At 42.4% G+C, this 121,896-nt stretch overlaps 1 protein-coding gene across 14 annotated transcripts; it reads left to right on the top strand.

The window, feature by feature from the left end:
- The first annotated feature begins 27,228 nt into the window (after positions 1 to 27,228).
- On the top strand, positions 27,229 to 120,936 carry LOC140188367 (uncharacterized). Of its 14 annotated transcripts, none has more exons than XM_072244576.1 (4): positions 27,229 to 27,284; positions 27,595 to 27,689; positions 33,104 to 33,182; positions 40,508 to 41,009. In XM_072244576.1, the coding sequence occupies exons 1-4, from the start codon at positions 27,263 to 27,265 to the stop codon at positions 40,999 to 41,001; spliced, it is 690 nt and encodes a 229-aa protein (XP_072100677.1). In that variant the 5' UTR covers positions 27,229 to 27,262; the 3' UTR covers positions 41,002 to 41,009. The 14 variants fall into 14 exon arrangements, 6 of the variants coding, with proteins under 6 accessions (XP_072100677.1, XP_072100674.1, XP_072100678.1 ...); XR_011883279.1 differs by lacking the exons at positions 33,104 to 33,182; positions 40,508 to 41,009 and adding exons at positions 115,260 to 115,560; positions 116,958 to 117,270; positions 118,284 to 120,936 and having other exon boundaries at positions 27,241 to 27,689; XM_072244577.1 differs by having other exon boundaries at positions 27,241 to 27,440.
- The last annotated feature ends 960 nt before the right edge of the window (positions 120,937 to 121,896 follow it).

Consider the following 121,896-nt stretch of genomic DNA (forward strand, 5'->3'; position numbering starts at 1 on the left):
AATTCACATTTTTGTTCTCTATTATCATGTATTGCATTGTACTGCTGCTGCAAAGACAACAAATTTCAGGGCATACGCCAGTGATATTAAACTTGATTCTGATTCTGAAGTTTGAAAACGTAAGATCGTATCTTGCAAATCAGCGAGTTCTTGACAGGAGTGAAGTCCAGAATGATCGATCCATTTTAGTTTGTTCTATGGGAGTTCAAAAACGATCATTACTGCATTCAGAAGGAGAAAGAAACCGAAAGATACACTATTGCTTCACTGTACTTCAGACATAGACATCTCAGTAGAGATTCCTCACCCTTTGAATAGATGATTTAATTAACCTGTATAAATTCTGTTAGTTACAATTTTGTTTTTTTAATAATTCACTTGTGATTTAGCTTCATTTTTAAATTATTCAGCACAACTTAATTGTTATTAAATCTGTTTATCAGAGCTTTTTGAATTTGATCGGTAAGGAGGTGAAGTCAGGGGACGTCCTGGCCCAGCACCTCAGCAACCTGCTGTCTGGTAATAAAGGCCTTGCTTTACCTCACTGATTGACTTCTGGATCTGGAGGGTCAGTTTCTTTGGTTTGCGGGCTGCTGGGAATGAATCTAGCCCGGTTCAGTTCCATGACATAAATGGACCAAAAGGACTAAGGCATCACTTAAAGCGCAGTTACTAACTTTTCTGTTACAGTTACCTTTGAACTTCCTTTTGCACAAACTTAGCTTGGTGTTCTATAGTTTGCACCACGTTGTGGGTGGGTGAGTGGGAGGAAGGAATGGGGCTTATTTTGCTGTTGTTGTTTTGTTTTCGCAGTTCAGTTGATGTTGTTGCTGCCGGTGTTGTTCTGCCAAGCATTGGGGAGTTGCTAACATTGATGCCTGAATGTGTAGTGAGACTTGCGGACTGTCCCAGCTTATCCCGAGGTCCTGTTGGTTACAAATGCAAGGGTCAGGGTGCTGCTGCTTGTGTTGTTCTGCTGAGCGTTGCTATGTTGGTGCCTGAATGTGTAGAAACACTTGTGGGCTGCCCACAACACACCCTTGGGTTGTGTTGATTATTAACACCAGTAACACATTTGAAAGATTCCAAGTAACGAACTGAGCTGAACTGAATATACTTGGACTCTGTTTATTTGTGTGTTTTATATTTTCAGTGTTTTATATTTTGTCTTTTATATTTCCTTTTCTTTGTTGCCATTTGCATGATTTGCTTGTTTTTTGTGTGTGTGTGTCAGGGGGGGTTGATGTTTTTCTTTGAACAGCTTTCATGGTTTTCTTTGTTTCATGGCTGTCTGTGGGGACAAGAAATCTCAAGGTTGTATACTGCATACATACTCTGATAATAAATGTACTTTGAATCCTTGGAGATGAAATTAAACTAATTTGACTATGATGCCCTGATAAGTGTCTCGTAGCTTTCTGGGCTTTTTTTTATGAGTGGTGCTGGTAATTTACCTTTCTGTCAAGGGCCCAAAGGAATGCCAGTGATATTTTGAGCAGATATGGATGAAAGTAAATTATGTTCCTTAACCACAAGGTGAGCATTGACTTGGGCAGCTGCTAAGTTTTAGACATGAAGTTATACATCACTGAAACAGGCCCTTCGGTCCATCATATCTATCTATGCCAGCCATCCAGCATCCATTTTCACTGATCCCAATTGCTCTTTATGTCTTATGGAGTGAGATGACAGTGGAAGTGGTGAATGGGTGTGTATACGATTACAGCTTTTAAAAGAAATGTTGCCAGCCGAGGCAATGTGTTGTGTCCTTGAGCAAGGCACTTAATCACACATTGCTCTGCGATGACACTGGTGCCAAGCTGTAAGGGTCCTAATGCCCTTGGACAACATTGGTGTCGTGGAGAGAGGAGACTTGCAGCATGGGCAACTGCTGGTCTTCCATACAACCTTGCCCAGGCCTGTGCCCTGGAGAGTGAAGACTTTCCAGGCGCAGATCCATGGTCTCGCAAGACTAACGGATGCCTTTTTTTTTGATAGGTATATGGATGGGAGGCTATAGTCCCGGTGCAGGTGGATGTGATGAGGCAGAATAATAATTTAATCCCTGATTCTACTGACACTTATCTACATTAGGGTATTATTTATTAGCCTGGCAACCTTCATAAATGGATATGAGAGTAAACCAGATCAACAAGAGGAAACACACATATTTATAGGTGGAACGTGCAAACTCCCAGCATATGACAGCTGAGCTTAGAACTGATGTCAGGTCTCTGGTGCTGTGAGACAACAGTATAAGATACTGATATACAAAAGAGATTCTGCACTTGCCGGAAATCCAGAGTAACACACATAATATGCAAGAGGAACTCAGCAGGTCAGGGAGAAACCATGGAGAGGAGTAAACAGTTGTCATTTTTGGGTCAAGACCCTTCATCACCCCCACTCATCTCCTCACTAGTCCTGATGAAGGGTCTTGGCCTGAAACATCAACTGTTTATTCCTCTCCATAGATGCTGCCTGACCAGCTGAGTTCCTGCGGCATATGAGGGGAGAGGGGTGGCCTCAATGGAGCCTATCAAATGTTTGAAGGCCTCGATGGAGTGGGTGCGGAGAGGATGTTTCCTGTGGTGGGGGCGTCTGAGACCAGAGGACACAGTCTCAGAATAGAGGGACATCCTTTTAGAACAGAGATGAGGAAAAATGTCTTTAGCCAGAGAGTGGTGAATCTGTGGAATTCATTGCCCCAGGCTAAGTCATTGGGTATATTTAAAGCAAGGGTTGATAGACTCTTGATTAGTCAGGGCATGAAGGGATATGGGGAGAAGGCAGGAGATTGGGGCTGAGTGGGAAAATGGATCAGCCTTGATGAATTGGCAGAGCAGACTTGATGGGCCAAAGGGCCTAATTCTGCTTCTATATCTTAAGGTCTTGTATTACGTATAATCCACTGCGGGCCTAGAGGGGTGGGTTGCTGATTTTCGGGGAAGAAACTGCAGTTAAAGGAGAACTAAATATCTGAAAAGCTTTGATCTTTGCCCCACAGTGGCCGTTAGAATAAATGCTTCTACAACACGGCCTATCCCAGGCAACGCTTCCATCGTATCTCTTCTGCGTGACCTTTATCTGTGAGAGTCAACTGTTACCAGGCCTGCTTGAGAATGCTGGTACAGACTGCATTGCAACACAGTTTCCCTGTGAGTAGGTAGATGCATCACTCTGTAACCTCACCTTAGCCTATTCTTGAAGGACATTGATGCGTTATCTAAATTGTGCATGCAGAGAGCTGTTGAAAGGCAACTGTCAAACCACTGAGCTACAGAGCTGAAGCTCATATCTAGAAATATAATCACCAGGTACAAAAGTGAAAGGCGTCATTTACTGTTTGTCGGATATTATAGAGTGAAAGAGCCCCAGAAGCATTTGACCTTTGAGCTGTTGTATGTCTTCCTTTTTAACTCTGAATCAGAGTCAGAATCAGGTTTAATATCACTGGCACATGTTGTGAAATTTGTTGTTTTAGTGGCAGCAGTGCAATGCAATACATAATAACAGAGAAAAAAAACTGTGAATTACAATAAATATACTGTATGTATTAAATAGTTAAATTGAATAAGTGGTGCAAAAATAGACATAAGAAGTTGTGAGGTATGTTCATGGGTTCAATGTTCATCAGAAATCGGATGGTGGAGGGGCAGAAGCTGTTCCTGAATCTGTGTGCCTTCAGGCTTCTGTACCTCCTTCCTGAAGGTCGCAATGAGAACAAGGCATGATGGGCGATGGTTGCTGCCTTTTTGAGGCTTTGCTCCTTGAAGATGTCCTGGATGCTACAGAGGCTATTGCTCATGATAGAGCTGACTAAATTTACAACTCTCCACAGCTACTTTGATCCTGTGCAGTAGCCCCGCCCCTACCAGATGGTGATGCAGCCTGTTATATCTATGTTAGGATGCTGTTTATTGACTACAACTCAGTTTTTATCACGATAATTCCTACAGTTCTGATTGAAAAGTTCCAGATCCTGGACCTCTATACATCCTTCTACAACTGGATCCTTGACTCCCTAACCATTTATACGTTTTCTGATGATACAATCATTGTTGTCAGAACCTCAGGTGGTGACAAGAGGGTGTTTCTTTAAAACCTCAGTTTCTTATACTAAATGGACGCTAGCGGAGTGCTAGTAATTTCTACTCACAATGCTGAGGCTTTATAAGGCATTAGTCAGACCACACTTGGAGTATTATGATGATTTTCGGCTACCTATCGAAGAAAGGATGTGCTGGCTTTGGAGGGGGTTCCAGAAGAGATTCAGGAGAATGATGCAGGGAATGAAAGGGCTAACGTTTGAGAAGCATTTGATGGCTCTGAGCTTGTATTCACTGGAGTTTAGCAGAATAAGGGGTTGAAACTCATTGAAACCTATTGAATATTGAAAGGCCTAGATAGAGCGGACGTGGAGAGGATGCTTCCTATAGTGGGAGAGTCTAGGACCAGAAGACACAGTCTCACAATAGAAGGATGTCCCTTTAGAACAGAGATGAAGAGAACTTTCTTTAGCCAGAGGGTGGTGAATCTTTGAAATTCATTGCCATGTATGCCTGTGGAGGTCGTCAAGGGTATACAGTGTTTAAAGCAGAGGTTGTTAGGTCATTGATTAGTCAGTGTGTCAAAAGTTACAGGGAGAATGGAGTTGAGAGCGATAATGAATCATTCACAATCGAATAGTAGAGCAGATTTATTGAGTCGAATAGCCTAATTCTTCTGGTCTAATAGTCTATCAACCTTTCCACCAACAAGAGAGTTTCGATCAAAGGAGCATAGTTACATGATTAGGGGCAAACATTTAAACTGAGGCTTGTGGTGGCTTCTTCATGCAAAGAGGTGAGCCTCTTCCACAGACGGTTGTGGGAGCTCGGTAACTAGGGTATTTAAAGGGGAGGTTGGTAAATTTTCGGAAAAATGGGAGGAGGCACAGAAGAGGAGTTGAGGCCTGGGGTGGATCAACCGCGATCATGCTGAATGGTGTGGCAGGCCGGAGGGATGGAAAATGAGCTGCTGGGGGGAGATGCAGCATCTATGGAGGGAAAAGGACAACCAATATTTTGAGCTGAGACCCATCATTTGAACAGTGATGTACCTTGTACTAATTTTCTAATGGTTTAGGACATGGAAGTTTCCAACAAGGGAGTTTTTCTAACAGCATTGCTGCAAACATGAAAAATGTCAGTGCCTGTGCTTTTTCAGTAGCTTGAGGAGATCTGGTAGGTCACCAAAATTCGAGCACTTTTTTAACAGATGTATGTTGGAGTGCATGCTGATTGGTTGTATCACCAAATGATGTAAAAGCTCCAATGTGCAGGATCGTACAAATTTTCAGAAGGTTTGTAGACACAGTCAGCTCCATCATGGACACAACCCTCCCCAGCGTCAAGGACATCTTCAAAAGGCAATGCCACAAGAAGGTGGTATTCATCATTCGGGACGTCACCTTTTGGGACATGCCCTCCTCTCATTACTACACTCTGGGAGAAGGTCCAGGAGCCTGAAGACACACATTGTATGTTTTAGAGACAGCTTTTTCTCCTCCGCCGTCAGATTTCTGAACTTTCCACACCCGCAGTATTCCTCTTTTGCACTATTCATTTATTGCAACTTATTGTATTTTTATGTCTTGCACAAAACAACAAATTTCACGATATACTGCACGTTCGGGATAATAAACCTGATTCTGATTCTAAAAGTTACATCATTTAAATGTACCTATCAAGCGGGATGAAGTTGCCATGCTCTCTGACTACTTGACTTTTCTGCATTTTGAGACGTTTGCATTGATTTGGCATCTCACCAAAAGCTTTGACAAACTTTTATTGATGCCCAGTGGCGAGTATGGCTGACTGTTTGAATCATAGCCTGGTATGGAAACACCAATGCCCAGGAAAGGTAAAGGCAGCAGAATGTGGTCGCTACAGTTTAGTCCATCACAGGTAAAGCCCTCCCTTCCATTGAGTATATTTATGTGGAGAGCTGCCACAAGAAAGCAGCGTCCATCATCAATGACCCACACAGCACAGGCTATACTCTCTTCTCATTACTACCACTGAGCAGGAGGTACAGGAGACTCAGGTCCCATACTATCAGGTTCAGGAACAGTCATTACCCTTTAACCTCCCTGAACTTCATTCACCATTACTCTGAATTGATCCTATGACCTACAGGCTCACTTTAAAGGACTTTGTACAACTCATGCTCTCAGTATTATTTTTATTTGCACAGTTTGTCTTCTTTTGCAAGTTAGTTGTCTGTTACTGTGCCTATGTAAATTTTGTTTTCGTAAAATTCTATTGTATTTCCTTTTCCTTGTAAGTACCTGCACAAGAAAACGAATCTGAAGGTAGTGTATGGTAACGTATGGTATATGGTACTTCGATAATAAAATTTAATTTGTACTTTGAACTTAATACTTCACCCTGCGAAAGCAAGAGCACCATTCACGAGGATTTCCCAATGTGCAGTCCCTTATGAACACGAGTGTGGGTGTTCTCTTTTGTTTTCAGCTGCTGATTCTTTCAAATGATCTCTCCCCCAGGCTCCGGGAAGGAAGACTTTGTTGGGGTTAATTATTACAAAAGTAAATGGGTCCCATCCCATCATAAGACAGCCAAGCCAAGAAAATGAGTAAGCTCCCTTCCCACTTAAACTTTGCACATCACTGTTTAAACAAAGTCAATCTGAACTGGCATTCCTTAATTAGTTCTGCCACTTTTACATCAAATTCCCTAAACACAAGTATCACAATGTAAATGATGAGCTCACCTGAGCTGGACTAAGAGCTGAGAACTTGAGAACCAATGCTTTATTTGTGTTAATAGAACATAGTACAACACAGTACAGACTCTTCAGCCCACAATGTGTCTTCTTGTTCAGGAGGTGATATCCTTTAACCTTCTCCAAGATCCATTTTTCTTCTATCCAGATACCTATCTAAGAGTCTCTTAAATGTCCCTAATGTATCTGTCTCTATCTCCACCCTTGGAAACACTGTTCATGCACCTATCGCACTCTGTGTAAAAAAACTACATCTGACGTCCACTCTATACTTACCTCGCAGCATTTTAAAGTGATGCCCCTCATGTTAGCCATTTCCACCCTTTGATAAAGTCCCTGGCTATCCACTCTAATCATCTTATACACCTCTCTTACCCGTTTTTCTCTCCAAAGAAAAAAGCGCTAGTTCACTCAACATATCCTCATAAGACACGCTGCATAATCCAGACAGCAACCTGGTAAACCTCCTCTGCACCCTTCACTTCTTCTTTAAACAAATGACCAACTAGTCCCCTCCACCATCACATTTATTTGTCTGACTAATCTCATTCTTGCATGGTACAAGTTTCAGAAACTGCTGGGGGAAACTATCCTCACTGGGTCTCAAAACCTCCCCCGCAACTAGATACTGGACGTTTTAACAGAAAGGCCACGGTCAATCCATGTGGGCAGCGGTGTCTCTAGTCCTATTACACTGAGCACTGGTGCTCCACAAGGCTGTGTGCTCAGCCCGCTGCTGCTCGTACTGCTGGTGCAAGACCGTGTCGCAGGATTCATCTCAGATTGTGTCATCAAGTTTGCAAAGGACCCAGCATCAACAATAATGATGAGACGGAGCATAGGGAGGAAGTGGAGTGGCTGGTGGATTGGGGCGAGAAGAACAAACTAAGCCTGAAGGTGGAGAAGAGCAAGGAAATCATTATGGACCAGGAAGGTGAAGATGAACCTTCCCCCCCCCCGCAAATACATGGCTCCTCCATAGAGAGGGATAAGTGCACCAAGTTCCAGGGAGTTCACGTCACGGATGACCTCACCTAGTCCCTTAATATCACCTCCTGAACAAGAAGACACAGCAGCCCCTCCACTTCCTAAGAAGACTGAGGCAAGCAAGGCTCCCCCTTCCCCGCCCCCCCCATTGAGAGCATCTTGACAAGTTGCATCTCCATCTGGTATGGGGGCAGTCAATCATCGTACTGGAAGTCCCTGGATGGTGAGAGCAGCTGAGAGGATCATAGGATCTCCCTGCCATCCATTGGGGACATCTATCAGGAGTGTAGGGCCCTTAGTATTATTAAGGATTCCGCCCATCCATCTAGCATCCTCTTTGACTTTCGACCATCAGGCAGGAGGTTCCGAAGCAGAAAATTAAGGTAAACCGGGATGGGAATCAGTTTCTTCCCTCATGCCATTAGGTTTCTGAACTCCCTGATGCATTGTATTTGAAATGCCACTGATTAATCTTTTCTTTACCTTACTGTATTTACTTTACTTTATACTTTCTTGTCGCCAAACAATTGACACTAGAGCGTATAATCATTACAGCGATATTTGATTCTGCGCTTCCCACTCCCTGGAGTACAAATCGATAGTAAATATTAACTATTTAAACTATAAATTATAAATAGAAAATAGAAAATGGAAAGTAAAGTAATGCAAAAAAAACCGAGAAGCAAGTCCGGATATTTGGAGGGTACGGCCCAGGTCCGGGTCAGGATCTGTTCAGCAGTCTTATCACAGTTGGAAAGAAGCTGTTTCCAAATCTGGCCGTACAAGTCTTCAAGCTCCTGAGCCTTTTCCCGGAGGGAAGAGGGACGAAAAGTGTGTTGGCTGGGTGGGTTGTCTCCTTGACTATCCTGGCAGCACTGCTCAGACAGTGTGCGGTGTAAAGTAATTTATGTATTTTAGTTTGTTATTTATGCATGATTCATCTGTAGATTTTATCCTTAACTTCATAAGTTATTGTGTGTTATGTGTACTTTACACTCTGATTCGGAGAAACATTGTCTCGTTACACATTTTATGATGATATACGTTATATACATGTATATAGTAAAATGGAAATAAACTTGACTTGACTTGACAGATGTACCATGGAGAATATTCTGACTGATTGCAACACCGTCTTGTATGGAGGGGGTCACTACAAAGGATCGGAAAAAGCTTCACAGGTTTGCAAACCCTGTTAGCTCCATCATGGGCACTAGCCTTTTTGGTTCGGAGGACATCTTCAGTAATCGATGCCTCAAAGAGGTGGCATCCATCGTTAAGAACCCCATCACCCAGGACATGCCCTCGCCTTATTACTGTTATCAGGGAGGAGGTACACGAGCCAGAAGACACACTGCCATTACCAGAACAGCTACCCTCTGCCATCAGATTTCTGAATGGCCGATGATCTATCTTCACTACTTTTGCTTTCTTTTTGCACGACTTATTTACAACGAATTTCAGGACAGATTTCAGTGACATTAAACAAAATCTTTTATAACTTTTTATAAACTTGAATGTATTCAGTATTTACCAACCTTGACAACTCAATGGGAAAATATTGACTGCAGACAACCAATGTTTAAAATAATTTGCAGATGAATCTGCAGCTCTTAAAGTTGGATCACTTTTGGGGTTCAGAGTAAAAAAATTGAATGAGAGAAAAAAATAATCAGTTAATTCTAACTGTAAATTTCCACTGGTGGATAAGTTACCTGTATTATCTGGGAGTAGTTGACAGGAACATGAGGAGATTATAAAATAGAATTAGTGTAAAATTAGTGAAAGGTGATGCTTAAAGGCCAACTCAAACATGATAGACTGAAGGGATTATACCTAGGTTGTATGAGTCTAGGATACAATCTTAACGATGTGCTTGCGTCCCGGTCAATATTTATTCTTCAGATTTTTAAGATGAGCTTTATTTGTCACATGTAGATTGAAACTTACAGTGAAATGCATCATTTGCATAAATGACTATCACAGTCTACATATGTGCTGGGGGCAGCCCACAAGTTTCATCATGCTTCCGATGCCAACATAGCCTGCCTGGAATTTACTAACCCTAACCTATATGTGTTTGGAATGTGGGAAGAAACCGGAGCGCCCAGAGGAAACTCATAGGAAGAACATATTAACTCCTCACAGACGGTGGCGGGAATTGAACCCTGATCTTCCAATCGCTTGTAATGTAAAGTGTTATGCTCTCTGGTACACTGCTGTACCACCCAATAAAGTACGTACCTATTCAATAATAAATAATTTCTCTATTGAAAATAAATTCTCAAAAATTACATTGCTGCCATTTAATAGCCCAATGGATTGGGAAATTGCGCGCAATTGGTTCTAATTTATGGATAATAAAACCATTCAGTAGGACTAAAACGAGTTTAGTTTAATTTTAGTTGGGCATCCCAGATTTCCTGTGAAGATGATGAAAAGCTGAATAATTACAAAAAAAATGGCTTCCTAATCTTGGAATGAGATCGTGCTCAAACCAAAATGAACCAATGTTGTACTTATAAACCCTAGAATTAAAATAGGAGCAATAACATTACTCAAAATGTTGATCCTTATCAAATTGCCAGACTCTATTGGAATGATATTGTTTCTGACAAGGAACATTACTGTATGTATTTAAACAATGCAACCCAATATATTATGTATTAATTCCAATGACCCAGGAAACACACTGTGGCATGGTAGCAAAGTGGTTAGCACAATTCTCTACAGTACCCTGGTTCAATTCCCATCGATGCCTGTAAGGAGTTTGTACGTTCTCTCCATTATACCATGGGTTTCCTCCAAGTGCTTTGGTTTCCTCACATAGTCCAAAGACCTACCAGCTGGTTTGTTGGTTAAATGGTAATTGTAAATTGTACCATGATTAGGCTACAGTTAAATTGGGGGATTGCCGAATGGCATGGAAGAGTTGGAAGGGCCTTTTCCACGCTGTTTCTCAATAAACAGATACCAGAGAATGAATGCTTAACACTTTTATTTGAAGAAACTTTTTCTGCTATTGTAGAAGAAGCATTAACCCATTGAATTTAATGTCTCTGTGGCAAGATATGTGGAGTGGCGTGGTAGTGTAATGCTATTACAACACCAGCAATTACTGTTCAAGGTTCAATTCACACCGCTGCATGTAAGGAATTAGTGCATTCTCCCTGTGACCCCATAGGTTTCCACCTAGTGCTCTGGTTTCCTCCCACATTCCCAAGATTTATGGTTGTGTATGCTGTGGGCATGCTATGCTGCGGGCTGCCCAGTGCAATCCTCATTGATTTAATTTGACAAAACAAAATACTTATCACTGTATGTTTCAATGTTTCAATGTACATGTGACAAATAAAACTAATCCTTATCTTTAAGATGAATTTCAAAATAATAAATTAGTTGAAAAACGCCACCACTTAAGAACAATTGTACTGTGTATCAGATTTAGCTGAATTGCCTTCAAGTATTCTGTAGGGAAGGATAACATATTGTACTTTTTCATTCATTTCTTGCTCTGTCTCTAAAAACTTGGATAATGTTGATGCCTGCTTAATTCGTTTCAGCGCAGAAGCAAGTTTTTCTCTGCCCCAAGATAAACAGAGATGGCAACTGTAAAGGTCACCCCACTGAAAGTAAAACCAACAATTCTGAGTCCAATCTTGCCTCACATTAGCACTGTCATTATTACTATTGCGAATACAGCCTCATCCATAAACATTAAGTTGATTCATAGAACGTAGAAATCTACAGCACATTACAGGCCCTTCGGCCCACAATGTTGTGCCAGCCATGTAACCTACTCTAGAAACTGCCTAGAATTTCCATACAGCATAGCCCTCTACTTTTCTAAGCTCCATGTACCTATCTAACGGTCTCTTAAAAGACCCTATTGTATCCGCCTCTACTACTGTCGCTGGTAGTGCATTCCGCACACTCACCACTCTCTGTGTGAAAAACTTACCTCTGACATCCCCCTTTTACTTGCTTCAAAACACCTTAAAGCCATGCCCCACCTCGTTAGCTATTTCAGTCCTGGCAAAAAGCCTCTGGCTGTCCACATGACCAATGCCTCTCATTATCTTAAACGTTTCTTATCAGGTCACTTCTCATCCTCTGTCACTCTAATGCTGAAAAGGCCAGGTTCACTCAACCTATTCTCATAAGGCATGATCTCCAATCCAGGCAACATCCTTGTAAATTTCCTCTGCACTCTCTCTATAGTATTCACATCCTGTAGTGAGGTGATCAGATCTTAACGTGGTATTCCAAGTGGGGTCTATCTAAAGTCTTATATAGCTTTAACATTACCTCATGGCTCTTGAACACAATCCCACGGTTGATGAAGACCATCACACCATACCCCTCCTTAACAACATTGTCAACCTGTGCAGCAGCTTTGAGTTTCCTGTGGACACGGACCCCAAGATCTCACTGATCCGCCACACTGCCAAGAGTCTTACCATTAATATTATATTCTGTCTTCAAATGTGACCTACTGAAATGAACCACTTCACACTTATCTGGGTTGAACTCTGCCACCTCTCAGCCCAGTTCTGCATTCTATTGATGGCCTGCTGTAACACCTGACAACCCTCCAGACTATCTTTAACACCCCCAACATTTTGTGTCATCACCAAACTTACTAAACTATCTCTCTACTTCCTCATCCAGGTCATTTATAAAAATCACAAATAGGAGGGGTCCCAGAATAGATCCCTGTGGAACACCACTGGTCACTGTCCTCCATATAGAATATGAATCATCTACAACCACCCTTTGCCTTCTGTGGGCAAGCCAATTCTGGATCCACAAAGCAAGGTCTCCTTGGGTCCCATGCCTCCTTACTTTCTGAATGAGCCTTGCATGGGAAACCTTATCAAATATCTTGCTGATGCCTTAATTCATATGTCTAAGTTTCATTACATTAATGGTTAAGGAAATGGTATTTGAAAGTTGTTTCACCAACAAAATCAATTTATTTTGAAAGGTACCAATCACGTAGATCATAGAACAGTATGGCACAGTACGGATCCCTGGACCTATATTTTTGGGCTGACCTTTTAATCTACTCCAGGAGCAATTTAACCCCTTCCTTCTACATAGCCCAACATGCATAATCAGCAAAGTTTTTACTTCAATGTTAACTTGCCTTATTAAATGGATGTGCTCAAAATTTGCTTTATGAAAGTACTGTCTGTTATTCTGGTTGACATATTCCATTCTTGTGATTAGAGCCTGGTCTTTGTTTAACCAGCCGTTAAACAAAAGTTGTTGTAAGATTGAGGATGTATGAAAAGTCAAAGGTTTTGGTTCCTGAAATTCATTGTCCATGTCAGCAGGACTCTAGATCTGTGAACTGGGAGGAACAGTTTCCTCATTCTTCGAACTTAGAACATGCACACTTATAGACGGCAGTGGGAATCTTGCAATCACAAGCACTATAAAGTGTTATACCAACTGATACACTACCTATAATGTACCCATTGAATGATAAAAAATTACACTAATGAAATAAATTCCCAAAAATTACTTTGCTATTATTTAATAGCCCAATGAATTGGGAAATTGTGCCCAACCGGTGCTAATTTATGGATAATAAAACCATTCAGTGGGACTAAAATGAGTTTAGTTTAATTTTAGTTGGGTTTCTCGGATTTCCTGTGAAGATAATGTAAAACTGAATAATGTCAAAAAATATTGTTTCCTATTCTTGGAATGAAATTTTGTTGCTTCAATGTTCATGTGACAAATAAAGTTTATCTTTAAGAGGAATTCCAAACTAATAAATTAATCAAGAAGCACCTCAACTTAAAAGCAGATTTTGATGAATGGCCTTACAGTAGTGTATAAAGAAAGAAAATATATTGTATTATTTTTACTCATCTCTTGCTCCAAATCTTTGCAACTTGGATAGTGTTGCTGCCTGTTTAATGAATTTCAACACAGAAGCAAGGTATCTGTCCATGACCAGCTTTTCTTTTCAATCCACCTCTGCCCCACTGTCATTGTTACTTAGAAATTGCTATTGTGAATACAGTCCTCATCCACAAATATTTAATTAATTCATTGAACATTCATGTGTCTCTGTTTCATTAAATCGGTTGGGCAGGGAAATGGTATTTGAATGTTTATCTCAACAATAATATTAATTTATTTTGAAGGGTACCAATCACATAGAGCACAGAACAATACACCACAGTGTGAACCTTTTGGTCCATGCTGCTGGGCTGACCTTTTAACCTTCTCCGCAATCAGTCTAACCCTTCCCTCCTACATAGTCCATCATGCACAATCAGCAAAGCTTTTTCACTTAAATGTTAACTTGCCGTACTAAGATGGATGTGCTCATAATTTGCATTATAAAAGTACTGTTTGTTATTCTGGTTGACATATTCCATTCTTGTGATTAGAGCTTGGTCTTTGTTTAACCAGCCGTTAAACAAAAACTGTTGTAAGTTTGAGGATGTACGCAAAGTCAAAGGTTTTGGTTCCTGAAACTCAGGTTCAGTACAGAGTCCATGTCAGTGGGACTCTGGAACTGTGAACAGAGCAGAACTGCTTCCCCATTCTTAGACTTGAAGAGCAAGCAGAGTCTATTTTAACTGATGTTCAAGAACAAATAAACAATAACTGGTATTAGAAAGACTTCATGTCTATTAGCCTGTCCCACTCGGTTGCCAGATGGAGCTAGGGAGTTCAGAAACAGGGCATTCGGCCCATTATCTGAGCTGGCCATCAAACAGCCATTGCATTCCTGATTGTGTCTTGTAGGTGGTGGAAAGGCTTTGTAGGAGCAAATTGTGAGTCAGTTAGCTGGAGATAACCCGGCAGAGTGGACCATGTAACCAGTCCAGTTAGGTTTGTGATCAGTAGTGACCTCTGGTTTTGAAGATGGGCGACTCTGATGATAGTAATGTTACAGAATGTTAGGGTTTTAAGAGTGAGGCTGGTGGCCACCCTTCCAGGTTAGCAAGTCCCCCCATGTCCTTGGTGGGACCTAGGTTGACGGGCAGGAGGCATGAGGGCCAGTGACATGAATCAGCGAGTCTGGAGTTCTAGGGCAATGTCATCAGCAAGTCCTGGGGTTGATACCAAAGCTTGAAGCCTGAAGCTGAATGGGACATCTGTAAGTTGAGGCCTGATGTGAAGCCCTAGGACTATGACATCACTGGAGAAGTTAGGAGGCCCAAAGTCTGCAGGTCCACAAGTCCACTGGAGTCTGGAGGCCTGAAGGTGGCCTGTCCCGGTGTTGGAGGATTGCCTATGTGTGTGGGAAGGTGGGAGGGAGAAGCTGGGCTGCTTTGCTGTTGTTGCTTATGTTGATTTGCCGAACTTTGCACCAGAATTTGTGGAGACAATTGCGGGCTGCCTCCAGCGCATCCTTAGATTGTTCTGGTTGTTGATGCAAACAATATACTTCACCGTATGTTTCGATGCACTTGGGATAAGTAAATGAGTCTGAATGTGATCTCCTGTTGGCGAAGACCATGGCCCTGTGTGTGTGTGCTTGTCAGAACTTAGCCTGAAAGTTGTCCCTGTTTACAGGTGCAAACTGTTCGTTGCCTGAGGAATCAAGAATTGTTTAACCATTGGTGAATATCCTTACTTTTGCAATGGTAAAACAAGAGCCACGGGCAAAGCATCTGGAGATGATTGGATCTGAGTATCAGTCAGTGTTATTGTACGGTACTAAGCCTGAGTCACTACGTAAGTTGCATTTATATAGCACTCTTCACACCCTCACTATGTTCCAAAGTCTTTAACAGTAATCTAAGTATGCCTAAACACCCTTTCAACACACCAGTGCACTTGCACCAGCAAAGGTCCATAAACAGTGCTGAGATAACTGAACGGTTAGATCTTCAATATATCATTCTAATCTTTCAAACATATGATAACGTTGTGAAATTCTGTTCTATTTATATCCTCTTGAAATTAGGGGAAAGGAGAAGATGGCAGTGTGACGCGGCGCGCGCGGCCGTTCTGAATGATTATCGATATGTGTAACTAGGGGGCCATGCATCAATCTGGATTTGATGGGGACAGCCGTGAGAAAGCACAGAGGAACATCTGGAGCAACTTCTGAAATGCCTGCTTCGCTGCCGCTGCTACTGTGCGATCGACAATCTCCGGAAACGAAGGCCCCAAATCCTCGGCTTTGCGTATCGCCTGTTGCCGGGGCCGGTGTCGATACGCTCAGCAGAAGTGGTGCTCGGTGCTCAGTGTCGAAATAGGTGGTCGGAGGCTCGGAGTTTTTGGATGGACTCGGAGTCAGACTGTGGTCGGATACTTCCAGGATGCTGCATCGGCAAGTTGGCGGCGCTGGAGGTTCACCATCTGCGTGAGATGATGGGACTTTCGAGAGACTTTGAGACTTTTATTGTGCCATGGTCTGTCCTTATCAAATTACGGTATTGCTTTGCACTGTTGTAACTATATGTTATAATTATGTGGTTTATGTTAGTTTTTATGTGTTTTCGTGATATCATTCTGGAAAAACATCTTTCTCATTTCTTAATGCATCCATTACTAAATGACAATAAAAGGGGACTGCATGTCCTCATAATCAATAATAATAATAATAATAATAATCAATAATAATTAAACACATATAACCTAGGAAAGTAGAGTGTGCCACATGAATACTATCCCATAGTGGAAAGTTTAGTGATTAAAGATATTAAAAATTAGCTTTATTTGTCACACGTACATTGAGATATACAATTAAATGCGCCTTTTGTGTCTTATCAGATCAGTAAGGATTATGCTGGGGGCAGCCCACACGATTCGTCATGATTTCAGTGCCACCATTACATGCCAACAACTCATTAATCCTAACGTACATCTTTAAAATGTGGGAGGAAACCGGAGCACTCAGAGGAAACCCACACGATCATGGGGAGACGGACCTTCCCAAGACACCTTGCAGAGAGCTGCAGGAACTGAACCTTAGCATAATGGTAACTAAATTTAATAGTGAAATTAATAATCTTCCCTTTCTCCTATTGTCCAGTCTCTTCATCCATCATATTCTTTCTTCTCTAGCCTTTGATTTTTCCCACCCACCTGGCTTCACCTGTCATCTTCCAGCTAGCATCTTTCCCCTCGCCCAACCTTTTAATTCAGGCATCTCGCCCCTTCCCTCTCAGTCCTGAAGAAGGGGCTTGGCCCGAAATGTCAACTACTTACTCTTTTCTACGGATGCTGCCTGACCTTCTGAGTTCCTCCAGCATTTTGTGTGTGTTGCTTTGGCTTTCCAGCATCTGTAGAATGTCTCGCGCTTATATCTTTTCTCTCAGTCGGACAGACAACAAGTATAGAACAAGGTATTACAATTCTTAAAGTTCAAAATTCAAAATTCAAAGTGAGCTTATTATCAAAGTACATATATGTCACCATATACTACCCTTAGATTCATTTTCTTGCAGGCATTCACAGTGGAACAAAGAAACACAGCAGAGTCCATCAAACACTACACACAAAGACTGACAGACAACCAAAGGGAAAAGGAAGGTGAACTGTGCAAATACAAAAAAAAGTAATAAATAAATAAATAATATTGAGAACATACGTTTTAGAGTCTTTGAAAGTGAGAAAAGTTATTAAAGCTGCTTCTGGAGCCTGATGGTTGAAGGGTAATAGATGTACCTGAATCTAAGTGGTATGGAACCTAAGGCTCCTGTGCCTCCTTCTGAAAGGCAGCTGAGAAAAGGGAGCACGGCCTGGATGGTGGGGATCCATGGTGATGGATGCTACTTCCTTGTGGCGGCACTCCTTGTAGATCTGCTCAGTGGAGACTGTGTTTTGCCTGTGGCGGGCTGGCAGTATCCACCACTTTTTGTAGGCTTTTCCATACTTGGGCATTGGTGTTTGCATACCAGGCTGAGAGGCAACCACTCTGGATGCTCTCCACTGAGCATCTATAGAACTTGTCAAAATTTTAGATGACATGCCAAATCTTGGCAAAACTCTAAGAAAGTAGAGGTGTTGTAATAGCATTTACATGCTGGCTCCAGGACAGATCCTCTGATATAACAGCAAGGAATTTAATGCTAATGACCCTCTCCACATCTGATCCACTAATGAGCATTGGCTGATTAGGGAGTTTCCACCATACATTCACTGTCCACTTTATTAGGTAAACCTGTACACCTGCTTATTAATGCAAATATCTAATCAGCCAATCATATGGCAACAACTCAATGTACAAAAGCATGCAGATATGGTCAAGAGGTTCAGTTGTTGTTCAGACCAAATATCAGAATGGGGAAGAAATGCGATTTGGGTGGCTTTGCGCGTGGAATGATTGTTGATGCCAGGAACTTAGATAAATGCTGTGAAGTCAGGAGTTCAATCCCACACAGCACCTTCGGGAATTTCAATGAAGTTAATGAATGTGTCTGAAATGTAATACTGTAATATTAACCTCCATGCCAGGACTTGGGAACCTGAGTTATGAGGAAAGTTTTCATAGACTAGAACTTCATTCCCTGGAGCTAGGAGATTGAGGGGGCGGGGGTGATATGATAGAGGTGGACAAGACCATGAGGGGCACAGACAGCATGAAAGCAGGTTCAGGAACAGTTATTACCCCTCAACAATTGGGCTCTTGAACCAAAGCGAATATTCACTCAACTTCACTTGCCCTATTGCTGAACTATTCCCACAACCTATGGACTCACTTTCAAGGACTCTTCGTCTCATGTTCTCAATATTTATTATTATTATAATTTTTTTTTCTCAGCTCAAGCTGGTAAAACCTAAGGTACAGACATAACAAAGCACACTTCTTGCTCAATTGCTGGGAATTTTTGGACTATTCTAGAGATGTTTAGTATTGTGTCTTTCTGGAGATTTATGTAAGTATTACTGTCGAGGCCCAATTGTTCAATGCTTTTGTGTAGCGACTTAAGAATGATACCAATTGTAAATATTACTATTGGGACAATGTCTGCCCTGTTCATGTTCCATAGTCTTTCAATTTCCTCTTTTAATTTAGCATGTTTCTGTTTTTTTCACATTGATTTCTCTATGTTATGTGTGTTTGGAATGGCTATATAAAGTAATTTTATTATTATTAGTCATATTAGTATTTATTTTTTTTTCTGTTTATATTTGCCCTGTTTGGTGTCTTTTGTACACTGTCTGTCCACCCCGTTGGTGCGGTCTTTCATTGATTCTATCATGCCTTTAGGATTTATTAGGTACGCCCATAAGAAAATGCTCCTCAGGGTTGTATACGGTGACGTCTATGTTTGCTGTTAATAAATTTACTTTGAACTTGGAGCAATGCATTTCCTTATTATTTGGCTTCTGACATGGACTGTCAAACTGTTCGGTGCCAGAAAACCAGGAGTAGGAAGTAAATGCAGGCCATGCTACTGACACCAGCAACACAAGACTGACCGACAAAAGAGTCCCTTCACAAATCTGTTGTCCGGTACAGTGGGCACCATCTGCTCTTATCCAAAATGGACTATCCTCATGTGAGCCCAAGCACAAACTGATCTCAGAAAAGTTGCTGGTATCCAGTAGAAAGAGCCACGTAACAACAGAAGCAGCTTGCGAGGGATTTTCTAACACCCCATCTAAACTAAACATACTTTGCACAGACATTGGAGAATGCCTTGGTCCGAGGAGCTCAAATGTTTACTGAGTCACCCGCGTCTCTTTCCTTGCCTGTCCCACAGTAGGAACAACATGACTATGCTTGGGAAGAATTTTAATGGGAGTCCGAGATAAAAAATAAACCACTTTCCATTAGATATTGTGAATTCTAGCCCAAAGTTCTAACAGGGTAGATAAATATTTAAATGCTTTGTGCCTGGAGATCACTGGATTTTATTACACTGTATATACAGCAAAGAGGTCACTTGACTGTGGCTTTTGACTGACCCGCACCCCCCCCCCCTTCACTGTACCGTATCTCTCTGCTCTTCTGTCTGTAACTTCTTCAGCTGTTGGATTTTGGCACAGTTTGGGTCGGTATTACTTCAACTAGGATGATTCCCGGAATGATGGACTTGTGTCATGAGGAACAGTTGAGTAGCTTAGCCCTTTGCTCATTAAACTTTAGTACTATATGGGGTTATCTTATTCCATATTACCAAGGCATATCAGATTCTAAATGAGACTGAAAGAGTAGATGCTGAGAACAACAGGAATTCTGCAGATGCTGGAAATTCAAGCAACACACATCAAAGTTGCTGGTGAATACAGCAGGCCAGGCAGCATCTCTAGGAAGAGGTACAGTCGACGTTTCAGGCCCAGACCCTTCGTCAGGACTAACTGAAGGAAGAGTGAGTAAGAGATTTGAAAGTTGGAGGGAGAGGGGGAGATCCAAAATGATAGGAGAAGACAGGAGGGGGAGGGATGGAGCCAAGAGCTGGACAGGTGATTGGCAAAAGGGATACGAGAGGATCATGGGACAGGAGGTCGGGGAAGAAAGACAAGTGGGGGGGGGGACCCAGAGGATGGGCAAGGGGTATATTCAGAGGGACAGAGGGAGAAAAAGGAGAGTGAGAGAAAGAATGTGTGTATAAAAATAAATAACAGATGGGGCACGAGGGGGAGGTGGGGCATTAGTGGAAGTTGGAGAAGTCGATGTTCATGCCATCAGGTTGGAGGCTACCCAGACGGAATATAAGGTGTTGTTCCTCCAGCCTGAGTGTGGTTTCATTTTTTATATATTGGCGAGACCCGACGCAGACTGGGAGACCGCTTTGCTGAACACCTACGCTCTGTCCGCCAGAGAAAGCAGGATCTCCCAGTGGCCACACATTTTAATTCCACATCCCATTCCCATTCTGACATGTCTATCCACGGCCTCCTCTACTGTAAAGATGAAGCCACACTCAGGTTGGAGGAGCAACACCTTATATTCCGTCTGGGTAGCCTCCAACCTGATGGCATGAACACTGACTTCTCTAACTTCCGCTAATGCCGCACCTCCCCCTCGTACCCCAACTGTTACTTATTTTTATACACACATTCTTTCTCTCACCCTCCTTTTTCTCCCTCTGTCCCTCTGAATATACCCCTTGCCCATCCTCTGGGTCCTCCGCCCCCCCCCCCTGTCTTTCTTCCCGGACCTCCTGTCCCATGATCCTCTCGTATCCCTTTTGCCAATCACCTGTCCAGCTCTTGGCTCCATCCCTCCCCCTCCTGACTTCTCCTATCATTTTGGATCTCTCCCTCCCCCTCCAACTTTCAAATCTCTTACTCACTCTTCCTTCAGTTAGTCCTGACGAAGGATCTCGGCCTGAAACGTCGACTGTACCTCTTCCTAGAGATGCTGCCTGGCCTGCTGCGTTCACCAGCAACTTTGATGTGTGAGTAGATGCTGAGATAATGTTTTCCCTTATGTTCAAAGTTCAAAGCTCAATGTAAATTATTATTGAAGTACAGATATATCATTATATACTATCTCGAGATTTATTCACTTGCAGGCTTTTAAAGGAATATAAATGAATATAATAGAATATCTGAAAAACAATGTATAATTTCAAATGTTTCAAAGGTACGTTTAATGTCAGAGAAATGTATACAATATACATCCTGAAATGCTTCTTCTTCGCAACCATCCATGAAAGTAGAGAAGTGCCCCAAAGAATGAACGATAGTTAAATGTTAGAACATCAAAGTCCCTCCCCAGCTCCCCTTCCTCCAAACAGCAATGATCCCCCTCCTCCCACTAGCAAAAAAAAAGCATCGGCACCCACTACTGAGCACTCAAGTGTGCAGCAAAGCAACAGCAAAGACACAGACTTGCAGTACTCCAAAGACTACTCATTCACCTGGTATTCAACAGACCACAGGCTCTCTCTCTCTCCCTAGTAAAGGAGATAAGAAGTGTCTCCATTTCACAATGAGAAGGGAGACATAACAAACAGCTCGCTGGTTTATGATGTTAAAAGTCCATTGTGGTACTTTTCCGAGATCTGTGCGCAAAGATCTCAGGTCTCCGGGCACATAGCAATAGATCTTCTGACTTCCACAGCGCACTGATCTACTGGGACACCGACCTTCAATCCGCCCATCTCCAGAGCCACGAGATCTCAGCCCTCCGAAGGCGAGCTGAGTTCTTAGGCCGAAGTCCTTGGCATGTCGAATAACGGCCATTCGTGAATCCCCGAGAGCAGGTCCCATTCTCGCAAAGAACCGAAGTCAGCGTGTAACTCCAGGTCAGGGTCTTCGAAAGAACGCTGAAAGGGAAAAATAGAGATATTAAAGATAGAACTAGAGCTGTTTCCAAAGACGCAAGCAAAGGAGTCGCCATTGTTCTCCTAAGCTCCTCCTCCTGTAAACATAAAAAGTTTGACAAACAAGCAATGTGCAAAAAAAGGGAAATTATACAAACAAAAAAATAACTAGATTATTCTGAGAATGCGGCATGGCAGTGTAATGATTAGCACAATGCATTACAGCACAGGAGATCCAGGTTCAATTCCCATTGCTCCCTGTAAGGAGTTTGTACATTTTCTCTGTGACGTTGTAGGTTTCTTGCGGGTGCTCTAGTTTCTGTCCATAGTCCAAAGACATACTGATATTGGTAGGTTAATTGGGAATTGTAAATTGTCCTGTGATTAGGCTAGAGTTAAATCAGAGGATTGCTGGGCAATGCAGCTGGGAGGGCCAGAAGGGCCCATTCCACATTGTTTCTCAATCAATGAATCAAACATGAGTTGTAGAGTCTTGTGAGCTGCCCGTCAATAAACATCATCGTATATCGCCAGCACCATCTTTGATTAATCTGCTGGAATTCCTACAGAAAGCCCAAAAGACTTGTGCCTAAAAGGAAATACGCAACTGTGAAAGATTTCTATGGAGGGAGAATGAAGAAAAAGTCATAAAAGAGTATAAAACATTGGAAAATAACAATTTTCAAAAGTTCAGATCTGTTTGTTGGCATCAACTCTATCTTCTTGCACAATCTTTATAACTTTCAGTTCATTTATCATCCATGAAGTTATCTTAGATCCTGGGCAGTGATTACTGAAGATATGCAATGCCAAGTGAAAAGAATCCTCAACTTCACATTGAGTGGTTGCCTCCTTATCCTGATGTAATGCTTTGTAGTTCTAGATTTCCCCAGCATGGAAATGTGCTCACATTTTCTGTCTTCCATATCTTATCTGCCTCAATCAGTTCATCTCTCAAAGTTCAAGTTCAAAGTAAATTTGTTAGCAAAGTACATATATGTCACCATATACAACCTGAGATTCATTTTTGTGCAGGCATAGTCAATAAATCCGTAATAGAATAATAACCATAATATTAATAATAATTCTAATTATTAAAGTTCAGAAGTTCCTAGCAATTGAAAAATTAGTTTGTTTTGCTATGACCGTACCTCAGGTTTTACCAGTTTGAGCTGAGAAAAATAAAAATACAATAATAATAATAATAATAATAACAATAATAAAATCCAGACACACCTGTACCCAGATTGGGTGGTGCTCTGGTCATCGTCTGTTCTCCGTGTTAGGAACATGGAAACTAAAACCTGGCTGTAGATGTAAAAAACAATACACTTTAGGTTTAGAAATTCAGAAATATCTATGGAATAGAGTGATATGGCTGCTGCTTGGGGATCGCCAGGGCGTGCTTGGGGCTAGCGCTGGCATGCCAGTGAGCGAACCGTTTGTGGAGCTCTGCTGAGTATGTGGGCAGGCACGGGGAAACTCGAAAAAGACATGCAAAGTAGCCCATCAACACCGGAGGCTGCGACTGCTGCAAATGGTTCTCAGGGGAGCAGCCACTTACAACTGAGACCACTCAAGCAGTTAAGAGAAGAAAGACACGCATGAAATGGTCATTAGAAGTAAACACATTCATAATGTGTATATATTACCGAGTAACGGAATTTGAGACTGACATGACAGGATACAGGGAAAACTGCATCAACAGTTGCACAGTAATATATATGTAAATCTTCAGAAAGCCAAAATACTGAACACCACTGGAATGGTCCAAAAGTTCCTAGCAATTGAGAAATGAACAATTGACTTGGGCATTCAACCAGTGTGCAAAAGACAACAAGTTGTGCAAATACTAAAAGAAAGAAATAATAATTAATTAATTTTAGATTAGATTATGAGGACACTCATTCCTCATTTATTGTCATTTAGAAATGCATGCATTAAAATATGATACAATGTTTCTCCAGTATGATATCACAGAAACACAAGACAGACCAAGACTAAAACTGACAAAAACCATATAATTATAACATATAGTTACAACAGTGCAAAGCAATACTGTAATTTGATAAGAGCAGACCATGGGCACAGTAAAAAAAGTCTCAAAGTCCCGATAGCCCCAACATCTCATGCAGACGGTAGAAGTGAGAAACCCTCCCTGCCATGAGCTTCCAGCGTCGCAAACTTGCCAATGCAGCATCCTGGAAGCACTCGACCACAGTCCGACTCTGAGTCCGTCCGAAAACTTCGAGCCTCCGATCAGCTCTCCGACACCAAGCACCGAACACCATCTCTGCCAAGTGCTTTGACCCTGCCCCAGCCGCCAAGCAACAAGCAAAGCTGAAGATTTGGGGCCTTCCCCTCCGGAGATTTTGGACCACACAGTAGTGGCGACAGCGAAACAGGCATTTCAGAAGTTTCACCAGATGTTCCTCTGTGCTTCTCACGTCCGTCTCCATCAAATCAGAATTGTGCATGTTATCCTACTTGACAAATAACAGATATTCATCACCGGAGAGGCTATGCGTGCTGCATCGTGCCGTCATCTTCTCCTCCTCCTCAGAGAATTAATTAAAAATAAATATCAAGAACATGAGCTGAAAAGTCCTTGACAGTGAGTCCATAGATTGAGGGAACATTTCATGATCGGGCAAGTGATGAGTGAACTTATTCCCTCTGGTTCAAGAACCTGATGGTTGAGATGTAAGAATTGTTCCTGATCCTGGTGGTGTGACTCCTGAGGCTCCTGTACCTCTTTCCTTATGGCAGCAGTGAGAAGAGAGCATGGCCTGGGTGGTGGGGGTCCCTGAGGATGGATGCAGCTTTCCTGCAACAGTGTTTCATGCAGATGTTCTCAATGGTGGGGAGGGTTTTACCCATGATAGATAGGCCTTATCTATTACTTTTTTGTAGGATTTTCCGTTCAACGGCATTGATGTTCCATATCAGGCTGTGATGCAGCCAGTTAACGTACTCGCCACCACACATCTGTAGACTCAATGAAAAACCACACACAAACAAAGGCTGATAAACCACTAATGTTCAATAGAAGACAAACTGTATAAATACAATAAATGCCAATAAATACTACTGAGAATATGAACTGTAGAGTGCTTGAAAGTGAGTCCATAGGTTGTGGAATCAGTTCAGAGTTGAGATGGCTGAAGTTATCTACCTTAAACACTGCAGAGATGACAAGCTGTTTCCATGAATAATCATTTTACAGAAAGATAAACGTTGTTTTATTTATTTATTTGTTTGTTTAATGATTGATGAATGGAGATACAGTGTGGAATGGGCCCTTCTGGTCCTTCTGATGCTTTGAGCTGCACCGTCCAGCAACTCCTGATTTAACCCTAGCCTAATCATGAGACAATTCACAATGACCAATTAACCTACTAACCAGTAGGGCTTTGGAATGTGGGAGGAAACAGGAGCGCCCAGAGAGAGCTCACGCATTCCATGAGGAAGATGTTCAGACTCCTTACAGAGGATGCCAGAGCTGAACTCTAAACTCTGACACTCTGAGATGGAATAGCATTGAGCTAACCACTATGCTACCATGGCTCCTGTGTGTCATTCAGCAAAAGACGTATTTTTCATTGTGGTTTCTCAAAAATGCTTAAAATATAGAATGTAGACACCATCCTGCCTCCTATTGTCCTCTGCACAGCACTGCAATAAAAAGAAGTTTTGAAAGTTTTTAACAGAAATAATTATATAATTCAAGAGTAGCAAACGTGGAGAGATCTGGAGACATGTACAAAGCAGTCCAAATGTTTGAGTATCTAAAGCAGCACACACAAATGCAGGAGGAGCTCAGCAGGTTAGGCAGCATCTATGGAAATAAATAGATAGTTGGTATTTTGGGCAGAGACCATATAATTTTATAATATCAGCTGGAAAAATGTTTATTCTTAGCAATAGTTAGAATTATAATGCAAAGGTGATGAAAATAAATTTCTTCTGAGAGCTCAGAGAAACTTAAGAGAAGAAAATAATTGAATTAGATTAAATCAGCGTTCCTTCTCAGTCCTGAAGAAGGGGTTCAGCCCGAAATGTTGACTATCTATTCCTTTCCATAGATGCTGCCTGACCTGCTGAGTTCCCCCAGAATTTTGTGAGTGTTGCTTGAGATTCTGTAGATCTTGGCAATCCAGAGCAATACTCACAAAATTCTGGAGGAACACAGCAGGTCAGGCAGCATCTATGGGGAAGGATAAACAGTCAATGTTTCAGGCTGAGCACTGATGTAAGGTCTTGGCCTGAAACCACAACTGTTTATCTCTTTCACAGATGCTGCCTGATCTGCTGAGTTCCCCCATCATTTTGTGTGTGTGTTGCTTTGGATTTCTAGCATCTGCAGACTTTCTTGTGTTAATGTTTATAACCTATGCAATAATCTGTACCTACAGTTTTGCAAATCATATTGGTAGTATTAGAATCTCAATCATTGCATAACAGATATTTCACTGTCATATCATTTTCATCAATGGAAATTCCAAGGCCATCCAGTTTATAGATTCTCTGAAAAAAAAGCATTAACATATGTAAGGAACATCAAGACAAGCAAAGAGTTAAATATCAGACCCAGTGCACAAGACATTAGATGTAGTGGGTACACAGACAACAGAATGCTGGATATCTGGGGCACCGTGACCTTTAACTGCTTTGGGAGGACTGATAGAAATGGCCTCAATCTCTGACATGCTTGTCTCTCCGCAAGTCATTTGTATATCCCCAGATAACTGTATGAATAGATGTCAGCAATTGTATTTCACAAGCCACTCGAATTCATTTTTGTGCAATGAATTGAAAATGACATCTTAGCATGCCTAATTGTGATCAGCTGACCTTATCTTCATCATAATCTCGTCATTTAATAAAGGTTTCTGGGCAAGGATTCATTGCTAATCTGCCACCTTCCCCTCCCTCCGCATGATCTTTCTGTGGGTGTTACAAAGTGTGGCGTGCTGTGTGCGATAAATCAAATATATTGAAATTTGCATTCTCGATCACCGAGTGTCAGTTAAACAAATACATTGGCTGTACAGGCAGCAGCATACAGCCCACACTGATTGGGAACTCATTATGAGAAGCACGTCACCACACAATGTTCTTGCTTAAAGATATCATCACTGTTTCCTGTGGGATAAAGAGGAATCAAATGTCACAAAAAGATCTTCACGTCACTGAGATTGTTTAGTTTAAAATCCCAATATAAATATCTCTCATTTATATCCAGTACAACACCACCAATAACCAACAAAAAACTTTAATTTGTAATGATGCCAGGGATGGATAGAGGTAAATGCAAGCAGGCTTTTTTTTCTCCTGGGGTTGGGTGAGACTAGAACTGGAGGTCAGGGGTTAAGGGTAAAAGGTGAAATGCTTAAGGGAAGCATGAGAGGCAATTTCTTCACTCAGAAGGTGGTGAGAGAGTGGACCAAAATCTCAGTGAAGGTGGGTTTGATTTCAACATTTAAATGAAGTTTGGATAAGTATATGGATGGGAGGGGTATGGAGAGCTGTGGTCCAGGCGCAGGTTGATGGGACTAGGCCGAATAATTCTTTGGCATGGACTAGATGCGCCAAAGGACCTGTTTCTATGCTGCAGGTCTCTATGACTCCATGACACCAAGTAAATCGAAAAAAAGGGAGCAGAATGGATTACTGAGCGTTTATTGGAAGATGCCAAGCAACAATAAATTTGTAAGTTTAAGTTCTCTGTATTTACTTTAATCGGATGGTAATGCTTCATTTGATGTTGGTTAGAGTAGCCAGTTATATTGGTTAAAGTAACTGGATCAATTCTGTCAGCTGTTACCGAACTTATTGGCTAAGAGTATTAAAAAGAAAGTTTTGTACTGACACAAAGCCCACTAGTCGTTTTAAGGTTATGTTTAAATTTCTTTCATTATTATTATGTTTTTGCAACTTCCTGTAATGATTCAGTGGTTCAATTTAATATCATGAATGTATGCAGTATACAACCTGAAATCCTTTTTATTCACAAACTGCAAAAAATGACAGAATGACAGAAAAAGGTTAGAACCCCAAAGCCCCCATCTCGACCCACCCCCACTTGTTCCAGCAGAATGCATCAGTATCCCCACCACCCACCAAGCAACAGCAAGCCCCCAAAGCCCTTTTTGGCACAACATACACCATAGGATTTACTCTGGCTCGGGCGTTCCCAATACATTTTATACCATGGAACCTCACCATTAACTAAGGGTCCATTGACCCCATATTGGGAACTCCCACTATTTGACAAACTTCCATAGATGTATAGTGGAGAGTGTATTGACTGGCTGCATCATCATCACCTGGTATTGAAACAGCAAAACTGTTGAATGGAAAATCCTTCTAAAGTTTGTGGATTCAGCCCAGTACATCACGGATAAGGTGCTTCCTGCCATTGAGCACATCTACGTGAAACGATGTCACAGGAAAGCAGCATCCATCATCAGCTATCCTCAACACCCAGGTCATGCTCTCTTACCTTGAAGCTGCCATCAGGTAGAAGGTACAAGAGCTCAGGACTCACATCACCAGGCTTAAGAACAGTTACTACCCCACATCCATCAGGCTCTTGAACAAAGGGGATAATGACTCTCACTGGCCCATCCATTGAGAGGTTCCCACAACCAATGATCTCACTTTAAGGACTCTTTATCTTGTCATCTCATGTCCTCATTATTTATTGCTATTTAATTATATTTGCATTTGAACAGTTTGTTGTTTTCTGCACTCTACTTGATCTCTCATTCATCCTGCTAATGTTACTATTCTATAGATTTGCTGAGTATGCCTACAGGAAAATTATCTCAGGGTTGTATTTGGTACGTATGTACGCTGATAATAAAATTTACTTTGAACTTTGAATAGTGAACTATGAGGTTCTTCAAATCCACATTTAGCTTTTTTGTGATTTGCTTGTTTAAACAACTTACAGAGAGGATTTAATCTACATTCATCCTTTCTAATGTGGTTCCTTACTGGTGTTCTGTCTGTCCAGCACCCAGCCAAGACATAGGCTAATCTCATTCATCCCAGATGTTTGAGCTGAAAAGATATTAGGGCAGTGTAATCTAGAAGTATTGCATAAGTAAGGCGTAATGATATTTTGGCCACCACTGAGAACTCTCCAGCAAACCTCAGTGATTTTGTTGGTTTTAGTCATTGAGGAGTACAGCAAGGAAACAGGCCCTTTGGCCCATCTAGTCCATGTCAAAACCACTTACATTGCCTAATCCCATTGACCTGCACTGGGACCATAGCCCTACTATCCATGTACCTATCCAAACTTCTCATAAACATTGAAATCAAGCTTGTGCTGGCACTCATTCGCCACTCTCACAACCCTCTGTGTGAAGAGATATCCCCTCATGTTCCCTTTAAACTTCTTACCTTATACTTTTAAGTCATGACCTCTGGTTGTAGTCCCAACCAACCTCAGTGGAAAAAGCCTGCTGCATTTATCCTATCTATACCCCTCATAATTTTATATGCCTCTATCATATCTCCTCTCAGTCCTCTACATTCTAAAGTGTACAGTCCTAACCTCTTTGACCTTTCCTATAACTCAGGTCCTCCAGATCTAGTAACATCCTTGTAAATTTTCTCAACATTATTCATATCTTTCCTGTAGGTCGGTGACCAAAACTGCACAGAATACTCCAAATTAGGCCTCACCAGTGTCTTATACAACTTCAACATAACATCCCATCTTCTGTACTCAGTATATTGAGTTACGAAGGCCAATGTGGCAAAAGCTTTCTTTGCGACCCTGTCTACCTGTGACGCAACTTTCAATGAATTATGGACGTATTCTCACATCCCTTTGTTCTGCTACTCTCCTCAATGCCCTACCTTTTCCTTGCTTTGACATTGAAAATCCTAAATTCAGAAACAGGTTTGCATTCATGCCTAAGGTCTCCACTTACGTTCATCTAGGAAGGGAGAGCTCATTGATACTCGTGGTCCAGGTTATTTGAGGAAAAGCCACGTAACTACAACAGCAGTTACCAACCTTTCTGAATGAAAGGTCTATTTCTTCATATTCATTCAAATGCCTGTTCCCAATAAATGTTCGATAATAGACCTCTTGTAAGGATTTGGTCTGCACCAAATTTGATTCCCTGGGTCATTTGGCACCCTAATACAACGAGCTCAGCTACGTCTTGATACCATGACCAATTGCAGGAATATCAATCTAGTGATATTCCATTTCCTTAATGTTCACAATGTTTGTTTAAAAGAGCACCTCCATTGTGAATCATTTATAATATGATTGTATAGATGTTTAGCAGAATTGATTGGCTATTAAATGCTAATAAAATGTCCTTTCCAATTGAATTCTGAAATGTTAATAATTGTTATGCTACTATTTGATTGCTGGGTTCATTGAGATTCCACCTGAATTACATATTTTCTGACAGGAACGCTGAATAATTCGAGATGCAGTATTACTGTTCTAATACAGGAACAAGTAGATATAATTGATCAGTCCCAGTTTAAATACTACGGTATATTGTCTTTGATTTGCTGTGCTTTGCGTTTTATGAATGGGAATATCTATCCAGGTTTGCAATGCGTTCACTTAGTGTGCCTTAGAATTTAAAGATTAAAGGTTTTATTATTATTTGATTTCTGAATGGACATTGAACCCATGATTACTATCTCACTACATTTATATTTCTATCTTTGCACTACTTAATTCATTTAACTATTTAATAGATACGGTATATATTTCCTGCAATTCACTTTTTCTTTCTCTATTACTATATATTGCAATGAACTATTGCCATAAAGACAAAATTCACGACATATGCCGATGATATTAAACCTGATTCTAATTATTTGTCACATGTGCACTGAAACGTTGAAACATACAGTGAAATGTGTTGTTTTGCATCACATTGCAATATTGTTGTTTTGCAACACAGTGCAAGGATCGTACTGGGGGTAGCCCACAAATGTCGCCGTGTTTCATTAATTCTGCTTCACTCTGCATTTGCTGCCTGACCTGCTGAGTATTTCTGGTCACCTCTGTTTATATTTTACTCCGCACAGAATCAGAGTCAGTTTAGGTTGTATTCCTAAGTCACTCGAAGTTGGTTACTTTTCTTCCAATACTCACGGAAGTGTGTGTGAGACCATAAGGCTATAAGACATAGATATAGGATATAGGAGCAGAATTAGGCCATTTGGCCCATCAAGTCTGCTCTGGAATTTCACCTTGGCTGATCAATTTTCTCTCTCAGTCCCAGTCTTCTGTCCTTTTCCCACATCCCTTCATGCCCCGTCGAATCAAGAATCTATCAACCTCTGCCTTAAATATATCCAATTACTTGGCCTCCACAGTTGCCTGATTCACAGGTTCACCACTCCCTGGCTAAAAAAAATCCTCCTCATGTCAGTTCTAAAAGGACACCCCTCTATTCTGAGGCTGTGTCCTTTGGTCCTCGACTCTCCTACCATAGGAAACATCCTCCCCACATCCACTTTACGGAGGCCTTTCAGCATTTGATTGGTTTCAGTTAAGTCACTCTTCATTCTACTGAATTCCAATGAACACAGGCTCAGAGCCATCAAACGCTCTTCATATGAGTGTGAGTTTGAGGAGTGCAACTAAAGCAGCGAGTTGCAAAATTGTGGGACTTTGCTCAGTCCCTTTCTCTGTCCAGTGTGTGAAGGCCAGCTGTGAATAGGTGCTCCAGACATCCTGGGAAAGGAATATAATGATAAACAGAAAAGATTCTGCAGGTGATGGATATCCAGCATAACACACACAGAATGCTGGCGGATCATAGTATTTGTTCAGTATGTGCCATGTCATGTTACATAGGCGATTATGGTGTTTCCATGACCATGATTGTTCTTGACAATTTTCTTAACAGAAGTGGTTTGCCACTGCCTTCTTCTGGGCAGTGTCTTTACAAGACCAGTGATTCCAGCCATTATCAATACTCTTCAGAGATTATCTGCCTGGCATCAGTGGTCGCATAACCAGGACTTGTGACGTGCACTGGCTGCTCATATGACCACCCCCCACCTGTTCCCATGGTTTCATGTGACCCTGATCAGGGGGCTAAGCACGTGCTACACCTTGCCCAAGGTTAGCGGAGGGAAGGAGCACCTTGAGCCTCCTTTAGTAGAGACATGACTCCACCCCACCACTCATAACGTACAAGTTTTATAGCCCAAATTGTGCTGGATCCCAGATCAAAGTGGTTGGTATAGTAGCATAGTGCTGAGTGAGCACTATATCAGCACCAGCAACTCGGGTTCAATTCACGCCGCTGTCCAAAATGAGTTTGTATGTTCTCCCCGTGACTGTGTGGGTTTCCTTTGGGTGCTCCAGTTTCCTCCAATCTTCCAAAGATGTACTGGTTAGTAGATTAACTAGTGATATGGGTGTAATTGGGCGGTGTGGGCTTGTTGGACTGGAAGGGCCTGTATTGTGCCCTGTCTCCAAGTAACTACCAGCCCAGCGAATCTCCTTCTCTCCCTTTACTATGTTTCTATTCCACACAGAGGCTTCTGACATTTCCTTTCCATATTCTCCAATTAAAGTGACTAGCTGTCAATCATCAGTGTTCACCTTCCCTCAGGTGGAGAATGATGGATCGCTTGGAACATCTACAAGAAGTTGTAGGGATGTCAGCTTGTATCATTACCACAAACTAGTCCCAGAACCTCCTGGCAAATGAGGATCCATGTCACCAGGTGAACATGCATTGTCTATCTTCTCAGCATCAGTTTCAGCAGCTGGCTGTCAAGGGCAATTGGCCAAGATAGATTGATTAAAGATTAGCTTTATTTGTCACACGTACATCAAAATATTGAAACACACAGCAAAAATGTGTCGTTTTGTGTCAAATCGAACCCGTGGCGATTTTGTGCCGGGCATCCTGCAAGTGATCTTAGAGTTGGTTAAAAGGTCAGCAAAATAATTTGGGCAAAAGGAACCTACTGTGCTATAATGTTCTATGTTCTATGAAACCCTGAATCATACAGGGAAATATGTCATTTTGCATCAGCATCCAAGTGTCGCCATGTGTCCGGCGTCAACATAGCATGCTTACAACTCATTAACCCTGACTCATATGTTGTTGCAGTTTGGGAGGGAATTGGAACACCCAAAGGAAACCATCGCAGGCACTGGGAGAACATATGAACTACTTACAGGCCGCAGGGGTAACTGAATCCCGATACGCAATTGCTAATGCTGTACAGCATCACGCTAACGCAAGTGTGCTGCCTCATGAACTGACCTTTTTGGACTGTGGCTGAAACTGGCTTTTACATCAGTGCCTTGCTGGCACTCCGAGCACACCTCAACCCAAATTTAGCTATCTTTGCCAAGCCTTGCATATAAAAAGCGGCTATTCTGACTGAGTCTTTGTCTCCTCGCATTAGTCAGCGTTTTCAGATGACAGCAGGTAAGAAGCTGGAACCCAGCAGCTCTGTGTTCTTAAAGGGTAATGTGGTGTGACATGCTGAGATTTAAACAAAAAAAAAACAAATTAGCTATTTACTGATGCACAACTCATTATGTTACTGCCCATGTTTTAATTGTTACTTGCTTCATCTGCTGGGTTTTGGATGATTGCCACACTACAGAAAACAGGCTGAGTCACAAGGCTTCATTTTACTGTCAGAACTGATTGACTGGCATTGGGATTAAGAATCTATTCCGGAGGTGAGCTAATTGACCAATATAGTTTTCCTACCATCCTTCAAAATAAAAGGAAGTAATTAACTTTATCTTTTTTTATACCACGCTGGTGATTTCCTCAAGTAATAGGAGAGAGTTGGCTTTTGTTTGACGGAAACATATTCTTGTCCAATTTTTAAATTTTATGACTACAGTATACGATTTTATAATATCAGTTTGGACGAATGTTTATTTGTTGGGAGATTGACATATTAAAACGCAATGGTGATGAAAATAAATTACTTCTGAGAACGCAGAGAAATCTAAGAGAAAACGATAACTAAATTAGACTCAATAAGTATTATTGAAGTGTTTCAGAAAGCTACTCTCCATTCTGGCTTCTTCCCATTTGCTTTGCAGCCCTGATGAAGGGCCTCAGTCCAAAGCATTGACTGTTTATTGCTTTTCATGGATGCTGTCCAGCCTGCTGAGTTCCTCCGGCATTTTCTGTGTGTGTTGCTTTTGTGAGCATTGTCCCAGGTTAATGCTAGGTTTTGAGAGATGTGCTCTGGAGGGCATTCTAACTGGTTGCATCACCATCTGGTATGGAGGGGCAGTGCACAGGATCGGAGAGAGCTGCAGAAAGTTGTGAACTCAGCCAGCTCCATCACGGGCACTGGCCTCCCCAGCATCGCGGACATCTTCAAAAGGCGATGACTTCGAAACGTGGCGTCCATCATTAAGGACCTTGATCACCCAGGATATACTCTCTTCTCATTACTACCATCAAGGAGGTGTTTCAGGAACTGGAAAACACATACTCAATGTTTCAAGAACAGCTTCTTCCCCACTCCCATCAGATTTCAGAATGGAAAATGAACTCATGTGCACTGGCTCACTATTTTTTCCTTATGTTTCTTGCTCTGTTTTTGCACTATTTATTTAGTTTAATTTTTATATATACTTCTTATTGTAATTGATATTTTTGTTAGGTATTGCAATGTACTGCTGCCATAAAACTACAAATTTCACAACATATGCCAGTGATATTAAACCTGATTCTGATTAGCTTCAACAAATGGATCACTGTTGTAAATCAGAAAGGTTTTTCTTTCTGCAGTTGACCATATTTTAAATCAGGGGTTCCCAACCTTTTTTATGTCATGAACCAATACCATTAAGCAAGGGGACCGTGAACCCTGGGCTGGCAATTTCTGTTCTAGATTGTTGGTGAAAGTCTGGGTTTAAAAGGATGCTGTGTTCATCCAGGGTACTTGATGTTCCACAGCCCTGCATTCGCAGATAGAAACCTGAAATCTATACAACTAATAAAAGCCAACTAGGGTCTTCCTCACTTTATAAACACCCAATTTATGTACAGCCTATACATATGAAGGGGTGGGCACAGGGCCAAGTGGTTAAAGCATTGGACTAGTGACATGAAGGTCGTGAGTTCGAGCCCCAGCCGAGGGAACGTGTTGTGTCCTTGAGCAAGGCACTTAATCACGCATTGCTCTGCGACAACACTGGTGCCAAGCTGTATGGGTCCTAATGCCCTTCCCTTGGACAACATTGGTGTCGTGGAGAGGGGAGACTTGCAGCATGGGCAACTGCTGGTCTTCCATACAAACTTGCCCAGACCTGCGCCCTGGAGAGTGAAGACTTTCCAGCGCAGATCCATGGTCTCGCAAGATTAACGGGTGGATGCCTTTATTTATTTATTTATACATATGAATGAGCATTCGGGAGAGCAGAGGGCTGGATTTTCTGGCTGTTGTGGGCTGCAGGCATCTTCTGCCACATGGGAACTCTTTTTTTTTGTTGTAGTTGAATGTGTTGTTTTGCTAAGCATTGTGGGATTGCTATGTTGGCGCCAGAATGTGTGACAACACATGCTGGCTGCTCCCAGCAAATCCTTAAGTGGTGTTTGTTTTTCACACAAATGATGCATTTCAATGTATGTTTCGATGTACATGTGATAAATAAATGAATCCGAAACTAAATCTACCAGAGTGCCACAGTAATGTAGCGCGAGCGACACTATTACAACACAGAGTTCAGAGTTCAATTCCGGTGTCCTTTGTAGGCAGTTTGTAGCCCTTCCTATACTTTGTCTGGGTACTCCACTTCCTCCTATGTTCCAAAGACATAATGTTTAGTAGGTTCATTGGTCATTTTAAATTGTCTTGCTGATTGGGCTAGGGTTAAATAGGTGGGTTTCTGGGCAGTGTGCCTCCTCGAGCCAGAAAGGCCTGTTCTGTGCTGTATCCCTAAATGGAAAAAAAAATCTTTTGATCTGCATGGACATTATGTTTCATGCCATACTCTGTGTAAGTTTCACTTCAAATGAACAAGCTAAAATAAATCTGTTTCTGATTTTGAATGCTGCTAAGCCATCCTCTTCCTCAAAGCTGCTGGTTGGAGGATTACTTCTGAAAAACCTTTGGATAAAGAAATGTAATCGAGCATACTCTGGTTGAAGATGATTTTTCAGCACCTCAAGGTAAAAAGGAAAGTTTGCTGGCTCTTTTACCTCAGAGAGTTCTTCCATCATATCCACCGTTATCAAATACGAAAAGTGCAGGTTCTGATTCTTTTCTGAAGTTGATGCAATTTTGTTTGACTCTCTCTCACTTCCCAAATATCTTTGGGGAATACAAGTGTTTGCCTTGATTGCTTCCTACCAGTGCACTGGAAAATCAAAGAGCAGTTTCCCAGGTCTCCAGCCTATGTAATCTTTTTAAAATTCCTTGACGTTCTCTGGGCTCAACATTTTCTTGTTCAGCTTCCAAATCTCCCTGCCGACCTTCCGGTTTTCCTGATGATCAGCCAGCATTAGGAAGTGGTTGGGAAAAAAAAACATCAATGTAATGTTGGTGGATCTAACCTTGGGACCCAACATGGAAGTCTACCTGGAAATTGAGTTAAACTCAGGTCTTGATCAGAATCAGAATCAGATTTACTAATGAAATTTGTTGTTCTGCAGCAGAACAACGGTCCATAAAATGTTTTAAATTGCAAAAAGAAATATATACAAGGATAAATAAGTGGTGAGAAAAAGGAGCAAAACTAGTGAGGTAATATTCATGGATTCATTGCCTGTTCAGAAAACTGATGGTGGAGGGGTGGAGGGGAAGTAATTCCTAAAATGTTGAGTGTGGGTCTTTAGACTCCTGTACCTCCTCTCTGATGGTGGTAATGAGAAAAGAGCATGTCTTGCGTGGTGGGGGTCCTTAATGATGGATGCCGAAGTTTTTGAGGCATTGCCTTTTGAAACTATCCTTCACGGTGGGGAGGCTGTAGCCCGTGATGGAGCTGGCTGAGTTTACCATAAGACATAGGAGCAGAACTAGATCATTTGGCCCAGTGAGTCTGCTCCACCATTCAGTCATGGCTGATCCTTTTATCCCCTCCTCAGCCCCACTTCCTGGCCTTCTCCCCGTAACCTTTGATGCCATGTCCAATCAAGAACCTATAAATCTCTGCCTTAAATACACCCAACAACCTGTCCTCCACAACTGCCTGTGGTAGTTCAACATTCGAAAGGTTTCAATGAGATCCACCCTCATCCTTCTAAATTCCAGCGAGTACAGATACAGAGTCATCAATCATTCCTTGTATGATAACTCTTTCATTCCCAGATTCATCCTGGTGAGCCTCCTCTGAACCCCCTCCAATGCCAGCACATCTTTTCTTAGATAAGGAGCCCAAATTGGTTCATAATACTCAAGGTGAGGCCTCACCAGTGCCTTATAAAGCCTCAGCATTACAACCCTGCTCTTGTATTGTAGACCTCTTGAAACGAATGCCAACACTGCGTTTCTGAACTTTCTCCAGTCCTGTACAGTGGCCTCTCCAAACCAGACGGTGATGCAACCAGTCAAAATGCTCTCCAGGCTACATCTGTAGAAACTTGTTAGTCTTTGGTGACGTACCAAATATCCCAAAAGCTCCTGGTGAAGAATAACTGTTCACATGCCCACTTCATAATTGCATCAACATGTTAGGCTCAGGACAGATCTTCAGATATGTTAACACCCAGGAACGTGAAACTTGGTGTGTCATCTGCAGGGTTACATGATGATGAAACATCACAGTAACCGCAGCAGTGGTGTTTCTTCTGCATTAAAAATGTACTATGCAAATGCTAAAATATATTTAGTGTACTGTTACAATTGAGTAAAGATATATATTATAACAGAGATCTCTATAGAAGCTATCCTTGAGCCTAGTGGTGTGTGCATCTCCAGCTAATGGGAGGGAGAGAGGAGAGAATGTTTGGGCCCATGTAATCGAAGAGCCTGCAGCATTATTGGAAGTTGACGTTCTGTCTAAAATATTCCAAAGCCCGAAGATCATGTCTCCTCGTAGCTTTATTTTTCCATTATGAATTGGAGAAGGCATTGGGTCAGGAAATGACTTGCTGGAAGAACTCAGCAGTTGTGCAGCATCTGTAGAAGCAATGGGATGGTCAAATTTCAGGTCAGTACTCTGCATCAGGACTTACCTTTTGTCTCCTCAAACGCCGCTCAACCCGTTGAGTTTTTGCATAGGTTTTCTTCTGCTCCAGATTCCTGCAGTTGCTTGTCTCCCTAAAGGTTAATCTGTCATTTACACCTGTTCCATCATTTAATACTTGTGAAGTAACTTCACATTAACACAGCATAATTGTAATGAGTTATTCAGGCCTGTGGGGTACCAGACAGCACTTGGCTCTGAGGTTATTAGAGCACCTAAAATGGTTAATTGTTGTTTAATAACAGTTGTTAATCGTTTAGAGTTCCTTGTGGTTTTTCAGCTCGCTCTTTGTAATGTGGTCTCCTGGTGCCTTCTGTTTAAGCCTGTTAAGTTTATTTTGATAGACCAAGGGATTCTCTGTTCCTGTACTATTTAAGCGGATGCCTAATTAGCACTATTTGCAAGGTCCTAGTTTTGACAACGTTACTTCTTGTGGCTTTGCTCGGCCAAGCTACCAATGTTCTTTTGGAATTATTATCAATAAACTCTCATCACTGTCTCTACATTAGAGTCTACCTTTCCTCTGCACTTGGGTTCCAATATTGCCAGCACACACCGTAACAGAAAGGACATCTCTTAAATTTGAATTATCTAGTGTAATTCACTAGTAGATATACCATCACAGAAATGATCAAATATTGCTGGGAATTATTGCCTGGTACTCTAAAGGTCCATCTAAAATGCAAAGGGTCATTAAATAATCACTGAACACTGAGGCTTGAGGCTGAAAACTCATTTGCTTGAGTATGATGCAAAATATTAAATTAGGCCTTAGGAGCAGTGGCACAAGAAAGGACCCCCGCCATCCAGGCCATGCTCTCTTCTCATTACTGCCATCAGAAAGGAGGTGCAGGAGCCTTGGGTGTCACACCACCAAGCTCAAGAACAGTTATCATCAGGCTCCTGAACCAGTGTAGATAACGTCACTCACCTCAACAATGAACTGATTGCACAGCCTGTGGACTCACTTTCAAGGAATCCCAACTCATGTTCTCAGTGTCATTTATTCACTTATTTATTATTATAATTATTCTTTTTTTGTATTTCCAGTTTGTCTTCTTTTGCACATTAGTTGTTTGTCAGTCTATGTAGTTTTTCATTGATTCTATTGTAGTTATTAGTTCTACTGTAAGTGCCTGCAAGAAAATGAATCTCAAGGCAGTCTTTGGTGACCAATATGCACTTTGAACTTTGAACTTTGAAGTGGGCTATTCCTACAGAAGTCAGTACACAGTAAACATACTAACATGGTTAATATATGGTTACTGTGTTAAGAGGATAGTATGGCGTAAGCCATTTTGTACCAGCTGAAGTGAACCCTGAAAGATAGTTTAGCACCATGTTACAACAATTATTGTTTGTAAATTAAAGTTATACTAGCCAACAAAAATAAGATGCAGCTCAAATGCCATCTATAAATTTGCTGACGATACAACCATTGTTGGCAGAATTTCAGATGGTGACGAGAGGGCGTACAGGATTGAGATATACCAGTGATGTTGCAGCACCAACCTTTCACTCAGTGGCAGTAAGACCAAAGAACTGATTGTGGACCAGAAAGTGTAAGGTGAGAGAATACACCCAGTCCTCATAAAGGGATCAGAAGCAAAAAGAGTGAGCAATTTCAAGTTCCTGGGTGTCAATATCTCTGGAATTCTAACCTGGACTCAACATATCGATACAGCTACAAAGAGAGCACGGAAAGGCTATATTTCATTAGGAGTTTAAGAAGATTTGTTTTGTTACCTAAAACATTTGCAACTTTCTACAGTGGCAGCATGAAGAGCATTCTGACTGGCTGCATCACCATCTGGTATGGGGGTGGGTTGGGGTGGCTACTGCACAGGATCCAAGTAAGCTGCGTAGAGTTGTAAACTTAGTCAGCTCCATCATGGGCACTAGCCTCCGTAGTAACCAGGACACTTCAAGGAGTGATGCCTCATAAAGGCAGCATCCATCTTTCAGGACCCCACCACCCAGGTCATGCCTTGATCTCATTGCTACCATCAGGAAGGAGGTACACAAGTCTGAAGGCACACACTCAACGATTCAAGAACAGCTTCTTCCCCTCTATCATCTGATTTCTGAATGGATATTGAATCCATGAACACTACCTCACTACCTTTTAATTTCCACTTTTGCTTTACTTACTAAATTCAATTAACATAAATATATGTATATTTATATAATTACTGCAATTTACAGGTTTTTGCTATTATTATGTATTGCATCGTACCGCTGATTCAAAGTTAACAAATTCCATGACATATGCCAGTGATATTAAACCTGATTCTTGTCTCGTCCGATGCCCTGACCGTCATTCCCATCTACATCAACGGAGCTGTAGTGGAGCGTGTATCAGTCTTCAAGTTCCTTGGTGTCCACATTTCTGAGGATTTCACCTGGTCCCTGAACTCCTCCATCCTGATCAAAGAGGCGCAACAGTGCCTTTATTTCTTGCGGAGCATGAAGAAAGCTCACCTCTGTCCCAGGATACTGACGGACTTTTACCGCCGTACCATTGAGAGCATACTCACCAACTGCCTCTCAGTGTGGTATGGCAATTATCCGGTATCGGACCACAAAGCACTCCAGCAGGTGGTGAAAACTGCCCAGCGGATTATCGGCACCCAATTGCCCACCATTGAGAACATCTACCATAAATGCTGCCTGGGCAGGGCGAAAAGCATTATCAAGGATGCATCTCACCCTAATCATGGACTTTTTACTCTACTTCCATCCGGTAAGCGCTACAGGAGCCTCCGCTCCCACACCAGCAGGTACAGGAAGAGCTTTTTCCCTGAGGCTGTGACCCTGCTGAACCTCACATCACAGCGCTAAGCAGTATTGCACCCATATTGTACTGTCTCAGTACTTTTATATTTGTATGCTGTGGCACTTACTTTTTATTCGCAGTTATTTTGTAAATAACACTATTCTTTGCATTTCTGGTTAGATGCCAAATGCATTTCATTGGCTTTGTATCTGCACTCGGCACAATGACAATAAAGTTAAATCTAATCATCTAATCTAATCTAATCTAATAGTTCCTGATTTGGAATGAATCACATACTTTGATTTGGGTCTATGATTTACAAAATGACCATGGTATTTGGCCACAGAGGGAAAGAGTTAACATTTCAAAAAGTTATTCATGCACCTTAGGATGCAAAAGTTGCTATAGAATGCAAATTCATTCTTTATGAAAGGCGAGCAACAGGTATCTGAGTGCATTCTTAATTAATGTGAATCACAACTCTTACAGTGCATCTTTGAGCAAGGTGGCACTGATAATAAGATGGTGTATCTGTGAAGGAAAATCTCAGCTTGAGCACTTACAAAGATAGCAAGAGGTGTCTGAGCAAAGACACATAACAAAAAATCAATACCCTGCAAGGCCAGGGAGCTTTCATGATAATGTCATCTAAAAATGGCGAAAGAGTTATCGAAACATAGAAAGTCCAGAAGATTCAACAGGATTCAAAGAAAATAATCCTGTCACCAGTCAAAGGAGAAACAACACTCATATTTGCAAGTAGAGCACAAATAAATAGTGGTGCTAATTTAAATCATATTGTTTTAAATCCCAGACTGTTCTTACAGAGAATGGAAATATTAAATTATTTTTGTATCTGATGCCCTTTTGTTTTTGTGCAGATGTTCGAGAGTGCCACTGATGGTTTGTCCACACATTATTCACTCTGAAATTGCAATTTATAATTTTCTATATGGAGTTCTATTGACGTCTTTAGGAAAGGCAGAAACAATTTATTTGGTTTATTAGCTAGGATTATCTTTCAAAAATCAAAGTTGAAAGTAAACTTAAAATCATATTCATTGTGTACTACCCTAAGGTTCCGTTTCTTATGGGCATTCACAGCAGAACAAAGAAATAGCACAGAATCAATGATTCAAAGATTGACAAAAAAACAAAGATTGACAAAAAAACTAATGTGCAAAAGAAGACAATATGTCAAAATCGCCACCCCCCCCAGCTCATAATAAATAAATAAATAAATAAATAAATGATCCGGCGAACGGGGAGTACTAGTTTGCAGGAGGAGAGGGGAGAACGCCAGTGAATGGAAGGGGTAGAGCATGATTAACTTGGTGAAGGTGAATGCTAGGATAGGTAAATATTCACTATCAGACACTATGGGAAGTGAAGGTTAATTGGGATGGGAGTGCTTAGTGGTGTTTGGGTGTCAGGGGAAAAGATCCAAAGGTGGGAGTAGGATTGGGGAACGATGCAGCTGAGGATGCATAGGGAGTTGAGGAGTGTTAGAGAAGAGTCTTTGATATTTCTATATAAATTAAATTTCCAGTTAAGACCATAAGATCATACGATATAGGAGCAGAATTAGGCCATTTGGCCCATTGAGTCTACGCCACTATTTCATCATGGCTGATCCAGTTTCCTTCTCAGCCCCAATCTCCTGCCTTTGCCATATATTCAATCATACCCTGACTAATCAAGAATTTATCATCCACTGCCTTAAATACACCCAATGACTTGGCCTCTGCAGTCGCCTGTGGCAACAAATTCCACAGATTCACCACGCTCTGACTAAAGAAATTCATCCTCCTCTCCATTCTAATAGCAAATACTAATTTCAACAGCAGCCTATCTTCAGATCTGAGCCTGGATTGTAGATTGAATTTAAAATGCAGCTCTGAACAATGGTCTTCCTGGGTTTGCATTTTGGGGTTGATTGCAAACAAAGAAACATTCGATTTAACCGCAGATGCCTGCATAGGCATGAATGCGTCCCAGGGTCAGTGGGAATTAACATTCATTTTGGGTGTCTGGAGTGTGGGTGTGAAGATGCAAGTATTTAAAAATTACATGTAATTCAAAGGAAGCATTATAGATACATTGCACCTACAGAATTGTCCTACTGTTACCTTTGATCTTTAGGATATAAAAATGCCATGTCATTTTGGGTCAGACAGGCATCTTCTTTCAAGAGTGTCTCAAATCTGATTCCCGCTGATCATTCTGCTGAATAAAGACTTCTGTATCTACTAACATCGGTGTCTCTCTGGTGACTTTATTCACAGTTACAACATAGACAACATTGTGAGCACAAACAAGTTGGGCTGAAGGGCCTGTTTCTCTGCTATATTGCCCAGTAACTCTCTGCCTCTTAATTCAGTAAAACACACTAAATTCATAGAAGCAAATATTCTCTACTATCAATGCATGTTCAGATTCGGATTTCAGGTACATTTATTTATCACATGTACATCAAAACATACAGTGAAAAGCATTGTTTGCATTAACAACCAACATAAACAAAGGATTTAAAAATGCAAACATGAGAAAGTCTGCAGATGCTGGAAATTCAAGCAACACACACAAAATACTGGTAGAACGCAGCAGACCAGGCAGCATCTATAGGAAGAAGTACAGTCGACGTTTCGGGTGTTAACCAAAGGATGAAGGTCAATAGCTGTATTTCCTTTCCTCTGGGCCCACAAATTCCTTCTAGAAAGCAACTCTTTCCTAATCCACATCCTTTTCTCTGATTGATAAGTCTTCAGAAGGAAAATTTGGAGTTCTGCTCCGTTACCAGATGTGGGACATAGATCTGTGCCTCAAGGGCCTAATTATCCCAGCCCAAGGTACTCTCGCAAGTCATTGCAGTGTGTGTAACTTGACTCCAACAAGAGACTGACTTATGACATGCACCAATAATAAAGGGTAATATTTTGCATTTTTAGATCTCCTTGTCCTGACTATTATTAATACAATCAGTGGCCACTTTTTATTAGGTACACTTGATAAAATCTTCTCCATGGATTGTCACCTTGTCGCGGTGGAGAAGCTTGTGTAGTCCTGAGATCCCAAAAGCGATGCCGTCTGGAGCTATGCTCCTGGTAGGGTCACCCATGGTGGTAAGGTTGAGGGTGAGGTCCCTGACAAAGAACAATCCAACCAAGACCTCAACGGTGGAACAGGCGGACGAAGTTACTTCGAACTCAATGGCTGTGAAGGCTGATGAAGGCTGCAACAAATCCATCAGCTCCAATCGTCGTGATTTCCATGCCATTGGAATCAGTTGGTTGATTTGTGAAGTATCGTGTGTTTCTTGGAGTGCAACATCAAGTACATGTTAAACAAAAACACGCACAAATAATTCGCTCTGTGGGCCACTTGATCAACAGAACGAAGACCATCATCCTCGACCTCGAGGGATAGCCACGATGACGACACTTGAACCCATGCTGATCAATGCAAATATCTAATCAGCCAATCATGTGCAGCAACTCAGTGCATAAAAGCATGCAGACATTGTCAAGAGGTTCAGTTGTTCAGACCAAGCATTAGAAGGGGAGAAAAGATGTGATTTAAGTGATTTTGACTGTAGAATGATTGTTGGTGCCAGACAGGGTGGTTTGAGTATGGGATTTTCACACACTCCAGAGTTTACAGAGAATGGTGTAGAAAACATTTATGTGGACAAAAATACCTCGTTATTGACAGAGGAAAATGGCCACACTGGTTCAAGTTGACAAGAAAGTGACAGTAACTCAAATAACTATATGTTACAACAGTGGTGTGCAGGAGAGCGTCTCTGAAAGCACAACATGTTGAATCTTGAAGTGGATGGGCTGCAGCAGCATAATACCATGAAGATACACTCAGTGGCCAGTTTATTAAGTACAGGAGGTACCTAATAAACACAAAGTGCTGGAGGAACTCAGCAGGTCAGGCAGTATCTATGGAAAAGAGTAAAGGGTCAACATTTTGGGCTGAGATCCTTCATCAGGACTGGAAAGGAAGAGGAGAAGTCAGAGTAAGAAGTTGAGGGGACGGAAGGAAAAAGTACAAGGTGGTAGGTAATAGGTGAAACTTGGAGAGGGGGAAGTTATGAAGTAAAGAGCTGGGAAGTCGATTGATGAAACCCACTAGACACTCAATTCAATTCTACTTCCCATTCCCACTCCAATATATTAGTTCATGGCCTCCTTTACTGCCGCGATGATGCCACACTCAGAATGGAGGAGCAACATCTTATATTCCGTCTGGGTGGCCTCCAACATGATGGCATGAACATCATATTCATGAACTTCCAGTAATTGCCTCTGCCCTTCCTCATTCCTGCTTCCCTCTCTCACCTTATCTCCTTACCTGCCTATCACCTCCGTCTGGTGCTCCCTCCTTCCTTTTCTTCCAAAGTCTTCTATCCTCTCCGATCAAATTCCTCCTTCTCCAACCCTTTATCTCTTTCACCAATCAACTCCTGGATGAAGGACCGCGGTCTGAAACATCAACTGTTTACTCTTTTCCATAGATGCTACCTGGCCTGCTGAGTTCCTCCAGCATTTTGTGTGTGTTGGTTTGGATTTCCAGCATCCATAGATCTTCTCATGTTTGTGGTACGTAATAAGGCTAAGTACATTAGGTATTAGATGCAGGAGGTACCTAAAAAAGTTGCCATTAATCCGATATTAGTTTGAATAAGGTTAATGCAATTGTTACCAATAGATTCACTACTTGTGTTTTGTATCATTTAGACAGGGCAATTATAGTTGTAGAATACTGCTTGTCAGTGACCTTTCACTCTTGCGGCCTGGTTTCCAGCCCAACTTGATGTAATTAATGACTGCTGCAGCATGGGTTCTGCGCTGGAAATCTGTTTGTTTGCCTCAAGCAAACTTTTTATATACAATGACCTGTAACATATGACTGCTCTGAATTTGGCACAATGAAGCTTACCCTTTGCTCCCATGCCAGATTCAAAGTAGATTTGTGTTACGTGGCCTCAGGGCACTGAGGATAACTTCCTTGCATCTCCTCAAAATAGATCCAGGGAATTTGACAGCGTAGGCGAAGAAGATGCAGCTTGACATCACATCCATATGAGGCAGTGACAACGCTGCAGTGGAATATCAGACTATTTTCTGAGGAGGCAGAAGGGAGCTGGTCTATGCATGCCAATATGCCCGACCTTCTACAATGCGCAGTAGAGAGCATCCTAAAATGCTGCATCACTGTATGGTACAGAAACTGCGGTGGGCGGCTTCGAAGACTCTACAATGGGCAGTTAAAACTGCCCGTTGAATCACTGGCACCAGCCTACCCACCTTTCAGGGCATATATACATATAAAGGTGCCAAAAAATGTCAGCCATATCAAGGAGGATCCCATCCACCCTGCACATGGACTGTTTGTCCCACTCCCATCAGAAAAGAGGCTTCACGGCGTCCAGGACCACTAGACTCAAAAACAGTTACTTTCCCCAAGCCGTCAGGCTGATCAATGCTTCGTCCAATTAGCATAGTACTTTACAATACTGTGCTGGGTTCAATCCCTGCCCCTGCCTGAAAGGGAGTTGTTCTCTCCGTCAACACGTGGGTTTCCTCTGGGCGCTCCGGTTTCCTCCCACAGTCCGACGATGCACTGGTTGGTAGGTTAATTGGCCATTGTAAATCGTTCCGTGATTAAGCTTGGATTAAATCGGGGGATTGCTGGGTGGCGTGTCTCGAGGGGTTGGAAAGGCCTGTTCTGCGTGGTATATCAATAAATTAAAATACAGTGAATAAATAAAATAAACCCATCCCACCATCACTACAGACACATCACCCAGCGTCACTTTATGTTCATGCAATCAGCCTATATATGTATCAGTTACTTGTACATTGTGTTTGAAGGGATTGTTTTTATATTTATTGTGTTTTTTATAAGCTGCATTGGATTTGGAGTAAGCATCATTTTGTTCTTTTCACTTGTGTACTGAAGAATGACAATGAACGATCTTGGATCTTGAATTTTAAATCTAATTTTGTGGTCCTGTTGATGCAGGATTTTGACCTGAAGAACCTGCAACTCCTTCATCCCACCCCCTCCCCACCTCCCCACCCATCACAGATGCTGCTCGGCCGAACAAGCTCCTCCAGCAGATGGTTTGTTGCTACGGATCCTGCATCTGCAGCTGCTTTTGTAGACACAAACTGCAGGAGTGGGATTTCATCCAGAGATTTTTGACTCGGGCCTGATGCTGGGATACATCTTCAGATGTGCTAGGACACATCATCGGTGATGTGCCGGGTTCATGTGGTGTTTTGGGTTTGACACTCACCCAGGCGACCCAGCCAGGTTTGATCAGGCCCTGGCTTGTGTCCAAGCAGCATTGGTCCGAGGGTCACACCTTTCAATCCACAGCCCTCTGCAGGCTCGCTCAACGGCCTCTGTGACAGTACAGATGGCTCTTTTCTTTGCAGCCCCTGCAATGCCAAGGAGAGACTAGGACCTGCACAGCAAGAAGGAGAACACTGCCCACTGAACCACAGTTTAACTGTGCAGCATTTTCATTGTACATCTTACTGTACATCTCAATATTCGGATGGCACAGTAGTATAGTCATTAGCACAATGGTTAACGGTGCATGTGACCTGGGTTCGAATCCCACTGCTGCCTGTAAGAAGTTTGTACGTTCTCCCTGTGAACATGTGGGTTTCCTCCGGGTGCTCCAGTTTCTTCCTACAGTCCAAAGATGTATCGGTTGGTAGATTAATTGGTCATTGTAAATTGTCCTGTAATTAGGCTAGGATTAAATTAGGGATTGCTGGGAGGTATGTCTCGAAGGGCTACAAGGGCTTACTCCATGCTGTCTCTCAATAAATAGTTAAATAAATAAACAGTATCACATGCTCCCAGTTAGTGCTGTCTGTTCTTTTCAATATGATGGGTTGAAACTGCCCCAAAGCTTCTATGAATGGGGGAAGGGGGAGTATTGATGAGGCAGTCAACATATCAGGACTTCCTTTGACTTCGCCTTCATCCCTCAGTGATGCAAGCAGCCACAATAAAAGGCAGCAGGTGTGAGTGTGAAGATTAAATACACAGAGGAGGAGATGATGCAAGTGAAAATTTTAAACAAATACAACAAGTGACTCACAGTCTATTTTCCTACTTGTTACAGTTTGTTGACTGCTGCATGAAAAGCAAGATAGATGGCTGGCAGATGAGTACAGACAGGGAATGTCAGCTCAGATGGAAATGATAACCTTGGAATACAGAATAAAAATAGGGAATCGTACAACCTGCTCAGAGCTGGATGAGTGAAGTTGATAACTTCACTCTGCTCAACTCTGAACTGTTTCCACAAACTGCGGAGTCACTTTTAAGAACTCTACAACTCATGTTGTCAGTATTTTTTATTTGCTTATTTACAATTTATATTTTTTGCATTTGTATAATTTGTCTTCTTTTGCACATTGATTGCCAGCTGTCTGTGCGTTGGATTTTCATTGATTCTATTGTATTTCTTTATTCTACTGTGAATGCCTGCAAGAAAATGAATCTCAGGGTAGTATATGGTGACATACAGTATATGTACTTTGATAATAAATTTGCTTTGAACTTTGACCTTTGAACATTGATCTTTTTGTTGGCAAATGATGAAGATTGGCCTGCCTTCAAAATGATATCCATGCCTCAGTGATCTAGAGTGAGCCTCTGTAGCTTAAAGTGTAGACGGTAACCTAATTCTATAAATTTTTTATGAAATTGGAGCCATGCTGAATAAGAGGCAGCTGTATTACCAAGCACTGAGATTTCGCAAAGCCTGTTGGTAGGCGCAGAATATAATTTACCTTAAATATCTTTAATTTAGAGCCGATGACCAATTTTTGTGCACAGTGCAAAGCGTTTTAGATCAGTACAACACTGTGCAGGCCACTTGGCCCAAAATATTGTGCTGTCCCTTTAACCTACTCCAAAATCAATCTGACCATTCCCACCCACATAGCCGTCCATTTACTTTCATCCATTTGCCTAAGTTTACTTATTATTTAGAGATATGGCACAGTAACAAGCCCTTCTGACCTAACGAATCCACACCAGCCAGGTGCGTATATCCACATGACCATGGTGGACCTCCGTTGGTCAAGTTTGACCATGGATGTTGCGTCCTAACTATCTACGCCGTTGTTGCACTGCCTTCTGTGTCCGACGAGGCCAATGCAAGAGAGGCGGCCTCTGTGGCAAGGGTCACATCTGTGAGTAGCCTCTGCTCTGCTAGGGATGCACGGTTTCTTTCTACGGCCCCACTTGTCTTCTGCTACTGTTAGGAATTTTTCCTTTGCCTGACTGCTTCTCCATCTGGTTGCAAGTACCTCCCAGGACTCCATGTTGATGTCCGACACCTTCATGTCCATTTGCAGACACCCAGTGAACAATAGAGGATATCTTTTGGGACGCAGCAGACGTGGCCCAGCTAGCAAAGTCTACACTGCCTGAGCGGGATGTAAATGCTCAGAAGTCTGGCATGAAAGAGAACCTCAGCACTGGGGACTCAGTCCCTCCAGAAGATGCCCAAGATGCGATGAAGGTGTCTTAAGTGGAAAGTGTTGAGCCTTCTCTCCAGCTTAGTGTATATTGTCCAAGTCTCACTGCCATACAGGAGTGTATTGGTGACACAAGCATTGTACATCTTTGTTTTCACTGAAAGAATGGAGTTTTCCCAGACTTGTGTGTGGTGAGGCAGGCAGGAGATGCACTTATCCATTTCTGCATCGTAGGAGAGTTGTCACTGATAATGGACGCCAGGTATGTGAACTAATGAACAACATCTAACTTGTAGTTATCAATGGTAATGACTGGAGGTGCCTCCACGTCGTGCCCCAAAGCATTCGCCTTTTTCAGGCTGATAGTCAGATCAAACTCCTTGCAGGGCTGGGAGAAGCAATCAGTCAAGCTCTGGAGGTGTTGCGGAGTGTGGGTTGCGACTGAGTCATCAGCAAACTGCATGGCTTTGTGCACTTTGGTTTTGGCTCTTAGGTGGGCGAGATTAAAAAGCCTGCCATCTGAGTTAGTACGGAGGTAGATTCCCTCTGTTGCAGTGCCAAGTGCGTCCCTCAGGGAAAGTGCAAAGAAGATCCCAAAGAGCATTGGTGCAGGAACACAGCCTTGCTTAACATCGCTGCTTATGTCAAAGGGCTCCAAAGAGCTTCTATGGTACTGCATGGCCTCCTTCATGTTGGTGTGGAATGATTTGATCATGTTCTGTAGTCTTGGTGGACAGCCGAACTGAAAGAGGATCTGAAAGAGCCCCTTTCTGCTGACCTTTAAATGTCTTGGTGAGATTAGTAAACAATGTAGAGGGGCTCTTTTGTTCTCTGCACTTCTCCTGGAGTTCGTGGAGAGAAAAAAAAACATGCCCACAGTTGAGCTTCTGTGACTCTGGGTAGACACTTTTAGCCAATGTCTGTAGGCGGTCAAGAGGACTCAAGCAAAGACTTTACCAGCAATCCTCAAGAGGGAAATGCCGCTGTAGTTGTTACAGTCACTTCTCTCACTTCTGTTTTTGCAAAGGGCGATGATCTTGGCATTCCTCTTATCCTGTGATACAGCTCCTTCCTGCCAGTGTTGACAGAGGTCTTCATGCAGTGGGTGCCGTATGCAAGTCACACAGTGCTTGGTCAGGTCTGGGTGGATCCCATCATTGCTCGGTGCCTTCCCTGAGGCCAGGCCGCCGATGGCCTTGCTGAGCTCCTCTAGGGCCGGTTCTGCATCCAGTTCTTCCATTATTGGCAGATACTCAATGGAATCCAGGGCTGAGATGGTGACAGTGTTCAATCTGGAGTCGAGGTTAGAGTAATGTTCTATCCGTCTGTTTGCCCCGTCCGTGATGGATTTGAGGGGAGCCATCTTGCTCTGAGAGGGCTGAGGGCTTTCTTGATGCAATCATACATACCCCTGATAATGTCTGTCAGTGCTGAGATCTGCGTGTCTTCACTGAGCTGTATCCAGTGCTCATTAGCATATCACCTGGCATTCTGCTGAACCTTACTTCTAGCAGCTCTGAGGGTCTGTAGGTTCCTCTCAGTTGATGAAAGCTTTTACTCAGCTACAGCAGCAGTCCCTTTAAAGACTCTGGCGGCCATGTTTTGGTACCAAGATTTGGATATTTAATTGGACTCAACTTTGGCTTGCATTTAGAATTTCTGTCTCATTCGGATTCTCATCTAGACTCGTCAGGTTCTTGTCTCGCATCTAGTCAGAACCCTGTTCTCATCTCAGTTTCAAAATCGTATCCTGATTTTAGTCTCGGACACTCCAGCACTTGGGTCCAAACCATCCTTGCCTAGGCCTCTCGTCACAGAATGATCGAGCCAACGTGGACCCAGTGGGGTAATGGAGGCTCTCGCCAGCTATGGCCAGCCACAGAGAGAGGTTCTCAAGACGGAGACAGGAGATATAAGACTCCAGGTTGCCACGTATCAACTGTCGCTAGGAGGAAGCTAGAATTGCTTGGGTGAGGCTGTTTGTTGCACTGCGGAGCCCAATCGCAGAAGAACAAAGACTGCTCGCCATGCCTTGTTGCTGTCATCCGATGATATCGATGAAGGTCTGGACTCTGATTTGGTCAAGTCTCTGGAGCTGGATAGGACTCCCATTTGGAATCTGTTTCAAAAAAATGACCCTAGTGAACTTATGGATGATATTCCAAGGTCTGCTGAATTACCCCTGGTATTGAACCATGATTACTGTCAACATCACCTTGAGCAGCCAGGGCCATCAAAAGTCAGCCATAGGGGAGGGGTCCTATTACAATACACACCTGACCACGCCCGCCTCCAGAGCTTCGGTGCTTCTGTTCTCCTGAGTATGGATAGCTGGCATGGTCCCTTTGAAGATTCTGGTCTGCTCCGCTCTGCTACTTGGTGGCAACGTTTTGGTGCCAAGATTCAGATATATAAAGAGCATCGGGGTTGGGGCTCAATCATCAGCTCAATTTTCATTCAGTCTGTGATTGCATTTAGGATTTCCGTCAGGTTTGGATTCTCGTCTAGCATTGTCAGGTTATTGTCTCGCATCCAGTCAAGAACTTTGTTCTCATCTCAGTCTCAAAACCATGTCTCGACTCTAGTCTCAGATACTCCAGCAGCTGGGTCTTTACCATCCTCACCTAGACTTCTTGTCACAATAACCTACTAACCCATAAGCCTTTGGAATGTGGGAGGAAACTAGAGCACCCAGGGTAAACCCATGTGGGCATGGAGAGAATGTCAAGCTATCTAAGAGTCTCTTAAATCCCTCTAACGTAGCTTTTACGAGTTATTCTACAGAATGGATGAAGTAGATAGGCACCCCGCCCTGCCCCCGAATATTGTGGTTAACACCAGTCCATCATAAAAGTTGTCGTTAGGAAAAATTTCTAAAAGTATGTTGGCTTATGCACAGCAAACCGGCAGATTTGTGGGGAAGATTTTTGGGGCACTTAAATTTTGCTTCAGGGATGCTGGATAGGACAGGGTTAGTGTGGAATTGACAATGATTATGCTGACACTGCTGTTCTGTCGAGAGGCCCACGGAGTCTGAGGGTATGACCTACATGTATGTCCCAGATCTGAGGTGCTAGCAACGTATTCAAGTACTGGTAATGCTTTGTAACCTGTCTAATCCCTGATGGCTGTGAACTCAAAGAACAACATGACATGATTACCTCAGCGGCCCATTTGAAGAAACATACCACTGTCTCAAACGTTATCTTAAAAGAGAGGCATTACGCAGGTGTTTGGTATTCAGTTTCAGTCATTTTGGACATTATGCCTCGGCTCATTCATTCTCTGAGGCTGACCCACCCCCCCACTAGTACACAGCACACTGTGTCCTCTGTGTAAGGGGATGATCAGTAGTGAAAAATGTGCTTTACTTTCATAAGCCCTGTTGGCCTCTCTTTCTTTATCAGTCTTGTCCTGAAGAAAGCTCTTGACTCAAAACAACGACTGTTTATTCATTTCCATAGATGCTGCCTGACCTGCCGAGTTCCTCCAGCACTTTGTGGGCGTTGCTCTGGATTCCCAGCATTTACAGAATTTCTTGTGTTTATTATTTTAAGCCTTGTCCCATCCCATTAGAGATAGATTCACAGCATAATGTTACTACCCTCTTCTAGTTAAAAATTGCCTCTGGCACTCAGTGAGAGCACAGATGAGGGGATCTGGGTTTGGACAGTTCTCTCCAAATACCCATGGATTGCTATTCAGTTCAGGTGCTACAGAGTCAGAGGATTTAACCTATTTACCAAGGTCAGGCTTTTTTTTCAGTATTTTATTTGCTAGAGCATGACCAAGGAAGGTGAAGACTCTTCATGACAGGCTTTGAAGCCTAGACTGGATTGGTATCATATACCAGGTATGGTGGTGTAACAGTTGGTATAGCTGCCTCACTGTTGGGGTCCATTTCCGCCCAAATTCCAAAACTCAAGTTCAAGTTTAATTGTCATTCAACAATACTCATCAATACAGCCAAACAAAACAGCGCTTCTCTGTGGCCAAGGAGCAAAACATAATACTAACAGTCACACACAACACAAGGCACATATAGTACATGTAAGATATCATCAAAATACAGTCACACAACAGAAAATATAGCCCAAAGACGTAGAGGTTAGGGTTAGTGAGTTCTGGGTGTGCTATATTGGCACCAGGAATACGGTTAAACATGCCCGCTATCCAACACAATCCTCACTGATTTGATTTGACACAAATGATGCATTTCCCTGTAGGTTTTGATCTACACATGATGACAAATAAATTATCTTGAATCTTGACTGTGGATGCCATTTGTTTATTCAGTGTGGCACAGTAGCGTAACGCTTAGCACAGTGCTTTACAGTACGGGCGACCCGGGTTTAGTTCCCGCTGCTGCCTGGAAGTTCTCCCCATGACCGTGTGGATTTCCTCCGGGTGCTCCAGTTTCCTCCCACAGTCCAAAGACGTACTGGTTGGTAGGTTAATTGGTCTTTGTGAATTCTCCCGTGAATAGGCTGGGATTAAATCCAGGGATTACTGGGCAGTGCGGCTCAAAGGGTCTGCTCCATGCTGTATCTCAATAAGTAAATTCTATGACCGGGTGGATTTCCACTGGGTCTTCTGCTTTCCTCTCACCAACGTGCAATGACAAGTTGGTGAGGTAGTTGGCTGCTGTTAATTGTCCCCTAATGTATGTTAATGAGAAAAACAATCAAAAATATACGTGTGCAGGAGTGAGTACATTTTAGGGGTACTGGAAAAGTCAGGAGGGAATAAGACAAACTGCTAGAGAAATTCTACGGATCAAGCATGATGGAGATCATGATCTTGACCAGGTGAATGGCCTCGACCCGAAACATTTCCCTCTATAGATGCTGATAACTTATTGAGCTCCTTCAGCAGTTTTTTCTTTTTGCTCGAGATTCCAACAACTAATGTCTCTTATTTTTCCAATGAATTAGTGGGAAAACCTGCCTGGGCTAAATGGCCTTTCTCTGTGACATTATAAGTTATGACAAAGCCTTCCATTGGGACAACTGAAGAACATCTTTCCTAGGAGAAAGGTCGACTGTCCATTTCCACCCTCTGATGCTGCCTGACCTGCTGAGTTCCTCCAGCATTTTGTTTGTCTTTCTAAAGCATTTTGCCTGGTAATTATTGGTGGTGATTGTGATGGAGGGTGCTCAATAAATGCCCTCCTCACACAAGTGCATTCACACACACACGCACAAACATTGCCTTGTCATTCTGCTGTCATTACGTTGATTGTACGGACTTCAATGTCTTCCTGGTATATTCCCATAATGGGTCCTAAACCAAGCTGATGCACTCGGGTTGGCTTTATGATGTCTTTCCCACCATACACAGCACAATATTCCATTTCTTTAGTAGTGGGAATGTGTAAATATGTATATCTTTACATCTGAAGAAACTTCTGAAAAGCCTGCTTCGCTGCCGCTGCTACTGCGCGATTGAGAATCTCCGGAGGGGAAGGCCCCAAAGCCTCGGCTTTGCCTATTGCCTGTTGCCGGGGCCGGGGTCGAAGCGCTCGGCAGAGATGATGCTCGGTGCTTGGTGCTCGGTGTCGGAGGGCTGGTCGGAGGCTCGAAGTTTTCGGACGGACTCAAGAGTCGGCTGTGGTCAGGTGCTTCCAGGGTGCTGCATCGGCAAGTTTGCGGTGGTGGAAGCTCATGGCAGGAAGAGTTTTTCTTCCTTCCACCGTCTGCGTGAGACGATGGGACTTTCGAGAGACTCCGAGACTTCTTTTTACCGTGCCCATGGTCTGTTCTTTATCAAATTACGGTATTGCTTTGCACTGTTGTAACTATATGTTATAATTATGTGGTTTTTGTTGTTTTTTTTTAGTCTTGGTTTGTCTTGTGTTTCTGTGATATCATTCTGGAGGAACATTTTATCATTTCTTAATGCATGCATTACCAAATGACAATAAAAGAGGACTGTGTGTCCTCATAATCTAATCTAATCTAAATATTATTTGTATACTGTATTTAATGTAGATACTGCTGTTTATTTTGTAATATGATTATAACTATATTGTGGGGTGCATCATATTCCAATTCATGTGAAGTTTTAAGTTAACCTAGTGGGTAATTAAAGATGGTGTGTCCTGGTGCCTAAAAAAGGAGCTTTTCACCCTCAGCAAAGGAATAGAGATAAGGGGGCTGTGAGGAGTTCACACTAGACAAGAATAAATATGGAACTATTATTGTGTTTCTTTGTAGATATCATTAAGGGCAGCAAGGTAGCGTAGTGGTTAGCACAACACTTCACAGTATAGGTGACCCAGTTCAATTCCCACCACTATCTGTAAGGAGTTTGAACTTTCTCCATGTGACAATGTGGGTTTCCTCCGGGTGCTCCGGTTTCCACCTGCAGTCCAAAGACATACTAGTTAGGTTAATTGATCATTGAAAATTGTCCCGTGACTGGGCTTTAGGATTAAGTCAGGGATTGCTGGGTGGTGTGGCTCATAGGATCAGAAGGGCGTATTCCATGCTGTCTATCAATAAATAACAAATATTGGTATTTTACTTTTCACAATTTTCACTATTTTTTGTAAATTTGATTTTTGATGCAACTAATAAACACCCTTGCATTAAAGTGTTAAGCAACTCCAGCCATTTTTTCCTTTGATCAAAACTCAGGTATCTAACATAATAGCCAATAAAGGATTGTAACAAGACAATGCCAGAGTCACAGTCATAGTCAAGGTAAATTATTTTGAAAGTTTGATATATGTCACCATATCAAAGTTGCTGGTGAACGCAGCAGGCCAGGCAGCAACTTTGATGTGTGTTGCTTGAATTTCTAGCATCTGCAGATTTCCTCGTGTATATGTCACCATATACCACCTTGAGACTCATTTCTTGCAGGCGTCTACAGGAAAATAAAGAAATACAGAATTTATGAACACTATACCTAAACGAAGATTGACAAACAACTAATGTGTGAAAGTAAACAAATCATGCAAATAATAAAGAAGGTAAAGGCAGTGGAATTATTTTATTAAATTAAAATGCTTAATACTGAAACTAAAGTAACAGATTAAGGTCGAAAGTATAGACAAGATTATGTTTATTTTCCCAATTAACATTTTGTTTCCTGGACTCTGAGTTTGAACAAATGGAAACATGACATAAACTATGCACTTGAATTTGGATGTCTTTAGAAGTTCACTTTAAATATAACAGGCGTATGTGCAGAAGTCCGATGTCAATGGTTATTGACTCTGTGCTGTGCCTGCAACTGCACACAGCCTTGTCAGAGGGTATGTGCTTATTCTCACCAGGAACCACCACTGGAAACTCCAGCTCGGAGGGAGTTCGGGGTCAACTGTCCCTGAGATGTATGATGCAGGGATGAGGAATTGGGCCTCCTTTCTGGAAAATGTCTATTTTTAAGATAAATCCAGATGATTTGTTTTTATTTGTGGTTTAAAGAGACATGAGGGCATGAGAACATTCCATAAGATCTGCACTATCCCAGAAAGGAGAATTGGCAACTGTGCCATTTTCTTGTGGATGAGGATTCCCACAGAACTGACCTTACATTCCAGGCAGCAGACTCAGATTCCAACCAGCTCAGACAGGAAAAAGACCAATCACTGGGGAGTGATGCACCACATACCAGGTATCTTCAAAGCAAGAGCAATGTAGGGGGAGCCATATATCTGGAATATGCAAGGTTTTGTGGGGTGCTTGATTTTTGGGCTTTGCGGCAGTGATCTAATTGTGTGTTAAGTAGATGTATCTTTGAAACAAAAAGAACCTTGGCCAAAAATCTGCTGGATAAACTTAACAGGTTGAGTGGCACATGTACAAGGGAAGGAATTGTCAACTTTTCATGTTGAAACCCTGCATCAGGCTGCTTAACTATAGCAGTCTTTTGTAGGAAGACAATGATAGGGCCCCCATCATCCAGGCTATGCCCTCTTCTCACTGCTGCCATTGGTAAGGAGGTATAGGAGCCTCATGTCCACTGGCAGCTCATTCCACATTCTCATCACCTTCTGAGTGAAGAAGTTCCACCGTATGTTCCCCTTAAACGTTTCACCTTTCATCCTTAACCCATGACCTCTAGTTCTAGTCTCTCCCAACTCCTGTGGGAAAAGCCTACTTGCATTTACCCATTTATACTCCTCATAATTTTGTATACCTCTATCAAATCTCACTTCATTCTCCTGCACTCCAGAGAAGAAAGTCCTGAAATATTCAACCTTTCCCTGTGACTCAGGTCCTCAAGTCCTGTCAACATCCTTGTAAATTTTCTCTGTAATCCTTCAATCTTACTGATATAGTTCCTGTCTGTATGTGGCCAGAAATGCACACAATACTCCGAATTAAGTCTCACCAATGTCTTACAACTTCAACATAACATCCCAATCCTGTACTCATTACTCTGGTTTATGAAGGCCTATGTACTAAAAGTTACTGGAAGAGAGCCCCAGCATTTTTGGTAAGATTCTTGGAAAGTACAAGAAGCTCTAGTTTGCCATAGAGTAATCTGCTAACATCAGTATGTCACAAATCCATCTTACTGCAAACATGGCATTTTTGAAAAGTATTCCAGGTATCCATAACGTGTTTACTCTTTTCCATAGATGCTGCCTGACCTGCTGAGTTCCTCCAGCATGTTGTGTGTGTTGCTTTGGACTTCCAGCATCGGCATATTTTCTTCTGTTTGTGATCCATAGTACATTTAACTCCAAGCTGAAACCTGGCCTTCAGAATCCACTGTGGAGAACTCCCTCCCATCTGCTCTTCCCACCTCCCTCCTTTGATTCTATGCTCTATCTTCCTCTCCAAATTCCTCCCTAATCTTTCAACCAGTTGATGAATCTTGACCCAAAACATGGCCTCTCCATTTTACTACAGCCTGACCTCCAACATTTAAAGACCAAGAGATTCTACAGTTGCTGAAAATCCAGAACAACACACACAAAATGCTGGAGGAACTCAGCAAGCCAGGCAGCACCAATGGAGGGGAATAAGGAGCTGACATTCGTCCCTTCTTCAGTACTGGGCTCTACCAACATCTTGTGTGTTGCAATAATATTAACACTTGCAAAGAATTTAAGTTTAAAGTTGATTGTAAAAAATTCAAATATTTAGGACCATTGTATTTATATTGGGATGATGTCTGTTTACGTCCCACAAATGTAACTTTTAACTTGATTCAACTGATCTTAATATTATTTAAATATCCCCTACTCTCCGTTAATCTTTGCACCTAATGGATTATCGTCCACCCAGCGAGAAATTTAATGTGGAAAATGCATGGGTTAATAGATCTGATTAAATATTGTTAGGAAGAAATGGAATCTTCTGACGAAACTGTTCCACTGTGAGTGTATCCTTTTTAAAGGCATTAATCTCAATACACTTCCATGAAAGAGTTGAGTAATGCTTTTCAAATACACTCTGGGCTTTATTTACGTCAATAAAATTAGCAGCAACGTTAAAATAAAATATGATTTAAAAAGGAAACAAGACTGACTCAGTGAGAAAAATACTGTTATTTTATTTCTTTCCTTTCTCATATCCTCTCGTGGATCTCTGCTTCATCCATCCTTGCTGTAACGATTCATAATGGAGCTCGTGACGTACCGATGACAACAGATTGCTCAGAATCAGGTTTATTATCACGAGCATATGCTGTGAAATTTGTTGTTTTGTGAAAATGGTACAGTGCAATATATAAAATATACAGGTACTATAAATTACAATAAGGAATATATTTTAAAAAATAAGTAAGTAGTGTAAAAAGAGAGCAAAAATAGTGAGGTTATGTTCATGGGTTGATTCATTGCCTGTTCAGAAATCTGGTGGTGGAGGGGAAGAAGTTGTTCCTAAAATGTTGAGTGTATATATTCAGTCTCCTGTGTCTCCTCCCTGAAGGTAGTGATGCAAAGAGGGTACGTCCTGAGTGGTGGTGGTGGGCCTTAATGATGGATGCCACTTTTTTGAGGCATAACCTTTTGAAGAACTCGTTGATATCTTGATGCCAGGGAGCTCATCCTATGATTGAGGACATCTTCAAAAGGAGGCGCCTCAAAGGTGGAACAGGGGATCTTGCCACCAAACCTATATCCTTCTCTATGTCAAGACTGATAGCTAAGGTGCCTAAGACTTTTGCACAGTACTATACTTGTCAATATGGAGGGGAGAACGAGATTGTAAATCTGGCAGGAGCGAAGGGTGCTGGGAATGGGGAGGATGGAGCACTGTGGGGGGGAGTGTGGGACAGGCGATAGAGAAAGAGTGCTGGGGGTGGGGGGGGGTGCTGGCATGGGTGCAGACATACCCAACCCTGAGACACCAGGCAAGTTCATTTGACTCCAAACTATTGATTTATTGATGATTACAGAATGTCTCTCCGGTTCTTCCCACTCCCCCTTCCCCTTTTCCTACTCTCAATTCGCAATTGAGAACCATACCAGAATCGGGTTTATCATCACTTACGTACGTCATGAAATTAGCTTTCTTTTTGCAGCAGCATTACAGTGCAATATACAAAATTACTACAGTACTTGGAAAATCTTAGGCACGCGAGCTATATATGTATGTACCTATGATTTCTGCACAGTACTGTAAAACTTCCACTTCTGTGACAGCACTTCCCTTCACCCTTTCCTCAGCCAATCTGCTACTGAGAATCTGCTGATGATGTGTGTCGGTGATGTAAACTTTTTTCATCGCCCCAAACCCTACCTGGACTTTATAGTTTTACTGCCCCTCCAAGATTGTTCATCATCTAGCTGTGGCCCTTACTTCTGGAAATTCCCCCCTCTTCCCAGATTTCTTTACCTCTCTACCTCTTTTCTCTCAGAGAAGCTTTTTCGTACTTGCTTATTACCTCTTTATGTGGCAAATTATCAAAAAATGCTATTTGATAAATTAAGTATTTTGGAAAAAAATCACCTTAATTGAATATGCTATTAATAAAGATTCTGTTGTTTTGGTGACAAATCTAATTAACATCTGCTGGGCTTCAGTCCATCTAATTATTTTTTGGTGTGGCGTGAGAAAGAATGCTGATGTGGACCAGATTCCAAATACTTCATTTTTAAGTACTTTGGTTCTGAGTCTTTTTAAGATTTCCGTGAAGCAAACACCAGAATTGACGTAATTGATGTCCTTGCTTTGCCCCTTTCTGTGACCAAGGTAATAGAAACACACACATTAAAAGCCATTCTGCACAGAGTCACTGATAAGAATACAACACAGTGCGTGGGTGGAGATGTGGGCGAAGGTCACCGTTTCCAGCATCCAGCTCCGTCATTTTTCCATTGACTTGTAGAAATAAAATGCTGTGTTAACTGAGCCTTAAAGTATGCAACAGAACAGAGAACATTGCAGCACAGCACAGACCATTTGGCCCATGATTTTGAGTTGATCTTTTAACCTACTCTAAGACCAACCGAACATTTCTTTCCTACATATCCCTTCATTTTTCTGTAATCTATGTTCTTAAATCCCCAAATCTATCTGCCTTTATCACCACCCCTGGCAGGGCATTCCATGCACCCACCACTTGCTGTGTAAAGAACTTACTTCTAACATCCCTCCCCCATAGCACCGTACTTTTCCTCCGGTCACTTTAAAATCACGCTCCCTTACATTAGACATTTCCACCCTGGGAAAATATCTCTGGCTATACACTCCATATATGCTCTAATTATCTTATACACCTCTATCAAGTCAACTGTCATCTCCCTTCGCTCCCAGGAGAAAAAATATGCACTTCACTCAACGTAATTTCATAAGACGTGCTCTCTCATCCAGGCAGCATCCTGGGAAATCTCCCCTGCACCCTCTCAAAGCTCCCACATGCTTCCTATAATGAGCCAATCAGAAATTAACACAATATTCCAGGAGTGGTTTAACCAGGGTTTTATAGAGTTATAGCATTACCTCACTCCTCTTGAAGTCAATCCTCCAACTAAAGAAGGACAACACACCATATGCCTTGATATTTACCCTTTCAACTTTTATCTTACTGAGATACAGCATGTAGTCGGCCCTTCTGGCTCCTGCGCTGCCCAGCAATCACCTGACTTAAACCTAGCCTAATGAGGGGACAAATTACAATGACCAATTATCTTACCAATGGAAATGTCATTGGACTGTGGGAGGAATCCAGAGTACCCGGAGGAAACCCACTCAGTCACGGGGAGAACACACCAACTCCTCACAGATGTGCAGTTGTATTGTCTTTATTGTAGTAATATTGCAAAAATTACAATACAATTGTGAACCAGATCCCCAGCTATGGGTAAATAGCCCCACTGTCTTGTGGGCAGCCTCGGGAGAGACGAACGCTGTAGGAGGAAACCCAGACAGCAAATCCGGAGTGGAGCTCCTAAGGCGGCTGGATGTCATTTAACATCCTTCCAGTAGCTCCTGCAGCCAAGCTGGTGCCAAACTTATTGCTTCATAAGCTTTCCTTTGGACTCCACTGGTGAGGCCGAGAGGGGGATCTTGACAACTGGGCATCTCAGGATCTCCATGCCTTCCGCCCAGGCTTGTGATGATGACCATCATCACCCATTGTCCTTCAAAACAATATTGTGATGCCATCCACCACAATATTGTCTTGCTGTACTATAATATGGCGCGTTGTGTGGCGCCTGGCCAAGTGGTTAGGGCATTGGGCTCACGATCTGAAGGTCATGGGTTCGAGTCTTGGCCAAGGCAGCGTGTTGCGTCTTTGAGCAAGGCACTTAACCACACACTGCTCCAGTCCACCCAGCTGAAAATGGGTACCGGCAAACGCTGAGGGTTAACCTCGCGATAGACTGGCGTCCTATCCGAGGGGAGTCTCGTACTCCCAGTTGCTTCACTCCACAGAAACCGGCATAAGCACTGGTCTGATGGGCCACAAGGGCTCGGGGCAGACTTTGACATACTGTAATAACATAACAAGAATTAAAAGTAATCCAGTTCAATACAGTTTAATGTGGGGGATGGCGGGGTGGAGATACGTCTCTACCAAAGGAGGTGTAAGGTGCTTCTTCCCTCTGCGAGCCTGTAAGTCACCTTTGAGTAAAGTGTAGTACCTGGTTAGCCCCCCAGTCAGGGTCATGATAAACCATGGGAGCAGGTGGTGGATGGTCATATGAGCAGTAGGTGCACATCGCAAGTCCTGGTTATACCAACACTGATGCCAGGTAGACAGTCTCTGAAGAGTATTGATAATGGCAGGGGTCACCCGTCTTGTAAGGACACTGCCCAGAAGAAGGCAATGGCAAACCACTTCTGAAGAATAGATCATGGAAAGACCATGATCTCCCATGTGGCAAGGCTCATAACGAACGAGTGGTGCTTTACCATATACTACCTTCAGATTAATTTTCTTGCAGGCATTGACAGGGAAATCAAGGGGGTGGAGACTGTGTGGACTAGAGACAGCTGAACAGATATAAGCAGGAACATAAAGTGCTACCAGTCTTGGATTCTAATGAGCTAAGGAGTAAGAAAATACGAAAGATTAACTTTATTTGGCACGTGTACATTGAAACATCATAACATGCAATGAAATACATCATTTACATCAATTCAAATCGGCAAGAATTGTGCTGGAGGTAGCTCGCAGGTGTCTCTATGCGTCTAGTGCCAACATAGCATGCCCAGAAGTTACTAACCATAGCCCATATGTCTTTGGAATGTGGAGGGAAACTGGGGCATCTGGAAGAAACCTGAGCAGTGACGTAGAGAAAATACAAACACCTTATAGGCAGAGGTGGGAAATGAACGCTGATTGGTAAAAGCTAACACAGTTAGGCAAGGTGCTAACGGCTACACCACAGTGTTGCTTCAGATAGGAACGATTAGGAGAGAGGTGAATGGCAGTTTGAACCTGAACTGAAAAGGAGAGGGAATTGGGAGTGGTGGGGTGGAGACCTGTGGGAGAATTTTGTGTGTAGATGAGGGATGGAACCAGGAGGAGGAAGGGGAACAAAGAAGGGTGATGAGTTGTGGGCACATTTAGCACAGACTAGACTATTCAGTCCAATGTGCTTATCCTGACTACCTGTACTGTCCAGTCCAGACCTTCTTTTTAAACACTGAAAATTAATCCAGCTGAAAAAATTTATGGCATTGTGCAGAAATGGTTTACCAGGACGTTGCCAGGAAGAGGTTGGCAGGGCTAGGTCTTTATTCTTTAGAATGCAGAGGCAAAGTTATTGAAACATTTAAAATTATGAGAGGCATAGATAATGTGGAAGGTTAGGGGATTGCAAAACTCGGGGCTGAGAAGGGAATGGTTTAAAGGGTACCGAAAGGAGAAATTTCATTCATGCAGAGGGTGGTGAATATCTATCTGGAGTGAGCTGCCAGAAGTACTGATTGAGTCAGGTGCAATGGCCTCATTTAAGATGCATTTGTATAAGTACATGGAGGGGGAGTGCTTAGAGGAATATGGGGCAAATGCAGGAAATCATCAACAGCTGGGAGATAACCATAGTTGGCATGAATTCTTTGGGCCAGCAGGCATGTATCCATGCTGTATTGTCCTGTGACTCTCATAGGAGATGAAGCTCAAGGTTGTATAATGAAATGTGTTTTGAACTTCAGCTTCTCACAATTCTACAGGTTACAATGTAACCGTTATGTGTTCTGATTCCTCATGACGAAGTGGAAGGCATTCTTATCTCCACTCTTAGCAGAAAATACGCTCTTTTTCCAGCTACTCTACTGGAACCTCATATTGTTTTGAAAGCCTGCATTATGTCACTCTTTTCCTAAATGAGTCTTAATTCTTCCATACTCTCCTTGCCTCTTAACCGATGTTCCTTAATTGAAGCAATGTCCAGTAAACTCCTCCACACTACTTCTCAGGACTTTAGTTTTTTCTGGGCGTTAATTCAAATAAGGAATTTGAATCTCTTTTGAAGATGACTTGATTTGAAAAGTTGAGGTTTAACAGTGCCAAGAGGAAAATAACGGTTGTTTTTAATCTTTTCATCTTTTTGTTTGTGTACTTTTACAAGCCAAATACAGTAACAGGCAGTCTGCCAGTTGTCTGGGACTTGACAACAATGCTTCAGAACTACGGTTCTTAGAATCTCTGTCTATGTTGGGATAAGGGTGTAAGGGAGTGTTTGAGATTGCAGGGGTGGGTCACTGGTGAAAATAGGTCTTAGGATGTATGTTAGTGTAGAGGGTTCTTAAAAATAAATTCAAATATTCTGATGGATATTCACTTTCCAGGGCCCCAGAGCTCTATTGCTGGCCACAGCTTCTCGCATAGCAATATGACCCTTCCAAATGGTCCAAGTACATTTGGACAAAGTTAGACATCTAACCAATATTTCTTGCTCAGGATCTTGTTGTAAAAAAGTAAACAGTGAGGTCTTGTAGAACCATGTTAGTCAAGATAAGACAATTTGGGTTATGTTAATTGGCCTGTATCAAACCGGACGACTCCAGTTAAATTGTTTGCACTATTGTGACTGAGTTCAAGGGAGCTTGCAGACCAGACCGATTTTGATGCTTACCACATCAAACAAGGTTGCAGCCAATAGTTGATCAGTCATTAGTTGGGATATTTATGTATTCAGAGAAGTTGTCCTCACAGCATTAATTTTGAGTGTCTGGTACCTTTGACCCCAGAAGCTCTTAGACCATCTGTGTGAATTATTTTGTCACAGAAAACATCACATGCAGGTAATGTCAACGAGTAGCAAAACAGTATAAATGTCAGTTGTTAGAAATGACAAGTAGAATGACAAAAAGACGTGACAGAAAGAAGAACTAAAATTCATTCAATATTCAGTTTCTGCAACTGATGACTCATTCATCTGTAAATCATTGGTATATTCTTTTTGTTCATTAGAATTTTACCTGTGCTTGGAAATCCTTTGTAGCTCATAAATCTTTTGTAATTCAGCAATCTTTTATAAATTAGTAATCTTCTGTGCGTTTTAAATATGTATCAAAAACTATTCATCTAAATTAAAATGTGTATCAGTAAAAATAAAATAAACTGTGTTTAAACTGTTTTGTTAGCTGGAAGTACTGTATCACCTCCTTGGTAGAGAAGGGGAACCAGCACTCAAAAAGCAGGTAGACAGCTAGATCTCACTGCAGACACCAGAGAGGTATGTAAGCTAGTCTTTGAAGGGAAGGTTGATACAGTATAACCTCCCTGTAGAGAGGATACCCATGAATACCTATATCAGATACAGGTTAAAATCTCCTTTTGAGTTTTGGGTTTTGCAAACCGTGAACCTAATACCATCACAATATTACATAAATATCTTGTAGTATTGAACTGTATCACAAATATCTATCATAGGAAATGTAGCCACTTTATAACACATAACGCTTAAATATAGTCACACTTCTCCAGTAGCACAAATTTCTAAAGTGGTCGAAGAAGTCATCATACACTCTTTAAAATCAAAGTTCAAAGTAAATTTAATATCGAAGTATATATATGTCACAATATACAACTCTGAGATTCATTTTCTTTTGGGCATACTCAATAAATCCCTAACAATGTAGTAACCATAATAGAATCAATGAAAGACTGCCCAACTTGGGTGGTCAATCAGAGTGCAAAAGACAACAAACTGTGCAAACACAAAAATAAACAAATAATAACATTAACAAATAAATAAATAAATAAATAAGCAATAAATATTAAGAACATGAGATGAATGGTCCTTGAAAGTGAGCCCATAGGTTGTGAGAATATCTCAATGATGGGGCAAGTGAAGTTGAGTGAAGTTATCCCCTTTAATTCAAGAGCCTGATGATAGGGGTAATGAATGTTTCTGAACCTGGTGGTCTGAGATTTGAGGCTCCTGTACCTTCTTCCTGATGGCAACAGCGAAAAGGGTGCATGGTCTAGGTGGTGGGTGTCCCTGATGATGGATGCTGCTTTCCTATTCAGCATTTCATTTAGATGTACTCAATAGTGGATCGGGCTGTATCCACTGCTTTTTGTAGGATTTTCCATTCAAGGGGATTGGTGTTTCCATACCAAGCTGTGATACTGCCAGTCAATGTACGCTTCAGTACACATCTGTAGAAGTTTGTCAAAGTTTGAGATGCCATGACAAGTCATCACAAACTCCTAAGGAAGTAGAGGCACTGCCATACTTGCTTTGCAATAACACATGTGTGCTGGGCCTAGGGCTGTGCTCTGAAATGACAACGACTTCCAGTTACTGTATCAAACACCTTTAAAATTCCAGAAAAAATTACATTCTCCATTTTCTCCATCCCTGGAGTAGCCATGGGCTGACTTCGAGGTTCTCAATCAATAACAGCAATGGAAAGTCAAAGTGCGGTGAAAGCCCAAATGTTCCATTCACAAAAGTCACATCCATTTCCATTCACCATTCATGCACAGAAGGTATGAAGAATCACTTTTGTTTTTGATGCTACAGTGGCTGGTTGTCTCCAAAGGGCTGAATTTGGAGGTTGAACTCCTGTGCTAGTACTGGAAGATCCACTGCAAACAGTATTCCCAGTGCCAAGGTCACTGTACTCTGATGCATGTTTGGATTAAAACTTCGCTTGCAGCTGATGAACTATTTACAGCCTACAAGAACAGAGGGATAAACTTTTCAGCTCAAAATAGCTTTGGACAAAAGACAATGGTCTAGCTTCTTGTCAAACACAATGAAGCAGAACTTTTCAGAGCCAAGACCATAAGACGTAGGAGTAGAATTAGACTATTTGGCTCATCGAATCTTCACTGATTTATTATCCATCTTAACCCTATTCTCCTGCCTTCTACCCATAAACCTTGAAGCCCATACTAATCAAGAACCTATCAAATTGTGCTTTAAATATACCCAGTGACATGACCTTCACAGCCATCAGTTGCAATGAATTCCATGAATTCACTGCTCTCTGGCTAAAGAAATTCCTCTTCATCTCTGTTCTAAAGAGATGTTCTTGTATTTTGAGGCTGCACCTTCTGCCCCGGACTCCTAGTATAGGAATTAAACTCTCTGTCTAGGCTTTTCAATATTCCTCAGGTTTCAATGAGCTGCTTTCAGTCACATCTCTACTTTCTTAGAAGTTTGCATAGATTTAGCATGTCATTAAAACTTTGACAAACTTCTTTAGATATACAGTGGAAAGTATCCTGGTTGGTTACAAAACTTGGTATGAAAACACCAATCTCTAAGAATTGAAAAGCCTGCAAAAAGTGGTGGATAGAACCAAGTATCTCACAGGCAAATTCCTCCCCACCACAAGGAACACCGCAATATTCAACACTGAAGACACCCACCATCCAGGCTATGCTTTCTTCTTGCTGCTGCCATTGGACAGGAGGTACAGAAGCCTTAGGTCCCACACCACCAGGTTCAGGAATATTTATTACCCGACACCCATCACGTTCCCGAACCGGAATGAATAACTTCACTTACCTCAGCACTAATCTTATTCCACAAACTATGGACTCACTTTCAAGGACTCTGCAACTCACTTTCTCAGTACTATTTATTAATTATGAATTTTAGTATTTTCATCGATTATCTTTTTTTGCACACTGGTTGTTTGTCAGTCTTTGTGTATAGTTTTTCATTAATTTTAGTGCATTTCTTTGTTCTATAGTGAGTTCCTACAAGAAAATGAATCTCAGTGTAGTATATTAGATTATGAAAACACTCAGTCCTCTTTTGTTGTCGTTTAGAAATGCGTAGATGCATTAAGAAATGATACAATGTTTCTCCAGAGTGATATCACAGAAGACAGGACAAACCAAAGACTAACACTGACAGAACCACATAATTATAACATATAGCTACAGCAGTGCAAAGCAATACCATAATTTGATGAAGAACAAACCATGGGAACGGTAAAAGAAAGTCTCAAACGTTCCCGAGTCCCCGATAGCAGGCGGCAAAACGGAGAAACTCCCTGCCATAAACTCCAGGCACCGTCAACTTGCTGATGCCTTGGAAGCAGCCGACCACAGCCGACACCGAGTCCATCCATCCGAAAACTTCAAGCTTCCGACCACCTCCTCCGATACAGCCTCCCAAGCGCCATCATCTGCCGAGCGCCTTCGACCTCACCCCAGCCGCTGAAACAAGCAAAGCCAAGGATTTCGGGGCCTTCAGCTCCGGGGATTCCGGTTACCGCACAGTAGCAGCGGCAGCGAAGCAGGCATTTCAGAAGTTTTCCAAATGTTCCTCCGTACTCCCACGTCCGTCTCCATCAAATCAGAACTGTGCACGGTCCCCTACTTGATAGATAACAGACATCATCACCGGAGAGGCCGCGCATGCTGCCATTGCGCTGCCATCTTCTCCCCCTACAGTATGGTGACATATACAAAACTTTGATAATAAATTTAATTTGAACTGTGATGGCAGTATGTACCATACTGTAGAACTCATCCTACCCTCCAGCCATCATTATCTTCCTCCCTCCATCCACTTTAGCTCAAACTCCATAGAGTGAATATCTGGAAATGGGAGGGGGGATTTAATGGTCATCTATAACATTGTGAGAGTCTCAGAGAAAATAAACTAAAAGCAGCTGGTAGAGTGCAGTGGCCTGGATTAAATCCTGATCTCCAACGTTATTTGTACACAGTTTGCATGCCCTCCTTGTGACAATATTGTTTTTTTTGTATTCGAGTCTCCTCCCAGGTTCCAAAAATGAGCAACCCAGTAAGTTAATTAGCTGCCTTAGATTACCTTAGACGTGTAGCTGGGAATGTTGGATTTCAAGGGAAGTTGTTGGGAAGCTGTGGAGAATAAAATAGGATTAAGATTCAAAGATTCAAAGTACTGTTGCACTCTGGGAGGGCGTGGTCAACAGTCCGCCTCAGCATGCCTAATATCCGGTGCTATTTATTGTTCTTGTGTTAAATGCTTCCGTGGGATTATGGTGGGATGTTCAAGTTCATTTATTATTACATTTTAGCTTTGGTTATACAATTATTTGCTTGTGTGTTTGTGGGTCACCCTGACTGTAACTGGAGTGTGTAATAATCACCTCCCCCATCTACATTTGACTGAGTGTGTTCTCTTCCCAGCTCATAGCGCCTGGTCTGTTTTTGTGTTTATCTATGAAGGATGGGTCTGGCCCCACTTCCGCGCAACGCCCCAGTCAGCTGGTCGTTGCCGGCATACCTGTCCTACGTAGCAAAGTTCTTCCAGGAGAACGCCTTTGACCACAAGGCCATCAGGCAGTGGTCGGCACGAAGTGTCCTGCAGGCACTGCAGGAGAAGGACGTGATGGACACAGTGGGGTGGTTCCCTGAGCAGACTGTCCAGTTCATCTGGCAAAATGCCTCATCGCCAGATCTCACCAACAGGCACCAAGACCTCGCCTGGCTGGCGGTGAGAGGGGCCCTCCCAGTCAGAGCCCTCCTGTACACCCGGAATGTTGTCTCCGCACCCCACTGCCCACGGGAGGACTGCAGTGAGGAGGAGTCTGTGACCCACCTCTTTGTACACTGCCAGTTCGCAAAGAGGGTGTGGAGGAGGATGGACGGGCTAGTGTCACGTTTTATCCCCAGCAGCTGCGTAACAGAGGACTCTCTGATCTACGGGCTGTTCCCGGGGACGCACACGGAGACCAACATCCGGTGCTGCTGGCAGATCATCAACTCGGTGAAAGACGCTCTTTGGTCGGCCCGAAACTTGATGATCTACCAGCACATGGAGATGTCCGTGGGAGAATGCTGCCGACTGGCACATTCTCGGCTGCAGGGGTACGTGCTGAGGGACGCACTGAAACTTGGTGCAGACACCGCAAGGGCCCGGTGGGGAAGGACCACAGTATAGGTTTCTCCACCCGCGGGAGTGGGAGGGGTTGGTGGGCGGGGAGTATACCCCTCAACAATGATATGGTAAGCTGAACTACTGGAGTGCCACGTGGGTGGCTATAAACACGGGTATTTTACTGAGTATAATGGAAACGTATGTAAAGGATGAAAAGTTATTGACTGGTTTATTGTATATATTTATTTTTGAATAAAGTATATTTTGAAATTTAAAAATAAATAAATAAATAAAAATGGTTGTTGAGTTAAACCAGCTTCCTCGTCTGTCATCATGGACCGAATGCTTGCCACAGTACATTATCAAAGTACATGTGCAGTATACAATCCTGAGGTTTGTCATCCCACAGACAGCCACGAAACAATGAAATCCCATGGAACCTGCTCAAAGAAAACATCAAACACCCAAAGTTCAAAAAAAAAGAACAAATGAAGCAAACGGCAAAAAATGAGCAAAAAAAATACAGAATGAAAAGCATTAAACCACAGGGTCATTAAAGCAGTCTGGGAATGTTAAGTTTTGTTCAGTTCAGTTCAATTTTGTGCTGCGTCATTTGTTGATAGCAGGCCACAGAACCAGGCTGCCCCGATTAAAAAATGCTCAAAATAGCAGTGAAAAAAGGCGTAACAGAAACCAGAAACGTATCATAACATGAACTTCAGAGTCTAATCCACAAATCGATTAAAGGTTGCCCAAGACTCCTGCAGCATCGAGCGAGAGGGAGAGAGGGAGACCAGTCAAGCACAGGTACCTTTCTCTGGGAGCAGCAAGCAAGAGCAAGAGAGAGACGGGACAAACGAAGTGTAAATGAGTAATTAGTGGTTGGTGTGGACAGCCTGCTTCCATATCAGATGAGCTTTGGATGACATTCTGTTTCCTTTAGTAGAGTGGTCAGTGTTTGAAGTTAATTGGCAGAAGGATCGGCGGGGGGTAATGAGAACATTTAATTTACTCGATACAAAGTGAAGAATTGGAACTCACTCATAAAAGGGTGAAGGAGTGAGAAACAAGGGATGGGAGTCCACTTTGGCCAACATAAACACAGTGGGCACGCAGCTGCCTCCTGTGGCATAAATCTCTATCTTCTTTGATTCTATGAGTTTTGAATGTCGAATATTGTGAGGTAGACCGGGGTGGATATAGACCAGGGGTTCCTAACCTAGGATCCACGGACCTCTCAGTTAATGGTAGTAAGATGTTGGGAACCTTTTACTAGACACAAGCAGATGCTGACAGTAAGAGCAGTATGCATTGTCCACCCCTAAACGCCTTTGAGAAACTGATGAAGGTCCATCTTCTGGAATCGCTACAGTCCTTTCTGTGATGATGCTTCCATGGTATAGGGAGGGTTCAGGCTTCAGTGACAATGAAGAAACACTTGATTTCTTTCGGATTGAGAACAGGCTATTCTAAAGACAATAAAAATTGAACAGCAGCATATTTTGTATAAGCACAAGAGATGTTGCAGATACTGGAAATCCAGAATTATTTTGTATCTTTTGTTTGTTATGCCCCTTGTTATATGACATGGGCAACTATGGTCCTTCTATGACCATGATTGGTTGTTCTTGGCAAATCTTCCTATAGAAGTGGTTTTCCATTGCCTTCTTCTGGACGGTGTCTTTACCAACGGGTGACCCCAACCATTATCAATACTCTTCAGAGATTGTCTGCCTGGCGTCAGTGGTCGCATAACCAGGACTTGTGATATGCACCAGCTTCTCATACAACCATCCATCTCCTGCTCCCATGGCTTCATGTCACCCTGATCAGATTGGCTCTATACCTTGCCCAACGTGCAGGCTAGCGAAGGGAAGAAACACCTGACGTCTCCTTTGGTAGAGATGTATCTGCATCCCGCAGATGTTGTGCTGGCGCGTGGCCAAGTGGTTAAGGCGTTTGTCTAGTTACCTGAAGGTCACTAGTTCGACCTTTGGCTGAGGCAGCATGTTGTGTCCTTGAGCAAGGCACTTAACCACACATTGCTCTGCGATGACACCAGTGCCAAGCTGTATGGGTCCTATTGCTCTTCCCTTGGACAACATCGGTGGCGTGGAGAGGGGGGACTTGCAGCATGGGCAACTGCTGGTCTTCCATACAACCTTGCCCAGGCCTGCACCCTGGAAACCTTCCAAGGCGAAATCCATAGTCTCACAAGACTACTGGATGCCTATAAAAAATATTATCTGCACCCCGCCACCCATTCTGCATAGCAGTACTAATACTCTACGTATATCACATAACACTTCTCAGGCTATGATTTTTTAACTGCAATTTGATAGGTGGCAGCTGATTTACACATGGAATTTTCCGACAACAGCAATGTGATTATGACAAATAATCTGTTCTAATTACTTTGATTGATTGTTAAGACACCAGGGGTAATGACAAAATAGCAAGAGGTGATTTACTCAGCTCTTCCTGAGAGTCTCTGTCCCTTCACTGCATCTGCAAGATGACGCGCACTGTAGTGCAGAACTCCCTCAGTACTACGCTGCATTGCCAACTGGGATTTATGAGGTTAATTCCCTCGAGTGGGATTTGAACTCAGAATCACTCCTGTAATGTGGGAGTGTAACCAACAAGGGCTCGGGCATGGTGCTGGTGGAAGAACTGAATCAAAGTTTAAAAGGCCAAATCTATAAATTTCACAATGTTTAACAATATTTCTCAGCCAATGTCTCATGACTGACTGATGATCTTAAGTGGGTTAAGTTTTATAATAAACATTATCTCTTATTTCATAGTAATATGTGGCCCACAAGGCCTACTTTGTATCTTGGAAGATTTCTTTCCTCAAAGCCCTGCAAGTTTTGCCATTTCAGGATGATTTTTAATTTCCTTTGACAAATTCAGAGTGGATCTGCTTCTCCTACCATTTCAGACAGAGGGAAATACCCCCTTTATACACCAGAATTAAACTGAAGAGAAACCTTTATAATCGGGTGACAGAGCAGAGGTTAGTACTGCCGCTTTACAATATCAGAGGCAAGGGTTTCACCCTGACCTTATGTGTTGTCCGTGTGAATTTGCAGATTCTCACTGCGACTACGTGAGTTCCTCTGAGTGCTGTGGTTTCCTCCTACATGCTTAAGACATATTTGTTTAGTAGCTTAATTTGCTGCTGACCAATGCTTTAGTGTAGATGGGAGGCAGAAAAATGGTGGTGAGGGTGGAGTTCATGAAGATGTCAGAGGAAGGATAGGATTAGTGATAACTGGTGCTTCCTCGGCGTTGATTTGTTGGCCTGAAAACATGTCTCCATGCTGTATGACTCTGTGACTATAAGCAAGGGACCATGTTACACCATTCTGTGCCACACAAACCTAAATTAATGGCAGTCTATCATTTTATTTCACAAACACAAGAGAGCCTGCAATTGCTGGCAATCCAGATCAATACACACAAAATGATGGGGGAACTCAGTAGGTCAGAAATCACCCAGAAGGGAAATAAACAGTCGATGTTACAGGCTGAGGCCTCTCCAAGTCTAACCCTACACCCTCATTGCTAGAGGTGGAAATGGGTAAGGCCGGCCAACAGCACTCTGGTGAAGCAGTGTAGGCCAATCCCCAGATGCAATGGATTGCAGAAGTATTGATGAACTCCAAACATACCATCAACTTCAGAGGACGATGGAGATGGGAGATTATTGATAACCTATGCTCCACTGGAAGCTACGGACCCAAGTAAGTAAATAAGTTACAGTCTAAGACCCCTTATCAGGATTTTTACTATACTTCACATGATTTACAACTGTTATGGGTATGGTTGCCTAACTTAATCCTAAACATGATTTATTATATTCAAAACTGGTTAGAGCAGAATTTTATACTTTATACTTTATTGTCGCCAGACAATTGGTACTAGAACGTACAGTCATCACAACAATATTTGATTCCGCGCTTCACACTCCCTGGATTACAAATATTAGATATTAAAAATAGTTAAAATTAGTTAATATTAAAAATTTAAATTATAAATCATAAATAGAAAATAGAAAAATGGGAAGTAAGGTAGTGCAAAAAAAAACCGCGAGAGGAATGGACTTGAATTTGGTAATCACATATGGACTTGAATTTGGTAATCACATAGTGAAACTTTTTGAAGTTCAAGCTTCAAAGTTCAAAGTAAATTTATTATCAAAGTAAGTATATGTCACCCCATGCTGCCCCAAGACTTATTTTCTTGCAAGCGTTCACAGTAAATGCAAAGAAATACTATAGAATCAATGAAAGATGGGCAAGCAACCAATGCGCAAAGGAAGACAAACGGTACAAAGATAAACGAATAAAAGAATAATATTAAGATCGTGAATTGTAGAGTCCTTGAAAGACAGAGAAAGAGAGAGAGAGAGATCAAGATGGAAATGTATGACAATTTATTCTTACTTAAGGAACACCATTTTTCAGTAATGCTTGAAGTTTTGGGATTATGTTATATATCAACACGTACTAATTATGTGATGCCCCTCTTGTTGAATTCAAACTAGAGAAATTGCACAAATAGTTGGAAAAATGACTTTGCAATTTATTCCTTTTCATATTTGATTGGGGTGCAAAAACATTTGCACAGCAATGTGCCTCAGCAACTAAAGCTTTGAAGTGAGCACAAATGCAACCCAGGTGACGGCAGTTGGGCGAGAGGGATATAAAGATCACAGCGAACCACCAAGGTAGAACAAGAGTATCAGAACAGCCATAGCAAATCAGAGTGGCTGATCACAAAGTTCAAGCACAAAAAAGCAAAAACAAAAACAAGCCTCTTGATATTACACATGCTTTAGAGCATCAGAAGACCAACAGCTGTGAAGTGTTTACTTTGCCTTATGCGGCAGAAGGTCTGACACTGAAAATTACATTGAAAAAGGGTCCGTACTCTCTCTCAGCCACTATCCCCATACTTTCAGTTTGAGAAATACGTTCAGTGCCCTCTTTATTAGGTACACCTGTACACCTGCTCAATAATGCAAATATCTAATCAACTAATCATGAGGCAGCAACTCAGTGTATGAAAGCATGCAGACATGGTGAAGAGGTTCAGTTATTGTTCAGACCAAACATCAGAATGGGGAAGAAATGTGACGTAAGTGACTTTGACTGTGGAATGATTGTTGGTGCCAGACAGGGTGGTTTGAGTGTCTCAGACACTGCTGATCTCCTGGGACTTTTGTGCACAACAGTTTGCAGAGGATGGTATGATAAACAAAAACAAAAATGCCTTACTAGTGAAGGAGGAGAATGGGCAGACTGGTTCAAGCTGACAGGAAGGTGACAGTAACTCAAGTAACCATAAATTACAACAGTGGTGTGCAGAAGAGCAACTCTGAATGCACAGCATGTTGAACCTTGAAATGGATGAGCTACGGCAGCAGAAGACCACGAACGTACAGAAGTACACTCAGTGACCACCTTATCAGGTACCGAATAAAGTGGCCTCTGAGTGCAATTGCCTGCTGTGGAGAAACGACAACAGGTAGTCTAATTGTTTCCTAATCAGACCATTCATTATCAAAGAACTTTGAATGATTGTATCCAAATCAATAGCCTGCCTAATGTGGGTTAATGTCTGGGAAAATCAGCAGCAGGGTAATAAGCAAGTGATAACATGGCTAACAGTCTTGAAGAGTAAACTAGATAAAAAAAAAGGGCATTTGCTGTGGAAAAATGGAAAGAATTTGTCCAGAATGATTGAGGCTGGAGAAGCCCAGGCAGTTTTCCTGATTTTCCATAAGTACTAGCTCTTGATTAGTGAAAGGTTATTAAGTTTCCTACATACATCCAGCTGCTTGGTATTTATGGCAGGGCTCGCTGACTGACTGGCTGCTAAGAGATACTTTAACCTTTTGATAATCTGTCTGCAAAAATGCAAATACTTTTTGAGTGGCGACTGTGGGCTTTTAAAGCCTGAACTCCTAGGTGTCTGTTGAAGGAATGAAGTTGGGCTGTAATCTGAAGTGTGACATGCTCTCCAAAACCAAAAGTGTAGCATAGTTGGGATGCCGTATCAGGGAGCTTTTCCATGTCACCTTTGCTCTGTCTATTTTTGGTGGTCTTGACTCAGGAATGTGACCCGTATGCTTTACATGTCGGACAGTGAAAATCCAATGCAAATTTGAAAAAAAGAGGCTCTCGAATCTGCTGGAACCTACTTTATCTATGAGTGATTGGATCTTTATAACCTCACTATCAATTTGAACAAACCAGAATCAAAGAAATGTTAGCTCTTTTCCTCTCTATATCATTTTCTGTTTTAAAGTTAAATGTTTTACAAAATAGTAATAATTATAATTAATAATTATTACTATTAATCTGTTAGGTTGATTACCAGAAGTATAATCATTCTTTTTAATGACTGCAACCCTTTAAGAAAAACTTAAATGGGAGAGGTATGGAGGACTATGGTCTGGGTGAAGGTCGATTGACTAGGCAGATTAATACTTTGTATAGATTAGATGGGCCTGTTTCTGTGCTGTAGTACTCCTTGACTCTATGGTGCTAAGTAAAAATACCCTGTCCAGATGCAGGTTCTCGACCTGAAACTTTGACTCTCCATTTCCTTCTGCAGACGTTGACTGACCCACTGCGTTCCACCAGCAGTTCTTTGCTTCCCACAGAAATGTGAACATAGAACATAGAAATTTACAGCACATTACAGGCCCTTTGGCCCACAATGTTGTGCCGACCGCGTAATCTATTCCAGAAACAGCCTAGAATTTCCGTAGTGCATAGCCCTCTAATTTTCTAAGCTCCATGTACCTATCTAAAAGGCTCTTAAGAGACTCTATTGTATTCACTTCCACTGAACTGAGTGTACTTTGTGCTTGAGATTTGAGGCTGAATTCACTATTGACCAACTTATTATGAAAACTGTATGCTTGAGGTAATCATTCATTCCACTCTTCTCACATGTACCAGTAACTTGTCTTCATTCATGGGCCCGACTAGACTACATGTCAGCACCAGTAGTTAGAATGTGGTTTGCCAAATCGTTTGTCTGGGATTTGGCTTCAAATGCAATCGAAATTCATGAGGTTGGTTTTCCAGTTCTACCCCACCCTAAACCTCAAGGCTAAAACCAGCAGAAGTCTCGACACAGGCCCACCAATCCCACTGCCGTACTTTCATGTACAGTGCACTTCAGACACAGGATCAACATTAAATGGCAGAGGGGTTGTGCGCCCCACTCCAACACTTCTGCGACTTTACATTTTCCTGTGCACAGAAAGTCAAACGTGCTCTCAGAATTTGGTTTAACTGAGTATTTATAAAGTACTTCTTGCTTCACGAGTTGCTCCCATGATATACATGTATGAGGCCTGTGTGCTCTATTGTGGTCGACAGATGACCTCGATGGCTGGGGAATCTGGACTGGGGAATAAGTGCGTATTCTGCGTCATTTTGGGTTTGTTGTCTTATTTGTGTGAGGACTAGGCCTCAAGCCAGGGTGTCACTGAGGGAGGGAGGCATTGGAGGCTGTGCGCGGTGTCCAGTCTGGAGTCGCCGCTGCCTCCCAGTTTTCACTTGGCGGGAGATGAGCTCTACCGTGCTTGTTATCGACTGTAGTTTGATAACATGGGTTTTGGGTCTCTCTTACCCTCTGATTGCGATACTACTTTTGCTTGCTATCTTGTGTGTGACTGTTGGTACTGAACCTTGCACCTTGACCCCATAGGAACGCTGTCTCGTTTGGCTGCATTCACGAGTACTCATGTATGGTTGAATGACAACTAAACTTGAATTGAATTGAATGTTTACACTTTTCACACTAAGCTAGAGCAGAAGATTTCTAGAACAAAAGCAGAAAATGCCAAAAACACCTAGCAGGTGAGGCAACCTCTGTGGAAAAGAAATAACAGCAGTCTTTTCTGTCTCTGCAATCAAGTATATTCCCTTGCATTTCTTGCAGCGCAGCAGACTAAGCCAACAATGAAAAATGCATATGTGTATACCATGGGAACAGATCATGAAGCAGTAAGTACTGTACTTTGTAAAATTAAAGTATCTTTCTACTGATAGATCCTTCCAGTTTGACCTTAATCCACAACTAATAAAAGAGCTTTCAGTGCTGACTTCACAATGTGCATTGCCATCCAGTCGTGAATGATGAAAAACAATTAAACACCTAAGTGGAGGAGGAGGTTCCAAGAATATTTCCATTCTCAACAATAGCAAGGCTCAGCACACAAATGCTAAAGCATTCTCAGCCAAGTTCTGTCAGAAGTGCTGATTAAATGATCCATCTCAACTTCTTCCTGATATCCCCACCATCACAGCGGTTAGCTTGATTTCCTCCAGGAGATATTGAGGACCACCTGAAAACACTGAATAAAGTAAAGGCTATGGAGCCAGCCAACTTCTGCTGTAGTACTTTAGAGGTTGCAGGGCCTCTAACCAAGCTCTGCTCAGGCAATTGCTATGCATGCAACTGCAAGAAACTACAAAGAATTATGGACACAGCTCAGCACGTCACAGGAACCAGTCTCCTTTCTACAGATGCTGTCTATACTTTTTGCTGCCAGCAAAGACCCCACCTACCTCAGATATTCTCTCTTCTCTCCTCTCCCAATACCAAGGCTAGCACAGCTACAACAGTAGCAACTAGCTGAGCATGTGCAGAATTGTCTGGTAGCAACTTGTTCACAAACTGTAAGTCAGATCCAATCATTCATTGTAACTGAACTCCCTAATCCCTGGACATGGTCAAGTGAACATTATCTGCTCCTTCTGCAGGACATTCATACCCTTCCTAAAGTGTGCTGACCAAAAATGGATCCTTTAGTTTTGACCCGACCTTTATTCTATCAAAGTCCAAATTAACCATTTACTGTATATGCTAAGCCTCGATTTACAAAGTGAGAATCCCATTTGAGTTATTAACTGCTCTGTTAAAGGCAGAATCAGAATCTGGTTTATTATCACTGACATTTCAAGAAACTTATTGTTCTGTGGCAACAATACAGTATAATACATAAAATTGCTATCAATTATAATATATATATAGTGCAAAATGAGAGTAAGATAGGGAAGTAGTGATCAATAGTGAGGTGAGTTCGTGGACAATTCAAAATTTTCAGAAAGGGTAAGATGAGGGAACACACACCATCCTCATAGAGGGATCAGAAGTGGAAAGAGTGAGCAATTTCAAGTTCCCACATGTCAATATCTCTGAGGATCTAACCTGGACCCAACATATCGATCGGGTCTATAAAGAAGGTATGACAGCAGCTATATTTCATTGGGAGTTTGAGAAGATTTGGTATATCACCCAAAAACACTTGAAAATGTCTACAGACATAACGTGGGGAGCATTTTAACTGGCAGCCTCACCAGCTGCTATGGGTGAGTGGCGGGGCAACTGCATAGGATCGAAGAAAGTTGCAGAGAGTTGTAAACTTAGTTAGTTCTATCATGGACGCTAGCCTTCACAGTATCCAGGACACCTTCAAGGAGTGATGCCTCAGAAAGGCGGCGTTCATCATTAAGGACACTCATCAGCCTGGTCATGCCTTTTTTCGTTACTACCATCAGGAAGGGGGTACAGAACCCCGTATGCACACTCTTAATTATTCAAGAACAGTTTCTTCCTCTTTGCCATCTGATTTCTGAATGGAAATTGAACCCATGAATGCTACCTCACTACATCTTTATTTCTATTTTTGCACTATTTATTTAATTTAACCATTTTATATATATTTAAAGTAATTTGCAGATTTATTTCTCTATTATTATGTGTTTCATTGTACTGCTGCCTCAAAGTCAACAAATTTCACAACGTACGCCGGTGATATTAAACCTGATAGCGGAGGGGAAGAAGCTGTTCCTAAAGCATTTTGGTTTCTATACCTTCTCTCTGATGGTAATGAAATAATGAAGTAGCACATACTGTATATCTGGGCCTCTTTCCACCCTCAGCTACTCTTGAACCATACCTACTTTATAAAGCAAAAGCTGAAGAGAGCAAGTTCTGCTTTAAAATATAGCTCTCTGTCAATAGTTTATTGGTAATCTCTGGAATTCTGAATGTTTTATGTTGTGTATGTTCTTATGTTTTTAACAATCACAATAGTATACTGTAAGTGTAAAAGATTTGATCATTCTGTTTTTCACTTTTTAAGACAGAGGTTGATAGGTATCTGAGTAGCCAGGGCATCAAAGGTTATGGTGAGAAGGCGGGGGAGTGGGAGTAGATGGGAGAATGGATCAGCTCATGATAAAATGGCGGAGCAGACTCGATGGGCCGAATAGCCGACTTCAGCTCCTTTGTCTTATGGTCTGATGGTCTTTTTAACATAACAATTATCACTCATGCTTTGAAGGCAATGACTCCCATCTAGAGTAGAATTCCATATGCTGTGTTGGCAGCCTGTTTTATGGATATTGGATCACAGATTGAAACCAGAGCCTTATCTTGTCCTGATCCAACACCCATGGAACTTCTTTTTCTTGGAGCTGAGAGGTAGTTGACAAGCACTAATTAGGGTAATTTCCCCTACAGACCCAATATCTTGTTCTCCAAACCTGCAAAACAGTCAATGCACAGTCCAGAGATTAAAGCTGGAGACTATCAGCACAGCACAAACAATGCAATGACTATTGTTAGCCAAAGATAGATAAAGACAGCAGGAAACTGAAATGTAGTTGCATTTATATAGTTCCTTTCACTGCATCAGGCCATCCCAAAGGGTTTTTGAAGAATAATCAATATAGCAATACATGATATGTTCCAATAAATTTGTATTTAACATGATCCCAGAAAGTACATTGTGGTAATGACCGGGAAACTGTTTTGTGTATGTTGGTTGAGAGTTAAAGGTTGGTCAGGATACCAGGGCAAGTTCTCCAGCCAGTTCTCCAGGGTGAAAAAGGATGTTGTTTCATAGATGATGAGACAACACACATTCACAGATAGAGCAGACCTTGGGCTCAAATCTCTGGAGACAGGCTTGAATCCACAGTCACCCTACACAGAGCATATGCACACAAGGAAAAAAGAACAATGCAACTGTAACACTAATGGCTTCTGTAATGGATTTAGCACATTAGTTGTTTGCCTGTCTTTACTTTGCATAGTTTTCATAAATTCTATCGTATTTCTTTATTTTCCTGGAATGCCTGCAAGAAAATTAAGATGATGACATATATGTACTTTGATAATACATTAAGACCATAAGGCCATAAGAGCATAATGCATAGGAGCAGAATTAGGCTATTTGATTAATTGAGTCTGCTCCACCATCCCATCATGGCTGATTTATTATTCCTCTCAATCCCATTCTCCTGCCTTCTGCTTGTAACTTTTGACACCCTGACTAATCAAGAAACTATCAACCTCTGTTTTAAATTAAACCAATGACTTGGCCTCCACAGCCATCTGTGCCAATTAAAAATTCCACAACTTCACTACCCTCTGGCTAAAGAAATTACTCCTCATCTCTGTTGTAAATGGACGTCCCAATATTCTGAGCGTGTCCCCTCTGGACCTAGATTCTGCCACTATAGGAAATATCCTCTCTGCATCCACTTTATCCAGGCCTTTCAATATTCGAAAGGTTGCAGTGAGATTCCTCCACAGTCTTCTAAACTCCAGCAAGTGCAAACCTAGAGCAATCATACGTCAACCCTTTCATTCCCAAAACCATTCTCGTGAATCTCCTCTGCACCCTCTCCAATGCCAGCACATTTTTTCTTAGATAGGGGACGCAAATACTGCTCACAATAAAACCTCAGCATCACATCCTTTGCTTTGCTTTAACTCTGTCTTTATTTACTTTGACTTTCACTAAACATTTTCCCTGGTTATTATTTGTTACAGCCATCATGAATGAGGTTAGGACCTTCTCTCATCTGCATTTCAGGTAAAATTTTAAACACATCATAAGTGACCATTTTCTTTTCACTTTTACAGTTTGGGTTAGAGTAATATGTTTATGATTAAATTAGTTCAGGAACTGTGGATTCCATATGGGTTGTAACAATACTCCTTTTGAGTTGAGCTGGTGACACTTCAGAACAGCAGCAGATCAAAGAGGGGAAATGAGTGATTATACGGGAGAATTCGTTCACTTTGTACCAATTGTGCAACGCCACATTGTTTTTCAACCTTTGGCTATCTGGAATTTTACTTGTGATCGTTAAGTTAATTGGATTGGACAGCTGCATCCATAAGGAGGCCCTTGTTCTAGTTAATGCAGTGGGGAGGCTGTGTGCTGCTGAAACAGGGTGCTAAGCTCCCCCTCGTCTGACTGATTTTGTTAATGTAAGTGCAACACTGTTAGTTTTGGCAGAGGGAGAACTGTTCTCAGCTTCTTGCTTGCAGTTAGCCCTGGAGACAGTGCCAAGCTCTCCCTCAGGAATAATGTGGCAATAGGGACAGCGAGTACATAGGCTGCAATGCATACACTCTCTTTACCATCTCAACGTGAAATGATGGGGCAGGGTCCTGAGTAAGGTTTACCATGACTCGGTTTGTCCAGAATTTAAAAAACACACCAGAATCACTTTATTGCCAGTATGTGAAGCAAACCAGAATTGATTGTGTTTCAGGGCAATGCATAAAACACAGGACAATGCTATAACTGGCAACACAATGGTAACCAACAATTTACAAGACAATAATGCAAACAGCCATGAGCAATCAACAATTAATGTAGACGTCAATAATCAAACTAAATAAACATACTCAAAAACTATCAACAGAACAAGGACAGCAGGAAAGACCAGCTAATGACTGTTGTGCAGGGACATTTCAGGTACTACACCTGAGTGAGATTTGTTGAGAAGCTGGATAGTTACAGGAAGGAAGGTTCGGAGATGATGCATAGTCCTGGTGGTGATGGATTTGCAGTATCTCCCTAATGGCAATTCGGTGAAAAGGTGACTGCGAGGGTGGGTGGAGTCAGCAGTAATTTTTCCAGCTCTTTTCTTTTAAAAAAAGAAAAATGTTGAACAAGCCTTTAAATGTCGGTAGCTGACAGCCAATGATCTTCTCCGCTGACTGGCTCACTCACTCCAACCTAGTCTTGGAGAAGGAGGAGGTAGCAGGAAACCAAACAGTGATAGAAGTGGTCACAACACTCTATGTGTTCACTGAGTAAAAAATCATCAGGACCTGTCCCGAGTTGTTAAGTTTTCTAAACTAGCATAGGAAGAACAATCTCTGCTGGGCTTTCCTAGTGATGAGCGTAATGTGTGTGTCCCACTTCAATGTATTGCTAATTCGCGGGAATTTGAATGACTTTACCACAGCCTGATCATTAATTTTCAAGGGGGGAGGGCAAGTAGGAGGTAAGGGGGGGATGTCAACCCTCGTTTCCACTCTCTTGATAGCATTAAGCTCCAGGCTGTTACGAGCACACCATGCTGCAAGAGGATCTACCTTTCTTTGATAGCAGGTCACATCATTATTAGAGATGAGACCAACTAGACTCATGTCACCCGCGAACTCTAGGATTTTAATGGATTTGTCTGTGGAAGTACAGTCAGTTGTATAAAGTGAGAACAGGAGGGGGTGAAAGAACACAGCCCTGGGGAATGCCTGTGTATACAGACATTGGGTCGGACAAGTAGGAGCCCAGTATTACATACTGCTTCCTTACGGTCAGGAAGTTCATAATCCACTGACATATACAGTAGGGTATGGCTGGCTAGGTTCACTTGCTGTGGAGCAACCCCAGAACCATAATGTTGAAAGTGGAGCTAAAATACACAAAAAAGACCCTCACATGGGAGTTGAGAGAGTCCGAATGTTGAAGAATGTAATGAAGGCACAAATTAGCTGCATCCACCACTGAGTGGTTTTCTCTATGAGCAAACTGCGGTGGGTCAAGAATAGGATCAGTAATGGAGTTAAGGCAGGCCAACATCAGACACTCAAAGTTTTTCATAACTAGTGAAGTCAGAGCAAATGGCCTATAAACATTAAGTCCAGTAATCTTGTTTTTTTTTTGGGAACTGGAACAATTGCAGCAACTTTAAAGCAGTCCAGAACCCTGTATAACTGCAGGGGCTGGGAGGTATTAAATATCTCAGTGAAGACAAGAGTTGGCTGATCCGGGCCTTAGCGTACGAGGTGAGACACTATCAGGGCCTGCGGCTTTTCTAATATTCTGCTTTAAGTGCTTTCACCTCTTTCAGAGCTTTATTAAACTGCCATTTTACAGAGCTATATTCCACTGTTTTCAGACCTATAGGCATGATCCTTTGCAGATCTGAGTGTATCCAACTCACTGGAGATCCACATCTTGTTAATTGTGATACGCACAGTGATCTTTTTAGGAAGACTGTAAGACCATAAGACATGGGAGAAGAATCAGGCCACTTGGCCCATTGAGTCTGCTCCACCAACCAGTTATGGCTGATCCTTTATTTCCCCTCCTCAACCCCATTCCCTGGCCTTTTCCCCATAACCTTTGATGCCATGTCCAATCCAGAACCTATCAATCTCCGCATTAAATACACCCAATGACCTGACCTCCACAGCTGCCTGCGGAAACAAAATTCCACAAATTCACCACCCTCTGGCTAAAGAAAATTCTCCACATCTCTGTTTTAAATGGACGCCCCTCTATCTTGAGGCTGTGCCCTCTTGTCCCAGACTCCCCCAACATGGGAAACATCCTTTCCATGTCTACTCTGTCTAGGCCTTTCAACATTCAAAAGTTTTCAATGAAATCACCCCCATCCTTCTAAATTCCAGTGAGCACAGACCCAGAGCCATCAAACGTTCCTCGTATGATAACCCTTTCATTCCCGGAATCATTCTTGTGAACTGCCCTGGACCCTTTCCAATGCCAGCACATCTTTTCTTAGATGAGGACCGCAAAGCTGTTCACAATACGCAAGATGAGGCCATGCCCTTTTCTTATAAAGCTGTAGCATCACATCCCTGCTTTTGTATCCTAGACCTCTTGAAATGAATGCCAGCATTGCATTTAGCTTCCTCACCACCGACTCGACCTGCAAGTTAACTCTTCAAGTGCTCTGCACAAAGACTCTCAAGTCCCTTAGTATGTCAGATTTTTGGGATTTCTCCCCACTTAGAAAATAGTCTGCACATTTATTACTACTACCAAAGTGCATGACCATGCCTTTTCCAACATTGTATTTCATTTGCCACTCTCTTGCCCATTTTTCTAATCTGTCTAAGTCCTTCCGCAACCTATTTGTTTACTCAACACTACCTGCCCCTCCACTAATTTTCATATCATCTGCAAACTTAGCAACAAAGCCATCTATTCCATCATCTAAAACTTGAAGACACACACTCTGCAATTCTGGAACGTCATCTTCCCCGCTGCCATCAGATTTCTGAATGAAGATAGAGTCCATGAACACTACCTCACTACTTCTTTACACTACTTATTTAATTTAGTTTTATATCTATCTGCGGTGTACCAGATCTCTGTATCATACTGCACAGAAAGTGTCATGGCTGTCCACCGCAGTCGATGAATTCTCCAGTCTGAACGATTTTTTTGTACCATTACACCAAGTTTCTTGAGGCCAAGAGAGTGGAACTGCCCCAGTGCAGCAGCTTTTTCACTATAAAACTCCTTCCGCACAACCAACACCAACACTGCCTCATTATGAAGCTCTCTGTATCACATTCGACTTGATAGTAATGGCCCAATATCCTGCATCATATTCACAATCAGATTCAGATTGAGGTTCATTATGAAATGCCCACACACATACACACAGACAATCCTCCAACCCTGTAACGGGCTGGGCTGATCAGACCCAAAAGACCCAAACCAATAAATAGGGGTTCAATCCACACGCGTAGTGAGATGCATAGAGACGGACAAACTTTGATCTTTTATTCTCATGCCACTAATTCAGCATGGATTTTTTTCACTCAAACAGCTCTTATGTTCTTTGTCAGATATCCTGATGGCACTGTGCCTGAGGCTAGAAAGAAACCAGCCACTATTAGCAAACATTTAACAAACATATAGTGCTTGTAGAGACACCTTACATGCTGCGAGCTCACAAAGAGTTAAAGTGTCACTTGGAATTGTTCAGACTTCCATCTAATATTTTTTCAAAATTTAATACACAACACATATCCCAGATTAGGCTGTCTCCAGGCCTTCATCCTTCAGTGGCCTCGCAGACATCAGTAGATCTCATTGGGATGCCCAGTTCATTGCATAAATCAGATTTAACTTGTCTCTTCTTGCTCTCTGTGTTTCACTAAGTAGCATGCTTACCTTAGTCTTTACCTTAGTACAAAGGCATTGACTGTTTGAACATTGAAAGGCCTAGACAGAGTAGATGTGAAAAGGATGTTTCCCATGGTGGGGGAGTCTAGGACAAGAGGGCACAGCTTCAGGATAGAGGGGCATCCATTTAAAACAGAGATGCGGAGAAATTTCTTTAGCCAGGGAGTGGTGAATTTGTGGAATTTATTAAATCAGGCAGCTGTGGAGGCCAGGGTCATTGGGTGTATTTAAGCCAGAATGGCGTAAAGGTCGGCTGGTGGTGCAGTGAGATCAGCACCGGGCTCGAGATCGGAGGTTCCCGAGTTCGATCCAGTGACAGACCGCTCCTGAGCGCGCTCTCCATCTGTGCCGGGTTGATGTTCAGCTCGCAACTCGATCTCATTAAAAAAAAAACACTGCCACCTCCAGTTTAAATTCCCACGTGGAATATTATGGAGGATCAAATACAAATACCACTCGATGGGCCAAATTTTGCTCCTATGGTCATATGGACTAGTCAAAGTTTACCTCAAGGAAATGAGGGGAGTGAAGTGAAAACCTTGTCTTGCATATCGTTCATAAAGATCAGATCATTATTTATTGCATTGAGGTAGAACAAGGTAAAACAATAACAGTGCAGAATAAAGTGTAACTGTTACAGGTAAACACACGTGCAAGATGATAACAAGGTAGACTGTGAGGTCAAGAGTCCAACTAGGGAACAACTTAATAGCCTAAAAACAATGGGGTGGAAGGTGTTCTTGTACATGCTTTCTGCATCTTCTGCTCAACGGAAGAGGAGAAATGAGAGAATGTTCCTGTGGGTGGATTAGTCTTTGATTATGCTGGCTGTGTGACTGAGGCAGTGGGACATACAGGCAGAATCCACAGAGGGGAGGCTGGTTTCTGTGATGTACTGAGCTGTGTCTCTGCTGTTTCTTGTGGTCAGGTGCAGTTGCCATACCAACCCATGTTGCATCCTGATTTAACCAATCACAGCCCTCCATCACCACCCTTCATCCACAGCAGTCCCACTCTCATCTGTCAGCAACCTCCAAGTTATTGCAACAGCGTCTATTTCAAGGAACTAAAGTGGATCAGTTAATGAAGAAATCATATTTTATTATTTAAATCACTGAAACACAGGGGCATTATTGGAAATGGAACCATGACAGCACAAGTGACCATGAGTTTGGAAGGAGAAGAGAAAGGGAGCAAGGAGTCTTAGAGCAAACCCAGCATGGAAATTAGCCTTAATGCTAGGCTGAGAACTGAGGCAACTATTTACCTTAGAGCTAAGGAATCTGATGCTCACCAGTAAAATGAGTCAGAAATAATCCTGGAAAGCAGAGCCTTACTGGGGTGCAAGTCCAATCTCCCAATCTATTCATCTCTGGGTATAGAATGGAAATCTACTGAACATTAATATATGAGGAGCATTTGATGGTTCTAAGCCTGTACTTGCTGGAATTTAGAAGAATGAGAAGGATTCTCATTGGAACCTATTGAATATTGAAAGGCCTAGAGAGAGTGAACAAGGAGAAGAATGTTTCTTCTAAGTGGGGGAGTCTGGGGCCAGAGAGAAGGAGGAACTTACTAGCTAGGAAGTGGTGAATTTGTGGAATTGATTGCCACAGACGGCTGTAGAGACCAAGTCATTTAATGCAAAGGTTGATAGGTTCTTGATTAATAAGACCATCAAAGGTTACGGGGAGAAGGCAGGAAAATGGGGTTGAGAGGGTTCTGAACGTTGGATATTTGACAGTCCTTTTTTAATGCGTTCCATCGGGTTTCTTTGATTTCTGATGAATCTCAAGGCTGTATAAAGTATACATAGTTTGATAATAAATTTACTTTGAACGTTGAATTTTGAACTTTAAAATCAGCCGTGATGGAATGGCGGTAAAGTCAATAGGATGAACAACCCAGTTCTGCTCTCATGTCTTATGGCCTTACAGTCTAGTGTGCAACTTGAGTTTTCCACAAGGGAAGGTGGTCTCAGTGAATTTTCAGCCCTCTAATCAGCCAATCATGTGGCACCAATTCAGTGCATAAAAACATGCAGACATGGTCAAGAGGTTCAGTTGTTGTTCAGACTAAACATCAGAACAGGGAAGAAATGTGATCTAAGTGATTTCGACCGTGGAATGCTTCTTGGTGCCAGACAGGGTGGTTTGAGTATCTCAGAAACTGCTGATCTCCTGGGATTTACATGCACAACAGTCTCTAGGGTTTACAGAGAATGTTGAAAAAAACAGAAAACAGCCAGTGAGCAGTAGATCTGTGGGGGGGAAATGCTTTATTAATGGAAGAATTTAGAGGAGAATTACTAGACAGGTTCAAGGTGACAAGAAAGCAACAGTAACTCAAATAACCACACATTACAACAGTGGTGTGCAGAAGAGCATCCCTATTGCACAACATATCGAATCTTGAAGTAGAAGGGTTACAGCAACAGAGGACCATGGACATACACTCAGAGGCTATTTTATTAGGTCCAGGAGGATTCTAATGAAGTGCCCCTGCGTGTATTTTGTCTTACACTCAGAGACTTGGAGCAGACCTGATGCGCCAAATGGCCCAATACTGCTCCTATATCTTATAGCTTATGGTCTTACAGTGCTGCACTCAAAGAGTTAAGCTGAAGGCAGTGTTTGCTTGGATTATGTTCTTGTGTTATCATGTTCAATAGGCTTTTTTTCTCATTCCTCATTCTCCATGGAGAATTCACGGACCCAGTGACGGCACATTTTTACATTCCGTACTACTTACACATCCCTTGGAATACTTTAAATTTCCTACTTGTCGCGAGCCAGATTTATCCCCCCCCCCGACTGTCCCAACCCACCCTCCCCCTGCCCCCACCCGCACACCCACACACTCAGCCATCTTTCAAACTGTTGAAGCATTTCTGCACTTCATCAGTAACTGGGAAGCCTGCCGGTTTCCATTGCTCCGTGTTAACCCTGGGTAAACTGGAGCTGGTTAGCAGTACGTTTCAACCACTGAGGGGATGGAAAAGTTGTACATTCCTGCTTTATTTAGATCATGCGTGAATTTTGGTCTCCTGGATTTTCCAGTTATGGGCTCCAGGTCAACAGCCTAATGGCATTTGGCAGAATAAAATTGCCTCAGAGCTAAATACTGTGGAGCTGTTCCTGGCATCACAAAAACAGATGAACTGGTCACCAGATCGAGTTGCAGTGTGGGTGGAAATTGAAAGGATTTGAAGAACTTTTTTTTAAAAAAAGAACTTAAAAATTAAAAGCAATATATTTAATATGTGTGACATCATTGTAACTTAATTTAAAATATAATACAAAGAGAAAGCAAACACTTAAAAAAAATTATTTGTTGACATACAGCGCAGAGTAGGCCCAGCCCTTTGAGCTACATCTCCCAGCAATCCTCACCTAATCATGGGACAATTTCAAATTGACTAATTAACATACCAACCGGTACATCTTTGGACTGTGAGAGGAAACCGGAGCACTCTGAGGAAACCTCACAAGGAGAACATACAGGGAGTGGCTGGAATTGAACCTTAGTTGCTGGTACTATAAAGCATTCTGCTGACCACTATGCTACCGTGCCACCCACTTCTTTAGAGAGGGTTGACTTTGCTAAGGGAATTAAGAGCACTGACGCATGTTTTTCTTGTAAATATGCACCTTCCCACGAGCATCACAGTGATGCTCTAAGCTAACAGCTTCTAGTTTAACTCTCTAAGCCAAATATGATTAACCAAAGCTTGAAATTCTCTTCACCAAGAGCTCTGCACAGACAGAGGTAGTTTGCAGGATCGTTTTGTACTTTCAGCAAGGTATGGGGCGAGAGATATTTTCAAAGTTCAAAGTTCAAAGTAAATTGGGAGGAGAAGATGGCGGTGTGATGTAGCTCGCAACGGCCACTCTGGTGGTGATGTCTGTTATTTGTCGAGTAGGGTGCCGTGCACAATCCTGATTTGATGGAGATGGATGTGAGAGCATGAAAGAACATCTGGAGAAACTTCTGAAATGCCTGCTTCGCTGCTGCTGCTGCTGTGTGGTCCAGAATCTTCGGAGAAGGCCCCGAGTCCTTGGTTTTGCTTGTTGCTCGGAGGCCGGGGCGGGGGTTGAAGCACTCGGCAGAGGATGGTGCTCAGAGAGGCTGTATTGGAGGGGCTGGTCAAAAGCTCGAAGTTTTTCGGACGGACTCAGAGTCGGCTGCGGTCGGGTGCTTCCAATGCATCGGCAAGTTGTCAGCGCTTGGAGGTTCATGGCAGGGAGAGTTTCTCCCTTCTGCCATCTGCGTGAGATGATGAGTCGATCTGGACTTTGAGCCTTTTTTTTACTGTGCCCATGGTCTGCTCTTTATCAAATTACGGTATTGCTTTGCACTGTTGTAACTATATGTTATAATTATATGGTTTTGTCAGTTTTAGTCTTGGTTTGTCCTGTGTTTCTTGTGATATCATTCTGGAGGAACGTTGTATCATTTTTTAACGCACGCATTTCTAAATGACAATAAACGAGGACTGAGTGTCCTCATAATCTAAAGAAAAATTATCCTGTCCTGAAGAAGAGTCTCGGCCCGAAACGTTGACTGTTTATTCATTTCCATAGAATGCCTGAACTACTGAGCAGTCTGTGTGTGTTGCTTTGGATTTCCAACTTCAGCAGAATTTTTTGTGTTTAAAGTAGATTTATTATCAAAGTACAAATAGGTTACCACATACAATCTTGAGATCCACTTATTTGTGAACATTCACAGTAGATGCAAAGAAACACCATAGAATCAATGAAAAACCGTGAGCAACAAAGACGGACAAACAATAAGTGTGCAAAAGACATCAAATTGTCTAAGTACAAAGAAAACAAGCTAATAGTAAATAAATAATAAATATTCACAGCATGAGTTGTAGAGTTCTTGAAAGTGATTCTATAGAGTATAAAACCAGTTCAGTGTTGTTGAGTGAACAGCTGTGAATTTGAGTGAAGTTATCACCTCAGGCTCAAGGCCCTGCGGGTAGAGGGGTATTAACTGTTACTGAACCTGGAATGGGACTTGAGGCTCCTGTACCTGTTCTCAATGGCACCAGTGCGATGAAAGCACGGCCTGTATGACAGGGGTCCTTGAGGACATTTGTACTGAGGTTTGCATACTTAGAAGACATTTACTTTCAAGCAGCTTAATAATCCATTCTGCCTGTCCTTCCAGCTGCTCATTTGAAGCTGATGTTGTAAAGGACCAAGAATATATTCAGCTTCGTTCGGTCTCATAAGGTTTACAAATGGAGCAGATCAAAATTGAGGTCCATTATCATAAATGAGGTAAACTATGTGCACTATGCTCAACCATATTATGTTCAATAGAACCCATGTGTTTCACTTCAATCCACTTTGAGTAAGTATTGATCAGTGCCAGGAAGGTGCCATACTCTTTATCAGGAATCAACACATCCACAAGCCTAGTAGGGTATGACTGTGACTGTAAAACTTTTGCCACAAGAAAGCAGCAGCCATCATTGAGGACACTCACCACCTAGGCCATGCTCTCTTCTCACTGCTGCCATTGGGAAGGAGGTACAGGAGCCTTAGATCCCACACCGCCAGGTTCAGGAACAATTATTACCCTTCAACCATCAGGATCCTGAACCAACGTATTTCTTTGTTCTATTGTAAATGCCTGCAAGAAAAAGGATCTCAGGGTACTACATGGTGACACGTACATACTTTGATAATGAATTCATTTTGACTTTTGAAATTTAAACTTTGAAGCATATTTACAGCTGCACAGACTGAAGCGCAACCACTATTCATTGTGTCTGTTTCCATAAGAACACCATTTTGTTTTAGCTTAACCAGATCCTTTCCAAATTCTAAGTCAAAGTCAAGTTTATTGTCATATGAACAATCGTAATGAAAAACTTACTTGCAACAACATCACAGGCACATCACATCAGTTAGGCAGCATTCACAAGAAAAATCTAAATTCATCATAAATTATGCACAATTCTTAAAAGAAATTTCACAACTAGAACAAAAATTTCAAGTCCAGTGTAATGCAAGGAAAGTCCATGGTAGAGAAAACTTCTTGGGACCTGTAATGTATGGATCTATTTCTTTTAGAGCAATGTCCCCCCCCCCACCCCATTAGTGCTACGTATTGATCTGTTATCTGCGTTTGTGCTGTTGTCTGTCTGTCTGTCTCTCTCTCTCTCTCTTGCTGCAATGTGAATACACCAGTTAAAGCTATCTACAGCATGCATGCTTTTATTTATTATATATGTAGTTATGCACAGACACAACAGGACCCTCCTGGTGAGGTCTGAGCTTGTAAAAAAAAGAACATGGAACAAGAACTTTAGAACATAGAACATAACATCATAATACAGTCCTTTCAGCCCACAATGCTGTGCTGGCCTTTTAAACTACTCTAAGAGCAATCTAACCCTTCCCTTCTACGTAGCCTTCCATGTTTTAAATCATCCATGTACCTATCTAAGAGATTATTTAATGCCCCTAGTGTATCTGCCTCTAATATCACTCCTGGCAGGGCGTTTTATGAACCTGCCGCTTTCTATGTAAAAAAAACTTACCTTTGACACCCCCCCCTATACTTTTCTCCAAATCACCTTAAAATTATGCTTCCTTGAATTACTCTGCCCTGATCTCTGGATATCCACTCAACCTATGCCTCTTATTATCTCATACACCTCTATCACATCACCTAATCTGATGTGTATATTATATCTGGTAAAGTAGTACAGATTTATTTATTTATTTTCCAATATTAACGTACTGTGCAAAAGTCTTAGACACATATTTATATAGCTAGGGTGCCTAAGGCTTTTGCATAGTACTGGGTAGTAATTTTACGTATTGCATTGTACTGCTGCCACAAAAAAAGAACAAATTTCAAACACATGTGTGTGATGATAAACCTGATTCTGATATTGTGGACTGAGAGTGGGGAGGGAGCAGGGAGAGGGAAATCATTGGAAAAAGAGGAATGAAGAGAGGATGGATTGGGAAGCATCAGAGAGTCATTCTATAATGATCAATAAACCAATTGTTTGGAATCAAATGACCTCACCTGGTGTGTCAGGGCTGGGTGTGTCTGTACCCGTGCCACCTTGGCATACCTTCTCTGCCACCTGTTCCACACGTCTCCCATGGTGCTCCACTCTTGCCATTCTCAACATCCTTCGCACCCGGCAGATTTACAAACTCGCTCTCCTCTCCACATTAGGGTCCTCTCCACCCGAGAGCCGAGTGCTGCATGCCACAGTTTTAGCTTGAAGCATCAATACTGGAAATGCATTTCCAGTGTGGTACATCATTGTGATTAGTGAGAGCACTGCATTTGCCTCACTAGAAAAGGTCTCAAATTTAACAGGGCTTTTGGTCAAAGGAATATATCTGAACGTGTATGAGCAGACATATTGATTCATGATCAAATGGTCTTTGGCTATCAAGCCATACGTCAATGCACTGTCAACACCCTTACTCAGAAATCAACCTATTTGCAAACACTATCGCTTGTGGCAGAGTTTTCATATACTCTTTTTTTCATTGTTGTTTGAACAAACTTTCGAACTATGAAGTTATCAATTTTGTATTCTTTCAAATGCTACTGGGAATGATTTTCTTGGTTGCCTTAGCCAAGCCATGGACATGTAGACTGCCAAAAATTATATGTTTTAATTACTTCAAACCCCTGGCTGATATATTGGACAAGACAGAGTTGAAAGGTGATAGCAACTGACTGACTTGGTCTAGTCTTGGCTTTACGGTCTTCATCTTGATGCAGATGACGGCAGCTATTTTCGTTGCGTATGGTGCATGAAATTTGCGAGCATTCTTCATATACTTCTCTGCCTATGAGAGAAGACAACCAAATCAAATGTTTCAATTTAATATCAGAGAACATTTACAGTCTACAACCTGAAATTCTTACTCTTCACAGACATCCACAAAACAAGAAACCCTAAAGAATGAATGATAGTAATCAGAACCCCAAGGTCCCCCTTACCCCCCCTACACAAGCAGCCACAGAAATATTGACCCTTCCCTTTCCTTCCCCACTTTTACACGAGCTGTTTTGTGGACTATCTGGAAGAAGTCGCATGCATCTACAAAAACCTCTGGCGCCATCTTTCCTTTTTCTGTCTCTGCATCTTTCTGACTTATACGTTACAGGCAGCAATATCCTAAAGGCAGAAGGAGAAGTTGGTATGATGAGAGCCTGAAACATTGTGGCATGTGCGAGTATTAAAGCAATATCCCTGATGAAGAATGAGGCAGAACCAAATGACACATTGACAAGCCTTCTCATGCCATGAAAGACAATAGATGTTGTTGACGATATTGTGTTGAAACTAGAAGACTTTTTAAATCTTCATCCACCAGAGATAGCTGAAAGCTAAAATTGGGGATGAGGAATTAGGATGAGTACCTTATTAAGTTAGGGAACTTACCTTTATCTTACAGTTTTGTTGCTTCTTTGCATTTACCATATGCTAGCGTGTGTACTTCTAGATGAATGAATTCAGTCAAAGCTATATTCAAAACTGTACATCAGTGGGAATGTCTTTTGGTATTGTTTTATTCAAAATCCCCCACCATCTAGGCCATGCTCTCTTCTCGACGCTGCCATCAGAAAAGAGGTACAGGGGTCTCAGGTCCCACTCCGCCAGGTTTGAGACCAGTTATTACCCTTAAGTCATCAGGCTCGTGAACCAGAGGGAATAACTTAACTCACTTCAACACTAAACTGATCACTGACCACTTTCAAGGTCTCAACAACTCATGTCCTCAGTGTTATTTATTTATTTACTTATTTGTTATTACCGTTTTTTTGTATTTGCACAGTTTGTCTTCTTTGGCACATTGGTTGTTTGTCAGTCTTTTTGTGTCATTTTTCATTGATTCTATTGTACTTCTTTGTTCTCCTGTGAATGCCTACAAGAAAATGTGTTTCAGGGTAGTATTTTTTTAGATTATGAGAACACTCAGTCTTCTTTTATTGTCATTTAGAAATGCATACATGCATTAAGAAATGATACAATGTTTCTCCGGAGTGTTATCACAGAAAACAGGACAAACCAAAGACTAACACTGACAGAACCACATAATTATAACATATAGTTACAGCAGTGCAAAGCAATACCATAATTTGATGAAGAACAAACCATGGGCACGGTAAAAATAGTCTCAAAGTCCCCGAGTCAATCGACTCCCGAGTCCCCGATAGCAGGCGACAAAAGGGAGAAACTCCCTGCCATAAACCTCCAGGCACCATCAACTTGTCAATACCTTGGAAGCAGCCGACCACAGCCGACACTGAGTCTGTCTGTCCGAAAACTTCGAGCTTCCGAGCAGCCTCTCCGATACAGCCTCCCGAGCGCCATCCTCTGCCGAGCGCCTTCGACCTCACCCCAGCTGCTGAAACACGCAAAGCCAAGGATTTCGGGGCCTTCAGTTCTGGAGATTCTGGTTACCACACAGTAGCAGCGGCAGTGAAGCGGGCATTTCAGAAGTTTTCCAGATGTTCCTCCGTACTCTCACGTCTGTCTCCATCAAATCAGAATTGTGCACAGTCCCTACTTGACAGATAACAGAGATCATCTTCTCCCCCCATTTAGTGATATATGCGTACTTTGTTAATAAATTTACTTTGTACTTTGTTATTATTGGCACATTTATCAAGTTACAGTGAAAATGTTGTCTTGCATATTGTTCATACACATCGTTACACAGAGAATAAAATAAAGCAATTACAATGCAAAATGAAGTGTAAAAGTTGACAAAAAAATGAAGAGCAAGTAAATGATAAATTGCAAGATCATAACAAGGTAGATTGTAAAAATGAGTCCATTTTAATGTACGAGCGGTCCATTCCAGGATCTGGTAACAGTAACCTTATAACATATAACCATATAACAATTCCAGCACGGAAACAGACCATCTCGGCCCTTCTAGTCCGTGCTGAACTCCTACTGTCACCTAGTCCAACTGACCTGCACTAAGCCCATAACCCTCCATTCCCTTCCTGTCCATATATCTATCCAATTTAACTTTAAACGACAACATCGAACCTGCCTCAACCACTGCTGGAAGCTCATTCCACACAGCCACAACTCGCTGAGTAAAGAAGTTCCCCCTCATGTTACCCCTAAACTTTTGCCCTTTAACTACCAACTCATGTCCTCTTGTTTGAATCTCCCCCACTTTCAATGGGAAAATCCTATCCACGTCAACTCTATCAATCCCTTTCATAATTTTAAGCACCTCTATCAAGTCCCCTCTCAATCTTCTACGCTCCAAAGAGTAAAGACCTAACTTGTTCAACCTTTCTCTGTAACTTAGGAGATGAAACCCAGGCAACGTTTTAGTAAACCTCCTCTGTACTCTCTCAATTTTATGACATCTTTCCTATAATTTGGTGACCAGAACTGTACACAGTACTCCAAATTTGGCCTTACCAATGCCTTATACAATTTCAACATTACATCCCAACTCCTATACTCAATGCTCTGATTAATAAATTAATAAAGGCCAGCATACCAAGAGCTTTCTTCACCACCCTATCCACATGAGATTCCACCTTCAGGGAACTATGCACCATTATTCCTAGATCCCTCTGTTCTACAGCATTCTTCAATACCCTACCATTTACCATGTATGTCCTATTTTGATTAGTCCTACCAAAATGTAGCACCTCACATTTTCAGACATCCCACCTCTCCTGGAAGTTCCGGGAGTCTCCCGCATATGAATAGTGGCTCCCTGATGCCCACAAATTATATACAATATCACGGAAATCAATTTTTTTGAGAGCGAGCGAGAGAGAAAGCAAGCGAGAGCGCTTGAGAGCACGCGAGCGACCATGAGAGAGAGAGAGAGACAGAGAGCGCGAGTGAGAGCACGCCATGGCAGAGTGTTCCAAAAAAATATAAAAGTATGTCACCCCAGACTACACTAAAGTGTACCCCTGCCTAATAGGGGTCAAAATAATGACAGTGTTGCTCGCTGCACCGTTTGCAACAGTGACTTTTCTATTGCCCATGGTGGGTTATGACTGTAAAAGACGTGTTGAGGTGAGTTTAACAGGTGTTATTCGTTCATTAGCATAGCTAATGTTATTTAAACTAGCTGGCCAGCTGCTAAGGAGCTACTCTATTGCAGACATCCCACCTCTCCCAGAAGTCTCCTGCAGATTGATGGTGCTACCTCCCTGAAATGAGTTTTTGCAGCGTGGGATGTCTGCATTTTTCAGCATTAAACTCCATCTGTAGGATAGAGCTTGGCAGTATGTGTCTTCAGACTTTGTATCATCTGCCCAATGGGAGTGTGGAGAAGAGTGAATGTTTTTGATTCTGCTGGCTGCTTTACCAGGGGAATGAAGACAGAGTGCATAGAGGAGAGGTTTGTTCCTATGATGTGCTGAGCTGTGTCCACCACTCTGCAGGTTCATGCCGTCACATGCATAATAATAAACTTATTTACCAAGAAAGCTGGAGTCTGGAGCAGCAAGTATCCTGATGAAGGCTTTTAACCCAAAACATTGACTAGAGAGTTCCCTCCACAGTCGTTGCTTGACCCCTCGAGTGCCTCCACCATCTTGTTTGCTGCTGCAGATCACTGCAGTTCCTACTGAGTGTCGTGCCTTCCTGAAAAGAAGAAACAATTTTTATTAAATAAAAAATATCTACAAGACTAAACCATGCAATGCCTTTTTATTCGTATATTCATAGTCAATTCTTTCGGTACTGTTCCATTGCATTCATTAAAACCAACAGGGACAGTACATTACCACAATAGTAGAGGAGTTTCTTCATCCAACCTTATGCAGTAGCAGAAGAACCCTATACTGTGGCCTTCATGAAGAGAAGGAACAAAATTGCAGCAGTAGTAGGTTCTGGTTTAAGATGGCACTGGTTAAGCACAGCGACTACTTGCCAGTAACTAACAAAACAAACAAAATGACTAACTACTCTATTAATCATACTCTATGTGAAAAACGGCCTCTGCAATCAATAGCTTGTAACTTCCCTTTCGGAGTTGAGCTTTTGAACTGCCTGCATGACCTGGCATTTTTGTGGTGTGAACTGAAATCTCAAAGGCGCAGGATGGTTGCGGTGGGGTGTGTGTGGGCCAAAATGAGGTGGCAGGTCCCCCACCCGAGAGCAGGCCAGGGGCCAATGTTTGTCCATTGCTGAAGCGGAAGCGACTCAATGTGGCGGAACCAAGGTGAGGCAAGCGGAGGCAAGGCAGCTTCGAGGCGGAGGGGCGGAGGCTCAGGCCCGAGAGCGAGGAAAGACCAGAGGTTTGACTGAGTGAAGTGCCAGGCCAAATTGGGAAGGACGGTTTCAGGCTGAGCCAAGGCAGCAAGGCTCAGGCCCAAGCAGCAGGACCCGGGTCTGAGAGCGAGAAGCAACCTGCGATTTGGACGATTTAAGCACCAGGCAAGATTGAAAAGGTCAGGGTGTTGGAGCAGAGGCAAGGGACGGGCTGCTTCAGCTCCCTGCTCTGTGAGGTTTACTCACCTCTGCGCTTAACTGATGACTGCAGTCATGAATTGGTTTCATGATTGTGGAGTCACCTTTGTGAATTTCAGTTCTGAATATTATTAGCTTACTTTTATTGTTTGCATGATTTGTTTTTTTTCCTGCACATTGGGTGCTTGACTGTCCTCTTTTTATAAAATGGGTTTTATTAGGTTTCTTTCTTTTGTGGCTGCCTGTGGGGAGGTTGTACACAGGGTTATGTACTTTGATAATAAATTGACTTTGAACTTTGAACTTCTGCAGTGTGTGAGCTGGTAAGAATGCAGACTGGGAATGAGCTCTGGGAATGCAACTCTGCAGCCCAGCGGTTTATGAATATGAAATCAGAGTTCAACACAGCTAATCAAAGGCAGTGTGTGTGTGTGGCTTCCGTTGGTCATGGTCGACCATTGGCACTGCGCCTCTGGTGGTCACTGGGGAGTGGCCTCTTCAGGGCGCAAGCCAGGGCAGAGTTGATATGGAGATCCGTCTGTTGCCCGTGCAGTGGGACCCCCCCTCTCCATGCTGATGACAGGTCCAAAGGAACGACGAAAGTTGATACAGTTTGGTGCCAGCAGAATCGCAGGAGTTGCTGCACCGGTGCTGGGTACAGCAGGCAGCCGCCTTCCGGACTCCAACTCCGGATTTTTCCTCGGTGTTTACTCCCAAAGCCTTTCCCGTGAGCGGGTATAGCCACTAGGCAGCGGTGGTTTGAAATCGGAGTTTTCCCTCTCCTAGACGAGCTACTATCCGTGGTTAACGAGCGCCACCTGCCCAGAACAACTGGTTTTAAGGTGTCAGTGGCCCGCCTTTGCCCCTTCTCCTGTCAGTGAGAACAGCTCCGCCGGGCATCAGAAGTATGCCACACGTGAAGGCCAGGAGTTGGACTTGGTTGTCAGAGGCTGTTTGAGACACACACCATGAAGAGCATTTGTTTAGCAGTGGGAGCTGGTCCCCACTACCACCCTCTGGCTATGACCACCTTTGGAGCAAAGGCAGTGAAGGTTTAAGAAAAGAGGGAAGTTTGAAGACACAGGTCTTTTGTAACAGTGTGGAACGTCAGCGAAGAAGCATGCAGCATAGATGTGCCAGATTCTGCAACCATTCTCAGAGAAGAAGTGTTAATCCACTTATTTTAACAGGGCAGCGCCTCCATAAAATAGCACAGAGTGGAATTTCAGATGTGGCTGTGATGTAAGTGTTTATGGGAAAAGTTACAGAGAGCAAGAGGGCGGCCGAGGGGAAGGAGAAGGTGAGAAGCAGAGATCAGTGAGAGAGTCCAGCACTGTGATTTCAGGTGCACAATGTGGACTGGGGATTTCAGAAATCAGGACATCATTAAGGTCACCCGTCACCCAGAACATGCCCTCTTCTCAGTACTACCATCAGAGAGAAGGTACAGGAGCTTGAAGACACACACTCAACATTTTAGGAACAACTTCTTGCTCTCTACCATCAGATTTCTGAATATTCCATGAGCCCATGAACACCACGTCACTAGTTTTGTGCTACTTATTTATTTATTGTACATATTTCTTAGGGTATATTTTATCTTTTGCACTGTACTGTTTCCGTAAAAAGAACAAATTTCACTTCACATGGTTGGGTTGAGTTGTTCTCCAGTCTTGGCAAGTTACTTGCAAACATTTCATCACCGTGCGAGGAGACATTGTTGACACAGTGTTGATTGCGCTATGCCCTCCAAAAGCTTGGCCTTTATATACTTTCCAATCAGCAGATTGGACGCCATTTCAGAAACTCAATTTTGATGTGGGGAGGAAATCTCATCGCGGGTTGGCTGTGTGGTGAACTTTGTGCCAAGCATGGGAGGACACACTACATTCAACAATGCACTGATGATGTCTCCTCATCTGGTGATGAGTCATTTGCAAGTATATTGCCAAGATCAGAGGACAACTCAACCCAGCCATCGACCACCCGAGCTACACAGCTTCTGAATTATTTTCGCCACATGTGTCAGTGATAATAAAGCTGATTCTGATTCTGAGCAACAGAAGAAGAAGATCTCAAAGCTTCTGCAAGAATGAGGCTCATTCCATTGCAGGAGCTGGAGGGATGGTATAAAGGGAGAACGGGAACTTGAGTAGGAGGATGGGAACTATAGGGTGCAGAGGCAACACTGACACACTCAAGGAGAAGATGGCGGCGCGACGCAGCGCGCGTGGCCTCTCCGGTGATGAATATCTGTTATCTGTCAAGTAGGATGTCGTGCACAATTCTGATTTGATGGAGACAGACGTGAGAACACGGAGGAACATCGGTGAAACTTCTGAAATGCCTGCTTCGCTGCCGCTGCTTCTGTGTGATCCGAAATCTCCGGAGGGGAAGGCCCCGAATCCTCGGCTTTGCCTGTTGCTGGCGGCAGGGGCTAGGGGTCGAAGCGCTCAGCAGAGATGGTGCTCAGGCCTCAGTGTCGGAGGGCTGGTCGGAGGCTCGAAGTTTTTGGACGGACTCAGAGTCGGACTGTGGTCGGGTGCTTCCAGGATGCTGCATCGGCAAGTTTGCAGCGCTGGAGGCTCATGGCAGGGACAGTTTCTCCCTTCTATCATCTGTGTGAGATGTTGGAGCTATCAGGACTTTGAGATTTTTTTTTACCATGCCCATGGTCTGCTCTTATCAAATTATGGTATTGCTTTGCACTGTTGTAACTATATGTTATAATTATGTGGTTTTCGTCAGTTTTAGTCTTGGTCTGTTTTGTGCTTCTGTGATCTCATACTGGAGGAACATTGTATCATTTTTTAATGCATGCATTTCTAAATGACAATAAATGAGGACTGAGTGTCCCCATAAACTAATCATTTTATGTTTATTGAGATACAGCATGGAATAGGACCTTACAGCCCTTTGGGCTGCACCACCCAACAATCCCCCAATTTAATCATAGCTTAATCATGGGACAATTTACAATGACCAATTAACCTACCAACCTGTACATCCTTGGAATGTGGGAGGAAACCGGAGCACCTGGAGGAAACCCACATGGTCATGTGGAGAACGTTCAAACTCTTTACAGGCAGCAGCGGGAATTGAAGCTGGGTCGCTGGTACTGTAAAGCATTGTGCTAACCACTGCGTTACCATACCGTGTTAGAGCTGCTACCTTGCAGCACCAGTGATCTGGCTCCAATCTGCCTTCCAATGCTGTCAGTGTGGAGATTACTCAGTCTTCCCTTTGACCATGTCTAGTTGCCTTCAGGAGTCGTTGGATTTTGTTCCATGTCCCAAAGGTGTGTTGGTTGGAAGGTTAATAGGGTGAAGTAGATTGATCCTAGTAGTTGAATGGTGAAAGTTGACAGAAATATGGGGAGAATAAGGTACATAGAGAACATAGAGCTGTTCAGCACAGTACGGGCCCATCAGCCCTCAATATTGTACCAAGCTTTTGACTTCCTCCAAGTTCAATCTAAACCTTCCCTCCCACATAGCCTTCTATTTTTCTTTCATCCATGTGCCCATCGAAGAGTCTCTTAAATATCCCTAATATACCTGCCTCTACCACCACCCCTGGCAGGGTGTTCTACACACCCATCACTCTCTGTGTAAAAAACCTACCTCTGACATCTCCCTTTCCTGATGAAAGGTCTTGCCCCAAAACGCCAATTTTTTATTTCTCTCCATAGATGCTTCATGTCCTGCTGAGTTCCTCCTGCATATTGTGTGTGTTACTCTGACATTCCCCTCTATACTCCCTTCCAATCACATTAAAATTATGCTCTCTCACATTAGCCATTTCTGTCCTGGTAAAAAGTCTCTGGCTGTATGAACATGGACTGAATCCCAGCCCACATTTGATCCTGGACCAGAACTCGAGAACTCTCCTGATGAAGGAAATCAACCCAAAATGTCAACTGTTTATTCCCCTCCATGGAGGCTGCCTGACTTGCCGAGTTCCTCAAGTGTGCATTGCTCTAAGTTTTCAGCATTTACAGAATCTCTTGCGCTCTGGAACTCTCCTGTTGCTGGGTCCAGCCTGTTGGCACTGATAGAGTAAACTAAATGCTGAAAAGACACAGGGATTTCAATGAAATTGAATTTTATTAAATTAAAATTAAATTTCAATGAAAAAAAAATCCTGGAATTCAATGAACTGCACTCATTGGACCCAAAGCATGCACAGTAAAAATCAGCACCGCATCACATGAATGAAGCTGTTATTGCAGTTCGATAATAAATTTAAAATACACTTTTCAAATGTAATACCAAAAATAGAATAAAACATAGAGAAAAATTGAAACTGAAAATAAAAATGTTTGACATGTGAAGTCTTCAAGCGTACGCAGCGATTTTTTTGCTGGCAAATCTCAGGCTCAGGATAAACAAGGGAAAATCTGAAGATGCTAGAAATCCAAGCAACACACATAAATGCTGTCAGGACTCAGCAGGCCAGGCAGCGTCTATGGAAAAGAGTACAGTCAACGTTTCAGGCTGAGTTCCTTCATCAGGACTGGCGACAAAAAGATTACAAGTCAGAGTAAGAAGGTGGGAGAAAGGGAGTGGTGAAGTAAAGAGCTGGAAAGGGCAGCAGAGATGACAGAGGGTGAGTGGTGAGAGAGGGATTCACTGAACTCCTGTCGAAGGGAAAATTCAAAATTCTTCAGTGTAGGCATCCCTGGAAGAGACTTCACACTGTAGTAGTCCAATCATAAACAAGAGAAAATCTGCAGATGCTGGAAATCCAAGTGTAATGGCTTCTTTGTAATGTTTCACTGCTAATGTTAATGTAATGGCTTCTCTGTAATGTTCGCTGCTGAGGTAACGGTTTCTCTGTAGCAGCAATGTTTGGGTTATGGCTGGAGATAACAGGACTACTAGCCAATCGGGGATTGTTGTTTTGTCTTGTGTATCTGGAAGGATATTGTTTTCGCAGTCTTTTGTCAAGGAGAGAGGAAGAGGGGGGACATGTGTGGAGAGAGCTGGTAGACCACCGGACGGCGTGGACAGGGATCTGAGGGTCCGAAGGTCGACGGCATTCGGAGGAGACCGATGGTGGAAGAATGACTACTGAGTGAGCTCCAACATGACTTTGACTTGATTTTGGGCCCTTTTTTTGTTTATTTTCATTACTAACCCTATATTCAGATTAAAATTTATAAAGTTCTATCACTTACTTGCATATGGTGTACTGTCTGATATTTTGCGTAGTGGGTTTGTAACTGGGGATACATTACACAGCATCCACACAAACGTGATTACGCCTTTTGGCGGGGCCAAAGGCTGATTCCCCTAGGCGAACGCGAGCTGGGCGAGCCTGAGCGTTACACAAGCAATGCACACAAAATGCTGGAGGAACTCAGCAGGCCAGGCAGCATCTATGGAAAAGAGTAAACAATCTTCCAGGGACGCCATCCCTGAAGAAGTTTAAATTTTCCCTTTGATGGGAGATCAGTGAAACCCTCTCTCACTGTTCCCCCTCTGTCATCCCTGCCACCCTTCCCTGTTCTTTACCTCCCCCCTCCCCCTCCCGATTTCACCTATCACTTACTACCTTATATTTCTTCCTCCCTTCCCCCCCATTCTTACCCTGACTTGTCATCTTTTTTCTTCAGCCCTGTTGAAGGGTCTTGGCCCGAAATGTCAACTGTACTCTTTTCTATTGATGATGCCTGGCCTGCTGAGTTCCTCCAGCAGTTTGTGTCTGTTGCTTAGGCTCAGGGTTAGTAGGATTGGGCAGAAACTCAGACAAATGAGAGAAAATGTCACTACAGTGACACAGCAGTTACCACTGCTGTGTCACAGTTTCATTTGCTTGAGTTCGATCTGGTCTCAGGTCTGTCTGTGTGGAGTTTATATCCTCTCACTTATACTTGTCGGTTTCCCCCAGGGGCCCTGATTTCTTCCTAGATTACAAAGACCGACAAATATGTTATTTGGTTACCACAAATTTCTCCTCAAGATCAAGATCAAGATTCAAGATTGTTTTATGTCATTTCCTATACACAAGTGTAAAAGAGAACAAAAAAATTGTTACTCCAGATCCAATGCAGCACAAAGAAACACAATAACATAAAAATCATAATAACAAAAATACAATAAATATAAATACATAAGATAGCTTATATACATAGATTGATTATATGTCCATAAAGAGTTGCTCGGCACAGGAGAGTCTGTACATAAGTTGACTCTGACAGGAAATGATAAAGTATTGGTGGTGGGGTGTGTGGAAGACTGGGTTAGTGGGTGGAGGACTGGGTTAGTGGGTGGAAGTGTTAATCAGCCTTACTGCTTGGAAACAATAACTGTTTTTGAGTCTGGTGGTCCCGGCATGGATGCTATGTAGCCTCCTCACTGTCCGGTCCAGGAGCAGGGTGGGTAGGATTTTTCATGATGTTACTGGCCCTTTTCTGGCACCTATCTGTATAGATGTCCTTGATGGCCATTAGTATAATTAGTTGGCAGTATATTCAAGGAGAGATGATGAGGAGGGGAAAGCATGTTGAGTTGATGGACATTCAGGGAAGAGAGAGAGAGAGAGAGATCATAAGAGAGCAAGGCAGAGTTGATCCCCTGCTGTGAAATTGAGTTTGCAGACTATTGTTGATATTCAGAGAAAAACGTTTTAAATTACAGCCAACAGCAAACAAGTGGCACATTTACTGCCAACATTATGTAGTAATCTAAATTCAATCGACTACATTCTTCCAGCAAGTGAGTGTGTGTGTGTGTGTGTGTGTGTGTGTGTGTGTGTGTGTGTTTTTGTGTGTGTGTGTGTGTGTGTGTATACGCGCGCGCTTGACTGGGGTCTGAACCGTGCATCTGCCTAACACCAAACCCTTCACAGAGCCCCATTCCTGTTCATCACCCTACCCTGTCCTTGATTCAGACCTCTATCCTTCCTTTTAAAACGTCGAGGTGTGACCGCTCTGATTCACTTTGAGGCAGTCTCCAACACTCTGTTCTCCAACTTCAAAGGGCATAACTTGCACTTATGCCTGTTTACACGGGTTTAAGGTTAAGTAATAACACTATTGTAAAAACCACTCCCACATCTGAGAACCTCTCCCAATTCCACTCTACCATAATCTCTGAAGTTTCCTTTGATGCAGCACAATCCCATTGATCGCTTTACCTTCAGCAGCCAAAACATTAAACTCTGAAATTTTCTCCTTCATGTCTCTACCACTCTTTCCTCCTCCAAGTCTTTTTAATGCTTGCGTTGCCTAAGCTTTTCACTTGCTGCCTTATAATCTCTTTATGTTGCTTGTTACTTGTCAATTTTTATTCCCATAACAAGCCTTGGAATATTTTGCTAGGTTCAAGGCACAATATAAGTCATAGCAAATTCTAAGTATTTTAAGCATATTTGAATGCATGTGCCTGAACAAATATCTGTCTATGTGTATGAGCAAGTGTGTGTGTGTGTGTGTGTGTGTGTGTGCGGTGTTGTTTGGAAACCAAAATTTGGGTGGAAATGAAAAAGGATGGCAGCAACTGATAGTTATTAAAGTTCAAAATTCAAAGTACATTTATTATCAAAGAATGTATTGTTGCAAAGAACGGGCGAACCCAAACGCAGGACACTGGCACGGAGATAGAGTTAGGATGCAGACGAGGTCATGAGCATGGCTGGAGCTGAACGGCAAACAGGAGGGTGAACAGGAAGGCAGGAGGCAGGCAAAACTTAACTTGACACAGGGCGATGCTGGAGCCGAACGGCAAACAGGAGACGGACGGCAGGCAATACTTATCTTGACACAGAGCGTTGCTGAGCTGAACGGCAAATGGAAAGGCAAACAGCAATCAATACGTTACTTGACACCGAAAGACAGAGTTACACAGGTAAACCTCGGACTGAAGTAAAACTTAGAATACACAATCCTAAATGGCCGGGGATATGAATTACCACACTGGCTAAAACAACGATCTGGCGATGAGTGGATGCAAAGTTGAGATATTTATGCTGCCGGTTTAGGTGAGAATCAGGTGTGCCGCAATCAAAGGGAATTAGGAGAATATGGGGAATTCACGATCAGGACCGTGACATGTATATTATATACAAACTTGAGATTCATCTCCTTACAGACTTACAGGGCAGCCACGAAAACAAAGAAGCTCAATAGAACCCATTAAAGAAGAAGACTGTCAAACACCCATTATGCAGAAAAAACAAATTGTGAAAACAATAAAAGTATGTAACTAGCATTTAGAACTCAAGTTCAGAAAAGTGAGTCACAGCCCCGAAGCCCGTCATCACTGCAGCCGATTCGGGAACCCAATAGTTGCAGGCCACAGTCTCAGTTCAGTGCAGAGATGGATAAATCTCGCAGAGCAGTGAGCTGAAAACTGCCTCGTCTTTTGCTTTCGGCGCCGACTACCTTGACCTATTAAATCTGGCCCTGTGCTCAAATCGGTTAAACCTCTGTTTATTCCTCACTCGCGGGCCGATGGCCTAACTCTGCTCGTATGTCTAATGGTGTTATGGGCCTGGCCCCCACTGGCTCGACTCAGCTTCATCTCAGTTCATCGTCCACTCCGGCAGCCAAACATTGGCTCATTCCCAGGCCTGGGTCCTGCCACCTCGATTCAAACAGTACAATCCATAACTGTCCTGCACCTTCAGTTCAAAGCACAAAACTCCCAGGTTGTACAGGTGGTACAAAACCTCGACTCTGAAAGGGAAGTTACAGGCTATCGATTGCAGTGATCATTTTCAACAAAAAGTGAAGTTAATAAAGTGGTTAATAGTTGTTTTTGCTGCCAGTAAGTCAACACTGTGTTTTGCCAGTGCCTTTATAAAGTAGGTCCATCATGTAAAAACCTCAGAAGCTTCCATGATCCTTGGCTAGGGAAGAAGGAATATCAAATCCGATTACTCCCTGAACAACCTGCGAGACAAGACAAGCAGAGAGGAATGAGTGACATAGTTGGGCTTAGCTTTATAAGTACGTTCGCCTTCTCCAAACCCACACTCACTCCTTCCAGCCCCCACCCCAGTACCATATATTGTAAAAGGAAGAAATAACTTGGTGCACTGGTTTTTTGAAGATAAAGAAAGATTAGCTTTGTTTGTCACATATACATTGAAACCTTGAAATATACAAGCTCCTTACAGGCAGTAGTGGGAATTGAACCATAATTGCTAGCGCTGTAGAGCAATGTGCTAAGCACTATGCTGTAATGATGCCATTCAGACTCAAACATGAACCAATACTTCGCAACCTCCTTGAGCACCAGTGCAATCAGGAGAAAAGGAAGGACACACACACAAAGTGCTGGAGGATCTCAGCAGGTTGGGCAGTGTCTATGGAGAGGAATGTTTCGGGCTGAACCCTTCATTAGGACTGGAAGGGAAGGGGGGTGAAGAAGCCAGAAGGATGAATAAGTCCGAGGAACCTATTAGCTCTGGTAAACAAGTTGTCAACGATTTCACATCAAAGAATGAGGCTTTGACATATTGGTGGTCTATGTTGCAACGGCAAAGCCATGGGTATTAATATAAAGGTTGTGCAAGAGCCAGCTGTCTGGCCTGAACCTCTTCCAAATTTGGCTGCATATTGCAGGCTAGTACAAGGACATGGGACCGGTATATCAGGACTGTGGCATCGAAGTAAATCAACTCAGTCTTTGTTACTGCAGTTAATTTAAAAACATGTTAAGTCTGCATGGGCAGTGAAAGATCAGAACATGCTAACCTCTCTCATATGTTAAATCCTAGGACTTATTAACAATGTGATTTGGCGTGTTCACACATAGTGTCCTTTGCCAATTCTCTCTCTCCCCTTCTCTTGCTGGTTAGAACACCCTCATCCAACCAAAAAAGTAATCAATGACTCCTGCCCTTCAGTTGTATTACTGGTGAGCTCTCAGAGAAACATATCCAGATAGTGAGGGCAATATACCAACCCATGAGCTATTTTTGCTCTGTATTTGCAAAACTGATTTAATTTAATTTTTTTTTTAAATATACAGTCCTGTGCAAAAGCCTTAGACACATATGTATAGAGGAGATGGCCGCGACATGTTTTTTCAGCTTCTTTTAGCTCACACTCACAGGATGGGGGGTGTAATTACCCTTATATACAAGTTGGTGCCTTTTCACCTTGTTAATGTTACTGAAGGCCAATCTGGCAGATACCTTATTATTCAATGCGAAATTTTCTCAATCAGGTTTAATTTGGTCAACGTGTATGGGACAAACGAAGACAATCCAGCTTTTTTTCAGACATCTACCTTTATCATTAGCTGCTCTGCCGGGCCATCTTATTGTAGGTGGTGATTTTAATTTGTGCACTTCAACCTGAACTAGACAGATCTAATGGGATACATACCTCACACTATCAGACAAGAAAAGAGTTTAGACTTTAATTTAATTGATGTGTAGAGAAGGAAGTACCTGGATAAGCTAAATTTTTCCTGGTATTCTAGCACTTGCCAGACCTTTTCCAGAATTGACTATTACATAGTTTCAGCTGCTTTAATATCCACAATTATAAGCTGCTGGTACGATAGCATAATAATTTCAGATCATGCCCCAGTTTCATTTATTTTGAACCTGCCTAATGCTTTATATTACTCCCCAAGGTGGCGGCTTCAAACGATTTGGCTTAGGGATCCAGAATTTATAGAGTTTAGTGGAGAACAGATAGACTACTACTTTGGAAATAATACGGACCAGACATCAGCTGCTATAAGGTGGGAAATCTTTAAAGCCTTTCTAAGAGGTCAGATGATTAGCTTTACCAGCTTTAGACATAAATCTTTTAGATTGGAAATAGAACAGCTTGAAAAAAGAATAAAAGAGACTGAATCTGAAGTATTTCAAAATCCCTCTCAGCAGCTATTTGCAGAGCTTAACAAACTGAGAGCTAAATATAATGTATTGTCCATTAATATGGCAACAAAAAGTTTGATGAGACTGAAGCAATCCTATTTTGAGCAGGGTGAAAAGGCTGGTAAACTCTTGGTCTGGCACATCAAGCAGATACAAACAGAAAGGGCAATAAACTCCATACAATCAGATGAGAGGGTGACAACTGCTGACCCAAAAGAAATAAACAATGTCTTGTTGAGATTTTACCAAAATCTGTATAACTCAGAATATTCAGATTCAGCTCCACAAATATGAAAGGAATTTTTCGACTTATTAGAATTTACACCCCTGGGTGAAACGTCTTTGACCATGCTGGAGTTGAACTTAGAGGCTAAAGAATTGTCTGAAGCTATAACTAATATGAAGGGAGGGAAAACTCCTGGGCCCGATGGAATTCCGATTGAAATATATGAAATCTTTAACACTAAATTAATATCACCTCTGCTTGATATGTATCAGGAGTCACTTGACGCTGGATCCCTTCCCTCCTCTCTTAATATGGCAGTAATTACACTACTGTTAAAACCTGGAAAACCACCGTCCCTATGTGGATCTTACGGGCCAATCTCACTTCTGAACAATGATCTCAATATTCTCTGTAAGGTATTAGCTAGGAGGCTGGAGCCACTCTTGCCAAAAGTGGTCCACCCTGACCAAAAAGGATTTGTTCAGGGAAGGCGGGGCTTCCACAACATTTGAAGAGTGCTAAATATACTTTATGAGAAGTCTGGAAGCTCTGATAGTGCTATTCTATCATTGGATGCTGAGAAAGCCCTTGACAGAGTGGAATGGCAATATCTATTTAAAGTTTTAGGAATATTTGGTATAGGGCGAAAATTTCTAAGATGGATACAGCATCTTTATTCTAACCCACAGGCTGAAATTTTAAATAATGGGCTCTTTTCAGCACCTTTTAAACTCCAATGGGGAGCAAGACAGGGCTGCCCCCTATCTCCCCTCCTGTTTATCCTGGCCATTGACCCACTTGTTATGGCAATGCAAAAACAGGCTAACATAGCAGAAATAACTATAGGAGATATAGAACATCGCATAGCCCTGTACGCGGATGACGTAATTTTGTTTTGCTCCAACTTGAAACAAACATTACCTGCCTTAATTGACCTGATAAGTACTTTTGGTACTTTTGCGGGCTATAAAATAAACAACAACAAATCTGCAATATTATTCATGGATAAAGATGAGAGACTCAATCCCCCACTTCAAATACCATTTATGGTGTCAGAACAGGGTTTTACTTATTTGGGTGTTAAAATTACTCCTACTATTGATAGAATTATCCCAACTAATTATAACCCTCTCACAGATTCAGTTATTCAACTTATAAAAAGATGGATAAAATTGCCCATATCTTTGATTGGACGCATAAACATTCTAAAAATGTCAATTTTACGGAAGTTCCTGTACCATTTCCAATCTATCCCACTTTCTCCTTCATCATCTTTCTTTTATCTATTAAAGAAAATTTGTTCTAATTTTATCTGGAATAATAGACGTCCACAACTCAGGCTTTCCCTGTTATATCTGCCTTATGATAGAGGCAGCTTGCAGCTACCAAATTTTATATGGTATTTCTGGGCGGCCCAAATTAGAGCAGGAATGTTTTACTTTGTTAAGGATCCCTCCCTTACTTGGGTCTCAATGGAAACCCAGTCGATCAATATTCCTCTAGAACTATATATGTATTCAGCAGATAAGAAAAAACCGGTCAAACAAACTAAAAACCCTTTCTTAACAAATACAGTAATGGATTGGTATGATGCTCTTGCATATTTGGGAGAGACATCACAGTTATCCCAGTTTACTCCTACCTTTGGTAATGATAGCTTCTGGCCCGGCAGAGCAGACCCTGGTTTTAAAACTTGGTTGACCTGAGGCATAGCTAAGGTGTCTGATCTTTATAATGGCAATACATTTATGTCATTTGAAGAACTCAAGGCCACATATGGAATTCCAACAAAACACTTTTTTAAATACCTTCAGTTGCGAAGTTTTATTATGTCCAGGCAAGGTCACAGTTTGAAGTTCCCTCCTTTATCTACCTTAGAAGCTATTACTGTGAAATTATCTGAAGCTAGGGGACATGTGTCTGTATTATACAATTTGTTTGCAAGTAAACGCAAAGAGTCATCATACAACATACTACGAGCATGGAGAACTGATCTGCATGAGAATCTGTCAGAAAAAGAGTGGTCAGAAGCTTGTTCCTTAGTTCAAACTCAATCAGTGAAGACTTATTCTAAATTACTGCAATACAAATGGATAACCAGACAGTACATTACTCAGGCAGGTTGCATCACTTTAACCCCAACATTCCGGACACATGCCTCCAACGGAATCCCACCACCAAGCACATCTTTCCCTCCCCCCCTCTTCTGCTTTCCGCAGGGATCGCTCCCTACGCGACTCCCTCGTCCGTTCGTCTCTTCTCATCCCTTCCCACCGATCTCCCTCCCACACTTATCATTGTAAGCGGAACAAGTGCTACATATGCCCTTACACTTCCTCCCTCACCACCATTCAGGGCCCCAGACAGTCCTTCCAGGTGAGGCAACACTTCACCTGTGAGTTGGCTGGGGTGATATACTGCATTCGTTCGGTGCTCCCGGTGCGGCCTTCTATATGTTGGCGAGACCCGACGCAGACTGGGAGACCGCTTTGCTGAACACCTACGCTCTGTCCGCCACAGAAAGCAGGATCTCCCAGTGGCCACACATTTTAATTCCACGTCCCATTTCCATTTTGATATGTCTATCCACGACCTCCTCTACTGTAAAGATGAAGCCACACTCAGGTAGGAGGAACAGCACCTTATATTCCGTCTGGGTAGCCTCCAACCTGATGGCATGACCATTGACTTCTCTAATTTCCGTTAATGCCCCTTGCCCCCTTCTTACCCCATCCCTTATTTACTTATTTTTCCCCCTTTCTTTCTCTCTCTTTTTACTCCCTCTGTTCCTCTCACTATATCTTCCTCTGATGCTCCCCCCTCTCTTTCTTTCTCCCTAGGCCTCCCACCCCATGACCCTCTCCCTTCTCCAGCTCTGTATCCCTTTTGCCAATCAACTTTCCAGCTCTTAGCTTCATCCCTCCCCCCTCCTGTCTTCTCCTATCATTTCAAATCTCCCCTTCCCCCTGTCACTTTTAAATCTCTTACTATCTCTTCTTTCAGTTAGTCCTGACGAAGGGTCTTGGCCCGAAACGTCGACTGTACCTCTTCCTATAGATGCTGCCTGGCCTGCTGCATTCACCACCATTTTGTGTGTGTCGCTTGAATTTCCAGCATCTGCAGATTTCCTCGTGTTTGCGTTAAATGTAATCATCAAAAGGGGTCTCTGTTCCATTGTATGTGGGAGTGCCCCCAAATAATCTGCTTCTGGAAGAAGGTGCTGGATTTTATTAGTCAGATTATTGGGAAAAAGGTGCTCCTTGATCCTAAATTATGTATTCAGAATATTTATCCAAAGGACTTTGTAACCTCCAAAAACGTAAGGTCTCTGCTTAATATTTGTTTTTTGGAAGCCAAACGCTGCATAGCCTATTCATGGAAGAAATCAACAACCAATGGACTCTCACAATGGCTGAAAGGAATGACTTCTTATCCTGCTCTAGGAAAGATAAGCTACATCACAAAAAACAAACTTGGCAAATTTTGGGAAATTTGGGACATTTTCTTCAAGTTTCTGGAGAACAATATTCAGGATGATTAAAAATAACAGACTGAATTGACTACTTTTTTTAAATGGTGAGGTGTTTGCTTTTTTGTGTGTTTTTTTTGATTTCTTGTGTATTTTAATTTTTTCCTTTTCTTCAACTTTGTTGTACTTTCAAACTTATGGATGTTCTAATGTGTTTTCTTTTTATTTTGTAAAAGCAATTAAGAGATGTTAAAAAAGAGAGGAATGAGTGACCTAGTTGGGCTTAGCTTTATACGTGCATATGCTTTCCCCAAACCCACACTCACTCCTTCCAGCCCCCACCCCAGTACCATATGCTGTAAAAGAAAGAAATAATTTGGTGGCACTTGTTTTTTGAAGATAAAGAAAGATTAGCTTTGTTTGTCACATATACATTGGAACCTCAAAACACAATGAAATGCATTTTTGCTTCAATGACCAATTCAGCCTGACAATGTGCTGTTGGCAGCTTACAAGTTTCGCCATGATTCTAGCACCAACATAGCATGCCCACAATTTTCTAATCCTAACCCATATATCTTTGGAAAATGGGAGGAAACAGGAGCACTTGGAGGAAACCCACATGGTCACGGAGAGAACGTACAAGCTCCTTACAGGCAGTAGTGGGAATTGAACCACAATTTCTAGCGCTGCAGAGCAACGTGCTAAGCACTATGCTGTACTGATGCCATTCAGACTCAAACATGAAGCAATACTTTGAAACCTCCTTGAGCACCAGTGCAATCAGGAGAAAAGGAGGGACACACACACAAAGTGTTGGAGGATCTCAGCAGGTTGGGCAGTGTCTATGGAGAGGAATGTTTCGGGCTGAACCCTTCATTAGGACTGGAAGGGAAGGGGGGAAGAAGCCAGAAGGATGAATAAGTCCGAGGAACCTATTAGCTCTGGTAAACAAGTTGTCAACGACTTCACATCAAAGAATGAGGCTTTGACATATTGGTGGTCTATGTTGCAACGGCAAAGCCATGGGTATTAATATAAAGGTTGTGCAAGAGCCAGCTGTCTGGCCTAAACCTTTTCCAAATTTGGCTGCATATTGCAGGCTAGTACAAGGACATGGGACTGGTATATCAGGACTGTGGCATCGAAGTAAATCAACTCAGTCTTTGTTACTGCACTTAATTTAAAAATGGGCTAAGTCTACATGGGCAGTGATAAGTCAGAACATGCTAAACTCCCTCTTATGTTAAGTCCTAGGACCCATTAACAATCTGATTTGGCATAGTCACACATAGTGTCCTTTGCCAATTCTCTCTCTCCCCATCTTCTCTTGCTGGTTAGAACACCCTTATCCAACCAAAAAAGTAATCAATGACTCCTGCCCTTCAGTTGTATTACTGGTGAGCTCTCAGAGAAACATATCCAGATAGTGAGGACAATATACCAACCCATGAGCTATTTTTGCTCTGTATTTGCAAAACTGATTTAATTTAATGTTTTTAAATAAACAGTCCCGTGCAAGAGTCTTAGGCACATATGTACAGTTAGGGTGCCTAAGACTTTTGCACATTACTGTATTTGTCATTGTGGAGCAGAGGACGTGTTTGTAAATCTGGCAGGAATAAGGGATGTTGGGAATGGTGACGGTAAGAATGCCGCAGGGGAAGGGTGGGACGAGTGACAGAGGAGGAATGCCAGAAGGAGCTGGAGGTAGGTGGAGTTAGGAAAGATGTCATCAGAGATTTTTGTAGTCCCAGGTGACTTCTTCCAGTTCATCCACAAAACAGTTTATTCTTTTTTTGTGTCTTTCTTCTTCTTTTCAAGGTGGCTCGGAATCTGTCAGAATCCGTAATCCAGAGCTACAGCTCAAACTACGGTTCTCCGCAAGCAGGGGGTTCTCAGACTGGTCATGTGGCCTGGATTTTCGAGAACTCCAGGAACAGCTTGGAAGACGTGCGCTTTTGGGGAGCAGCCCCGTGAATGACCCGATTCCTCATGGATTTCATTGACTGAAGCATCATGGAAGATTGAAACATTGCGGCAGCAGGCGGTGTGCACCTGCTGTCGGGTGAAGCCCCGCCGTACTCGAGAGATCCCTTTCCCTCTCTCTCTCTTTTGATGTTGAGTAAGAGCTGGCCAGTCCTTGAGCTGAGGGACTCAGAGAAGCAATGTGCTAGATTAAAACATAGATACAGTGAGCTGCCGATCTCCCGGTCTCGTTGTTGCAATCTTTCTGTCCCTCACTAGTGAGACAGAGCCTGTCAGAGATACCAACGTGCTGGGTTATGGACTATAGTTTTTGATAGACTCTAGATCAAAGTCTTTTTGGGGGCTTTTGCTATTGCACGCATGATGGGGGTGGGGGTTGGTGCTTCTACTGATGCAAATAGAGAGGGGGGAGGAGAAGAGGAGGGTTGGTGTTTCTGCCTTGGGATTCTGATGATTCTATCATTCATTCTTTGGGTTTTATTGTTTTGTGAATGTTACTGTGAAGAGTAAGGATTGCAGGTTGTATATTGTATACCGTCTCGGATATTAAATTGAACCATTTGACCTATTTGAACCGGGAGTGGGGGGGGGAAGTGACGTGGGTGCAGACACACCCAGCCCTGAGATACCAGGCAAAGTCATTAGATTCCGAACAATTGGTTTATTGATCATTACAAAATGTCTCTTTGGTGCTTCCTGCTCTCTCCCCTCTTCTTTCCCCACTTTCCCAACTATGATTCTCCTCTCCCTGCCCCTTCCCACTCTCAGTCCACAAGAGATCCATATCAGAATCAAGTTTGTCATCACTCACATATGCGATGAAATTTGTTTTTTATTTGCGCCAGCAGTACAGTACAATACATAAAATTCCTGCAGTACTATGCAGAAGTCTTAGGCATCCCAGCTGTATGCATGTGCCCAAGACTTTTGCACAGTACTGTATATATTTTTAATTGCAATTTATTTTGGATTGCACTGTACTTCTGCTGCAAAACAACATATTTCATGACCTATGTTAGTTATATTAAACCTGATTTTGATTCTGAGGAGTTATAACCCAGCTCACATTTCACTCCCCGACACAAGTTGCTCAGCAGAGAAGTGAAGTTGCAAAGGGAATGGAAAGATCCGAAGACAAAATCATCAGCCTTTCGTCAGCTAAGACAATACTGTTCAGACTCTTGCAATGCACAGAGATGGAATGAGCCAACGGCCCTGGTGTAACATGAGCCACATACGATGGGGCAGGCTGTCTAACGTCTGTCATCTGTACACAGGACCATGCTGTTTCTTCCAGTGTGACAGCTGGATGCAGCCTTCCTACAGGAGACTGGCTTCTCGTTCATGAGCACGTCCCTGATCTCTGCCAGAGCCAAGAACTGAGTTGTGCATGGCAGAACGGCTTTGAAAGCCAGCAAGACCCAAGCCCCCCAGGCTGACTGGTTTACATTGATTGTGATAATTTTGACATATTTGAAAATTGTTTTAAACCAGCTTCATTCGCCAAAACTCTTTACTTGTTTTTTTTTCTAGGCAGCTGATTTCTCCTACTCAGTGGAGTTACTGTAATTGTTCCAGCTAACCTGATGTGAATTTAATGGCTGGATTTCCCAGAGGAGTCCTCGGAGATCTGTGCTCTGCTTTGAGTTCATGTGGCAGCTCAGTGGTGAAGCTGGTACAGCCACTGCTCAGAGCTCCTGAATCCTGGGTTGGATTCTGACCACTGGTGCTCTCTCCGTTGGGAGTTTGCATGTTCTTGCTGCGATTCATAGTTCTTTCGGATGCTACAGTTTCCTCCAAAGATGCGTGGGTTGAGAGGTTAAATGGCTACTGTAAATTATCTTTGGTAAGAAGGAAAGGTTACTTTTATTTGTCATATATACATTGAAACATGGAAATATACAGTGAACTGTGTCATTTGCATCACATCAAATCAGTGAGGACTGTGCTGGGTGGGGGGGAGCCTGTACATGTCACTGTACTTCTGCTGCCAATTTAGCATGCCCCCGACCAACTGACGCTGACCATAGGTCTTTGGAATATTGGATGTAGCCACAGCACTGAGAAGAAACCCACGTGATCACTTTATACTTTATACTTTATTGTCGCCAAACAATTGGTACTAGAACGTACAATCATCACAGCGATATTTGATTCTGCGCTTCCCACTCCCTGGATTACAAATATTAAATATTAAAACTATTTAAAATAGTAAAAATTAGTAAATATTAAAAATTTAAATTATAAATCATAAATAGAAAATAGAAAAATGGAAAGTAAGGTAGTGCACGTTCCAGGAGATTTTCACCCCAAGTCATTTGTGATATTGACCCCAAGGAACTTAAAGCTTTTGACCTGTTCCACTTGCGCACCGCCGATGTAAATTGGGTCGTGCGGTCCGCTACTCCTTCTGAAGTCAACAACAAATTCCTTCGTCTTGCTGATGTTGAGGAATAGGTTATTGTCTTCGCACCATGCCACCAGGTTCTTAATTTCCTCTCTGTACTCAAACTCATCATTACCCAAGATATGGCCTACAATTGTTATGTCATCAGCAAACTTATATATTGAGTTTGATGGAAGCTTGGCTACACAATCATGGGTGTACAGTGAGTACAGTAGGGGGCTGAGTACACAGCCTTGAGGGGCACCGGTGCTCAGAGTGATTGTAGAGGAGAGCTTGTCGCCTATTTTTACAGCCTGGGTCCTGTCTGTGAGGAAGTTGAAGATCCAGCTGCAGATCTGAGTGCTAAGGCCCAGGTTCCAGAGCTTAGGAATCAGTTTATTTGGAATGATCGTATTAAAGGCAGAGCTGTAGTCAATGAAAAGGAGCCTTATGTATGTGTCTTTATTCTCCAGGTGTTCTAAGGAGGAACGTAGGGCCAGAAAGATGGCATCTGCCGTTGACCTGTTGCTGTGGTAGGCGAATTGCACAAACTTCTTACAGACAGTGATGGGAATTGAACCCCAGACAGTCATTGCTGGCACTGTACAGGAAAGTGATTGCACAGACCACTAAACCACCATGCTACCCAAGGCCTAGGGTCAGTTGGTAGAATTTGAAGTAACACACACAAAACGCTAGAGGAACTCAGTAGGTCAGGCAGCATCCATGGAGAGGAATAAACAGTTGACCTTATGGACCAAGAACCTTCATCAGGACCTGGATTTCCAGCACCTGCAGAATCTCTTGCGTTTATGGATAGAACTTGCGGAGGGGTTGATGAAAATTTCAGAGCACAGAATAGGTGAGAAAATTTCAGAATAGGTTACTATATCTATATATATGGAGATATGGGTTTGTTATGTGAAATGGGTTTGGCAATAGATCCAAGGTCAACAGAGCAGTGCTCCATCCTAGAGCAGTCTGCTCAGGAACAGCCAGTCACAAGCAGACTTGCCAGCAAATCTTGGCAGAAGCTCACACCTAACATGCACCGCTCAGTGCCAGGTCCTCGTTTTGTGCACCGCTATGTATCTGCTTTCTAGCAACTATGACCGAGTTCTCAGTCACGTCCTCGGCAACACTCGCTGCAGGCCGAAGAGAACGGTGGTGGTTCTGCAGTGGCTGAGTTGTCTGACCAGTAATTGAGAAGCGTTGACAAACAATCCAGAGATCCTGAATGCAAGTCCTACCATGGAAATAAATTTGATTAATAATTATTTCAGGCTCAGATTACAACCTAGTCATAGTCATAGCCATAGTCATACTTTATTGATCCCGGGGGAAATTGGTTTCCATTACAGTTGCTCCATAAATAATAAATAGTAATAGAACCATAAATAGTTAAATAGTAATATGTAAGTTATGCCAGTAAATTATGAAATAAGTCCAGGACCAGCCTATTGGCTCAGGGTGTCTGACCCTCCAAGGGAGGAGTTGTAAAGTTTGATGGCCACAGGCAGGAATGACTTCCTATGACGATCTGTGCTGCATCTCGGTGGAATGAGTCTCTGGCTGAATGTACTCCTGTGCCCACCCAGTACGTTATGTAGAGGATGGGGAACATTGACCAAGATAGCATGCAACTTAGACAGCATCCTCTTTTCAGACACCACCATGAGAGAGTCCAGTTCCATCCCCACAACATCACTGGCCTTACGGATGAGTTTGTTGATTCTATTGGTGTCTGCTACCCTCAGCCTGCTGCCTGAACCTGAACCTGAAATTTGGAAAAGAAAACTGGAACAATTAGTTCAAAGTAAATTTATTACCAAAGTACATATATATCACCATTCGTTTTCTTGTGGGTATACTCAATAAACCCATAATAGAATAAAAAACATAACAGAATCAATGAAGGACCGCACCAACTTGGGTGTTCAACTAGTTTGAAAAAGACAACGAACTGTGCAAATACAAAAAGAAAGAAATAATAATAATAAATAATTAAGAAATAAATATCAAGAACATGAGGTGAAGAATCTTTGAAAGTGAGTCCATAGGTTGTGGGAGCATTTTGATGATGGGGCAAATGAAGTCCAGTTTAAGATGGCACTACCGAAGACAGGTGACTGGTAGTTCAAAAGCAAAGGAATTCCATTAAAACCATTATTAATAACACTTTCTTTGAAGTAAACTGTGATAACCTATCACTGCAAGCGATGAAGAAGCAAGCAAAGGCAAAATGAATTATTGGGATGTACCCTGCTGGTGCGATGGAAAATTGATGCACTTGGAGTTGAAGCCATGCTGATTGGAGTAAATGATTCAGAGGGGAGAAGACAGAACGGAGGAGTTCCGATGACCTTCCAACTAATCCGAGTATGAGAGTGGATCGCTCTTAATTCTGAGTCGAATTGAAGATGTCAAGAACAGCTTCTTTGACAGCAAATTCCTATGTCCGAAGTGAATCGATGGGTGGCGTGTTCAAGGTCCAAAGTGACTCACCACAGCAAGGCCCGGGTCCTAAAGCGAAATATAATCCACTGTTTGAACAATCTAAATGCTGGCCCATATAGACTGGAAAGGCAAGGTGCCAAGAATCGGATGAGGTTGGATCTCTCTGGGTTCTGAACTGCTTTGCAGAGGTTGATAATGGCTACTTCAGCAGCAAAATCTAGGCCCAAGGTGATTTTCCTGTGATGGGGCCTAGGTCCTAGCTCACGGTTTGGACATTTTAAACGCTGGCCCAGAGTGTCTGGGGGTTTCTCTCTCCACAACGCTAAGGCTGTGAGACTGCCCCCGGCTGCTGTGCTTCATGTCTACGAACTTTGCAGCGATTTGCCCTGCTAATATGGTGAACTGAATACCGAGGCTCTGGGCCTACTCCAGGCTGCTCCAGGGATTTGGATCTAATGACTCAGTTTGGTTCAGAATGCTATTGAAAGTGCCTGCTTCTATCGTTTATATGATTTGTTTTGTGTTTTTTTTTTCCTTTTTCCCTGTGGGCACTGGGGGGTTGGTCTTATTTTTCTTATTGATTGGGTTCTTTTGGGTTCCTTGCTTTGTGACTGCCTGTAAGCAAACTAATTTTGAGGTTGTATAATTTATACATTGTTTGATAATAAATGCACCTTGAAACTTTGAAACTTTGAAGTCGAGAGAAGTTATGCCCTTTGGTACAAGAGCCTGGTGGTTGAGGGGTAGTAACTGTTCCTGAACTTGGTGGTGTGAGTCCTGAGACTCCTCTACCTACTTCCTGATGGTAGCAGCAAGAAGAGAGCATGACTTGAGTGGTGGTGGTCACTGATGATGGATGCTCCTACTACTAATTTTGGTAGGATTTTCTATTCAAGGGCATTGGTGTTTCCATACCAGGCTGCGATGCAGCCAGTCAATATACTCTCCACCACACATCTATAGAAGTTGGTCAAAGTTTTAGATGTCATGCTGAATCTTTGCAAACTGCTAGGGGAGTCGATGCACTCCTGTGCTTTCTTCATAATTGCACTTACGTGTTGGACTCTGGACAGGCGCTCTAAAATAATAACACTGAGGAATATAAAGTTGCTGACCCCCTCCACCTCTGATACTCCAATGAGGATTGACTCATAGAAACATAGAAAGTAGGTGCAGGAGTAGGCCATTCGGCCCTTCGAGCCTGCACCGCCATTTATTATGATCATGGCTGATCATCCAAATCAGAACCCTGCCCCAGCCTTCCCTCCATACCCCCTGATCCCCGTAGCCACAAGGGCCATATCTAACTCCCTCTTAAATATAGCCAATGAACTGGCCTCAACTGTTTCCTGTGGCAGAGAATTCCACAGATTCACCACTCTCTGTGTGAAGAAGTTTTTCCTAATCTCAGTACTAAAAGGCTTCCCCTTTATCCTCAAACTGTGACCCCTTGTTCTGGACTTCCCCAACATTGGGAACAATCTTCCTGCATCTAGCCTGTCCAATCCCTTTAGAATCTTATACGTTTCAATCAGATCCTCCCTCAATCTTCTAAATTCCAACGAGTACAAGCCCAGTTCATCCAGTCTTTCTTCATATGAAAGTTCTGCCATCCCAGGAATCAATCTG

Source organism: Mobula birostris, chromosome 26, assembly GCF_030028105.1.
Source record: "Mobula birostris isolate sMobBir1 chromosome 26, sMobBir1.hap1, whole genome shotgun sequence".
Classification (NCBI taxonomy): Eukaryota; Metazoa; Chordata; class Chondrichthyes; order Myliobatiformes; family Myliobatidae; genus Mobula; species Mobula birostris.

What these genes read in the sequence shown, in the direction of transcription:
- LOC140188367 (XM_072244573.1), top strand. Translation starts at nt 69,500, where the DNA reads ATGGGTCTGGCCCCACTTCCGCGCAACGCCCCAGTCAGCTGGTCGTTG.